The 144,179-nt window shown below is 46.1% G+C and overlaps 1 protein-coding gene across 1 annotated transcript; it reads right to left on the bottom strand.

Annotated features, from left to right (window-relative positions):
* Positions 1–48,162: 48,162 nt before the first annotated feature.
* LOC126527017 (uncharacterized) lies at positions 48,163–114,102 on the bottom strand. The gene is made up of 5 exons (XM_050174732.2): positions 113,907–114,102; positions 53,862–54,096; positions 52,004–52,149; positions 51,279–51,414; positions 48,163–50,691 (listed from the first exon to the last, which is right to left on the bottom strand). Exons 1-5 carry the CDS (start codon positions 113,941–113,943, stop codon positions 50,451–50,453), a joined length of 795 nt encoding a protein of 264 aa, XP_050030689.1. The 5' UTR covers positions 113,944–114,102; the 3' UTR covers positions 48,163–50,450.
* Positions 114,103–144,179: the final 30,077 nt, after the last annotated feature.

The following is a 144,179-nucleotide window of genomic DNA, read 5'->3' as shown; positions in this document are numbered from 1 at the left end:
AGCTCCAGAGGGCATTGTGGCGACACGATGGAAAGGTCCAATCGAATTTCTCGCGTCGTCTTTCCGCTCTGCCGCGTTGCTAACATGTATATACACGTTCTGGATCACCTCCCAACGGTGCGTGAAAAACAACAGAAAATTCGAAAACCCGCCGTGGCGGCGTAGTGTGATTCACTGCTAAGCACGAGGGCACGGGAAAAGAACCCGGCCGCGGCAGCCGCATCTGGATAGGGGGCGAAATGCAAAAGCGCCTGTGTACCGTGCGTTGGGCGCGCTTCAAAGAAACCCGCGTAGGCAAAATTAATCCGGAGTCACCCCCTACGGCGGGCCTCACAATCATATCGTGGTTCTGGCACGTAAGACTCAAGAATATAATTTAATTTTTAGAAAAATTGAAGGAAGAAGCAAGGAAAGCTTCGCTTCAAGAGAAGTGAAGACGGGGCAATGAGATCAACTACTCCCACGTCTGGTGTGCTACCTTATGCAAGGTGAATGGGGTTGAGGCAAGAATAAAAAGACGCGAGACTGAGTAGTTACTAGGGAAGGCGGGGAGACTTAAGTAGACAGGGCACGGTTAGTTACTGTGACCTCGGAAAGTGAATAAAGGGGGAGACAAGATGAGAAGGAGGAAAGAATAGAATTACACAACGTTTATCCTATCACTGCAACCGCTTCGTACCATTGGCAAGCCTCCCTCTTCTTTGTAGCCTCTTTTCCTTTAACGATTAGTGAGCATCAGTGCGAGGAAGGCCAGAAATCGACCATTTTCCTTATTGTAAGTACAGTTTCAAGAACACAGTGCAGCTGCGCAAACATAATGACCTCATTTACTTCAAGAAGCACTGGCGCCTCACTCCGCAACTAAACGTTCTCGTAAACAATCTGCAATGGCTGGCGCATTAAATCACTCGAGTGAACGTGCCAAAACTTGAGCAAACGACTTCTGCCGCCATGCCAAGAAAAGAAAAAGAAATCGCCTTGCTTAGTGAGTCTAAACAGTTAATGTGGATAGAGCATCCGTAAATGTAAGCAGGAAAAATAAAGCCTCTCAAGAGTACAGCTGCAGAGACTAAAAAGTGTTCTCATTGGTATGCTGTGCCAGGCTTTGACCCCGCAGTAAAGGCTTGTTTAGTCTTTCCAACTTTCCGGGAGGCCAGAATAATCAAGTACTGCAGGGGGTTTGTTTCCAAGAAATGATGAACGTTAACTCTGGTGCCAGCAGCGCTGAGGTAAAAACTGACCGGCGTTAAGCTTTGACAGCCCTGTAAGAGCAAATATTTGCTTTGAAGCATCTGCATGATTAGATATTTAGTGACCCGCCGCTCATAGCGGTACAGCCGAGCGCTTTGCGTGTTTCGAAGACGAAACGACAAGCGAAAGCCTAGCAACCCTAACTTGACGCAGTGTTGCTCCTTTTCGTGATCAAGCCGGCAATTCTAGCGCGCGGTATGAAACGCGTTTATTTTTTCTTTAACCTTACCAATGCTTTGGTTGTGCTATTTGCACTAAGTAACTGTTAGTGACCAGGTGATTCAAACATCCTGTGGCAACTTACTAGACCTCTTAGTAAGATGAAGCTGCAATTTATTAACGAGAATCCAGTCAGAAATGTTTAACGAAACTACGAATGCAACTGCAAATAAACATGCCACTAACCTATCTAGGTAAGATCTGAAACCCTCGATTACTTCTAGTTTGTTTATTTGGGCGAAGAAATAATAATGTAGCTTAGCATGCGCAAGTGTATGTTTGAAATCTAAGAGTAGGGAAGGGTATGCAAACTATAGGCTAGCATATACCCTCTCCCAACTCCCATTCAACGCGGCTACTCGCGGCTCTCATCAGCTTCATGCTAGCTGCTGTTGCTAATTTACTATGGGGCTAAAATGTAGCCAGTTAAAATTATTTCATAAAGAACGAAGGATTAGGGGCATTGGAGCACCAGGGGACCACCTGAAGCTTTCACTTTACGATACGTATGTAACATTCAACCTTGTAATTTACGATTCCATTACGTTGCTCACATCACTTCACTCATCCTCCACATCAAAGCCGTTCAAAACCGCCCGGTTCGTTTCCTTTCATCAAACTGTACTGACCCAACCCGCGAGCACAACGCCAGCGCGCGTGCGCCATTTCATCTTTCTGCCACTACGAGCCCCGTGGCGCTGCCGGTTACCTCTTCTGCGCCGCACTTTTGCTGTCGCCTGCTCGCGCTGAGCCGTGATGCTTGCACATGAGTACGCCCTGTACGCCGAAAATGAAGGACGTTTGTTGATTGAGCAAAATTAACAATTGCTTGCTTTTGGGTTCCCCTGTGTGTAAATCCCGACAAGGTAGGGCACCTTCCATAAGGCTTATTGGGTTCCTAGTTGCGCCAGCTGCGTGAAAAATAAATCACAGCAATTTCTTGTGTTATTTGGTATTTGTTTTCTGGTATCATCTTCCACAAGATACAATCGTACATTTATATTTACTCCGTTGGATTTTCTGGATTCATACGCCATCTCCATACGTGATATCCGTCGACTGACAACTAATCTCGTACAGCACGAGTCACAAATTTTTGAGGGTGGTCATTGACAAAAATCTCTCCTCGACCCCTCATGTGAATTATGTGAGAAAGCGCTTGATAGGAATTTGCCATATGTTCAAGTTCCTTGCAGGAAAGACCTGGGGAGTGCCAATACAATCCATGCTGCAACTGTACAGGGTCCTCTTTATTGGATTCCTGCGGTAGAGCCTACCGGTCATGTCCAACACCTGCAGAACTAACCTGAATATAACCCAAATCATCCAAGCACAAGCCCTCAAGATATGTCCTGGTCTACCGCGGAGTGCGTCAACGACTGAAGTTATTGCAGTCGCTCAAGATTCCACTATTAGAACGCACATTAGCATTGAAACAATGCGTGTGCACATAAGACACTCCGCCCGAACCGCTACCCACCACCTAGCAAGTCTCCCAGTATATAGGCCCCACACGACATTCAGTGCGACTGTCTTCGCGCACCGTGCCTCTTTCAGTTCAGGTTACACACCTGCGGCAAGGCCTTCCATTCCTCCATGGTGTATGCGCCGTACTCAAGTAAACCATACACTCCCAGGACTTCAGAAAAAGTCGGACTTGCCATCATCAGCGCTCAAGCAACTAACTTTACTTCTCTTGTACGAGAAATACAGCGACTGCACACAGGTCTACACTGATGGATCAACTACATCAACCAGTTCCGGTGGCGCTGTAGTTATACCAACAATGAGAATAACCCAGCGGTTCAAGACTTCCCATGTCACTACGGCTACAGCTGCAGAGCTTGCTGCTCTCCGCGACTCGCTTCATGTGATAAAGGCTGAAAGTCCTAGAAAATGACCAGTCTTCTGCGATTCAAGGCCGGCCTTGCAATATGTGCAGTCGTTTCTCCGACATAGACCTCACGATCAGCTCACGTGCGAAATTGTGGAACTTGTCCATCACTTAAGAGAAAAAGGCCTTGATATCTCTTTCCAGTGGATGCCAGGTCATTGCGGTATCATAGGAAATGATGACGCCGATAAGGCAGCTCGGGCATCAAACGAAGAAGACCGCTGCGTCCCCATTCCTCTCTCAAGGACCGACGCCGCGAGACAACTTGGCGTTTTAGCACGCACAATCTCCTTAGCAGAGTGGAACACCGCACATACAAGGCGCACAAGACTGCACGGCCTAAACCCGTCACTTCAACTCAGAGCTCCAGCCGGTCTACACCGACGTGTAGACCGGCTAATTCGAATGGCTCATAGTCCTGCATGTGATGTTTGCGGATGCGAGGAGAAAATTGAACACTTATTGTGCCATTGTCCTCAATTTCAAGAACAAAGACAATCTTTGTCCAACACATTGAGGAAATTAGATGATCGTCCTCTGAGTGAACAGACGTTACTAGAGCACCATCCGGACCGATCATCGGCTCAGAAGGCAGTGAAGGCACTTTTATGCTTTCTCAGAACTTCTGGTTTGCGCGAGCGTCTTTAACTCAAGTGCTATCCGTACACGTATCTACACCTTCTTTCTCCCTTCTCTCGCTTCCCCTTCTGCCTTTCCCCAGCGTAGGGTAGCCAACCAGACTATTGACTGGTTAACATCCCTGCCTTCCTATATTACTCTCTCTCTCTCTCTCTCTCTCTAGGCCATCGGTGTTAAATTTGCATTGCCAGCATGCCCGGCAAGGGCCGGATGACATGTTATGTAACAAATGTTCGCACAGATTAAGTTGTGAAGCAGAAACAAAATCCTGATTACCGCCAATGTTTAGTCGCGCCTGTTTTCGTTATTTATTCATCTCTCTCTCTCAACTTCCCGACTCCCGACAATCAAGTTTCGCACCTTATCAATACAGACTGAAAGCGCACACTCCTTACTTTATTCCAGATGATAGCGTTAAGGGCCCCGGGTCGCAGAAAGTCCGATGCCGGCGTTGGCGGTCTTGTCCTTGAGCGAAAATTGCCGTATATATTTAGGCATATGTGTATGCCACGCCTTGCTATACGACATGCGGTATATGCAGGTTATATTTCCACACCATTCTATGACTGAAGTTGCTCATACCTTGTCTTTCCCGCTGTGGTTTCTTAGTGGCTATGCTGTTGGACTGCTAAGCACGAAGTCGCGGGATAAAATCCCGGCCAAGGCGGCCGCATTTCGATGAGGGCGAAATGCAAAAACTCCCCTGTACTTAGATTTAGGTGCACGTTAAAGAGCCCCAGGTTGTCCAAATTAATCCGGAGTCGCCCACTAAGGCGTGCCTTATAATCAGACGGTGGTCTTGGCACGTAAAACTCCATATTTAATTAATTTTAATTCAATACCTTGTCTTACATTCTTGACAAGGTTATTCCTCGGAATTCTGAGAATGACAGCCCACAAAGAAACGTCACGAAACAACACACTTACAGCGCATGACATTTATGTTGTTGTTCTTCGATTGAAATATTAAAAGTGCGAAAGAATAACTGAAGCCTGAAAATGATGCAATTTCTTTGACACAGCTGTGCCCAACCTCCGGGATTGGTTCACGCAAGACACCGCGTTTCTGCCAGAAAGCCCGCCTTCGTGCATAGCGTTCGCCGCGAGCGTTTGCCGGTAAACATTACGGTTACACACGCTCCAGTAGCCGGGAAGCGTCAGAAGCTGTCAGGGGTCTTTGAATGCTATCGCGTTCCACTCTTAAAAGCGAAACTTAAGCTCCTCCAAGTTTCTAGACCAACAGGTCTTCGAATTTGAAACTGAAGGCATTACTAGTGCTTTCAATACTTCAATTGTGCGGTGCCCGCGGGGCCAGAAGCACGCCGCGCGCACTTCAAACGCAAAGAATACCTATAGGAGCTAGCAGGCGTTGAGGGAAAAGGGAGAGGTCAGGTGAATTAAGTTGCAGCCGGAGAAAATAGATTTGGTGTATACGCATATATGTCTCGATATTGTCAGAGAGTGAAATGTTAATTTGTTTGATCTACGAAACAAAGTGGGAGGAAGTACAGCGTGCAGCCGAATATTCATGCAGTAAATAAACAGACCTCGTTCGTATATTTTACCCGTGTCACACAGTCTGTCGCTTTGTGGCATGTGCCAAGTAGAGCATATGTCGCCTTGAAATAGTCAAGTCCACTTGCCGAAATGTTGGCTCCCGCTTTCATCGTGGACACGTTCTGCTCAAAGTCTGTCACAGAAGGGCATGTTAACATACAAATAGATCAACCACTACCTCCAATTAGAGTGACAAGATTGAGAATCTTACTGTGCCCAGCATAGCACGGTGGTACTTATCGCCAGCTTTCTATAAACTGCAGAATGTCCAGTGGCATGTCAGTGTACACGAAAACATATACAGGTCACACGCTGTACTAGTCTGCGACTGCCGTAACTTGGAAAGGTGGGATACTGTACCCGATACAGGATCTCTCCTCGGTATACAAGCTTGAGGCTGAAGCTCTTGCGCTGTTGCCAGTCAAAACGAGGAAAAAAAGCTCTAATGAGAGCTGCTCTTCCAAGCGACCGCTCTAAACAGACTGTTCACGCACGAAGGCGCTAAGAAGAGCACATAAAAATCTTGTTCCCTAAGCTTGTCCTGGTTAAATTTAGCGGGGCATTTTTTTCACATGCTGCATGGCCAACAGGAAATATAAAAAGCGTGCGATAACGTTATTGCCGAGAAACCCGCCACCCCGAGAAAGGTAAAGGTACTTGTAATTTTAGCATGTCAATTTTTTACTAGTCGCTGCTTTTGTGAATAAGCGCTTGCAAATGTTGGCTAAAGTGCAAATGAACACAAAGAATTGCAGCCATTAGAATTATTTAAAGTACGCCCACTTTAGGCACGATGCGTAAAGGAGCACTTGGGGATCTGATGATTATTATTATTATTATTATTATTATTATTATTATTATTATTATTATTATTATTATTATTATTATTATTACTGTAGCTCTTCTGGAAGAGTTCTCCGATGAACTTTTTTCAGCTTTCGATCAAAATATGTTTAGCGTTGCTTTATTTTTAGATATTTCTAAAGCTTTTGAAACAGTTCATCATGGTATTTTATTAGAAAAACTATACTCCATAGGCTTCAGAGGTCCGTTTTATGATGTGCTCAAGAATTACCTTTCCGGTCGTTCACAAGTGGTTGTTTTAGACGGGATGACAAATGTAAGTAGTCAACTTCCAATGAAGGCCGGGGTTCCACAGGGCTCCATATTATCACCTCTTCTGTTCAATTTGTTCGTTAATGACTTATCTCACGTTATTTCCAAAGGTCTATTATTTTAATATGCCGACGACACTGTTTTGCTTTCCAAGCACTTTTCTTACAACATGGCCATTACTAATCTCCAGAATAATATACATAAAACAATGACTTGGTTCACTAATAACTGCTTGGAGGTTAACCCAATTAAAACGAAACTCGTTTGCTTCAGATCCCCACTAAAACTAACAGCTATAGATGCGCCCATTTTTCTACATGTTCACGGCTGTTATCCCTGTCGGTGCGTGCCTGTCGCCTATGTGAATTCGGTAAAATACTTGGGTGTCTTCTTCGACACTGATATGTCTTAGCACAGCCAGCTATCACATGTTTGTGGTAAGCTTCGGAGCGCGGCCTGGTTGTTTTTCCATATAAAATCCATTGTTCCCTTTCACATAAAAAAAAATATTGCGCATGCTCTGGTGTACAGCATTCTCAGATATGGAATTACTGTTTTTGCTTTTTGCTCAGCCAAATGGCAAAACAGAGTTGACACTTTATTAAGAAACATACTAAGAAACATAGCATATAACGCCCCCTTCTCTGTGTCTGATAATATTTTCACAGCCCTTGGTCTTCCATGCTTTCGAACACTCTTTCTACAGACTGTAGTGGTGCAACATTTCTGGGACAGCAATTTCAAAACACGTCACACAGCCTCCCGAAGCCTGCGTAGTTCCATTCGTTTTAAGGTGCCGCGCTCCTCAACAAGGCATGGGGAAGCCAGGCGCTGTGTTTATGTTCCCCAAATTTTTAATGACTTACCAGAGGAAATGTTTTCCGCAACATCAAAAAAAGCGCTAAAAATCATGGTTCACTCATTGTAACACGGTTCCTATATGCCTGAAAAATGTTCATGATCAGGCACGAATTGCTAAAATACTGTTCCTTGCTCTTTATTTTTCATTTCTTGTTGATGTTACTTTTCATAACTTTTTGCACCTTAGTCACTATTGATTTCATGTTTGTATTGTGTTGATATATTGCGTTTATATTATGTTCATATTTTATGTTTTACTGCACGTCCGTCTGCCGACTCTGCCGGGCCAAGTCCCTCAAGCCACTAGAGGCTTTGACAGGCCCGTTTCATTGCCCTGTATACGTTATGTGCAATAAAAGATTTATTATTATTATTATTATTATTATTATTATTATTATTATTATTATTATTATTATTATTATTATTATTATTATTATTATTGGCATCGATCCCCTTTGAAGTGAGGCGGTGACAAATAGTCACCTAGTCTGCTTGAATTACTCACTCTGCTATTTATACTTTTTATTCTAGAATTTGTATACAACTCTTTATTCTTTCTTCTCTTTATTCTTCCTTCTCTTCAAAATTTCTCTACCGTGTACCGCTACCTATGCCTGTAACGGATCCGGTTGTAGCAATCTCTTCCCTTCTTTTTTCCATCATTACTCTAAAGGTGTCTTGCTTCTCAGGCCTCCGGCTTCTCTATTGTTGCGGGATCTGTTTGGGTGTATACTATGCTTTCTTTTGCGCCCAAGTTATCCCTAACAACGTCTCTGGTGGACCGCCGCGCAACGTCTCCTTTGAAGAGGTTACCTTTTTGATCCCTTATAGCCGTTTGTGAATATTTAGTTGGATCTCCGAGTGCTCTTACATGATTCCAGAATCTTTTTGGTGCCCCATTGTTCTTTTACGAAGGTCATTCACCCAACGTTCATTTGTTCATTTAATTTTCCCTTGCACAACCTCACTCGCCACCCTTTCCTTTTCTTGGTATTTGTTCTATCTAAGGAGCACCTCTTCTTCATGTAACCCAACTTCATGGCTTCTCGATTATCCCTAGACGCCTGCTTACGCTCTTCTATAGCTTGCTTTGTTTCCGTGTTCCACCCCTGAGTGGTTTCCTCTTTGCAACCCAACAATGTTTTTGCCGTGTCTGTCTTATCTCCTGCTGCATAACGTCTACCAGTTCCTTATATTCCCAGACTGTTGTAGGAGACGCCTCCATATTCTTCTGTTCTTTTGCAATCTGTGTTATTTGCTTTTCATTCATTTTTAGAAATTCTGATGCTATTAGTTCGTCTTTTGCTTTAGTATCTCTCCCAAATTTTAAGGTTAAACGTTTATGGTCGCTACCGAGTCTATCTTTTCCATGCTAATATATTATCATTTGATCTATTCGTTCGTAGACCGTTTCTGAGACAAAGGCGTAATCGATACATGACTGCCCAGTTCCGAATTGTCACGTTACTTGTCCATGAAACTATATGGATGGATGGATAAGGCTGAATGAACCCTTTAAATCGGGAGCTGGCTCACGCCACGTAGTCGTCACTAGTGATGTATTTTGTACTTAGTGGAGGCTGAAATTTCACTCTTGCCTTGATTTTAGCCACCAATAAGATAACGTCAACCATGCAACCGGCTGGTTGCTTGGTTGACGTTATCTTATTGGTGGCTAAAGTAAGCGGCGACTTCCGGAACGAGAACCGGTGCAGGCGGCTTCGTAGCTTCCCGCAAGCTGAGCAGGTCAGTATTTGAGTAGGTTAGGATCAAACTATACTTACTCGCAGCAAGGTGTCACGTCGTGTAGGGTGTGGTATATTTTCATGTTTCTCATGTTAAAAGTAGCAGCCTGCACAATCTCTTGGTGCCAGAATCTGCTGATTTAATCATACATTAAAAAATTCGGCAGAACCCAACTTACGATGACTGTCGATGTTAATGCTATTAGCATTCAAGCGATGTAGCGACAAACCACAATTCTGAAGACATTTAGAGAAATAATTTAAGAATGCCAATCACATTAATACAGGCACGCGACACGGTGCCGCCACAGAGCACAACGTGAGTACCTTCGGACGCCACATAGAAATCTTCGCTAAACGCTACCACCCAACCGCAGTCAGTTTTGTCTCACTAGCCTCCACAGGGCACAGCATGTATGTCTTCGGACGCTACAAATAAAACTTCATGAACGCGGCTTTGCAACCGCAGTCAGTTCTGGTCCACTAGGACTGTAGAATGCGGTTTCTGCTTATCTGACTTCAAGTTAATTACGGTATGATTGCATATGCGTCAATTTCAGGTGTAAAATATTTATTCATTGTGAGCTAGGTGAGCAGGTGCTCTCATGTTTATCAGTCAGACATGCATCTGTGGAGTGCGCTCGCAGTAAGTCAGTAGGGATTGGAAAGAAATATAGCGTCAATTCCTTAACAAATCGCCTCGCTGGCAGGTCGTCCGTGGCTGTGTGCGGATTAGTTCAGAGACGCTGATGCACGTAATGCTCGTGCGCAGAATTCTGCGTTTTCATCTGAACCGATCCAGCTTTAACGAAATGAAATCTCGGTTTGCCTAGCCTGTCACTTCGTCCTAGAGAGAGAGAGAGAGAGAGAGAGAGAGAGAGAGAGAAATAATGCATAGAAAGACAGGGAGATTAACCAGAAGTAGTTCTCGTTGGCTACCCTGCACGGAGCGAAGAATTAAGGGGGATAAAACGCGAAAAAGAATGGAAGGGGAGATCAGCGTGCCTATCTTGGGACAAGATTAATAATTTCATTCTTTCTCTGATTGGCTTTCTTTTGCCACTACCATGACAGAATTACTCGAGAAATTATTACCTCCTTAAGGTTAGGGTGTCATGCTGCAACACTACATCTGCATTTCAATTTCTTGCTTCCCACAACAAGCACAGAGCACCCATTTATTATTAAGGCGAAAGCCTCAGTAGCTCATTGCAATAGCTCCTACCCGAAAAAGGCGGCGTCTAGTCCAGTGAAGCAATAAATGTCCCCATCAGGGATGACTAGATCCTACCCCCGTATGCAAGGAAATATGCAATGGCCGAATCTGAATGTAGAAACGAAGGAGAAAGAAAGAAAGAAAGAAAGAAGGAAAGAAAGAAAGAAAGAAAGAAAGAAAGAAAGAAAGAAAGAAAGAAAGAAAGAAAGAAAGAAAGAAAGAAAGAAACTTTAGGTAGGGCATTATGTGCTTAGCAGGTCGACCTACAGGGCTATACGTTTACTTTACACTGCGGATCGTTATGTCTTGCAAGAAGTCTGACCCCTACGATCGCATAACTTAATGCATTGCCACGTGTGAAGCAGGTTCACGTGCTACAAAAGTGTAACATGCTGCCGAACTTTTTTATTTCATTGACTTGCCACGCTGCATAACCTCAGTACGAAATTGAATATAAGACCACCATTCGGCTTCGATTGCAGATGCCAACGCATGCAGCACTGCCCTTGTTAAGGAAATATAACAACACCTCTCGGTTGATAAAATGTGTTTTGTTTACGTACTACCTACTCCTCCCCGTAAATGATAAGATAAATGAAATAGTTGCACATTTCCAAGCACAAGGGAAAATCCGGTTTGTATCCCTACACTGAGGGAAAAAGATAAGAAAAGAGAGAGAGTAACAGCCAATCACTATCACCGCAGGCTATCACAGCGCAGGATCACGTGCATCACTACGTGCAGCCATTCAGGCTACAGCCGCTTGTAAATGTCGTTTGTCGTTAAAAACTCCAGAAGTGTCTTCGTAGCCCTCAGCTGCAAAGGCTTGTGAGGAGGGCATTCCAAAATCGTATGCTCTGATATGTGTTCTTTGCAATTATCTGTCAGTTCTATAGGAGAACGGGCTCCATGAAGCAAATGGGTCAGCATTATTGGACATTCAGGGGCTATTCCTTCTCGCCCTTAGCCCTAGCATTGACCACTTCTCACCGAAAAATAAAAGGAAGAAGGCGCACGGTTGTAACTGTATAGCTATCGGAATATTTGCGCAAAAATATTCGTAGTAAAGAAGCATGAAATAGGCAACTTCTATAAACCAATCAAAATTAGGAGAATGAAGATCTGCATTTCAGTCTCTCTTTTATAATTAAAGGAAGTGCACTTTAAAGGTCATCATTCAGGCGCGTGCTTCAAAGAAGCCAGCGGCAAAAGGCCCGGCGAAGGTTAAGACTGCATGGCGAGTTCGGCGGCGAGGACTTATCTCTAATTTCCGGCAGGGGCTTAGTCATGATTCAAAGAAAACCAAGTGCGCGTAATCCTGTTTGGATTACATTTTTATTTTATCTATGTTTAAATTTATCTCCGTCTCTTAGCAGAAAATCTCCGTGGAGACTAGCGATCGTCTGTGGCAGCCATTCATTTCATCTTGTTTTCCAGTTGTCGTCCAAAGTTAAGATTGGCATTCAATTAATTATAGGTTCTTGCTATGCAAAAACCAAGTTGATCGAAATGAAAGGGCAGCTATAGGTCAAGAAGAAAGAAAAGTTCGATTTCTTGAATTGTTAAACTTAAATTATGGGGTTTTACGTGCCGAAACCACGATCATATTATGAGGCACGCCGGACTGGGGGACTCCGGAAATTGGGGCCACCTGGGCTTCTTTAACGTGCACCTAAATCTAAGCACACACGCGTTTTCCCATTTCGTCTCCATCGAAATGCGGCCGCCGTTGCCGGGATTCGATCCCACGAGATTTTCTTAATTGTGTGAGGGGTAATGGCAAAAGAGATTTAATCAAATAGGAATGGAGAAAGGTGATTGCACGAGAAACAGAAATCGGCGCAATACAATTATGAGGCTGGACACGTGATTATCGCGACTACCCATCTTGCAGGCCTGTGTACCACAGGGAGTAAACCAGCTTCACGGTCTTACTACAGCATAGTGCAGTAATGTAGTAATTAACAAGCCCGTGCCACGCGCCATAAGCAGCCGCCGCCCCCTCGCACCGGTGCCTTGCGCGCGACGGAAGACGGCGTGCTTCCTCCCCGGTTTCCTCACTCCGATGGTGACGACGACGGCAGAAATACGCCTGGAGTGTCCATATAATTGATATCGCAATGAAATTCAACGCCAACTTAAAATAGCTCCGCAAACTTCTGGCAATTAGGGGTAAAGGTCGTGATTTTTAGCGAAATGTAAAACAAACAATTTAAATTTTAGATGATCGTTTATAATGTCGCGAAGCACCGTACAGCTCCTGAGAGGCACCGTAGGAAACAGTTATTGATCAAAATCACATGAGAAAATTTAATCTTGTACTTCTTGGTGTTCTGTCATGCAGAAAACAAAGAATTGTTGCAAATAAAAAGCTGACCAGTTGGGTTCTTTTGTTTCTGTTGCTGCTGTTGTCGCTGCTGTTTTAGAGCACCCAAGGCACGGCACACGAACGATTTCGCGTTCAACCCAGAATCACAATGCAGCCGCTGCAGCCGACAATTGAACCCGTGAGCTGGCGTTCAGTCGCAGTTCTCCCTAGTCAAACAGCGAGGTGCGGCTGGTAATTTTGATAAATTGTAGCGTGTAGTTCTCAGAGTGTGAGATGCGAAACTTGGAACGGCTGCGTCGGTAAAAGACGAAAATTATAAACGTGACGATTGGGGTTGCGGTAGTGGTTGTCAAAAGTTAGTTGATAATCAATATACATAAGACAAGTATCACATTCTTGCTGTGTTCAATCACAACAGATGCATCCGACTGCCGCAGTAAGAACACTTTGGCTTAGACAGAGCAATAGAAAACTGATTAAACTGTGCGCTTCCTTTTTTTTTAAAGCGAACCTTTCTTTGCCTCTTCTCCCGACTTTCCGGGCGCCGGCCTCCTGGTCTTGCTCGCGCGCGCCGCTGGGCTTCTTGCGACACCACTAGATGGCGTTCGCCTCCGCGCATCCCTACACATCCCGGCCGGCGCCGCCGCGGCAGCGCTACACAGTTTGGGCGTTTGGCACGTGCCGTGCTTGCTTTCCTGTGTCACAAAAATGGAGGTGCTGGGCTGTGGTAGTGTAAACATTACAATCGGCCATAGTCTGAAGAGAGCGCTTGGAGCTGGCGTCTCAACAGCGTGCTGGTCACGTATGCAGAAGGAGCACGTAAAGACGAGCCAGCAAAATGGCTCCAAAGCCTGCACGCAGCGTCGAGAACACCTATGGGCCCGAAAGAAGCGTCGCGCGGCACAGGACCGTCTTCGTCATGCAACGAAACGTGTTGTAGACGTCGAGTGTATACTATGTATGCACACAATTATAATATTAACTGAATTACGTACAGCCCCTTAATTAAAGTTTTACACTTCTGCGACGATGATCAAAGCGAACAGCGTACAAAGCTTCGCTTGTAGTATCGTTGAGCGAAAATGCGGGCCGGAAGAAACGGTGTGGACCGGACAGACGCTAACTTACAACTTACAGCAAATCGACGTAAGCGAAGCTTACATCGATTCCCACAGTGCGTAGAATTCTCAAAATGTTTTCTTTCGCGCTCTTCCTCCTTGAACAATTGCCTGTTCACGTCACATCTGCATGCTGTCCCCATAAGGCAGGCTGCTGCCTCATGAAAAAGTCTTCAGGTACTTCTTTTCTTCTTTAAAGTTGTGAGGGAGAATGCTTCTGTCGATACACTCCGTCGTAGCTTTTAGCAGAAGCACATTTAACTGCTCTTGCCAATGTTGCTGCTTTACTGTAATACTCTAACGAAATGAGGTGAAGCAGACCGTACTTGTAAGGCAACACGAACAGAGTCTATACAACAATACCCGACAATTAAACCTCAGAAAGGCTTAAATGTGGCCCCAGTGTCGGCCAACGGCTCTACATTGAAAGGCGTATCCTTCACACTGTGACTTTTTTTATGAGTCGTTGTCTCGACCTTTATTCCCGGTATTTGCATATCGTGCAAATTGGAATGGCGCGAGAATTGCTGATGGTGGAAGCAATTCGTGCCAGAATGAACCACAAAGGGCACGCGTCAGTCCGCTTCACAAAGAGGCTCAATGAGCCCGGAGCTCGGATGGGACACTTCCGTCCTTTCCGAAATTGGACCATACAAAGAATAAGCGACGGGAAATGAACTTTCGAGATTCAGATCACTTTGTCGAATGGCGCTTTGGAGAAATAAGGCACGAACCTGCTTCGAGTCCATGCTTACTTGAGTTAGGATCGCAATACATACGTCTTTAATACCGGCCATAGTCAAGAAGTGGGTGAGTAAAAAAAAAGGAAGCTGGTTCTGTAGCTTTTATTTTCCCCAGTAGTCAAAACGAACTTCCGCTCTCAAAGCCATCGTTGATTGAAGTGCCAGAAGTTTGCCATGACGTACTTCCCACTGCTAAATGAAATTACGCCGCTTAGAAGATTCGCTGTCAGAGAGGAGGAGACAGAAACATAGAAATGGAAGGCAGGAAGAAAGGCAGGGGAGAGGAAAGAAAGAGCAAGATGGCAAATCTCAAAGAATTAAGCAGAACATAAAGTGCATGTCGCACACAGTAGGTCCAGTCGCCCATATTGACACAAAGTGCTAGTTGATTTCTTCAAGTCAATAATTAAAGCAATTTTGTGGCACTCTAACTTGATTGAGCATTGGGCAAAACTAGATATTTTGCCATAGAAATATCTTGGAAATTTGCATGAGTTTGAGGGGACAATTTATTTTGGAACTCGCGGGGACACTTTAGGAGGGACGAATAACCTGATGGGTTCTTGGAATATTTAATTGACTAATTTATGACAACACGAGGCCAACAGAAAATAAACTTTGAAAAGGCACGGGGGAAATTAACAATCTTTTATGATTGAAATGCAGAAATAATAAATTAAAGGGGAACTAAACTAAAAGAAAAAACTTGAGGGAGGTGGGAGCCGTACCCAAAGCTTCCTCGTCACACATGCATGCGTTGCTCTAGCATTGCGCTATCATGGTGGCGTCTTCTCGTCCGCTTTCTCTCGTCTTTTTGCACGTGCTAGATCTAGCCCTGCATAGGAGCGTTAACCAGCGGCACTCGCTGCTATGTCGGCGGATGTAGAACATCCTTTCAACCGCAGGCAAATTAAACTTTTGTACAATAATGCTGAAGCCCCACATTTATAAATGAACTCAGTGCTATTATTCCTTTACCACAGACATGCCATCACTTGGATATGCTGTAAATTGGTTCAACAAGTTGAAATCAGGTTACGCATCCTACTCTATGAGAAACCTGAAACCACACCGTTTCAAGTTTTTCGCCCACGTGCCCGAACTGTCACTTTTTCAATTTCCTTCTTTCCACGTGCAGCTGAAGATTGCAACGGCTTTCCCTTACATATCGTTGACATCACCTGTGCATCATAATTCGTTGAAAATTTAAATAACCTTTTTTTGTATGTAAACACATGTGGCATTGTTATTCATGTTTCCTACTGATTGCACCCTTTATGTAATACCCCCTCGTGGTATCTTAAAGGAAATACAATGAAATGAAATCAAAGAATCTCCTGTTTCTTTTCTCGTTTCTTTTTTCACTTCTTTAGTTGGTATTCTGTCAGATGGCACGTACTTTATTTTTATTCGCCTCCAAGCAAACAAATACATGCAGTATCCACCAAACCAGCAGTTGAAGTGCACCGCGAAAGGTCCCACACACACGAATATTGAGACCAATAGAGCCAGATGTTTAGCTGAAAGAGCAGGTAATGTCTGATTCCCTAAGTTACGTAACATTCGGTACACTTCGAACTTTGATGCTGTGGTGAGGTTCGTGGAGTATTTGACGGTGCTGATGACCAGGTGAATTGTAAATTCGAAAGAAATTACCTTGGGAGGAAGAGGAGCATGCTCTTGGCTGCAGTGGGATCTAGTCCTGCAAGACGCGCCATCAATTGCTACGTCCGGGCGCCTCCTTTCAGGAAAGCCTCGTGACTGTTCAGAAGCGCACCACGAGGCGGATGAACAAGGCGGCGCGCACGGCGAAGCGGAATAGGAGACAAGAGCGCACGGCCTGCGAACCATCGCGGGCGCGGTATCGCGCTGGGCCGCCCACCTGCCGACAAAAAGCCCTCAATGAACCTGCCAAGTGGTACCAATCGTTGGCTGTGCGAGTAGGTCAATTTAAACGAACTCGAAACATTTCTTGACTTCTATATTTCTTTTGTCGGCCTATTGCATGACTATGCGAAATATATTCCCGACAAACTTGACGCCAATTTTCTCTACGAGAAACCTTTTTATTATTATTATTAAAAATGCCACACAATAGCAGCTTGAAACAAACTGTTCAGAAACGACACCAATCGCAGATTCAGTGAATAGCCAATGCTTCTGCCAATGAATAGCCAATGATTCTTGCTTCAGGTAACTAAGATTTACACAAAAGCTGCTCATTTGTAATCATTGTCTTTCGCTATTGTACACACATATAATTCTATACTTGTTTACTTGCACAAGAGGGATATACGCAAGTGGTCATGCAAAAGAGAAAAATAAAAATAATGCTATATCGGGCAAACGGGGATGTGCATTAATGATCGCCTGCGCGAGCACGCCGCTTCACTAAAAGGTAACCCGTACAGTGATCTGGCTACCCACTGTAACACGAGTGGTCACACCCCGATCTTTAAGAAGTGCGAAATAATTGGAAGATGGAGTGAAAAGCACGCACGGGAAATTTTTGAGGCTTTTTGCATATTCACAAGTGGCGACGCGTGCGTCAGTTCTGCGTCCCTCACCCTATCAACAAAAGAACTGGATTATGTCCGTGGCTGACCGCTTATCCTTCTTTTTCTATTCTTTACGTCCCTATCAATGATGTATTTATATGCTGCTTCTGCAAATAACGCATTTGGTGGCTATAGTCAGCGCTCTGTCCTGTACTCGTTACTCGCTCGTCCTGTGCCGTGCTGTTTCTGTATTTTTTTTTTATTCTACAAATTTTGCGTGTATTTGCGGGCTTCTTTCATGCTCGAAAAAACACTTTTAGGTAGCATGTGTTGAGCAAGAGAAAGCTGTATCGAGAGTTTTTCATGTTGTTCTACAGTTTTCTCACTGACACTTTTCATCCGATTGTAATATTGGAGAAGTTGATTAATTCATTAAGACTAATTATGGAATTAGGCGCAATTCAAAAACTAAACAGTGTATCTCCAAGAAATGGCAAATGTTACCTTGGTTCGGTCCAGCTAAGTTGCATTTGCATACTTTTTTTTTAAACTTGGTGCATGATAGTTGGGACACACTGTATAATGCAAGCCCGAAACAAGAAATACTCGTCTTAAACTGAGAAGTTTGCTTTAATGGAACACATGGTTATACAAAAGTATGGTAAAGTATAAATCAGCACAGCGAAGCACTCAAAAGAAAAGAAAGAAAAGATGGCACGAAAAAGAAAACACCTAAGCGTAATAATTGTTATTCACTTGCAGAACAATATTTTTCTTTCGACAAAAACGATTATACAAGAACAATGGGTACAATATGGCGTTTACAAAAAGAATGTAGATGAGCTAACAAATGTATCTCAGACGGTAGAAAAAGGCATAGTGTTTAGGTTGTCAGACGATTCAGTATTCAAGCATTGAGGTAAAATATATCTAAGCATATTGACACCATAACTATTACTGTATATTGAGGTAAGACATAGACGTGGCACTTTCGAGCTTCGTACGGTGTTTTATGCGGGGTCAATTTGGCCACTGGAAAACAAAAATGGTCCTTTCGGAGCGCCTCTATAGACCACTCTCTCGCAAGCAGCGCTGTCATCGACCGGTCGAAAGCGGCCGCGGGCGCCTTGCATTCGCCTAGGCCGCTTACCAGCAAGCATGCAGTCTGTATGGTGGGCGACACAGCAACAAAGAACGTCAAGCGGAAAGGCAGAGAGGCAGAAGTAATCTCATGGGTGGCGGCAATGGAAAAGAAACCTGCTATGAGTAGCTACTTAAGAGGAAAAAAACCAAATCAGGAAACAACCAAATTATGTTAAATCAAAGGGAAGCTCCTTTGATTGAAGGTACATTTCTAAGCGAGATCATGATGCCTTAGAACACGCATTCACGAAGCTAGATACAACAAGGATTAAGAAGCATGTGCTTGCTGTGGTAAATCTTGGGAAACGGTAGAGAATGATTTATGAAAATATGAAGATATCTGTTCAGCGCTCGATTTAGGCACCTCTGGTCTCTTTGAAGCCCCTGGGTTTAGCGAGAGTAGGGGGAAAGTAAACATGTCCGCAGTAGAGATTAGTAAGAGGCGATTGGAAGATTGGTGGAAGAAAAGTAAGGAAACGGCAGAAAACGAAGACGTACAAAAACAAAGTACCCAATAGGGGTTCGGAAAGTTTCCTGGTGGCAATTCATCGTGTTTTATCCCTTTTTTTCTTTTTTTAACACAGGTAGGACATTAGGCAATGTGATAACAAGAGCTTGGTGGCGCAACCCACCGCCCCGTTCTAAAGGGGACGATCATAGCATCCATCCATCCATCCACCCACCTGCTGCATGGTCAGCATGGTTCCCCTCCCGCCTCGAGCGCTCTCAGGCGCTCCGAGCTGTATCGTCGGAGCCGTCATCAGAGAGGTTAGAGGACGCAAGCGGCTTGCGTACGCAAGAAGTAGGGTTGGCGGCACTGCGCATGCACGCACCCAAATGTAGGGGCCTGCGCATGCGCCATAACATGGCCCCTAGTTCTTGCGTACGCAAGCCGCTTCTGTCCGCCAATCGTTTTCCGCACGTCGTCATAACACAGCGTCGCCGCTGTCGGCGACGGCCCACCGGAACCATTGCCTGCTGACGGCTCGACGGACGTTCGTCCCACCAGCGCATGCGCTGTTTTTCCCTGCATCGCGCGGAGCTTTGGCGAGGCTAAATAGGAACGACTCCTATAGTAACGTGGCTTCGCGGCTGCCATTTCCTCCTCCAAGAGCGAGTCGCACGTTCGGCTCGCGTGCTCGCCCTCTCAGTTCGGGGAACCCCGGATCTGCCCGACTGTGATTCGAATGATCGAGGCGACCAATCGAAGATACCATAAGTTGGAATAAAAGAGCGATGTGACGATAACTCCGCCGGCGTTGGTTTGTTCTGAAGTGAATGCGTTCCGAAGCATATTACTCCGGTGTCCACTCCCTAAAGAGAGGCGTCGGGCGATTTATGCGAGATGGTTGGGTTACGAGATTGCAGGGCTGAGCGAGCATTTCTTGCTTGGTTTGTACGCATTGATAGATTTTTCATCGTGTTGGCTCAACATGTGTATGTAGCGTCTCATTGAGAGCGAGCTTCCGGCTTCAGTGGTATTGTCCAACGGAAAAATGTGGTCATTTCCCGGTCGGCCGCTTGAACACGCGCAACAGTCGGGCAAAAAAAAATTTATGAGCTTTGAAGTGCCAAAACCACGATATGATTATGAGGCACGCCGTAGTGGGGCACTGCGGGAATTCAGAGCACTTGGGCTTCTTTAACGTGCACCTAAATCTAAGTGCAGGGGTGTTTTTCGCCCCTATCGAAATGCTGCCGCCGTGGCCGGGATTCAATCCCGCGACCTTGCGCTTAGCAGCTAAACACCATAGCCACTAAGCAACCACGGCGGGATCCGCCGAGCACGTATGCCCTTCATTCGCTCATTAATCATGGGAGTCAGAAAGACTGCACGTGTATCCGAGATCATGCAGCTGAGGGGAAATTGGTGTAGGGAATTTGCCTCAGAATCGTGACCGACTAGCAAACGCTGCCATGAGTACATTTTGCAGTTTTCCCCTCCATTCATTATTCGCACAGTTCTGCTAGCCTATTTTACGTTGGAAGCAGGATAAGGTACACAAATTAACGTTTAATACTTCATCGAAAAGCATACGGAATATTAGAACGATACAAAAGCACAGTATTGCGCGACTAATTAGGAGAAGAAAACGAAAACTGCAGTAGCTTCAGGCCGAGACACACGAAAAGAACGTAACATATTTGTGTATACATTGGCAACACATGTTTTACACACCGCCTGGCCTCACTTAGAGTGGCTGAAGGAGGCAGGTGATCGGCCGCAGCTCTGCGGCACCGCTTCCTAATCTCCTCACCGCACCTATTCCAATCGCACACGGCTAACTCTACTTTGATTTGGCTCCCTCCGTGTAGATTCATGTAACGAGCGAAGTGTTACTCTAACAGAATTAAGTAATATAAATTATTATAGTTATTATAAATTAAGTTGTCACTGAACATGACAGTGTTACAGGGGCCACAAGAGGCACTACAAGTCTCGACTTGCAGATAAATCAACTTGTCCAGTTAAACCGTTCCTTACAGTGATTTTGTTCATTAATGAAGTGACTGCATTAATTTACGAACATATTTAGGTTGCCTAGTTACTGAGTTTATAGTGGCTCTGACAAGGCAACTAATCAATTTAGTGTGCCTAAATTGCTTTCTCATGACACAACTACGACACGCCGTGTGCAAGATAGCAGCATGAAACAGAAAGGCAACAAAACGGCCACCTGAACTTACCGAAACAGTTTTAATGGTCGTATCCAAAAGGTCTCCAGTGGCTTACGCTAAATTACTAATTTATTGGGTGCGAGGCCGGCATTCAGAGCAGAGATCCAGGTAGCTGCACAGCCTCCCACGCCTTTTTACCTTCCGACCTCCCGCTCCAAGTGGAAAGAAGAAAGAAGCCGACTCCGTTTACTGGGAGGAGGTGCGTGTTCCAAACAGAAATGCGTTTCCATGGCAACCGCTGAGGAGCAATATCGTATGGTACGCACGCGGCATCCATCCCTGAGGCAAAAGGAAGCCGATCGCACGACGTCATCGAGATGGGAGCTAAAGTGGCCACTACCGGCCAGCTAAAAAGGGCTCTTTCCTATATAGCTTCGAGACGTCGTCGACGTCTTCTGCTCGGTAATGGCATTCCCGAATGCTGCATTGCCTTTCTTGCCAGGTCACACAACATGAGGCGCAGCTCGGCCACACCGCCACCGTTCTTATCGCTTTAGCCAAGCGCGAGTTATGAGCGGCCTGTTGCTGCTGCACTACATACGTGCATGTCTTGGTCATAACAGGTGCGCAAATTTCTGCAGCCAATAATTTGTACGTACACTGCGGTACATTAGTGGCGTTGGCGTTCGGCAGCGGATCGCGAGGCTCTGGGTTCCATTTGCGGCCGCTGGCCGGAGCTGCATTGCGGTGCAGGTTGAAGGCAGAAACGCCAGTATTTTATTCCTTTGGTAAACATTGGAAGGATTGTCACATGGTAGATTGACATGTTGGAGACTTGCACCATGAAAATCTGTGATAGACAGACAGACAGACAAAGAACTTTAATTACAAGGTCCTGAGAAGCTTTGCTCTAGGACAGAGCTGCGGGCCGCTCCCACGTGGGGACTGGTAGGCCGAGCCTAACCGCCGCATCGTGGGCTCTCTGGACAGCCCAGGTTTGACGTGAAAGTTCTGAGCTCTGTATGGCAGAGCTCCATTCTTCTTTTGTGATGCGATTGGGTCCCTGTAACGAGGGGCATCGCCAGAGCATGTGTGCGAGATTGCTAACAGCCCCACAGTCGGGGCAAGTAGAGCTAAAAGCCTCTGGAGTGATCGTGTGGAAAAGGGCCAGGTTTGGATAACACTTAGTCTGAAGCATGCGTAAAGTGGACGCCAGAGGTCTAGCCAGTTTGCTGTGAGGGGGAGGATACGTCCTCCTACCAGGTGATAGTGCGTAGTAATTTCGCTGAAAGTAGTGAGAGTGTCCCGAAACTCGAGAACCCCGGAGTCTGAGCTCGATCCTGCTCCCGTGCGGTGGGTTAGTGCGCGCACTTGGGAGTGGGCGATGTCATTGAGATTGGGAAACGAGTCAAGCTGGGGTTCGAGGTGAGCCGGAAACCACGTGATGGTGTGCGGAGAGATGATCTTGTTCTTGAGAATCTTGTTAGCCTCCTCAGCGATAGATCCTGAAGCGAAATCCCTGACCGTCGATCTCGAATCAGTGAAGATTTATGATCTGCTGTTGTCTAGGAGTGCTATAGCAACTGCGGCTTGCTCCGATCTGGTTGCTGTTGAGCACTTCAGGGAAGCCGCATTCACTATCTGTCCGTTGTGATCAACGAGGGCAATGGCGAAGTTAGACGACTGTCCATATTGGGCTGCGTCGACAAAACTTGCCGAGTAGGGATCGTACAACTCGTACAAAATCTCAGTACATCATTTGGAGTGACACAGAGAAAATGTCATTTATATTGATTAAAAAAAGTGTAGGTCCCAATACTGATCCCTGTGGAACACCAGAGCAAACGTCTAGGCCATTGGATTTGGCATCTTTTATTTCGACGTATCGAGTACGGCCTGAGAGGTAAGCTGCAATCCAGTAAACTATGTTTGAATTAATACCAATAATTTTAAGCTTCTCAATTAATTTACAATGTGGTACAGAATCGAAAGACTTTGCAAAGTCAACGAACACTGCATCCACTTGCAAACCAGAGTTAATAGCAGCCGCGAAGTCATGTGTAATTTCAAGTAATTGCGTAACTGTTGATAGCCCCTTCCTAAAGCCAGGCTGGTTTACATATAAACGTTTGTTGCTTTCCAGGTAAGTTATGACTGCTTTGTTAATTACATGCTCCGTTAACTTGCAGCAAGAGCCGGTTAGTGATATAGGCCTGTACATGCTTACCAAGAGCCTATCCCCCCTTTTTTTTTTTTTTTGAATACCGTGACCACTTTCGCACAAAGCCAGTCCGCGGGAACGGATGCTGTTTCCATGGATAAGGAAAACATTTTTTGAAGAAGGGGAGACAGTTGTTGCGCGTATCGCTTTAGAAAAGCATTGGGTAATCCGTCGCGCCCAGGCGATTTCTTTTCATCAAGCTGTAGCAGTAAGTTAAGAAAGAAAATTCAAATTATGGGGTATTACGTGCCAAAACCACTTTCTGATTATGAGGCACGCCGTAGTGCAGGGCTCCGCAAATTTCGACCACCTGTGGTTCTTTAACGTGCACCTAAATCTAAGTAAACGGGTGTTTTCGCATTTCGCCCCCATCGAAATGCAGCCGCCGTGACCGGGATTTAACTTAAGAATGCCGCATTCTGTTATGACAAGGTCAGGCATGTGGGAATGGTATTCCGCTTTATTGAACTCTGAGGCAGAAGCACGGGTGAACACAGACTGGAAATAGTGATTAAAGGCGCTCGCGATACAATTTGCGTCATCCGTAACAACTGTGTCTATTTCCATTTGGTCGATAGAAGCCCCAGGTTTTGCCAGGTAACGCCAGAACTTTCTTGACTCGTGCGTCATAAAATTGGTCAGCGTATTTGTGAAGAAATGGCTTCTTGCTGAAGAAATTTCTGCTCTGAGCATTTGCGAAAGTTCATTTATAGCATCGACGTTGGTTTTCTTTTTACGCATTCTTTGTAACCTTCTTTTGAGGTGGATAATACTGCATGTAATCCAAGGTGTCTTCCTGTGTACTCGCTTTTTTTATTGATGGGATAAATTTTTCCTCACAGTACGCTACTATTCGTTTCAGCTTTAACCATAAGCCATTCACGTTTTCAAATCCCGACTGTAAAAGACTATCTAGCGTTATTTCAATGTAATCAATAACACTGACATCATCTGCCCTGCTGTAATCCTTGACAGATATACGAGATATACTGGTGATTTGGTTGGGACTGAAACTGAAGTTATCAAAAGTAAGTAAAAGCATTTTATGGTCCGAGATTCCATTTTCGATACTGATATCAGGGTTTAGCGTCTTGTAAACGAAAGCAAGATCAAGAATGGAGCTTGCTTGCCCTTGTATACGCGTTGGCTCCCTAACAAGCTGGGTTAAAGAAAAACTAAACATAAGATTCAGAAGCATTTCACAATTTCTGTGCTTGTTTCCACCAATTGTCAGATTTCCGCAGTCAATCCCCGTTAAGTTGAAGTCTCCGACTAAGATAAGCTTAGTACACTCGTTAATTTTACCGCACAGAAAGTCGTGCAATTCAGCAAGATAGTCAATTGATGCATTTGGTCGTCGGTATATGCCGCCAACGAACACTGACATTCCATTGATAGTGATACTGTACCACACACTCTCGTGATTGGGTATACCTTCGCCTTTCTTAAATGATAAGCCTTCTTTAATAGCAATGGCAACGCCCCCTCCCCGGCCATCGCGGTCGAAACGAACGATAGAAAAGGAATTGGGAAGCACCTCTGAATCGTGAATGTGAGAATGCAACCAGGATTCAGTGATGACAATTATATCGGGACTGTATACCAGCACTATTTCTTCTAATTGTTTCGCTTTTGTTGACAACGCTTCTTCCATTCAAACATAATAGCGAGAGTTGAGGTGAATTTTGTCACGAGCTGGAGTAACTGTTTTCATAAGCCATATGGCTTTCGCGCTTCACGAGTGTCCTCTTATTTTCAGTGCTATCCCAGGCATACAGATCGCTGTTTATCCTCACTTTATCAAATATAAGCTTGACCTTGTCTCCTCTGGTACGATTTTCTTGGGATGAATGCCATAGTTTCCGGCGCATTTCCAGTACTGCTGGTGAGAAGTCTTCCGAGATAGATATCTTTTCGCCTTGCAACTTGGAACAGTTTCGAAGAACAGACATTTTCTCAGTGAAATCGAAAAAACGAAGGATTACTGGGCGTTCACGTGCAGTACGTTTCTTGCCGAGACGATGAATCCGTTCAACAGATTTAACTTCAACTGCAAGAATGTCCTTGAATATGTCATGTATCACGCGTTTTTCCAATATTGCCGGGCTTTCGTTGTTTCCCTCTTTGAGACCGTATACGATTAAATTGTTCCGACGACTTCTGTTTTCCAGGTCTTCTAATTTATTGCCTAACCGAGCCATCTCCCGATTCATAGTGTTAGTAGCTTCCTCGCATTTTAGAACCTTTTCATTAGAAAGCTGGAGAGAAGCAAGATTTGTCTCTATTTCCGTAAGCCTGACTTGGACACTCAGTAGACCTGACTCTAACTGATGTTGTGATGTCTTAATTGCGGTAACAGCACTTAAAATCGCATCCAGTTTGTCTTGGTCGGGCCTTGGGTTCTCTTCAATGTCACCACTAAGCTTTAGTAACACGAAAATAACACGAGATAGGTCGACAAGCCGACTGGAACAAGCAGTGGGGACTCACGCCCTAGTTAATCAGTTAGTCACGCCCTAGCAGTTATATGCGGAAAAAGTAGTTGTAGAAAGTAGCGAGGAAAGTATACAATTTTGAAGAAGTAGTGGATTTTGCTATTGTTTTGCAAGACGCGAAAGATCGGTAAATTTCGAACCTTTATGCCGGAGTCATTACAAAATTTGAAGAAAATTGGTAGACCAACTGATAAATCAGTAGATGCGGTAACACAGGGCCCATGTGCAGGATCACTCGCTCTTAGTGTCACTTGGATACCCCTCTTGGGTATCTACATGCTCGTGATAGCGAATACTTAGAATGGATGCATGGAGGCTATATCTCTCACTAATGCTGGGCTTGCTGACACTGCTGATTGAAATCGACGACTAGCTCCTGCAATGCAAGTGAGATTCTAGAAAGAAAGGAAAGGATGCCAACTTTGTTACGTAAACGAAGGAAGTCCTTTCTCTCGGACAACGGAGACATCGTTAACTCAAGAGCTGTAAGTACACTCAGGTTTCTTATTTATTCAAAGGCCACCAACCTTATCGAATTCTTATAGTTATCCGCCATGGTGGTTCAGTGGTTATGGCTTTGTGCTGCTGAGCCCGAAGACAGCAGCGGTATTGCGATAGATGCGGTATTAAAAACAAAAAATAATACACTCGTGTGCCATGTATTGAGTGCCCAGAGTGGTAAAAATTAATCCGCACTTCCTCACGACAGCGCGCCTCATAAGCAGATCATGTTCTTGTCACGTAAAACCCTAGAATACATTTCTTCGGTTTCATTGGCGGATCTAGATTTGTTTTGCCTTCACGCGTAATCATTCTTTGAAACTGTTTTTCATACTGCCCGCTGCGAGTCGGACAACTTTTGTTTTCGTAATACGTTATAAAACTTTTCATGTTACCTCACAGCGTTGTTACCCATGTGAAGAACTCCAATCTTGATCCTAACATGTGCAGGATTTTTCAGCGAAATTACATCAATTAGATTACACATGCTGGCAGTCGGAGGTTTCTGTCTCATATGCAGCTCCTACTTCGGCTCCTGCACAAATAATCGTGCGATTCATCACACGCCTGAAGATACGTCTCTTACGGTAGGATGAACCCTGAAAGTTTTCATTGCGAATTATTACAAATGGACGACTGGCTCGCTATTGCTTCAGCTCTGCCTTCTTAAAAAAATCATAATGAAGCTGCGAATCTCCGTATTAATCCATGTGTGCAAAAGCTTAAAAAATATATAAAAGATAGGAACAATAAAAATTTGAAGCTGCGAATCTCCGTATTAATCCTTGTGTGCAAAAGCTTAAAAATATACAATAGATAGGAAAAAGGAAAATTTTTAATGCAGTGGGGATGCTCGTAAAGCCTGCACGAGTTCGTATGGAACTTACGTGAACACTCCACGTATTTTCTTTTTCCTCGCTCTAGATAGGTTGTTGATTTGTATCTCATTCATAATTAGTTGCTGGAGTTAAGCACACCTGCAGATAATGCTCACTGGCGGTACTTAATTACCGCGACTGTCAAAAATGGTAATTAGCCAAGTTTCGAAGATGTAGCTTCAGCTTCATATTAGTGTTGCAACATAAGTTCTTTTTGTAAGCGATGTCATTAACGTTGACGGAGTGCTGAACAAAAAAGCAAAGCCCGACCAAAGCTTTCGCTTGTGTGACGGTAATGGATGTATAGAAAAGCGTACTGCAAACTGGTGCCTCTTTTATCCATCTTATTCTGCATTTTTGGTGCTACGGTAAATCTTCCGTCCCAACTTGAATCGTATTAGTGAATACGATTGACTGCACCATCGCACCATGGTGTTCAGCAACGGCCATTTTACGGTGATCATATAGCGGTGATAAATGGTGTCACCGTTCGATTTTTGTTGTTCTTGTTGTCCTTATCGTTGTTGTTGCGCCGTCGCAGACGATGGGCATATCGGCTTTATTGTGACGTCACAAGCAAGTAATGCTAGCAAACGTAGCATAAAACTGAACCCACTGCAGAATTCTACCACAGTGCCTGTTATTACTATTATTATTTCGAGTGAAAACATATGTACACTTGAAATAGAAGAAAGGAAAAGCAAGGAGCAATGCTGGCAACTGGCCACCAGAAAAGGCTCAACGCCAGCCCACTCTTCTCAGAAACGAGGGGACAGAAACGCAGGAATGGAAGATAGCAAGGAGGGAAGGAAAGAGGAAAGAAAGAACAAGATGACAAATCTCAAACAAAACAATTACAAAAAATAGCGTGTGGTCAGTCACCCCTGCAGGTCACTCTAAATTGAGGAATGCTAAACTTGAGGGATAATCGGCCAGCAGTTTAACGGAAGGAGACTGGCCTACCTGACACTGCTGTTCGCGCAACACTACGCAGAGATGAATGCTTAAAGCCTGCGAATTGCCTACAGACTTCTTGTCAACTCCTTTACCTGCTGATATTCTTTAGGCTGCATTCATTCTATAGTATACGTGCGACCTGTGATTCGCAATTGGAAGTCAGCCTCTAGAATCTGTGCAAGAGTACACGTTTATTTAGGCCAATTACTCACAGGGAACCCTATAATCATGGGAAGGAAATTCACAGAAGAATAAAAATGAGTTGGAGCGCATACGGAAGGCATTGCCAATCAGGAAAGGCAGGATGTACCACTATCCTTGAAACGAAAAGTGTACAATAACTGCAATATGCCGGTACTAAAATATGGGGCTTAACAAATACGCTTCAGTGCTGAGATTCAGCTCCATCACACATATTGCCATTTCAAATTGCCGCCTTACGTCGAAGGCGAATTTCTTGTGTTGGCTAAGCACCTTGTGGTTGTTGGCGTAAGAGGAGGAAACGACGGAATCAAAATAGTCGGCGTTTGCTTGCAAACGTCTGCCGTCTAAGCGGAGCCGCATACGGTAGCAGTGGGTTTCCGTGATATTTTTTATGAAATCGGTGTCAGTAGCGCGGTATGTTCTTGTACGGTGGGAAAATCAGAGAAGTACACGCCCATCTCAGGCACGCTGACACACTGCTACAGGTAAGAAATAGGGCCATTTTGTGTAATATAGTCGGCAGCCAACGACTCGCCCCTGTAACTCGCTTGCTTTTCAGTGAATAACGCTAAACGAGCACCCCATTAGACGCGCTAGCAATTTAGCGAAAGCGTGTGTTTGTAAATTATTGATTTTGAGAACTTGTTACGAAGAGCAGGTGTATGCGCGAGCTAACCAAAATGCCGAACTATTGTCTGCTAACGCATGGACATTTTTTGTCGACATGCTTCGGAGCCTGTGATTCTGCGATGCTAGCGATTCTTCGTGTCACAGGTCGCGGGAGCGCAACGATTAATTATACGCGTAGCATTAAGACCACCCGATATTTCGTGTAAGGCATGAACTTGATCAAGGTTAGCGTGGTTTATGCTCGGATCTAATCTAATCTAATTTGTACTTAGCTAATCTAACCCACACTGATATTCAGCACGTTGTATCGCGATATTGGTGTTCAGTTCGAGCTTAAAGCCGATTTCTATTTGCTTAGCCTTTGCATAATTTAACCTCGCAGTGTGTCTTGTTAGGAACGGGCTCGCCGAGCTAGCTGGCCTGGGCTGCATCGGGACGAAATGTGCTTGGGCGTCGAAAAGAAAAAGTAGTTGGTGTGCAAGAGAGTCGTCACGCTCGGTGAGGGAAGCGGCGGGGCTGTGCCATGTCACCACGGCCACGCCGAAACACGTTGCCACATTCGCACGCGCGCTAATCGCGGAGCGACTTACGTGCTGAATAGCAGGGCCGGTTCCAATAAAGGTCGCTAATTGCCTCAGTGCGAAAGCACGCCAAGCTAGCGATAACCACGGATTCACGTTAAAAGACAAAACGATTGCTTATTTGTAACCGGAGCGACACATGCGTGACCGTGTGAAGCAAAATAATTAAGAGACTTAACTGCGCATCAATTTACCTAAAGCGCTTTGTCCTCAAAAAAAAAAAAAAAAAACATGAAATTATGCAAGTTCTCTTACCTGGCTAAACGTAGTCATCTGGCTCAACATGCCGCAAAGGTACAACTGCCATGGACTCGCCGATCCGCAGTTTCTAGGCGCGTAGATATGTACTCGCTGGCATCGGGGAAACGATGGAATGACACCTCGCTACTCTTACATATGTGGATGTACAGAAGAGCACGATACAATGCTCTCGAGATTTCTTGTTGCACCGATGGCTATGGCGACATCAAAAAGAGGCGTGAACTTAGCAGACGCCCTGGCTTCGGAATGTTCTCGCACACTTTCCGGACAGTGTGCTTCGCGGCGCGGCTGCGGTATCCGTTCCGTGAAAATCGCGTACGCGCATGCGCGCAGCGGCCCAGCGGTAACGCTAGTATGCGCAGTGCACGTGCGCACAGCGAACTCTTGCTATTAGTGAAATAATGCTTGCTTCGCGCGTGACGTCACGTGCGTCACTTTTCGTAGTGAGCCAGCATTAGGTGACGAGCCGCCGCCGTTTTCGGAATGCGTCTTCTTTTTTTTTGATCGGGGCATGCTCATTACTCATTGCTCATTACTTACAAGCATTTCCCTCGCAAACCATGCTTAGTTCAAGGAAATTTTCCATGTCTCAATAATTTCTCTCGTCGTATTCGAGTGCTGATTGCCATGTTATCGGTTGTTAACGAAACTTCTTCTCAAGTCTCTAAAATTATTAAGGCCGTTTTTCGTGTGCGTACCATGGCGACGCACGTTTATATATCCTTCCGTTTCTCTACCGCGGGTGCGCTTTAAAACCATGGCGCTGCAATTATGCTTCGGTAATTTTCCTTTCTTCCTTTTTTTTTCTCCTACATTAAACTCGTTCTCTTAACTACTACACGCAGAAACAAAGCAACAGCGCTCGCATTCGATCCCATAGATGAGATGAAAAAAAATATATATATATATAATATATATATATGACATACTTTGTCTCCCTTATTTTTGCAAGTTGGCGGAGTGCTGAAAGCCTGCTTCACCTACGCCGCGGTGGGGGGGAGGGGAGGGGGGGGTATTGCACTATCTTCGGGATAGGCCCACGTATGGTGAGATATTCTCGATCTACAGGGCTCGATAGACACACACAATTTTTTCCACTACCTAGCCATATACAGGTTCGCTGTAATAAATAAATAAATAAATAAATAAATAAATAAATAAATAAATAAATAAATAGTAGCGTTTATCATTGCTTCATCTTTGTGGACACTGCCTGACTGCAGCGTTTTAAAAGACGTTACCGAGAACTGCGCAAAGTTTTGTCGAGCGTCAAACGCGGTATTATGGCTTGAAAAGCTTACGTATTTCTTTGATTGAGTTTAGCTGGATGTATTTGCATTTCCTTTCTTGTGGAAGAACGAACACAAATCTTTAATTAGGACGAATAAAAGAAAATTTGGAAAGCGCTTAAGCTTCATTTTTAACAGTGGAACGGATAGCATTCAAAGATCCCTGAGTGCTTCTCACGCTTCACGGCAACTGCAGCTCGCGTAATCGTAATGTTTTCCCGGGAACGCTGGCAGCGAACGCTACACACTAAAGCGAACTTTCTGGCGCTTCTTTTTACTGTTGTTGCTGTTGTTTTGTTTTGTTTTCTCCCCTCGGCGGGCGCTGCCGCTGCCGCGGATGCGCGTAGGCGAGCGCCACCTGGGCGGTGTTGCAAGGAACCGAGCGGGGCGCGCCACTCCTATTAAGACAGACCTCAAACGGCAGCTGAAAAAAAGGTTTGTGCTTGAGTTTCCCCGTAACAGAATAGTATTTTCTCGTATATTCAAATTACAATGCGACGCTATCATGTCTGTAGGCTGTGTGTAAGTCGTACTTCCCAAGTTTTCTGATGAATTTTACTTTGAGATATTCAATTATTTCAGTAACGCCTCTGCGCCACGCGGAGAGACTATGTGCCTCGGGATGCGTGGTTCAGCATGACTTCTCTCCGACATCGCCGCCGACGCCGGATTTTCTCCGACACGGGACCGTTAACGCTCTCGCGTTAGAATTGTCCAAAACTGCTGTAGACGCCACCTTAGTCGTTCGTGTGCACACGATGCAAAAGCCTATTTTAAGGCGACCCGCCGTGGTTGCTCAGTGGCTATGGTGTTAGGCTTCTGAGCACGAGGTCGCGGGATCGAATCCCGGCCACGGCGGCCGCATTTAGATGGGGGCGAAATGCGAAAACACCCGTGTACTTAGATTTAGTTGCACGTTAAAGAACCCCAGGTGGTCGAAATTTCCGGAGTCCCCCGCTACGGCGTGCCTCATAATCAGAAAGTGGTTTTGGCACGTAAAACCCCATAATTTTTTTTTTATTTTAAGGCGAAAGCCTTTTTGTCTCATGAAGCGAAAAATCCGGCGTCCGTCCGGCGTTATCCGATGGTATCGGTACCCACGTGACCAAGTGATATCATGTTCCCGGCTCTGGACCTGCTGCGGCTCGCACTGGGAAGTGCCACGGTGAAGTTAAGTGAATGAAGGTGGATTAAGGTTGATACAAACGTGCATTAAGAAAATTAAGGTGAATTAAGGTGAATTAAGGCTTATACAAGTTAGAGCAAGGTGGGTTAACGTGGATGAAGGTGGAATTTTACTTCAAGTGATAACTTAGACAAGTCCTCGTGCTTTCGCCTTCAACTCAGGTCAGAATACTTAAGTGACTGTCAACAATGTGCTTTCTTTTTTTTTTTTTGCTGTTTCACTGCAGCGTAATTTACAGAAACGTAATAAGCGATCATAATTCACACCAACGCATATCGGGCTATACATTGCAAGACATGTTCCTGCCTCAACTGCAGCATAGATCGTGGTAAAACGCCAGAATAATTATTTTATGCTTTCTGAGGTCGCATTTCATGAAATTTTTCACGCGCAAGAACCCTCCGACGACCCCTTTTTAGACACACTCGAGTCTTTTTTTTTTGCTGCAGTGGGCCGACCCTATACGTAATAAATAGAAAAAAATATCACCCCCAAAGCCCTCCGTACAGATGGTTAACCAGCGAAGCTGAAATGTGCGGCCCTGGTGTTTATCGCTAGGTTAATCCCGAGGTTTCATTAAACGACGGCTTGGTAGGCTGCCGGATCCTCGGTACGTAATTTCTGCTTGTGCCCATGCTGCAGCGTCGGCATGGCGTAGACGAGCTCGTTCCCGGTTCTGCTCGCGGCGTTGCTGATCGAAAGCGGCCTGCTCCTAAGGAGTACGTATAAATAAATACAGGTTCTGAAATACTCCGGCTCTGAAATGGCCTACCGATTTCAGAGCTGGAGAGAAACTGCTGCGCGCGTGCTAGGCTGTGACGGAGAGCAACGACACAACCGTCAGGATTAACCCAGTGATAAACACTGGGGCCGCACGTTTCAGCTTCGCCGGTTAACCATCTGTAGGGAGTGCTCGGCCATTTTTTTTTCATCATCGCCCATAGCGCCTTAGTCCGTATAGAAGTAAAACAAAGTATAAGGAAGCAGTTTCTTTTTATTCCTTAACCCCCTTCCCCCGCGTGAGGTAGCACAAGCCGAACGTGCATCAGGTTGACCTCGCTCTCTTTCCTTCCCTTTTTTCTTGCTCGTCCTCCACCTCCTACACAGTAGCTCCCTACGAGCTAGAACTCGAACCAAGCTTGCAATAACCGAGCTAATGAAAGGAAACCAAAGCCCTCGCGACTTGAGCGGCAGGCAGTCAACAAAGACCTCTTTATTGGGTTTTCAAGGCCTTACTCTGACCCTGCAATAAAGACTTGTTTAGTCTTTTGTATACTCTGTAAACATAAGATTAGTATCATGCGAGGCTTCTCCTTTCGATAAAAAGGAACTTTAAAGTATATTTTCGTGCTAACACAGCGAGAGAAAAAACGTAAACAGCAAGCTATCAAAGCATTTGAGTAGCAAATATTATCTTTAGCGTCCCAGCCATGTTTTCGTTTTATTATTTGCCGACGATTAACAATAAAAGGTATAGTCTTGATTATTCAGCCAAATCAAAAATATACCTGGAACACCTAAGTATACAGAGGTCCCACGCTTGTCCCGCAAGGACATCTTGCTTCTGCTAAAGCCTCCCGCACTTATTATGGCAAGCTCTCGCTAAAATTTGGCCTAAATAAGTAAGGATCGCTAAGTATGTGGCGCTTATTCAATGAAACTAAACTGTAACCGACCCTTAAAAGGGAGAAAGACAAAGTGAAACAAGCGCTGGCTTGCAACGAAATTTTATTTCGTGCAAGCCGCACGAAACCCTGTATGATTTAGGCTTGTTACCTAGGCCGCGTGAGGCGGTGCTTGTTTGCAGACTTTGAGCATGCCAAATTGCTTACCATACGTTCTACATCTTTCTTCTATCGTCATCGTCACCCATCGTGCGCCTCTTTATTCCCTCTTTCTTTCCCTCTTCCCCTTCCCCCAATGCCGAGTAGCTGGCTAGAGGAATATACCTCAGGCCGACCTCTCGGCATTTCGTATCATTAAACTTCTCTCTCTTTCTTTCTCTCTCTCTATTTCAAAAGAGCGACGGGTATGTAATGGGAATGTAATGTGAAAGGAAAAATAATGGGACAGTGAAATTCCTGGAAATAGAATAAAACTAAGCATCAACAGGAAGATGCATGCAAGGTTAGCGTTGTCGATCGTATAGCTACCCAATTTCTTATCTATGCAAGACAATCGATGGGTAGTAAGTAACGTGTTTGTCTTGTTTTTGATGCACTAGGAGGGAAAATGATTCTATAAGGGTGCTTTCTGCAAAGCGTTGTTCTGTTTCCATAGAATATTCCTTGTTGTGCTGCTTGGTGGCACATACGTTTTTGAATAGGGGTGTGAAGTGACACACATTTGCGCAGAGAAAGATATACAAGCGCTAGTCAAGTCTGTCCTCCGTGTATACGCGTGTGAATTAGCTCGCATCTTCTAAATGTTTTCGTTTTGACTCTCTGACTAACGTACAATCTAAAAGCTTCTAAAAACTTCAGCGACACGTTGATAGAGATGGCAGCGCCTGATGATTAGCTGTGGTTCTTAGCCCTGTAACGTGTTTGCGAACACTCGAACATGTATTAATGTGCCACGTGGCATCCATCGCAAGGTCTTTGGTAAGGCTTTCCATTGGCGCCGTTCAGTATGTACTTTATACGGATTCGTTTAAATTCAAGCCTTTCTATTTCTCGAAGGGTTTCCCTCTGACTAGACTTAATGAAATTCCGCCGCCTACTTAATTGACCTGACAATGCACTCTGACCCAATCAATGTCAATTAGAAGTGAAAGCTGACTTCTAAGGCCTCTGCAATACTACAGGCCACTGTACAAAATTAGGGGTGTTCCGATTGCCCCAGGCATCTGTGCACATCTCATCAAAGCCGCACAGCTGCTGGTGCAAACCCAAAGTGATTTCACGAAGTTTCAAAGCAAGCAGAACATATTTCCGGCGAGCACACGAACACGCACGCACGCGCGTTTCTGTTTGCGGCCATTTGGGTGTTTTTGTGCGTATTGCTACGCTGACACAATATTCCTATCGTATATTCTTTCCAGTATACGCTGTAATGCCAATTGGCAATGTTATTGCCTTCGTAGTGCCCGTAGCAACCTCCCCCCCTTCCAGTAAGTTTAATGCATTTCTATTTACCATATTGCCCACCTGTATGGTAGAGCTCTAGTTCCATCTCGACGTGGGCCAGTCAAGCTGTTTTTAATGCAGCTTTATTTCCCTCGTTTTAACCACTCATGTGAAACTCCATGTATGAGGTAAATGAATGAAATGAAAAATGATATACGAACTACTTGAAGATCCATAGAAGGGCTTTTCACGGTTATGTCCCTGTATGGTTTAAGCTTGTTACCTAGGCCGCGTGAGGCGGTGCTTGTTTAATTATTTGCAGAGACAACAGAGCTCTGTCGTGTGACAATATGAAGCGATGACCCTAACTGAAAGACATGTTGTTGTGATGGAGGAGGAGGAGGAAATAAAGAGAGAAGGTAGGGATGTTAACCAGAAATGCGTCTGGTTGGCTATCCTACTCTGGGGGACGGGAAAGACAGAATAGAAAGATAAGATAGAGAGAGGGAGGGGAGGGGGAGTAAAGTCGCGGTGAGCTCGCGCACGCGCGCGGAGAGCCTGAGCGGGTCAAAGACGTTCACATAGGCCAGTCGTCCTCAAGAAAGAGATAAGTGCCTTCATAGCTTTGTGGGCCGTTGAGCGATGGGGACGGTTTTCAAGTAGCACCTGCACAGACAACGGCCGATCGTCCTGTCGTCGCGATGCGATAGATAATGTTTGTCTTTTCGACTGAAATCGATGACAATGACACAATAAAGTTTCTATGTTCTCTTTCACGCCGCAGACGTCGCATGCAGCACTGCCGGTCATTCCACTCAAAGTAGTGTACGCCTTCGTGAAAGCCACTCCCAACCACAGCCGGTATAGATGCGATGTCTCACGTCGGTGAAGCCCGAGTGGAGGTCGGAGTTGTAGCGAAGGGTTCAGTTCATACAACCTGGTGTGCCTTATATATGTAGTATTCCAATGTGTTAAAGAGAGCTTGCGTGCCAGGTCACGAAGCTGCCTTGCAGCGTCTGTCCTGGAAAGAGGAATGGGAACGCTGTGTTGTTCTTGATGTGACTCTCGGGCAGCTTTGTGTGCTTGATCATTTCCACTGATCCTTCAATGGCCAGGCAGCCACTGGAAAATTATTTCGTGGCCTTTCTGTTCGATGTCGTGATGAAGTTTGACGATTTCGTATGTTAGCTGTTCGTGAGCTCCACGTCTGAGAATTAACTGCATGCTGTGCAAAGCCGGCCTCGAGTCGGAAAACACGGCCCATGTACCAGGACTTTCTGATTGGTGTTTACTTAATGGCATAATACATGGCAAGGGCACACCCACAACGAAATAACGCCTGCGACGCGCATCTGTGCTTTTTTTTTTGTGTGTGTGTGTGTGTGGTTGCGCCCTTGGGCGTTATATTAAGTCATGACAAGAATTGAAACAACAAGAACATTCCGGGCATTCTGAAAGTGCAAAGTGCCATAGGAAACAGCATGCTTATCCTACTTTTAACAGAGAAATCTTGTGATAATCCACCGGCTTAGCGGCTGCGGCGTTGCGCTGTTAAGCACGAGGTCGCAGGATCAAATACCGGCCGCGGTGGCCGCATTTCAAGGGGAGCGAAATGCAAAAACGTGCGTTTGCCCTGCATTGGGTGAATCCATTTTAAACCTGAGGTTTACACAATAGTAGCAGCCTTATGCATACGTTACCCTGAACAAAATATTACTTATATTGTTGTAAACTATACGGCTAGGTGAAGGACCAGGAACACAAGTACTGGAAGAAGCCAGGACAGGGAGGCTGAACAAAGTCTCATGCTATCGGCTGCAGCGCCTTTTTGGAGGCGGAAAGAGGGAAAGTTAGATAAGAAAAAAAAAGAGTTACTTTGCTTGACGACCAGTTCAATACATCAGCATCTTTTTTTATGTGTATATGTACCTCTCATAAATAAACTTGTGGTTGTTAGTTAGCGCGTTTAATGTATCATCTTCCTGTGATCCTCTAGGTATCACTGTTTTTCCAAATGTTATTTCGAAGAAAAAAATAAAAATAAAGAAGCACAGGACGCCGAGCGCGCGTGTCCCGTGTTTGTGTATTCGCTCTAGTGTGCTCCTTTCGTGGTTATTGCGCAACGCATTAGCATGTTTAAGCTAACTAGCCCATTGCCGAATTTTCATTTATCTATTGACATTGTCGCAAGTGGTTGTACTGTCCAGTCACCTGCAAAGGTCGCGATAGGTTATTTGTGAAGACGATAACTTGGCGTTCCCTGCTTTTCTGTTTTTCCCTGTGTGCGTCTGTACGTCTCTCTCTCTCTCTTTCTGTGTCAGAGAGAGAGAGAGAGAGAGAGGCCTCATAAGTCGCCGACCACTGTGTAAGGACCTGTCTGGGCAGGAACAAATGATTAAGACCGAGACTTTACGCTTTCTTAGCGCAGCAGTGCTAGAAGCGTCTCACCACTGTGTACGACGCCCCTACCTAAGGCCGTAAAGCTAAGCGCTGGGCAAGTTGGTACATAATGAAGTATAAGTATATAAGTATAAGTATAAGTACATAAGTATTATTAAACCAGTGAACTAGACGCACAAACAGACAAGTCCGCAGGACGACGCTGCCAGCATCGTCCTGTGCACTTCTTGTCTCTGCGTCTGCGTCTAGTTCGCTGGTTTAATCCCTCGTTCCCTACCTAATGAACTTGGGGGCCCCTGAATCTGTGAGCCTACAGTTCTGTCGGTTATTAAATTGGCGGCGGAGCACCGGGCCACCCCGAGGCGCACATGTGACGTCCGCGGGTTCCCGAAGCACCGGCTCGGAACTGGGAAGCTGAAATTACCAAAGTGAACATCCGTTCCGTTTCCCCCACCATTTCTATTTTATCCTTTAACGGTTGTACGCTCACCATCAGGAAAGTGCACTCACCACCGTGGAGCCTGCTAAGAGCTTTCTTATATATTCATAATATTCGATCTTCACTTGCGACCGATCGATACACTTCATGCCTCCCGTATAGTTCCTGAAGTGGTTTATTTTCGTTCTTTTTTCTTGTTCTGGTCATTGATCCTGCATTCAAGGACGCACCAAAGCTCTCCTGGCTACATTCTTTGCCGCTTTTATGAGAATTCACCGTAAGAATATTGCAGTGGAGCTTTCGTTGTTCTTCCGTAAGTAGTTTCTTCGCTCAGGCTTCTGCGTACTTTTCGTTTATGTCAATGAGAGCGTTGCGAGAGCGAGAAAATACTTCCCACCACTTCCTGGCACCATATTTAAAGAACTTGATGATTTTAAACACTGAAAAACAACACTGAGTTTCCTCATTTGTCGTATCCTGTCTAAGAAGCCCACTGTAAGAGGCTGCTACCTTCAACGATGTGAACGAGAGTCCGCTCCCGTAAACAATGAATAAATTATAGTTCAAGGAGTCTGCGCTTTGTAAAGAACAAACGTCTATTTGAGACATGTCGCTTCTACGCTGAAACGCGCGGTTTCGGATTGGATAAACTTTATTAATGGAGCTGCAGGACGCGCGTCAGCGCCAAATAATGCAGGCGCCACAGCGTGCCTTTTTTCATCACGCCCCGCTGCTTCCTGTGAATGCCGGCTGGATTCTTTTCTCGGAATCCTTTTAAAGCCTTTTCAAAGAGCACGTCACGCCAGTCGCCCAGCGAATGCTGCCAAAAACACTTCAACTTATCCAAAGCAGACGTTCATCCTGACGGTCGTCGTTGGCGGTGAGAGAGCGAGCTAAAATGCACTCGAGCCTGATGTCGCCTTTTTTCTCTCTCTCGCTCGAGTGCAAAGTCCTTGGCGCAGTCCAATTTCGTCTGACAGACCTGTCGGCGCTGCTTTCGAGCGCTGTGCGTCAAGTGCGATGACGGGACCGCAAACGCCGCAGGGCACGCTAGTGAGCGGCGCTTTTCAGAGCGCTACATAGAGGGCGGTGCCGAAAAGCATAAAACATGTGAGGAACAGCAAAAGCAACAGCAGCAGTGCTAGAAGTATCAGTGCAAGCTTCGTGCAGTCGTTTCCGTAAATGTATAGCACGCTTTCACCAAAATATAGTGGAAAAAATTCTTGCTACTCAACTTCTCTTTGTCCTATAGAAAACAAACGCTTTAAAAGGTATAATACAGTAAAGTGAGGACCTACATCGCACGTGCATGCAGTGTCGACCAATCGGCGCCTCGAGCCACAATTATTCCTATTCATATTGACTAAATGCAACATAGCGCCTAAGCTGGAAGATGACTGCCAGACGCGGTGAAAAAAAAAAACATTGAACAGGTGAAAAATTCCTTTTTCTTTAATTCTATAAGCTCTTGTATTCCATGACGCAACTATTCTATTTTCTTTTCGCAACTCCCGAATAGAGCGATAACTACCCGGAATACGTATCCACAGTATTGTTGGCGTGACGTCACCCACCGTGGGCATTATTACTTCTCGCCTAACCATAACCGGCCTGCAGTCCAAGACGAAGTACTTTCTATATTGTTGCCGATAGACGGCAAATCATTTATACGGAATGCCGCAAGGTGGAGGAAGGTTCGTGAAATGAAAAATTGTCATCCACCCGTATGTAGCAAGGAGCTACCAAAGAAACCCATATGGGTTGCACAGAAAGAAAGCTAGGCATTTGAGGAACCGGCACGAATTCTTCCTCAATTTCGAAGCTTTCTTTCTGAAAAACCTGCATGGGTTTCCTTGGTAGCTTCGTGCTATATTCAGGGGGCGACCATTTGTTGTTTCATGTTAGCAATAGAGTACGCGTTTCGGCAGGAGGGACAGTGCTTCGCACAACTTTGTGATTGCGACGAGGCCATGGTACACACAATTGGCCACTGCCCTTATTTGATGATCAAAGGCAGTTTTTGCGTACATTTTTAGCCGACAGTACGACAGAGCGTCGTACAAAATATTGGGACCATATGGACTCGATTGCCGTATGCACAGAAAGCCATCAGATCCCTGCTGCACTTTTTAAACAGGGCTGGGCTTCACGACGGTAATTGAATGCACGGTGAACGCTGCTGTCAGTGCACCCGCGACTAGTGGCGCATCACTTTTCGCGTGCTTTTGCGGGATTATTCAGGCTGGGGGACACAAAAAATTTTTACATGGCACGTAATGAGCAACAGAAAAATGAATCGGAAATTTTTTCACGATATCCTAGAATTTTCTGATGGGCAGTTTTGCTCTATATACTTACAGTATTTGATAAGTTCATTAATAAACGATAACTAATTATGTGATTAGGCGAAATACAAAGAATAGTCGGACTTGCTCCGAGCGACGGCACACAACATTATCTTGGTTCAGTCCAGGTACGTGGCACTCACAAATGTCTTCTTTTTTTTTGGCACAACTTAGGGGAGACACCCTGTATGTATACTGCGTGGCCCAGCTAACGTCAGCCAGGCTGTTTATTGAAAAAAAAAAGGAAAACTCGGTACCAGGTACAGTTATGAGACCTACGGTCAACAGTCGTCAGACGACGTACATTCAAGCACCGTAGGTCATAAAATCGTACCTTGCGTGAAGCTTTTTCTTAATCGTTTTTTTACCACTTGGCTAGCGTTAGCTGGGACACCCTATATAGGAGATCTTAAGGTATGTTTATGTTTCTTGGATAGACGACTACGTGGTCCTTGGGCCCCAGTAAGAAAGGCTGGATAATCCTAATACCCGTATTGAAATGGCGCTTATTCTCTGTCACCCTCCCTGCTTTTTGATGTACGGTTCCTTCCATAACACCTTTGACATGCGGGCCATGGAAGGACTTTAATCAGATAAACAGCAAGGGAAATAGAAGTAGTTCAGGAAGTACGGGAAGATTAGCAAACAGCTTTAATCAAGCTTCTTAGTAAAGGCTGAATGAGCGCGAAGATAGAACTAGTGTCTTGTTTGCTCGTATTGAGCTGCCTCAGCCACATTTAATACGTTATACCCTTCCAGACGAGAAGGTATGTGCAAGAAAAAAATGAAAGAAAGGGAATGAATTGACGAATTCTGGGGTTTTTCGTGCCAGGACCACGAATCGGTTATGATGCACGCCGTAGTGGGGGCTCCGGATTTAATTTGACCACCAGGATATCTTTAACGTAACCGCAATGCACGGGACACGGTCGTTTTTGACGCGGACATCCTCACGTGTCATTTCGTGACAAAGCTGGTGGAGGCGCTCAGCGTCGGCAAGACAGACAGCTGCAGGGCAAGATTGCATGGATACCCTAAGGCTTCCGTCCTCCGTCTCTGCTTCCTCTTTCTTCAGCACCCGCATCTTGCAGAGCGCACGTACCAGTCGTGACTTCTTTCTTGGCACTGTCTCGTGACACCTTGTGTCAATATCGCCCCCCTCGTAATGCGGTCGCCCGGATTTGTTCCCGCGACCTCGTGCTTAGCAGCGCAACGCCATGGCCGCTAAGCCACCGCGGTGGGTCGAAAGGAAAGGAAAACGACCAGGGATTGGGAAATTACCTCTGAAACGCTCGTCGTATAATGAAACGTATACAGAAACCATATTTTGCAAGGATTATTTTGTTAACAGTCATCATTTCTTGTCTATGCCACTGACCGATCCCCTCGAAGGCCTCGGCTTCGTTTGAGCCAATGACAAAGCGAGAGAGCTGCTCAAGAAAAAAGCAGGGATGTTATTTACAAGGAAAAATCCGGTTTGCTACCCTACACTGGGAAATGTTGGAGGGCGAGGTAAAGAGGCGGAAAAATAGAAGGTGTGGGACTGTACAGACACACACTATCATAGCCGGTCACGATCACCCCACACCTTCACAGAACAAGCTCATGTGCACCCCAAAGATCACCAATTTAGGCTACAGCCGTTCGCGCAAGTCTGTTATTAAAAAAAAAGGAGAAGATGCAGCACCGTTGTCGTCGCCTTCTGCAGCGATGGCTTGAAAAGGGGGCGTGTGCGACACAAGGGCGGCCGAGGCGGGCGGAGTGCACGTGTCGCGAAAGAGCGAGCCTCGCCGCCCTTCGCCGCTCGTGTGCGGAAGAGGCCGTCCGCACCGCAACAGCGGCGGCGACGCCATTACTCGCATCAATTGTGCGGCCTCGACGCTGTAGACGACTGTGGCTGAAACATGGGCCTCAGGAGCGAGAAAGTGGTCCTTTGGCGCACTAATTTCCTCTCCCGCAAATTGAAACCTCGGGCACACGCAGAGACGAAAAGAAGAAAACCGCGGTTATCACTTCCGCCCATTACGAGCGAATACGGTCGTCTTACCTCGGCTGAGTCGATTGTACATTCGCGTGTCGACTCCTTTTGTTTGTTTCGTTGATCGTGTTCTTTTCTCTGAAACGAGGCTTGTCGGAATTTTTAACTTTTTTAGACATCAATATGTGAATGCAGTTTTTTTCCTTGTATTCATTGCAGAATTAAGGAAGTTCCTTTTAAACCAATCTAGTCCTAAATGAAAAAAAAATTTGTACGCACTACATAATGTAAGCCTTCACATTGTTATTGGTAAGTCCTTTAGTTTATAATATAGCGTTTATTAATTATGTGTGAAATGGTTAAAGCATGCCGCTTTTATATTCAATTTGTTCATATTTTATATATACTACTGATTAAGCTTGTTCTATATTTGTTTTAAATCGTGTTCTAAAATGTTTTTACAATAGGTATCTTACTTTTTATTGTCTTTTTTTACTGTCATTGCAACAAGTAATTTTCGGTTTCCTTGCGTGTATGTTATGTACAAAAGGTGCCAATTCAGGCTCTGACTCCGGTGCCTTCTCCGATATATTGCAACATGTAAAAACTTAAATTAATATGCTTTATATTCTTCATACACTTCATATATACAAAGTGTCAATGACAAAATTGTAGAGCGACATAAAAAACTCCAAATACAGCTTTCTGTTGCTCAATACCTGCTACATAAGAGTGTTTTTCCGAGCATGAAAGCAGCCCGCGAATGCACGCAAAGTGCCTCGAGCGGCCAGTCGAGCGGCAATTTTGCGCATATTCGCGGGCTTCTTTCACGCTCGGAAAAACACTTTCATGTAGCAGGTACTGAGCAACAAAAGGTTGTATCTGGAGTTTTTCACGTTGCGCCGCTATTTTCTCAATTACACTTTTCATCTGATTATAATATTTGAGAAGTTGATTAATCAAGTAAGACTAATTCTCTGATTAGGCGGAATGAAAAAATATAATTTGAGTATCTCCAAGCGGCGGCAAACAACATTACCGTGGTTCTGTCCAGCTACGTGGCATTTGCACACTTTTAAACTCAGGCTAAAGTTAGTTAGGACACGCTGTATAGTAATTCTGATTCTGATGGAACCCGCCGCATTAACCCAAGTTTGTATTTTGTTGCACTGCTGAGCACGAGGTCGCGGGTTCGATACCAACCGTGGCGGCCACATACGTACTGATCGGGACAGAATGCAAGAACGCTCGCCCTCGGTGCATTAATTAGGGCTTGTTAAAGAACCCTAGGTGGTCAAAATTATTCCGGGGCCGTTCATATCTCGAGTGTTTCGTTAAACCTCAATAAATCAAATCAAGGTTTCGTGAATTTTAAAGCATTTTCGTGATTTTAAAGCTTTCCCCTTTCTCTTACATAACAATTTCAGTCAACTCCCGGACTTCTGTGCAGCTGTAATGTAAAAATCCATTATGTTTCTACACGTAAGCAGTCCGGATTCTTAACAAGATCTTGGACAATGTATGGAGACGCCGTGGTCTTTCACTTGGGCTTAGCTTCAGAAAACTTGGCGCTTGTGGGCCAGAATCGATTTGGCCACTGTGAAGCGTGCCTCGTTCAACTCGATATGTATTAGTATTTCTTCTAATCGCGTTACAGATACTTTAGAATGTGTAAGTCTTTCTCTCGGCGAAATTTCGGATTCGAGCAGAGCATAATTAAAACCCGGAGAACGAACTGTCTTACAAAGTCGGAGGTATTGGAAATTTCTCTCTGAAAATTTAGTGCCCAACGTATCTCGATGTCCGTAAGCCCTCTGTAGGGCGCAGTTTAATAACGAGGGGCCCAAATTAACAGACCAGTTGCATTTGAATCCTTTGATGTCACTGTAAAGGAAATCCGATGATACAATTCAATGAAACGTCGGCCTCACACATCCCAGATTCGCCATGCGGGATCCTTCTTAGCCAAAGTGAAGGGGCACTGTTGAAGCGCACTCAACCACAACGCTTTCTTGCAAAGAGAAGCTTTTCTCAATTTAAGCCCTCGGGCATTTTATCTGCTGAGAGGTTCAAGTTTCAATTAAGACCAGCGGCCGAATTCACAAAGAGATTTTCCTTCGTAATAGCTGCTGCCATTCACCGGCCACCTTCTATAATGATATGCCTGGCATCAGGATTGGTTCACCTGCTCTTACGAAGTTTCAGCGTAAGAACGTTTTGTAAATGCGGGCACAGTTTCGAGAAACGCGCTTGAATGCTCAGTGGTTAAAAGCCTTAATATTGTATTTAACCCTTCCTTATCACCACTGGACTTTCACAAACTGCAGAGAAGTGTTAACTGGAAGATGGATTCAGTTGTCCATGGAATCTAGCTGTGCGCCAATTTCTCGACATATGTCACAGTACTTCCTTTAAATGGGTACGACTGCATAACTTCTCGGCCTCAATTACGCAGTTGTAGTAGGTCGTTCATGAGAAATAGTCGCAATGGCAAATAGATAAAATTGTTTAGCTATCGTCACATTGCGACTTGTCGTGCATGTCTACCACTTCATGTAATCTAGCTGGCGTAACAGAATTGGGATGCCAGCCACAGGAAATATTTAGGAAGTATTTTTTACATTTAAAAAATATCACCCGGTATATTAGCCTGACAACCTGTTCGATAAAATGGGAAATCTGCGCTTCATTCTGTAGTTCCATTTATGTCCTTGTGCCCCATCGGACTAGCTTCTTCTCCAGGTATGACCTTTACCTGTCTCGTTAGCCTATCTAGCGGTTATTGAAAAGGCAGGCTATGGCAGAAAGAAAAGGCAGGATAACATTTTCCATGTAAATCTACCCGACCGAATTCTCAGAATCCCAACCTGACCTTTGCAGATGATGGGCCGAGCCGCTGATTAAAGAGTCCCTGAAAAGGTTGGCACAACTTTTGTAGACGCGTAGGGTACAGCTACAGTAAAACATTCGCGTCACAATTTAAGTGAAGCCTCTCATATTAAGAGAGCTACGGACGATTACGTGTTACGTTCCTCCCTAGCCATGCTTTTTCTCCTCAACTCGTTCGCCGAGGGATCGGGGCTAAGCTCCGCCTTCACTGGTTCCGCTTCATGTTGTGACGTCATGTCGTCTACTTCCGGTTGCCTTGGAGGCAGCGCGTGAAGCCTCTCCAAGCGCTCCGCTAGCCGCCTGGGTGCCCCGCGAGAGCTATCCAAACAGAGTGCGTTGTCAGCGTCCTGTCGCAGCGCTAAGCGTGTCTGGTATTCCGGTAACCACAGGCGAGCTGGGTGTTTTGACCAATCGGAGGAGGCGTAAACTCAAGCTCCTCCATACTACCACTGCTGTGATTAGGGATCTTCAATGTAGACGTCCGTGAGCGGCGTGATCAGCCTGCACGGTCCGGCCAACTTCGTGGCGCAGACAAAGCTAATATTGCTGTAGCCAAGTGTAAAATATTTCAAGCATCCCGACACCTATGCCACTAGTTCTTGCAGGCACTGCAATGATTTAGCTAGCCTAGACCATATGCTCTGCTGTTGCCCCTAGTTACGAGGCACAGAACAAATCAATGAGGGCAAGTGGCTCTCCGCTATCAAGAGCCCCGATGCCGGGGCGCAATTATGGGCTGTCCAGAGGGCCCAGGATGCGGCGGTCGGGCATGGCCTGATTGTCCCAACATGGGAACGGCCTGCAGCGCGCTGAGCCACGTACCTCAGGACCTTCATTAAAGTTTTGCATCCATCCACCCATCTAAAAAGACAACGTGTTCATGAATACGCTCCTGTCCAAAATTTGCACCAGCAGCAAAGTAGAATACACTTGGTTACTGCTGTATATTAGCTCTTTGTTTGGTTGAACTCTGTGCCACCAGGTGAATGCACCGTGCAGGGCGTTAACGTTTGCGCCTCCACTCATCCGGTAAAACGCCCAGTGCGATTGCGCTTGCGTTTACCCTAATACCGGACAAGCTCAAACTGTCTATTGTGGTAGTAATGCATCCGCGTGAATTGACGGTAGCAAACGCGCAAATGCTAGCGCCGATCGAATACCGACAGCCCGATGCGCTGCAGCCGCTCGCATGTTGCCTTGCAGAGGGACACGATGTCGGAGATTGACATGCCGCCAACCGCTAGTTTTGCAGCCCACAACGTAACAAGGGTGATCTATGGGGCTCGCGACAACAAAGCTCGAGATCAACACCGAACGCGCAGCTCGCGTCAACATAGAGAACGACGCTGCAACACAAGCAGACGACACTTGCTGTATGCCGGAAGTCCTTGAGTGTAGTGTTAAATTGTCGATGAGTATTCTCTTTCTGCTGCTTACTTTTTATAGAAACAACCAACATTCAAACTATTACCAACAACATTTGCTCATAAATTTGCAAAAATTATCGCTCACCGTCCACCTGGTTAGCCAATCGGATAGCTCGCTGAACTGACGTCAGTTGGCCAAGCGAGTCGATTGGGAGGAGGCAGCTGAAAACTTGGGGGAGTGGTGACGCTGCGATCAGTAGCGAGGCAGATTTTTAGGACCGTATGAATTACACACTTTACGCGGAACATTTAAATGTGTCACTTAATGATCAGAAAGATCGACCTACCGTAAATACTCAGTACGTTTGTACAAAATTATCAAAATTGTTTCAGGGTAAAGATGCGTCAGGTATAATGATCAGAAGGACCTACCCTAACGACTCCGTACGTTTGTACAAAATCATAAATATCATAAATCCGAAAATAAAAAGAAAGAAGCGAGCGGCGCCGCCCAAGTAGGAAAAAGCAGATGAGGTAAGGGCGAATGTGGAAAGTTAAGGCTGCGCTCCTTATATTTCCATAAAACAGTAAAACACGTTGTGTGGCTAGCTGGTGCATAGCTTTCAAAAGTAAAAAGGAACAAAGACCAGAAGGACAAGGCGCTATGCCATGTCTTCGTTCCTTCCTATAGTGTGCTGTCACTGTTGGCGCTTCATCTCTTCATATTTCCGATCATACTAGGTCACTTCCGAAAATGTCTTTGGGAATGTATTTATTGAAAGGCGTCGCACTCATTTCTTCCTGCTAGGTTTGAAGAAAATGTGTGTCAAGGCAACTCAGAAACACGCGCAGGAGCACGAATCTTTTTTTAAGGCGAAATCCTTAACAGTCTATGTTGGCGGCGCCCTTGGCGAAACTGCGCGGTGGCGAAAAAATGGCCGACGCCGTAAAGCTTGAAATCACATCAACAAATGCTCGTATTGACATCACATTTCTCAGGGAGGCTCCTGTAAACAAAGTAAATTAGTGGCTTTGAATAGAAAATTTGGTAAATATCGTTCTGGGTGCGAAACGAGCACGCTTCCCTGAAGCCACGGCTGCTCCACGGTTCTTGCTTACTAAGGGTTTGCCCAGTGCGTGCCCGATCGCACACGTCACGTGGTCACAGAGACAGACGCGCTCGTGCCACTGCTCGCGCGTTCGTCGCCGTCTTTTTGCACCACCGGCTCTCATCACGACAGCGTTCTCGTACTGCCCCTTCCTTTGCGATGGCGCTGACGGCATTGGCTCATCACCAGTAAGTGCGGCGCTTTCTGAGTTCTGTCGTGCGCTCAGATGGACAGTTACCACAATTCATCATAAACATGTCTTATTCGTGACAAAAAGTGTGTAAAGTGTGCCATCACGCTTTCGTCTTAACGTTTTACACGCTTGCTTAATTTTTCCCTGTGACCGCACTGGTCCGGCTCGATGACGGGATGAAAGCACGGAGGGGAGGTATTGTAGTGACGAAAGAAAATTTGGCCATAGCGTAACGTAATATATTTCCAACAATAAGTGTACGAAAACAATGATTGAGCTGTATTTCGCTTAGCAACACCATACAAAAACTTAGCAGAGGTAGGATAGTCTCAGCACAGCTTTCATGCTCTATTCATTGAAGTGCGTTTAACTAGACGTCTAAATTTACTCTCCACAACAAGTTTCCACAAAAGAGAAAATGCTCTGTGAATGCGTTTTATCAAATCACAATGTCACATAAATAAAAGCTTGCTCCTATTTTAACTACGGTATAGCTAAATTCAAACATTCAACTCTATCTGAAATACAAGACAATGTCTCATAGCTGTGAAACAAAACTATGATTCTGGAAGCGCAGCGACATTAAAGGGTCGAAAAGGAAAACAAATTCTAAGTCTGAACTATAGTTTAACATAACCACTCAACCAACAAAAGGCAATAGTCAAAAAACGACACTGCAGGGTTCTTCCGGAAAACATCGGAAATGCACTGTCGTGATTTCTTCCGCGTTTCCCATAGCACGCCGCCGAGAAAGTGCATTTGTTGTTTCGAACAGGCACAACGCGCGACATTCCGATGTACGCGCTTGAAGTAGATTCGACAAGCACTTCAATGTTGATGTTGACGTTCCAAGCATTCCGAGCGTGTTGTCTGCGAACCCTTCGCTGTCGGAACCGAGCAGTTGTCCGGATTTTTCGCGCATACAAGTTGTGTCTTTCGTCTGGCATGCATCGGTGTACCCGCAGCCACACCACTTCTGCTATCGCGACACGCAACACACAGGACTGACAATCCCACAGGCAGCTCTACGGGCACTAGCGGCTAAGTACCAATGGCAGCCTTCTACCGAGCACTGATGGCACTGTACAAAATGGCAACTTCTCGAGAAAAAGTGGGTTTCTTAACCCCAAGGAGCTTGGAAAGAACTGAACAACAGCAGCTCTTACTTTTCGGCGGTTCTAGCCAGCCTTCTCTTGCGAAAATCTCGGCACTCCTTCGAATTATAGCCCTTGGTTGAGCTAGAACACGGCATTTCTTTGCGATTATTCAGCAACGTCCTAACGCGCTGTTCAGCCTTGAGCTTTCCTGCTAATCAGAACGTGACATAGCCTTCGAATGTATGCTTCTGAACGCCAACAGAATGGTTTCACGATGAAATAGTTCCCGATGGATCGCTCATTTTGTTGCTTTGTTCTTGCTCGTATAGACTTAATGATTAATTTTTCTTGCGGTTCATTGGATGGGCAACCCAATGCCACAAAACTGGCATACATCACGTTCTTTCCAGGTGTATTCTGGCATAGCAGCACAAACAAACGATTTAATATTCTGTGCTTCAAGGAAGAGCAGTAAATGTCAGGGCAGTTGGAATCGGAAGTCGTTGCAGGCTCAGTTCAGGGAGTCTCTTAGTTGGCGCCGTGGCCGTGTATACCACTTATCGTTTTGCGCCAGATTAGGAAAATTTGGCTGCGGCTGGTCGGGAAGTCTATGCCACCATGCGAGTGCGCTCGCTATACTGCATACAACAGAAGTTGGCGTTTTTATTTTGTCTCGCTCGCAGAACTAACGGTCTTCATAATAGAAAAAGCGAGAAAGCTGCTAGAAGAGCATAGTCATTTTGGATCCATTGCCCGGAGTGCAACCTTCATTTACTTACTTCTGCCCATTGAATGAGTGCCCACAATTGTCAGAACCTGGTTTCTATTGATATCAGCAACTGTAATTTTGCAAGCCTGTAACACAGCTCAGGAACCAGACGTCTTCATAAAGAATGATGCCTTAGATGGAGGTTACTTTTGTGGCCCACAACTTCGGTCACTGTGGTAGCTCATCAAACTTGGCAGGACTGTGATACCGGAAACAGAAGTAGTCTAAAGGTTTCCAGCCCTAACAGGGGCAGTTTCAAGGCCTCGAAAAGCGTGGCGCATCCGAATGCATCGTCACACACAATGAACAATGCGGCGCTCACAAACCGGGACACTTCGTGTGGCTGCTCGCGCTTTCAGAGAGTCACAGAGTAACGGGTGAACCAAGTCCCTAGCCTGCCATTGCTATTCTCTGTAACCCCAGCTTCGATTCTAGCGGGCAACTAGAACGAGACAATAAATAAAATATACAGTCCTTGAATGAAAAAACGAGTCGCCGAACACCAAGCACCGTCATTGTAAGCTCGAGTAATGATGCCAGGATTGCTCTCGGGGTGTCACGTAACTCTTCAATATTTTCAACGCTTCCCTACCGAAACACGGCAGGAGCAGTAAACATGGTTTGTCTTTCCGGGCTGCCATACTGCTATGGGGCTCTTGAGAAGAGGTGCAGCCAGGCCGTCAAAGCTAGAATCGCCGGCAGCGCAATGCCGACCCACGTGGAGCAGCCGCTGCAGCTCGGCTCGCCTATGCGGTATCTGGAGCAGTGCGTAGACACGAGGTAGCCGCTGGCTTTGACGATGATGTCTTCGGCGAGTTCTGCTGCTTCTACGTCGCAGCGCAGGAGCACAGCCGTCTTAGCGCACTGTTTGTAGCCATCCATTTGGCTGCGAATAGAAAAAAATAACGTACAAAATATATGTTTTCTTTCGTGATGGAAACATTCAGTCTTTAAAACACCATTACCTGACTGCAGAGTCTGTGAACAGAAGACAGTTGATTTTGTTATTTTGTTATCGATTTATTTTAACAGTGTTTTGTAAATTCGTTGTTCTTTTTCCAGTTTTTTTTTGTTGTTGTTGTTGCTTTATTAACTAAAATTTTGTAATATCTGGTCCTTTCTGCCACTAAACTGCCCATAGCTTACACGTAATAAAAATGTATTATGGCTGTGCAAATTATAATTCTGGGCGAAATAATATGTGAAGACGATGCAAACCTACTGAAAGGATGAGCTAAGGTGACATTCTTGCAACGAGATTGGCTTTTAATATCATTGCCTGCATCAGGTTATTTTCTTTTTCTTTTAATTAACGAGTGGAAACATATTTTCGATAGCGGTGCTGCAAAGAACTGCTGAAATTAACCCACGCTAGATCACTATGCTCTCGTTTCATGCTGTTCGTGGAACAACGATCCTACCGTAAAAAGCTAAGCAGGACCAAAGACACGTTCTGTTTCGGTCTTAACGTACCAACACGAATGCCGTATCTTGTCCTGAGCGCTGAGCGTCTTTTCTTGGAGCTCGGCCCGCTGAACCACGTAGATGGAGGCGCACTTGTTGTAGTCGTCTTGCAGCTCTTTGTAGCACTTGGAGTGCTTCAGGTATGCTGCACATGCACATAAAGACAACTGAAACAATCTTTCACTCTAAGAAAACCTAAACTTCGCAGCGAGGTCAAAAGGAAAATCGAATCACGAAGCCACTATTCCCGGTATTTGTACTTTGAGAACCGTCTTTGCTGCCAGTAACAGCTCTTGCATCACAGTATCGGTCAAAAACATAAACAAATGTAACAGTAGCTGGCTCATTTTGGAAGCACATTCCAGAGAGCAGTTGACGATCAATTACTAAAGCTGCACATAAGGTGAGGTCTAGCTGGTGCCGGATTCACAAACTCGTTGCTATATAGGGATAATTTGTTGGAATGAAAGACTGGAAAGAGTGAAGCAATGCCGAAAATGCGGAAGGCTCCACTTATTTACAAACAACTATTACTGCCAAAAGATAAATGTCTTAATCGGACCTGCGAATAGCATTGCTATGCAAGTTTGTCTCAGAAGTACGGAACCTTTTATGTCAAGTAAGCGGCATTGTGCAAACGCGACGAACACGAACAGCCGTAACATAATAGATTATACATTGCAGAGATGCTGCGATGCCGCGAACCGTGTTCAGTATACAGGTCTACCACTCACTGATCCTGAATCGAGATCCTTCCAGGCAGAAGTCTTCGATGAGCTGAGCTGCGCCACTGGTCAGTCGCTCGTAGACCTCCTGCTGCTTCTCGTTGAAGCAGCGCCGTGTGAAAGCATTCACGCAGTCCATAGCGCCGGTCAGGTGGCTGCACCAAGCGCGAAACAATTTATGACAAGAGATAAATGAATGCACTGCTGGGAAACAATGTATCGCTCATCGGGGCTCCCTTGAGCGAGCGGAGATTATCCTATTCCCCCATTCTTCTTACAGAAATAGAACTGAGACGAGACGCTGACACAGAGCTCTCTACGCAGCACTGGTATTGGCGCTGTTCAACGAGTCTGTGCCGCCATCTGCACTGCACCACCAATGACGCAACACCAACTGGTCCGATGGGCGATATTGCCGCCTTTAACGCTTCCACTGGTGATCGTGCGTCCAAAAGTTGCAACAAAAACATCCCTATGGCCGCATCAACAAAGACGACAATGCCGCAACTACGAAGATGGTTGCATCATGGCTCTCATGCCACGGATCCGAGATGAAATCTCAATTTGTGGACAAATACAGCTTGCTTTTCTCACGGCTCCACCTGGAAAGAAAGTGTCATGACGTTAAACTAGCTCATGATACTTGTAACCGATGCCATGAAGGACGTACTCTCTCAGCAGGTCATCGTTATGAAACACTTATAAGCGGAGAAATGCTGCCTTTAAAAAACTAACATTCCGTTGTAACTCAAAGCCAGAGGGCGGCAGCGTTAATGCCATTGCGTGACGAAGTTTTGTTGTTCTTGCACAGATTTTGCTTCTATGCCAGGTCATTCCCACAAACACTTACCAGATTGATTACTTTTGTTTCACTTATCTTGAATGCAACGTTGTATCGACACGAAGCATCACACTAAAACGCTCACCACCACACAACCAGTCCTCCATTTATACAACGTTGTAGAGGCAGTGTACTTGTTGATATATATATGAATACAAAACAAACACAAGCACTCGATTGCAACTGAATGTTTATTGCTGCAAGACGGGCATTTATTGCTTTGATGAGGTCTGGAAGGTTCTTTTTTAATATAATTTGAAATAGGGCGACTGAAACAAGGGCACAAAGAAATATGTATTCGTTCTTCTAGGGAGATGTGTTCTTCGTGTTCTTATTTTAGTCCCGCTATTTCAGCTTATATTGAAGAAGTGCTTTCTTGAACGCGTCCACAGGTGCAATGGCAGGAAGGAATCGAAGGGGGACGTCAAACAGTTTAAAGACTTTAAAAGAGTACCGACATGATATTTTCTACTTTTCATATTTTGCGGTAAATAAAGGTCCTTGACGTCGAAATCGTAGAAAAATACTGGCAAGCCTGAGACTGCCCCAAATAACTTAATGCAATAGAATTTGTACAGCCGTTTTCGTTTTCGTTTCCTAGGAGGTTTCGTGTCATGACGTCAGGACGCAGATGGTAGTCATGTGGTATCAGAACACTGACATTTTGGCACTCATTCTGGCTCACTCGATCGCCTCTTGTGCTGGTTTCTCGTTGCAAGGCCCGGTGTAGCAGCGAGGTAGTCACTTTCGCTCTTCGCGCAGGTTTCTACGAGCGCGCTGCCTTTACAACTACAGTGGCCAACCAACTAGCTCACCGATTGTTCCTATGCACCGTTTTCAGACACACAAAACCTTTTTGGCTGAACCTGTTCGCAAGTTGTAGATTATAACTGGCAGCTCTAGCCTTTTCTCAGCCCTTTGGAGTATTTTAATCGATCAATCAATCATTAAATAAATCAGTTATTTATTTCTTGGGTAGAATACAATCGTAGAATAAATTTAAATCCTCACTCGCAGTGCACTTACGAGCAGATGCGTTTCAGCTCGGCCTCGGAGGATGCGAAGGCGATGCTCTTGTTCTGGGACAGCAAGTCCAGCTTGCCGACGCACTCCGACACCTCGTCGTTCTGGCACCAGTCGGAACTTCTGGTTGCAGCTGCGTCATCGGCGCTGCTGGTGCGGCCCGCTCCTGACGCACGCGCCGTGGAAGCGGCCCAGCAGACACCGCCGTGCCATGGGCAGCACCAAAGAAGGACGACGCCTGCACTAACGTTGAGAGTATTATAATGCAGAGGGATAATCGAAGATTGTTGGGAACACGCCGCAAAAGAAGTCATGACCACGTCCCGAGTTTCAAAAATTAAATATTAAATTCTGGTGTTTTACGCGCCAAAACCCCCATCTGATACGCGGCACGCCGTATTAGGAGGCTCCGTATTAATTTCGAGCCCCTGCGGTTTTTTAACGCGCACCTAACTATAAGTACGCGAGCGGCTTTACATTTCGCCCCCATCGAGATATGGCCAACTCGTCCGGGTAAAAGCCGCGATGTCGAGCTCAACAGCGCGACTGGGCTACCGTGGCGCGTATAGCCGAGGGCACAACGAGCAAGTGCAGCCGCAAGTGTCCACTCTCAAGCGGGATAAGACTTCGGAGATACTGCAGTAAATATCAAAAGAAGTCGAATTTATCGACAATTCGAAGCAAAGGCAAGTGTTTAACGTAATAGTGCTGCGGAAACCCGCAGAACTTCAAGTTCAACTTTCTTCAACTGCGAGGCCTTTCTTTCAAAGGAACCCGAATGGTTTCCTGTGTAGCAATTGCTACGATTGAGTGAATGTCTCATTTTCCCTTAATTAATGATTTACAGTCCCAATAAAAGCAAGTATCCTGCCAGACTCAAAGGATGCTCAAGATTTCAAGTCGCCAGTGTCACTTGCAATGACGCTGAAGCTCTCATAAGGTAGAAAATCTCGTAAACGTGGTAAATGATCGGCGCTAGAACTGCGAAAATAAGGTGCCAAATCCATTACCTAACAGGTCTCGTTTTATAACTATTTAACTATCGAGTCTGAAAACAAAATATTGAGTTAACAAGCAGTACCTAAGCATGCTTTTGGCCTCGAAACAGGCAGCATTGCCAGGCAGTGCGCGATCGCCTAGACTAGTGGTATGCATGTATTAAATGCAGCCTCGTTCGTCTTGAGTAATTTCGACTGCGCAAGAATGGTGCAGTTCCCCGAGCCTCACGTTTTTTCGCGACTAAGTGAGCAATATTTCCGGGCAAATCAAACAGTGACAGTCTACGAGAAAGATTCTTTTAAATTCTAGATTCATTTTGTAACTGTGCGCCTATAGCACAGAGCAAAGAAATATCGCACTCTGTGTTCTGGCTCTTCCTTGTTGCTGGCCTTCTACAGACATTGCAGAAAGGGTACTTTGTCTTGTGAGAATTATTTTTTTAATTTTATTTTTTCCGTGTTACCTAACTTTACGATACTCACAGCGCGCATGCGTGCCACTAAGGCCGTTTTTAAAGCAATGCTTTATTCAGCTTTTCTGCCCACTTTTCGGGTGCTCGCTGCTGCTGTCTCACCTATTGCAGAACAACTTGGACCACCGGTCATGCGCCACTGCGGCTGGCTGCTGCCTGCTGGATACTGACCGCTTGCTGTCTCGCGTGACTGCCGCTGAGGCACAGTGCACACTAGCATCGGTTATAGTGAAAAGCGAGGCAGCTTGGGGCCGCTGATGATTACGTAAGCACCGACGCGATCTCCAACGCAGACGCACTTTCTTCGCCAGCAGTCACCGTTATTCCTTCGTCGTTCGGGCATAGTGCAGACGAAAATAGCAGATATAGTCTGTCGTCGTCACTCAGTGGCCATCATTCCATCGTCATCATTCCGTCGTGGTCATACTGTGGTCAGCATGCAGGCCGTTGAGATTGTATCGTCACTGTTCCGCTGTCGCTAATCTGTCATCGAGACTTACTCGGTTGTTGTCATTCGATCGTCATCATGCATAATCGTTGTCATTCTTCCTTCCCATGCAGTCGTGACGACTTCGTAAACGCGCAGCCGTAGGCACACACTCATTGGCATGCAGCTGTGGTCACTCCGTGGTCGCCACGTTGGAGTTGTCAGGCCGTCGCGGTTCCTCTGTGATCAATGCGTCGTCATATGGCGTTACATCCCATTACCGTCGATACCTACTACCCATTACCAGAGGTCACAAGTAAATAAAAAGTCGGCAACAGAGATGTACACAAAAAAGGGGCAACATAAGCCATCTCCGTAATGGGCAAGCGCCATGGTATAAAGAGCGAGCTAGCCATCCTTCCCGACGCCAACATCTCGTGGTGTGAATAATCACGTGTTCACGAGAGGAATCGAAACTTGTAACGGATCTCGTTACAACTCCTATTACTTCACGCGTGTGCCACTTCTCACCGTTGTGGAGAGTCAAAAACAATACGAAGAAAACGAACAGACTTGAGAACATGCGAGGCTGCATTTCTTGCGGCCATAACATAACTTTTTGATCCCGTCGGCGTTTACAAATAGTATACCTTACGAAGTGTATAACGCGAAGAAAAAGTGTGCATTTAATGTGCGTTTCTTTCGCCCTCAAATGGAGGCCTAGCCTGCATCTAAAGATTTGCGTCAGCTCGTTACACTTGCGGGACCACGTTACGCATGGTTAAATATTTCATTTATGTTGTAACGTTAACAATTACATTTAATAAAATAACACTTCATTTACATAATTTCCTGCAAGCATTTGGGGCATTAGCGTTGTGTCTGCGGGACGTTTACTTCGTCATTTGCGCGAACATCACCGTAAGCTTCGCCTAGCACCGATTAGCACGTAAGCATGAGACCCGCCTATTTTCCCCCCTGTAATATAAAGTTGCACTCAAGCGCAACATTACACACCCCACTATTCTTCTTCATTTCTTTTTAAATTTTAATTTTCACGTTGTTTATCGAATATGGTGTAAGACAGACGCATGACAGATTCTAGTGCGGCGCGACAGAACTTTCACCTTGAGTTGAAGATCGTTCCGCAGATGCCCGCAGACAAACGCTCATTTTTTCAACAGTTGAGCTCGCGTAACAAATCTTCCAAGAGAGGTAGTAACGCATTTACGACGTGACTGAAGCGCTGGAAAACCTGAATTAACTTTCACTGATGAAATACATGTGTAACGAGAATAGCTAAAAAATTACTATTGAAAGAGTAGCGCTGATTTCAAAAGATTTAAAGGCGTTTTTCTTGGTGCGCTAATAGCGCAATCCCAGGTAAAAAACAACTATATTCTCACTTTGGTCTAATTAAATATTTACGTAAAGTGAGCTTCAAGTGCGAGGGAACAGCGCGGAAGCTGCAGCGTAAACATCGAGGCATCGGATTAGCATTACTAACTTTACTTTCAGCACATATTCTATGACATCATGCTGTGCACAAGTCCTGCGGCTGCTCGTATCGAGCCCTTCGAAGATATCCCACTACCGGAACCGGACAAAAACTGGACTCGTGAAACGGTGACATTGCAGGACGCTGTCATATTTCCATGCTGGGATTCAGACATATAACCCGCAAACATGTTCACAGCGTTGCTGTAAACATGTCTTTGAACATGTTGCTTTATTTTGTTTTGATATTGTGTTTTTTTTGTTTGAGATTCTCGCTTCAGTATCGATAGTGTGTGTGTGTGTGTGTGTGTGTGTGTGTGTGTGTGTGTGTGTGTGTGATTTGAGTTTCTCGCTTCAATATCGATATTGTTGTGTGTGCGTGCGTGCGTGTGCGTGCGTGTGCGTGCGTGTGCGTGTGCGCGTGCGCGTGTGCGTGTGTGTGTGTGTGTGTGTGTGTGTGTGTGTGTGTGTGTGTGTGTGTGTGTGTGTAATTTGAGTTTCTCGCTTCAATATCGATATTGTTGTGTGTGCGTGCGTGCGTGTGCGTGCGTGTGCGTGTAGAGCCTATGCCATATTCCCCCACTGCCTTGTCTCCGGCCTGCTTCTTGCCTACCCTGGCATTGAAATCGCCCATCAGTATACTGTATTTTGTTTTGACTTTACCCATCGCCGATTCCACGTCTTCATAGAAGCTTTCGACTTCCTGGTCATCATGACTAGATGTAGGGGCGTAGACCTGTACAACCTTCATTTTGTACCTCTTATTAAGTTTCACAACAAGACATGCCACCCTCTCGTTAATGCTATAGAATTCCTGTATGTTATCAGCTATGTTCTTATTAATCAGGAATCCGACTCCTAGTTCTCGTCTCTCTGCTAAGCCCCGGTAGCACAGGACGTGCCCGCTTTTTAGCACTGTATATGCTTCTTTTGGCCTCCTAACTTCACTGAGCCCTATTATATCCCATTTACTGCCCTCTAATTCTTCCAATAGCACTGCTAGACTCGCCTCACTAGATAACGTTCTAGCGTTAAACGTTGCCAGGTTCATATTCCAATGGCGGCCTGTCCGGTAAGTAGTAAGTACCTTCTCCTTAATCTGCAGGAGGATGTCTTGCGTTGAGAGGCATTTTGTAAATCCAAAGATAGTGTGTGGCATGAGCTCGTTATCCTCCAGGTGGGTCTCCAACCTCTGAAGCATGATTCTCTCGTATACATTTCCCAAGCAGGAGGTTAGCGAAATGGGTCGCAGGTTTTCTAGGCAGGAAGTCTTTCCGGACTTCGGAATCATTACTATTTCCGCATGTCTCCAGTCGTCCGGGATGGTTTTATTTACGAATTCTGTAAATCGTTTGATCGAGTTTGCGTCCAGGTTTCTTATCATGGCGTTGGTGATGCCATCCTTACCTGGCGTTGTGTTCTTTGTAGCAGACATTACAGCGTGTCTGACTTCTTCTGGGGTAATGGGTTAATCTAGAGCGGGATTTGCTTCGCCCGTGTATGCCAAGCTGCAGTCGATGTCCGTTGTATCCCCAATGTAGCGCTGCTTGATGTTCTCTAGCATTTCCCGGTCTGTGCCTTGGGATCGGTGCGCGATCCGTTGGGTCGTTTTACGATTTTCGGACTTGGTCATCGTTGGGTCTATGAGAGCCCTTAGCAAGGCCGATGTCTTTTTCCAACCTAGGGTCCCCTGTAGCTCGTTGAAGTTTCGGTCCCAGTTGTGCCCTGAGAGTTCTGTCGCATACTCTTCGGCTTGTCTGGTGACCTCGACGATCTTTAGTCTGAGTTTTCTGTTGTGCTTCTGCCGCTTCCATCTTCTTAGTAGCCCCCGTCGGGCGTCCCACAGGTGTAAAAGATGCTTATGTACCTCGGGTGTGTTGGTGGTGAGGGCGACCTCTCGGGTTAGCCTTTTGCAGTCTGCCTTGATTCCTGCGACCCAGCTCGTAATGTCTGTTATCTCAGTGTCTTCGGACTCCGCCCTAGTTTTTCTATAGGCTACCCAGTCGGTCATCCTAGCCTGGCCAAGCCTTTTGCTGATCGGGAGGGTTTCTATCTTTTGCGCAAAATGAAGTGGTCATGGCTAAGCGTTTCCCTATCGTTTTCCCATCGAGCATCCCTCACCCCTCTGACGAATGCAAAGTCTGGGCGCGAATCACGGTTGATACTGTTCCCCACTCGCGTGGGTTGGGTGTGGTCTGTGATGAGATTGCGCCTTCTGCGATCCGCTTCTCTGGCTAGATCCCTGCGTTTTTGAGTTTCCTTTACGTAGCCTCAGCTTTTGTGCCGGGCAATAAAATCACCCAGGATAACGAGACCCTTTTTGCCTGCGGCTTGTTCTGCCTTGCGTAGCACGTAGCCGAAGTTTGCTTCCCTCTGGCTGTGCGGGCTGTAAAGGTTGAGGAGAAAGATGCTTTCTTGGCTTCTTTTTTGGGTAATAATTTCAATAAAGACGCGGTCAATGTCCGTTGTGCCGATGTCGTGTCTGATTGCGGTGACAGCTTTGGCAACCAGCGTCGCGACCTTACTTTGCCCGAGCCCTTCATAGACCGAGTAGCCCGCAAGAGTGGATGAGCAGCCGGTTTCCTGTAAGGCGATTATGGCTGGTGGAGCTGTGCAGTTAGTGATGTGTTGTTTAAGAAGACGCTGCTTTCTGCGGATTCCTTCTCAGTGCCTTAAACTCATCTATGAGCTCGTTGAGCTTCTGTACAAGCTCAGCATTTTCTGCCCTGGCATTCTGAATAGTTTGCCTTAGCTCATTTACTTCGTCGCTCTGCGTGTTCGTGTTTTTTGGAGCAGTGGGAGAAGCCGAGAAAAGATGCGCTTTCCTACTCTTCTTGTTTATGGTCATCTTCTGCTGCTTCTTTTTCGTTTCCGGAGCCTGCCTGGTCTTTGACGCGCATCTCGACCTTGAACTGGACCTGGATGTCTAGCTGGAGTCCCTACTGAACCAGCGTTTCCTGGTCCGGCCACGTCCACCGGCGTCCCTGGCTTCGGCGTCTGATTCCTCTTTCTTTCTCGCCCGTGGGCTCCTCGGTTTCCTGAGGCGTTCCTTGCACTCCTTTGCCCGTGTGGGGTGTGCTTCCTTGCATAGCGCATACCTGAGCTCGCAGGTGTGTCCATCCTCGATGACTGGCTCGGCGCAGTTCGAGCAGACAACGGCGTCAGGTGTCGGGCATACATCCGTCCTATGCCCAGGCGTGAAGCATATGTAGTAAACTTGCCGCGATTACCGATAGAGGTAGCAACGTGTCTCGCAGCCGTAGTAGTAAACGTAGCGGAGGACAATTTTGCCCTCGAAGGTAATGACCGCGGTTTGGAAGTTTCCAAGCATTCTTGCATAAAGTATTTTGACTCCTTGGGTACGTACCCGAAGGTGGGCTAGTAATTCGGTCGGCGTTGTACCGGCGTCCAGTCCGTGAATCACACCTTTACACGAATTGTCCGGCGCTGCCACGTAAGCCGTCACTGAATAGTCTTTCGCACCAAAACGTAGACTTGGAACACTCTGCAAAACATTTGCAGTCCACATGCTTGGCGTGCTGATTATGGCGATGTTCGATCCGTTGCGCAACCGTATAAGCAAGTTGCCTTCGTTGCACATGTCTAGGTTTCCACATGCTTTGGTTATAGCCCGGGCCATCTGATGCGTGCTCAGTTGACTGATGTTCAGCCCATTCTTCGGTCTAATGATGACTTTGAAATCGGACTTCGGTAGTGAAGGTAGCTTCTCTTGGCGGATGGTATTTCCCTTCAGTTTGGGCTGGCTCGGCGCTGATTTGTCCACCGCTTCGGTCCAGGTAATTGGAACGGCGATCAGCCTTGAGTTGTGGTATTTTGCAGTAAACCATCCCCCGTTGTCAAGGGTTTTTTTTGCGAGAGGTCGGTAGCGTTGTATTCGCGTTGGGGGTTCTTTTCGATCGGCGGCGTGGCTCCGATCGTCGCAGACGCGTCGTCGTCAGCCATCCTGGCGCGTCCCGCACGAGCTGGAGCCGACGGCCCGACGCCGCCTAGGCCTAGAGCTGCGTTCTTCTCCGCGAATCTTCGAATTAGCAGAGAATGAGGAAATATGGACTTACGGTTGAAAACCGGTTATCCACGGGTTTTGCTTGATTAATAGAGGACGATAGAGTACTGTATTTTCGGCGACGTCGATGTTGCCCGGGTGAAATGAGGCGTCGAGGCAGGAGCTCAGCACCAAGGCAGGAGCACAGCTCCGTTTGGCCCCCTAGCGCTCTTCCTCTTCGGGGACAACTCGTCACTCGTGCTGATTACTTCGCAGGCTATATGCAAAATTTCTCAGAAATGGTTGGCTCAGCAGCGGGAAAACCAAACACTGCGGAAAATGCCTAGTGCCCGATGAAAATATTGTTTTATTATTCGGCTATTCCGTCTTGGTTAAGAGGCGGTCATACATACATACATACATACATACATACATACATACATACATACATACATACATACATACATACATACATACATACATACATACATACATACGTGTATATATATATATCAGAATATTCTATGTCCACTGCAGGACGAAGGCCTCTCCCTGCGATCTCCAATTACCCCTGTCCTGCGCCCACCGATTCCAACTAGCGCCCGCGAATTTCTTAATTTCATCGCGCCACCTCGTCTTCGGCCGTCCTTGACTGCGCTTCCCTTCTCTCGGCACCCATTCTGTAACCCTAATGGTCCAACTGTTATCTAACGTGCGCATTACATGACCTGCCCAGCTCCACTTTTTTCTCTTAATGTCTATTACAATATTGGCTATACGCGATTGCTCTCTGATCCAAACCACTCTCTTTCTGTCTCTCAACGTTATGTCTAGCATTCTTCGTTCCATCGCTCTTTGCGCGCTCCTTAACTTGTTCTTAAGCTTCTTTGTCAGTCTAGTCTCTACCCCATATGTCAGCACCGATAAAATGCACTGATTGTACACCTTTCTTTTCAATGATAATGGTATGCTTCTAGTCAGGAGCTGACAATGGCTACCGTATGCACTACAACCCATTTTTATTCTCCTATGAATTTCCTTCTCATGATCAGGGTTCCCTGTGATTAATTGACCTAGGTAAACGTACTCACTGGCGGGCGATCCTGAACTCTTGTTCCCTACCCGGCTGTTGATTATCTTTGTCTTGTGCATATTAATGAACCCCACTCTTACACTCTTATATATATATATATATCCCGTCTGGAAAATGGGCCTTTTAATACAACGCACAGTATATTCTTCTGTTCCTCATTATTCAATATTTTAGGCTGCATATTGTCTTTATTCTGATCAACGCAGTGCAGCAGCCTGTAAGGCTGCTGCACCGTATTCAGTGCTCAAGCAGTGGTGCTCAAGCAGAAACAGTACACACGAAAGCATTAAGATCCTATTAATCTTATGTCGTTGGTCCGCACTGAAGCGCCTTATACGTGTAGTGAGCCGTGTACTAACTAGCCCAAATACTTTGTCTACTTTGTCGCATGGTAACTGTTACTAAAAAAGAAAATTAGCAGTGGCTTAGCTCGGCTATGCCAGGATATACGTAGCGAAAGCTAAGGCAAAGCATGGTTAGCCTTGCTTAATCTTGATTGCTAGTCCAGGTTAGTCTGGTTGTCTAGCTATGTTTCGGCGTTTAGCCAGTCGTTCGGCACGCTGTTCGTCTGTTTCTTGGGCTATTCGTTTCCTCTTCATCTCGATCCGATGTCGATTCCAGGCATCCTCCCACTCATCAGAATTGTCGCCGTCCATACTGCCGCCTCAACTGTGGTTGCGGCGCACGCGAGCTCTCCTTTCCAGTCCTCCCACATGTTATCGGGCATGCCACGCAGCTGGCGAAGCAAGCGGAGGCGAACGCAACGACGAGGAACGCGGTGTGACGTCATGTGCCTCCTCGGAGCGCGGCCACGGCGAAATCGCAAGTTCGCGGCTAGTAAAGCTTTCGCTTTAAAATGCGCTGGGCGCTGGTAACCCACAAACGCTTCCAACGCATAACGACGTAAGCACGGCTAGCAGCAGCGCTTGACCAGCCCAGCGTTACACAGATTTAAAGACCTCGGTATGCGAGGAACCTGTTCAAAAACAAGCAGCAGCGGGTAAGCTGAAAGTAAACTATGTAGTAATTGTTCTTCTTTTTTGGTGGGGGGGTGCATGAATAAGAAAAACTGAAATGGAAGAGAGACTACACCCCCTTTAGGCTTCATTCCTAAAGAAAACACCTTTTTTTTTCAAATAAGGTCACTCTACGAAAAATAGAAGAAAAAATGATTCTATTTTGTGGTTACATTATTGCCTTTGTTTTTTCCTTTCTGCCTGTGCATACAAAGGAAAGACAGAACGGCTTCTTCGGGCGCAATGGCGGGCTCCCTGTTGATTGATGACTCCCACCAACTCGCCCAGTTTTATTTCCTCCCGCACAGACATCGCACCTGCGTACATTTAGAACACCGTCCCGGGAGTGCAAGTGCAAAGCAGTACCTTGCTGTCGCTGTTTGTGATTGGCCTTTCGGACGAAAATCCCACTTTCTTTACTTGAAACTTACTTGAAAATGGTCAGTGTTTGCTATAACCGATGTAATAAAATCATGTTATAGCCTTTATCGCTTATACCTTTGCAACCGTACTATTCACGCATCTCACTTTGGTGTTGCTGCGTAGAAAAACGAAGCAATTACTCAATCACGCATATGTCGCTTGCGCAGAGGGCGCTGTTGTGGCGCCACGCGTGATGCAGTAGGAGCTAAATTTAGCGTCTCGCTCGGCGTTCGGGGAGGCATAGCTCGGCAGTACGTTTGTCGATGCGAGCAGCAGGGCTTACATTTGAGAAAGCTCATTCAACTATAATATGGAAGATCCATCAGACTCAAACCTGTGCTCATCAGCAGTTAAAGGCCTACAAATGTGCGATGTTTCGCAGAAATTTCACGTTTGCTCGGTTATGGCGCCCCACGTCCGACACGCGGTGTCGCGAAATAGCGTGAAGACGCTCGGGCAGCAAGACGTACCCAACCTCTCTGACCATGGCGGATCGTGCCAGTCTTCTCAGAGAAGCGCACGCACAGGACCCCGTTCTATCTACGAGTGCGGCGGGCTCAAGCAGCTCAGAGCAGTCCGCCAGTATGAGGGTCATTGCTTTACCCGATGGCGCAGCCACCATGTACAAAACAAGCGGGTCCATTACGCTTGCAAAATTGGACTGTAAGTCCTGCAGTAAGTGTAGAACTTAATTCGTGCACGTAATATTTCTAGTGCGTGAATACGTGTAACTTCTGTATTTGATCTGCATCATGTCTGTACCATATAGTGCTCATAAACCCTCTACAGCACGCACAAGGGGTTTCACGTGCCCCATTGAGGCTGCGTCCCCGTTACAGCCACGCCCGATTTATTTTGCTCGCGAAAGGAGATTGGTGGCGCGCGTCCGCGAATGCTTCTTCTCACCGATGCGGTACGAAACAGTAGAACTTCTTATGGCTCACAATATTGCGCGCATCCAGCTATTGCGTCCCTGCTTCACATTATTGGAAAAAGGAATTGCCTATATCATTATCATCATCTTCTTCTTTTTGTCCGCTACAAGACGAAGGCCTCTCCCTGCGATCTGCAATTACCCCTGTCCTGCGCCAACTGATTCCAACTTGTGCCTGCAAATTCCCCAATTTCATCACCCCCCCCCACCCCCCCCTAGTTTTATGCCGTCATCGACTGCATTTGCCTTCTGTTGGCACCCGTTCTGTAACTCTATATATTAAACGCCAATATATTTCGGCCTTGTCCTTCCGAGGTAAGCCGCGAGCTTTAACATGGTGCCTGGAAGCAGCAAGCAGTGGCACAAATAATTTAATTTCAAGAAGTGTTGGCGGGACGCTCTTAACGTGAGGCGAAATTCAAGAAACTTTCCATTCAAAAGAACTGTTTACCATCTCCTGACGCTCCTCGAGGCTTTCGCGAGGAGTGCCAGTACATACAAAAATACGCGTTTAGCGCAAATCAACACTTCGCGCAAATCATTCAAATCCTCTCTACGAACACGAGAAAGCAGTGTGCGAATCTTCCTAATTAAGACCACCAAGTAGCGCTTCGCACTTGTTTTCAGAGCCGGGTTAACGCACTGCGCTGTTTAATGAGACCCGCAAACGCTTCGATAATTGGACGCGCTGGTCGCAGATTCCACCTAACGAATCTTAACCAGCTGAGCAACTTTCTGAGAAATTAGTGGGGCGTCCACATGCAGCGCCAGTGTACAGACGCGCAAATGAGAAATGCTTCGGAGGAAAGGCACCGGAGGGAGACGGAACGCATGCTGTAGTCACGCGTCCATTGCGTCGTTTAATTAAACGTATAATAAGCTTTTCGGAAGAAACATTAGCTGGAACCTGGCAATCGATGCGCAATTCTACGCAGCTTTCCTGATGTACATGCCTAATGCGGCTCCACATACAATCTTAATTTACCCGCCGCGGTGGCTTAGCGGCTATGGCGCAGCCCTGCAGAAACTCGCGGGATGGAATCGCGACCGCGCCGGCCGCACTTCGATCGGGCGAAATGCAAAAGATGCCCGTGCTCCGTGCGTTGGGGGCAGGTTAAAGATCCCCTGGTGGTCAAAATTTATCCGGAGTCCACTATTACGGCGTGCCTCATAATCAAATCGTACTTTTGGCACGGTAGATCCCAGAATGCATTCATTCTACACTCCGTCCCACATACTTAGATTCCAGCTATATGAGTGCAACATTTTTGCAAATTTTTTACACTCACTTCAATGGAACGGCGTTCACTTAAAGTCTGAAAATATAAGGAACGGTTTTGCATATATTTGAACCTTATGCTTTTTGAATTCACACGCCCATAAATATGTGGAATTAACGTTCTATAGCGAAATAGCCGTTCTTAACGGAACATTGTTCCACACATTTGTACCTATTGATCATTTTTTCGCACTTCTCTAATTGGAACCATGATTAGGTATGTGGAGCGATGTCCCACATGCTTAGGCACGTACTTAAACATGGCTCCAGTTACAGTTGAGTAGAACAATGTTTCATATTATAGATACAAATATGTGGAACACTGTTCCAACAACAGTGGTTATCTCTCTGGAACATAGTTTTACACATGGAACGCCATTTCACATATTTTGTAATTTAACGCCGTTAAACAGGAAACCAGTAAGCTATCGCAGGAGACGAAAGACCTGATCAAGAAACGCCAATGTATGAAAGCCTCTAACCCTACAGCTAGAATAGAACTGGCAGAACTTTCTAAGTTAATCAACAACCGTAAGACAGCGGACATAAGGAACTATAATATGGATAGAATTGAACAGGCTCTCAGGAACGGAGGAAGCCTAAAAGCAGTAAAGAAGAAACTAGGAATAGGCAAGAATCAGATGTGTGCGTAAAGAGACACAGCCGGCAATATCGTTACTAATATGGATGAGATAGTTCAAGTGGCTGAAGAGTTTTATAGAGATTTATACAGTACCAGTAACACCCACGACGATAAGGTGAGAGAGAATAGTCTAGAGGAACTTGAAATCCCACAAGTAACACCGGAAGAGTTAAAGAACGCCTTGGGAGCTATGCAAAGGGGGAAGGCAGCTGGGGAGGATCAGGTAACAGCAGATTTGTTGAAGGATGGTGGGAACACTGTCCTAGAAAGGTTGGCCGCCCTATATACACAATGCCTCAAGACCTCGAACGTACCGGAATCTTGGAAGAACGCTAACATAATCCTAATCCATAAGAAAGGGGACGCCAAAGACTTGAAAAATTATAGACCGATCAGCTTACTGTCCGTTGCCTACAAAGTATTTACTAAGGTAATCGCAAATAGAATCAGAAATACCTTAGACTTCTGTCAACCAAAGGACCAGGCAGCATTGCGTAAAGGCTACTCAACAATAGACCATTTTCTCACTATCAATCAGGTGATAGAGAAATGTGCGGAATATAACCAACCCTTATATATAGCCTTCATTGATTACGAAAAAGCATTTGATTCAGTCGAAACCTCAGCAGTCATGAAGGCACTACGGAATCAGGGTGTAGATGAGCCATATGTAAAGATACTGGAAGCTATCTATAGCGGTTCCACAGCCACCGTAATGCTCCACAAAGAAAGCAACAAAATCCCAATAAAGAAAACCGTTAGACAGGGAGATACGATATCTCCAATGCTATTCACAGCATGTTTACAGGAGGTATTCAGAGACCTGGAGTGGGAAGAATTGGGGATAAAAGTTGATGGAGAATACCTTAGCAACTTGCGATTCGCTGATGATATTGCCTTGCTTAGTAACTCAGGAGACCAATTGCAATGCATGCTCACTGACCTGGAGAGGCAAAGTAGAAGGGTGGGTCTGAAAATTAATCTACAGAAAGCTAAAGTAATGTTTAACAGTCTCGGGAGAGAACAGCAGTTTACGATAGGTAGCGAGGCACTGGAAGTGGTAAGGGAATACATCTACTTAGGGCAGGTAGTGACCACGGATCCGGATCATGAGACTGAAATAACCAGAAGAATAAGAATGGGCTGGGGTGCGTTTGGCAGGCATTGTCAGATCATGAACAGCAGGTTGCCACTATCCCTCAAGAGGAAAGTGTATAACAGCTGTGTCTTACCAGTACTCACCTACGGGGCAGAAACCTGGAGGCTTACGAAAAGGGTTCTGCTGAAATTGAGGACGACGCAACGAGCTATGGAAAGAAGAATGATAGGTGTAACGTTAAGGGATAAGAAAAGAGCAGATTGGGTGAGGGAACAAACGCGGGTAAATGACATCTTAGTTGAAATCAAGAAAAAGAAATGGGCATGGGCCGGACATCTAATGAGGAGGGAAGATAACCGATGGTCATTAAGGGTTACGGACTGGATTCCAAGGGAAGGGAAGCGTAGTAGGGGGCGGCAGGAAATTAGGTGGGCGGATGACATTAAGACGTTTGCAGGGACAACATGGCCACAATTAGTACATGACCGGGGTAGTTGGAGAAGTATGGGAGAGGCCTTTGCCCTGCCGTGGGCGTAACTAGGCTGATGATGATGATGATGACTTACTATCATCCCGAAATACGGAGAAAATATCTTGCTTGCACTCGATCTTAAGGCGGCCTTCGACAATGTGCTGCGCTGGAGGGTCTCAGCAAAATTGGTTGCGGGCAGAGAATACACAACTACGTCAAAGCTTTCCTCAGTGACAGAACCGCCACCATTGGTATAGGAGGCATCAGGACTGACACCTTCAACACGCCCAAAAAGGGAACACCGCAAGTCTCTGTGATATCCCCTATACTTTTTAACATTGTTATGATCGGCTTAGCACGGCAGCTCGAAAAAATTGGACTCTGCATGCCATATACGCCGACGACGTCAAAATATGGGTGACCAAGGGATCCTTAGGAGAAAAACAAAAACAAGACCTTCTGCAGAGTGCAGCAGATACAGACCACGCATACACTGAACACTGCGGACTTGCATGCTCCCCGGAGAAATCCGAGGTGCTCAGAGTCTACAGAAGAGGATACAGTCTGCAAAACCCCATAGACATCTTCAAAGGGGGGAAGAAGATTACGGAGGTATCCCAAGTTAAGATCCTTGGCATGTAGATAGAGAGCAACTGTCGTGTGGATCACACAATCAGGCAGCTCGCAAACACCAAAGCGCAGATCACGAGGATGATCGCAAGAATCTCAAACAGGCGACGAAGTATGAAGGAAGAGGGCACATGTAGGCTAATACAGGCCCCCGTGGTCTGCAGTATTGTATACAGTGTCCCCTACCAAACACCGCTCGAGCAGGACAAAGAATAATTAGAGGCAATCCTTAGGAAAGCTTACAAATGCACTCTCGGACTGTTGGTCAACACCTCGACAAAGAAATTCCTTAAATTGGGAACTTGGGAATCGCTTATAATATTGCCTTGCTTAGTAACTCAGGGGAACAATTGCAATGCATGCTCACTGACCTGGAGAGGCAAAGCAGAAGGGCGGCTCTAAAAATTAACCTGCAGAAAACAAAAGTAATGTTTAACAGGCTCGGAAGATAACAGCAGTTTACGATAGGTAGCGAGGCACTGGAAGTGGTAAAGGAAATACATCTACTTAGGGCAGGTAGTGAACGCGGATCCGGATCATGAGACTGAAATAATCAGAAGAATAAGAATCGGCTGGGGTGCGTTTGGCAGGCATTCTCAGATCATGAACAGCAGGTTGCCATTATCCCCCAAGAGAAAAGTGTCAGGTCTGGCATTGTTATATATAAAGGCTGTGAAGTGCAATTTGCCGCCCGTGGGTTTTGCTTCCTTTTGTTTCTTTTTGGCTCTTTTGGATCTCTTTTTTATCACGCTAAAGGAAATGCACTGCCCAAGCTCGAACCCACTTTAACGCGATGTCGAAATTGCTTTTATTCGTAATTACCGTAAATTTTATTTTGTACTTCGCTGCTGCGGAAGCGGAATATGGGTTCCAGCATGTATCGTACTTCTGAAAATAAAAAGAAATAAATGGGGGCGCATCCTTGCAGAAAACTGCTTTCAAACGATTTAAAAAAAAAAAACTTGTTTTCGAAACATTTTGTGCGTGCGCGCGTGTGTGTGCGCGCGTGTGCGTGTAGACAGTCTGGCTGTTTTAGCCCCTTTCCTAGCGTAATGGCGAAGTGCATAAAAATAGACTAGCTGCGGCGCTGACGTCTTGTATTTAGCAGTACTCGCGATGGTATTTCGTTCGGGGCCAAGGGAGTCCAGCATTACGAAATCCGACCACGTAACGCATCATGCCGACACTACAACTTTGCCTTGGCGCAATGCCTATATGTGTGACGCGTAGGTCCAGCCTTATACTTTCCAAATATGAACGACAACCTGAGCGCGACATTGTCGCTTCATTCGCGTTGCTTCCTCCTCACCAAACTCAAGAGGATTGCAGGAGGGAAGGCTGTGAGGCCTGGCACACACTTGGGCATCAGCACGTCTGACGAGCGGCATAATGCGCCGTTTCCGTCAGAATGCCTTGAAACACACAGCCGAAAGAACGACAAATACAGCAAGTGGCGTTCTAAAACGTTGTGCGAAAAGCCGCAGAGTGGACATTGCTGCTCAAAAAGAACGATTTCGAGGATCCCCAACCAAGTGCATTTCTCTGCATTCTGCTGCGGTCGTGTGGATAGCAGTTATTTCTGTAGAACTCATCCTAGGGCAGAGAATGAGCGGTACTTTGCATCTGCACTTTGATGCACGCCATATAGTCAACACAAACGCCAGAATGTGCAATCTGGTTTGCTAGGAAATATTCGGTTTTCAGTTTATAATACGTAATGTTTGTGGGATGTGAACTGCTTTGTAATACGTAATATGTTTCAGCATTCCATGCTATGCTTGTAATTCCGATTGTAGAGATCAGAGGAAGACGAAAAATAAAGATTATATGTTTTGATGAAGTTTTGTTTTGTCGGTTTCTACTATAGACGAAGAAAATTATTAGGAGGGAGCATTGACGTCATGCAACAAATTTTGGCAAATCAGCTCTCCGTGAAGCTTTCGTTTGTTTTTGTTTTTCTGAAGAAATCACCCCAATAATCACGTGACCCTGCGCTGCACGATCAATACCGTCAGCGCTAAAGTGTAGCGCCGGAGCGCCTCTCTTCTGGATCCGCCAGTGGACGCAGTGCCATACCTTGTGGACCATCCAATCCATACTTGGGCAGCGCACGTACAAAGGAAAGACGAGAAAGAATACGGTACTTGTTCTGTACTCTTTCTCGTGCTTCGTTTGTAAGTACGCCGCCCAAGAATGGATAGGTCCCAACTCGCCCGCTTTTCAATCCTTCTGCAGACCATCCAATGAACGATGCGGCGCACGAGAAAGGGCGCCACATGTCACACAATGCGCTGTTATTGCACGTAAGCTTCTTACACCGTGTCCTCACAGGTGAGGGTACGCCACTCAGACTTTTCAGGCCTGATGTAGCTTCATCTCTACGGCCTATGACCACGCCATGGTAGAACGGTGACATTACGCCGAGGCACTGGTTTAGTGGCGGCTATTCTTTCAACTGCGGCTGCCAAGCATTTTCACAACCAATTTCCTCATTTGACGCCTCTCTATCTCTGATATAAACGCCAGGTTAAGACATTCACAGAAAGGAAACTGTATAGCAACTGCCCGTAGCGTTTAACTGCTGCTGCAACTTGTAAGCAAATAGCTGGGCATGAGTAACGCAGATAACCACGCCAGCAACTTTGGTTTGTCGAGGAGTTGAGACGTGGGCCATTTCGCCTAAGCTTTTCGCCTCAATGGCAATGATTGTCGGGGCGAATAGATAGAAATATTTATTGTAAACAGGAAAGGGGGAAGCGATACTCCGACTCGTCGACTCTGTGCACTGTAAAAACGCCTTGATCGACACACTTCCGTGCTTTTAAAAGGTCATGGAGTGGGTTTAGTGCAGTGGAGATTATCGTACGTGTTGTACCGCGGCATAGGTGCTCAAGATACACGTAGTTCCTTCATTCGACAACGCAAACTACACGACCGCAGAAGCTGAAGCGAGTGATCGCTGCAGGAACAATGAAAGTAATGACAAAGAGGTCGGTAAAGTAGCCCGTAAGTGGCAGATAGTCCCTGTCTGTGCGACTATACTCCGTTTCATACTTTCAAGCAACGCTGCGAGAGCTACGCAAGTATTGCAGTCGTACAGGTATCCCTCCGTGCGCTTCGTGGAGCAGTTGTTATTGGTCCGCGACAATTTCTACTACTACTACTATACTACTTCATATGTTGCAGCCACAACTTGTGGACGTGAAATTATGTCGAACCACGAATTACTTTAGCACATTTGTGTTTCCACTGCGCGGCTTTCTATGTCCTGGTCGCGAGCGCAAAAGTCTGTCACTCCGGCCGCTAGGTGGTAAAGGTCATATTTGCAACACCGTTTATGTAATATGTACGTAATATACTGCGACGTAAACGTACGAGACTTAATGATACATCGAACTTGACGCTTACTTACATGTTTCCTTCACGTGTGATGCATAATATTTTGGTCGCGAATGTGAGCTGTGAGAGAAGTCTCGCTAGCCTTCGTAGCGTTGCCTTCGATGCATGAAATGGAGCATAGCGCGTCTACAGCGTTTCTTGCTACAGTTTCCAAAAACTTCCCCCTGAAGCTTTATTTGGTGGTATTACGTTTTCTTTTCGTCCACTTTTCGTTTTCCTTGGTAGTTCTGCATTTCAATTAAACGTAACGGCTAATCATTCCAGTGTTTTCTCTCACTTAATTGTCTGTTTGCTTCGTATAGATTGCGGAATAAACCCGGGTTAAAAGCCCGGCTAGCTGTTTCGGGCCATGCGTCGTCTTCGTGATGCCACTTCCACTTGCCGGAAGAGAGATCGCTCGCGATGGATTGGCACCAGTTCTCGCAAATTGTAAATCACAAAAATCTAGCCGTTCGCTACCCCCTTACACTTCTCGCTCATTTAATAGTGTGACTACCGACATTGGCAGCATTGAAGCCGTGACGTAGCAAACTAAGGTTTAGGCCTATTGCCTGCTCCTAAGTTAACGTACAACGTGACGCCTGCGGTTGAAATGTTCCACATACACGGGCTTGGCCGCTAGTGGTGCTGCTCACGTACCCAAGGGTAATATTGTATACACGCACAAATACTCAAGAAAGTGGAGGGGAGGGCGGCCGCCGTGGTAGCCTGATGGTAAACTATCGCCTCCGTAATGCGGAAGAAGTGCGGCGAATTATCTTTCGTACATCTTCATTTTTCTTTTTCTTATTACTCCTACATTTTACTTGAGTGTAGCAGTAATTCCCCGCATGTTTTCTGTCGCTTCATGTTCTGTTAGCATCATATACCATGTGTGCCGTTAGTCGAGCTGTTAAAGGAAAAAAAATGAAGAAAAATATATGGTAGAAGATACATAACAGCTTGGTTAACGTCAGCTGGAGCGCCCTATATATGATTCTTATCATAAGTTATGCTTTCATGTCCCGATATGAAGAACCACTCTCAAGAAGATCGTCGAGGGGAGATGAAGCGAAAGTCTACACCATTTACTTCCCGTGAAGCGGGCAAATTGTTCAGATATGTCTACATGTTTGGCTTGAAACAGGCAGGCTTGGCACCACGATGCAGCGTCACGACGTACCTTCTGTTATGTAGTGGAACGGAAGTCTGCGGATGACCCAGCCATAAGCTGTTTCTGCGGTAAATGTCGCAGTTTCACCAGAAGGGCAAAACATCCACAGCCGTATCAAAGCATCGGTTCCACAGCGAAGCGGACAAGTTGGATGTTACCCATCGTAGGAAGCGAGCAAACAGGCGAGGACCTGTGTTCTGCATGGCATGTTAGCGCTATACTGACAATGAAGGTTAATATCGTATTTCATGAGGTAAGGCTCGCAGCTTTATGGGCAGTATACATCCGCTTACTAGATAAACACGCGCGAGCAGTCACGCGGCCAAAGACACAGTTGGACTGAAGACGCAAAATTTCCGAAATATTGAGCGGCAGGAAAAAAGCGTTTTTTTTTTCTTTATTTCGAATATGCTGAGCAGAACAAAAATTCCAGTAAAACTAGCTTAAATATATTGTTCTAGCCATCAAAGATAAATATCTGGAACTAGTTGCGATAATAACACAAAGAACGTGAATGCCTTGACTTTTCCGAAAGAATACTAATCCGATAAGTGGGAGTAAGGTCACTAGGTGTCTGAGTCACTCTCGCTGGACATACTCGCATTAGAATCGATCGCGAATGCGCGAAGACACGTTTTTGAACACGAGAGTTTGAACACGTGAGTCTGCTGCGATGCTTGTTATGGACATTTCCAAACAAAGACCAGTTTCGTTCACAACTGGCAGATGGCGAAAGTATCTGCAGCAGCTTAGAAGTAGTTAGTCAGTGCAGAGGCCTTGTCACCAGGTTGACGGTTCCATGTGCTTCGCGGAGTGCAAGACGCCATTCATGAACCAAGACCCAGAGTGCGTCCTGTATTCCGCTACATTTGAAAGCTATGGGCTACGCCTTCAAGACGAATCTGGAAGCATATAATGAAGGCACTCAAAAACTGTACGGCCGTTTTCTTGTAGTCGTCGTCATCACTTCTGTATACTGTATGTGCAAATTTGGATGGTATTTTTCCACTGTCATCGTGCTGAAAAAAAAACGACAAAAATAAAACGTCCCCCCCCCCCCCCTCCACCAACCTTGCCGGGTATTTTTTCGGCCCCTACATCTACAAGATGACCATAGTTCCCTGGATGATCGCAAGCACTCGCGGCCACATCACAGGCGTGACGAGGAGCGCCGGCAGCAGTGAGCGCGCATGCTTATCACAAAAGAACGTTCCGTGCTACCGCCGCCTTCACTGTATAAGTGCACCGCGTATCAAAAGTTCAGCAGAATAGGTGACACTATATGTACTTACTTTGGAGCGAGAGGCCCTAAAGCATTTGAACAAGCGACTGGAGAGGAAATAGACGCTTTCCTGGAGAGCGAGCTTAGAAGACTGGTGCCTTGTTGAGCGCTGTCTTCTCGGGTGAGAGCGCCTCATTCATTTCCGGTCGCCAGCTTATTCGTATGGTACCACGTCTTTTGCGCTATAATCATATGACCTGATCTCCAGCATTGATCAAGGCGTCTTATCAGTTCGCTCGCGCATGCTCGCCATTGCAGCTCGAACCCGTGACATGACCTGCAACACTTGGCGCTCAGGCCGCGTGTGCACCTTTGGATCCGGAACAGCACGCCGGCAGCGACAATGGCGCGAACGCGCCTGGAGGGTCTGCATAATTTCTATCGCAATAATAGGTGACGTGCAATGATGAGCTACACGTTAATGCTCGGCACTGGAGCAGTTACTACGTGTTATTTGATCCTATATTCACAATGCAGTTTGTTAGCTTTTACGAAATCTTTCCTGTCTGCGCTCTTTCTAACTCCTATCTCCCAACCCCAGTGCAGGGTAGCAGACCGGAGACTAATATCTGGTTAACGTCCCTGCCTATTATCTTCATCTCTCTCTCTCTCTCTCTCTCTCTCTCTTTCTCTCTCTCTCTCTCTCTCTCGACCTATCCAAAACTTGTCCGAGGAAAAACAATTCTGTCGCAGTTTAGTCCTGTTCTATAAGTATGCAACACAACCAAGCAGTTAGAAGCGATAACATTCATATAAAATATATATTTTTTTTTTCTGGCGCCTTGAAGAGACGACTGTCTGGGCTTCCCTCTGACGAACATGCAATGATATTTTCAGGTGCAGCTACGGCTGCGCAGGAAACAAAAACTCCAGGCGATACACATAGAGAAGAATACGAAAATTTAAAAAAATATGTCGCATCCTGTCGCTGTCCGCGCTCACTAAACGTCGCATGCTGTCACATTTCTGTGCAGGCATATCGAGCGTTTCCACTTCTTCGAGCGTGAACCCATCAGTAAGCAGGACACTGCTTTCCGCACAGAAAATAGACTGCAGCAAGCACGGAGAGGCCCGCACGCTGTACAAAGATTGGCCAAGAATAAGAAAATGCATCAAAGCCCAGAAAGACGTCACGTCACGTATAGCCTACGCGCCGCTCCACTTCTGCAGCGAGACCCTGGTTGGCGAACACAATTCCGGTCGGGTTGGCACGCGCCCAAAGCAGTTTTGACATGACGTGTTGGTCGACGCCTAAAACGCACCGATGTTGATATTACATCGCAGGAAATCCGTACACCGTAGTGAAAGGTATCCTTCGCATCCCCTTTACGTAGGTTCTGAATTGAAGATGCAATGACTCTCGGTAATTCGCCAGCACGTTAGTTTATTCTTTCCTTTCTTTTTTTGACATAAATATATATCTAGTAAAACGTTCAGACTGACCGGGCTTTTTTTAGCTCCATGAATTAAGTATGCATGAGTGAAACATGCACAATATAAATCTGTCTTGTTTGTGGGTGCCCACTGTAGTGGCATAGTGGCCTCGGCGTTGCCAAGCCCGAGGGCGAAATGCAAAAAAAAGCCCGTGTACCGTGCAGTGGGGGCAGGTTAAAGAACACCGGAGTCCCCCACTACGGCGTGTCTCAAAATCATGCTGTTGTTCTGGCACGTAAAGCCAAGAATTAAATTTTTAATTCATTTATTAGTGAATCTCTTTGTAGTTTAATCAATTTGTATTTTATCGTGCACCTGCCCACGCCTACATGTATAATTTCAATACATTCACATCCGTGTCGTTCCCCACCTAGCCTTGAACCTCCAGGCCCAGTACTTCGTCTAGACGATTTGTTGCATTTTCGTTCTCTCCGTGTTGGCTGGCTCCGCGACATTTTAGCGTAGAAATAAAGATTTTATTTCAGTTGAGTTGATAGGCGTGCCTCGAACAGCAAAGAGCAGAGCGCTGTAAATTAAACCATGCGTACTCGACCCGTAAGAAAGAAAAGAAATTTTGCATTATGAAACATAGGGTATCCTTAGATGGGAAAAGTCACGGCATCATGACCACTGCGGAAGAGATACATATTTTAAGGCAAAGCAAAATACGCCACGCACAAGAATATCGACAAGCAACAGCATTAAAACAACTTGTGTTCAATGGTAAATCAGTTTTGCGGAATCTCGCAAGGCGGTGACAGTTTCATAAAAAGGAAAAATTGTCATCCACATTTCCTGGCCAATTTCCGCATAACTCATTTGCAATATTCGGTATCCTTACGCTTCGAGTTGTCGATTAATTCGCCCTCGCCCTGCGAACTAGGAGTCAACCTCGGACTTTATCTGTCTTCGTACGCCGATGACTCACTAGTTTATCCTTCTGGTGCATATCGATATCCGGCAAGTCTTTAAGGACCTACCCTTGCATCAGTGATCGCTTGACAAAATATAAAACAATCTTCATTTCGGGATGTACTGGAACATTTACACGACATCAGTGTGTGCCTATGTAGAGCTGCAAGATCGTGCATGTATAGCATTCCTCTAAACTATCGTCATCGTCACTCATGCCCCCTTTTCTTCTCCTTCCTCTATTCTCCCTGTATAGAGTAGCAGGCTAGAGCACACAAGCTCAGGCGCACCTATCTGCCTTCCTTCTATAATATATATATATATATATATATATATACCGAGACAGACTTGTGTACAAGCGCGAATCTTTTTTCCTAAGAAACTCGTGTTGGTTTCCTTTGTCGTGTCGTGCTATATACCGTCAGGTGGATGAGGGTTATTCTCTTCGATGAACTCAGATGAAATACACACGCGTCGCTTATATGTGTATAATATTTATTTTCTCGAAACGTTTTTAGTCTTTACGAGTATATCTTGCTAGGAACCAGCGCACAGTCATCGGCCCATTTAGAAGTGATTTTACCAGCTGACGTCATACGTCCCTTGAGTAGCTATAGTGCCAGCTGTATACGTTCAAGAACATCGCGTGGCTATGCTTCCACTGCTGTAAGCACGAGTTGATCGGCTACTTGGTCCGATATATTTGGGCAGCAGTGCAAATGCTTTGTTAGTACGACATTCGTGACGTCCACTGTTTGCGTTCCCTTGCTCTTTTCTTTTTCTTTCACGCGCTGTTGCGCAGATGTGTCTGCGTTAAAACAGTGCGTTCCGCTTCTTTGCGGCTCAACTCGTGTTCGAGTGCAGTTCTAAGCACCTCTGACAAGGCGTGCTTGTCGACTCCCCATCCGCATCGGTACTCATTAACCATCGGTGCGCGATACCGCTTTGCAACTTGCGTCTTACGCGGGTTCCATTCGACATGGCGAAGTGCCGATGTCCCTCTTCGGCATGCTTCAACCGCTCCGCGTGCTCTTACGCAACTTCGCCGGATGGAGCTGCTGCATGGGTTATTCAACTTCTTGCGCAACGGAAGACCGCCTAGCGTTGCTTCTAACCAAAAGTGTGCCTGACTTGCTTGCTTACCTCGGAAAGCGCACACACTCCGTGTTCTTCTCGCACGACTTGAGTCATTCCTAACTCCTTTCACGAGTTTCCTCGCGTGCTTTCCTTTTGCTTTTCTTTACTTCCAAGCTCGGCGACTTCACGCTAGGTGGACGGAGCTCACTGTAGCGGCGCCTATAGCTCAGAACGTTCGCACTTGTACAGTGTGTGTTACGTAAGCCGGTGCTCTCTGCCATCGGAAAGCGTCGTAGTGCGAGTTTTATAGAACACAGTCGCGTGCACGTAAATAGCGATGCGCAAAGAGGAGCCCCAAATACCCGGAAAAATAAAGAAGTCCTTTTTTTATTCTTGCTGTTGTTGCTCAAATCTGAATGCGCACGAATAAAAAAAAAGCCCGCTTGGGTAACCTACGATAGAGAAGGTAACTAGAATATATGAGGAAGCAACAACAACAAGAATAAAAAAAAGAAGTCTTTTTTTTAATTCTTGTTGTTGTTGCTTCCTCATATATTCTAGTTACCTTCTCTATCGTAGGTTACCCAAGTGGGCTTTTTATTTATTCGTGCGCATTCAGATTTGAACATCTTTTCTTTAACTAAGTTCTTCTCTTGTATAAAGCGGCTATAAGGAAAGTGTTTGTTAAATGTCTGTGAACACTAAAAGACAATTGCCTACAGTCTGTACGTAAGACTATGAGCAATGTGCTGTATTTCTTGTGCTTTTTTTATTGCATGTGACTGCCCACATTTGGTTGCAAACTGTTAAACAGCTGAAAGCTTTATTTCTCCTATGACCATCTTTTACTCATTTAATTATTTAGCGTTCTCGAGAAGCCGGCGGCATAAAGCTGTTGCCAGCATTTTCCATAAATAACTCAGTGAATTAGTTAAATTATAATCTAAATAATTCTGAAAGAGAAGGTAAACTGTTCCGGTGAAGATTTACCTGAAGAACTAAAATGTGAGAAGCACATACATTACAACTTTATACGACCTCCAAACGGCGACAGTTAAAGAACAAATATCTTTTGACAATGCCATACGAACTAGCTCCAAGCGCTGAAGGAAAGAACGAGCAAACGGTCTATCTCCTTCCAACTGTGTACGGTATCGCATTTACTTTGATTTGACAAGACATCTGCGGTGACGACCTTGAATTGCAGGGCAAGTCTGTGAGGTAAGCGGAACTCCTTTCCAAAACTGCGTCTTCCCCCATCTGTCGCCCAACGAGCCGTTTCTTACGACGTGCGCGTTTCTCCTCGAAGTCGCAAGGAATGCGCGAGACCATGACGGCGCGTTCAAAAGCAACAGGTAACGAGAAGGATGCATCCCACGCTTTCGTTCGACTGAGCTTTCTCAATTTCCGCCTTGTTCCGTATTCGATGACCGAAGAACGGCTTCTCGCGCATCCGGGGCAGCTGGTAAATAAGATGTTTTTATATCACTGATATACGCTCGCTTCGCCTCAAAAACAGCGGCAAGGGAGTAACCGTAACCGGCAAGACGATCGAACCTTAGAAGCACCACGAAAAAAAAATGTAATACAGAAAAGAGGATGAGACAGTAAGGAACCAAGTATCGCAGGAGAAAACGAAGCGCTATGACATGGAAGGTGCTCTTGTAGGCCGTGGGACGAACTAAACCAAGAAAAAAAAACGCAGAAAGAACAGTTACTTAAAATTTTTTCGTAAGTAGAACGAACGTATAAGAACAGATACCGCCAGTTCCTTGGCAATTTAGCCGCGCCTGTCGCTTGCAGATCGGGCCTCGAATGTCAGCAGCGCTGGGAAGCACTGCTTTGTCAAGGGGGAAGCACCACGTCGCGGGAGTCGTAAAATCCGGAAGCTTCCGTCGGTAAGCGTCGCCACAAAGCGGAAGATAGTGCGGCGACGACGGCGACGACGACGGGGCAAGCAGCCATTGGGAAGCGCGACAACGCCTTCGCGTGAGAGCTGTGCAGTAAGTATTCGAGGAACTCGGACCGTCAGCGCTTACGTTGTGGAGCGTACGGTTATGACTTTTCTTTTTCTGGTATTGCAACCTGAAGCTACTGAGCATTTTTTTACGTTATGGGGTTGTGGTGGCAGTGACGGCGTATATTGTAGCTTGTCAGGATTGGGGGCTCAATTCCATCGCTCGTGATCCGTTGTCAAGATTGGAGTCCGGCATGAATTCGAAGGTAGCTGGCCCATGCCGCCGTTCAACTTATCCACGCTGAGGACGTTGATGAAGGGAAGGACTGCTTCTCATCGAGAACGAGGAATATTGGTTTATTTACAGTATTTACATGCAGTTCATCAGTCTAGCATGACTGCGAGAGAGTGTCACAGTCCAACATGACTGCTTAGGAAAACTGTGTCGAGCATCCGCACAACAGCAGTTTTTAAACACTCGGTCCTCCCGCGATACAAGGTGACGCGAACGTTCGTTTAGTCATCGTAAACTAGCCGCCTCTCCGCGGGACGGTTTACACACACACACACACATGCACAAACACACATGCACACACACACATGCACACACACACATGCACACACACACGTGTTCACGGTCCGAAACCGTCACCACACGAATTTCGTAGAACTCGGAGCCGCCCGGGTAGCGCCCCCGGGTAGCACATTGTCTTGCGTCTTGGTCGGCGCGTGGGAAGGAGCCCACGACGACGTTCCCGCGGCAACTCCCCCACCCGTAGCAGATCAGGTCCGCGTTGTCGTGTTGCGCACAAAGCCTGCTTCGTCGAACTCCTTCAGTCACAACGGCGACGAGGCTAGAGAGTAACGGTGGCGGTTTCAGCACAAAGCCTGCTTCGTCAAACGCATCCTAGCTGAAGCGACGGAGAGTGGAGAATGAGCGTATTGTTCCCGACACAAAGTCGACTTAGTCACGCCGTGGCAAGATTGTCAATATATTCAGGTTGTGAGAGCTATTGTTATCCGTTTTCAGATGGCGGACGCCACAGTTCATGTAAGTTCTCGTGTTGTGGAAGACACGGCTGCCTGATTTAACTTATCAGTGCTCAAGTATAAAACTAGTCCAACTGGCCGTTTTCGGCTTGTTTTAAAGCTACAAGTCTGGAATTAAGAGTTGTTGATTTTCAAGTTATGATGATACGTACATTTAGTCACTCTGACGCTCCCGCGTTCTTATTTAGGAGCGTGTCTGTGCATTTTCTTTTCTTTTTCTGTGCAGGGTAGCAAACTGCAAGTTTGTCTTTCGGTTAGCCCCCCCCCCCCCCCCGTGATTTGTATCACATTTATCTCTTTCTTTATGCAAATCCAACGCGTATGTTAGAATGTATGTGAAGCGAAACTTTAGGGAAACCTTTAATTAAATGCTTTAGAACTAACGGCGATGTGTACGATTTCGTATTGCGCCAATAAAACCTCTCTTGATAAAAGCCCGTCCCTGAATGAAACGTCGAGATAACTTTGTTATGTGTTTCAACACGCAATTGCTGAAATACGAACGTAGTTGCCAGCAATGCTGCTCGTTGAACTCTCTCGCTGTCTCTCTCTCTCTCCATCTCTCCAAATATATATATATATATATATATATATATATATATATATATATATATATATATATATATATATATATATATATATATATATATATATATATATGCATGATCTGCGCTGCCGGCTTCCACCAGGAATGACGTCGCTTGCTGCCTTCTTCGTCACTTGATCGAGCGACACGGTGCGCTACGCGAATTACGAAGCGACCGTAGCCGCGTCTATCTCTTAATCGCCATCGAGACACTTCAATTTGCTGGCGCCGGTTATCTTCTTCGCGGTTATCTATCTTCTTTTTACTTGCGGTTATCGTCGGTCCACCGGGAAACTGTTGAGCAAATGAACCGAAGCTTTATATATATATATATATATATATATATATATATATATATAAAGCTTCTTTGTAACAAATTTCCTCGACAGACGAAATTCGACGGTATATTTGGCCACGCATCAAAGGTTGTGCATTCACAAGTCGTTGCAGCCATGAAGCCAGAAACTTTGTTTTCAGGTTGTTGAAGCCCCGCTTGACAGTGACAAGAAAGAGAGGAGAAAAAAAAAGTTCGGCGTGATGTCTATTTCCTTAGCCAGTTGCCCCGTGCGCTGGGGAAGAGCGGGAAAAAAACAGGAACGCCATGAATGACGAAGATGACATCGAAAGCGATGACAAAGACGAAAGCGACCAATATAGCACACCGGCGAGCTACGAAAGTTATGAAACGCTTCGGATGCTGCAAAGAAATTAAGAAGATATTTTGTTTCCTAGGAAGCCTTACTTCGAGCATAATTTTCGCTTCCGTAAGCAGCAAGCACAGAAAAAGGGCGATGAGGCTCAAAGCTGCACATTACTGTTAAGTGAAGCTGATTTTTTAAAAATTATTATTATAAGTCATTCATTTATTGTCTTTAATTATGGTAGGAACAGTACCCACTATGACCAAGGTAACGCAAATTAACATCCGAACTTCACATAGGCTTGCTCGAATAAACGAATGCAATTTCGAAGAACATAAACCTATCGGAGCCTCTCTTAATTCGCATAGCGCGTCCTCTTTCACAACACCAGCTGTAAACCCCGAAGACGCTTGTGCGAGAACCGGAGCGTTGGTTCCTGGAATAACCGGGTTGCAACGCGAAGCTCTCATCCTCAAGAGTGTTGCCCCGTCGGCTTCACCGTCAACAGGCCCTAACAGCGCTGAACAGCCGCTATGGGTTGTGTCATTCCGGACGCTAGCTTGCGCGCCGTATAGTTAGGGCATTATTCTCCTTTCTTCTTTGAATGTTTTTTTCTTTTGTCGGCTCTTGCGCTGGAATATTGATTAAAAACTGCAGGATTAGTTATGCACGGCACCTTGTGGAACAAGGTCCTGTCAGTGGAACGCTTGCGACATCTTTTACCCATTGTCCAAAACAAAGAAGGAGGGAAGTGGTTTGCTCTAATATCTAATTCGTGGAGCCGAAGGCTTTGTTCATCCACACGTGCGCACATGCAATTCTAACGGACAAGCGTCGGGACGACGTGAAATGAAAAACGATATGAAAGGTTGCTGGTTTTCTAACTCCACGAACACGCAGATACTGACTTCTTGATGCGTTGTTCCTTTCTGGTAGTCAACCCACAAGCTTAGCAGCGCCATGCCAAACGACATTGCGCTCCTGTGCTTGGTTGGTGTCGCGGGTGCAACACGTGCGTGTCAATTGGGGTGAAATGAAAGAACCTTAATGACGTGCAAGCTCAATAACTTCAGGTGGTCACAGTTAATCAGAAGTCCCCCGCTAAAGCGTGCCTCAAGATTAGATTGTGGCTTGCGCTTGTAAAAGCCAAGAATTCTATTTTTTTTTCTAGTAACCAATGTATTCACTCTGCTGCTTCGCGTTTCAGTTGCGGAACTCCGTGATAGCCCCTGATCGTGGTCGGGCGCCTCACTGCGTGTGCGTGGACCGTTCCTTCCCCCTTTGTTTGTTTTTATTGCGCTAGCAATTATATGGCCATCCCAGGCGCGTTTCTGCCCTCACCGTCGCCGTCGCCGTGACGTTCTGTACAAAGTCCAAGGGCGGTAACGTCGTCGCCACACGCCGTATGCTGTATGTGGTGAACGCGTGCGAGGGTCGGCGGCTCAATCACGCGCGCGGAACGGAGAACCGTGAGCAGGAAGCGCGCCATATTCCGTCGCGCTCAAGGCTCCGGAGGGGGGAGGGGGGGGGGGGGGGTAGATGGATGGGGCGTTCTACCCCGGCGGTGGCTGCTATAGCAAGTATTACACCATAGAATGTAGATAATTCAAATCAAGACAAGCAACACAGAGAAGATAAATGTAAATATAGGAATGCAAGTAGGAAATGTAACCTAAGGTTCCCGGTAATGCAAATCAATATTACACAGACAATGGCCTAAACACAAAAGAAAACAGAAAAAAATAAAGGTTAGTATAAACTCGTAAAAAAGACGTGGGGCGGGGGGGGAAGGGGTATGGTGCAATATTTATCGCGTTACGAAAGCCAGAATACATACGGTATTTTCGTAAATATGACGTATTTCTGTAAAATAGAAGGTTTCAATGTTTATTGCTCTACATTGTAACGTGCTCAATAGCAGAGGAAGTAGGTTTTGTAGTGTTTAGAATGGCTTATTTTCTTCTGAACGTTGCAGCTATCCACTTTTCAGTGTATGGTACGTTGCAATATTTTCTTGCAGGTTCGCGAGTAGTCGTAAAGAAATTGTTTTGTTCTTTATTTCTTGTTTGAAGAGTTTGCAAAGGTGATAGTCGTGCATTTTGGAAACAGGCACTACATTGTGTTTAATGAATAAGTTTTGAGTTTGGAAGCATAAGGGCACTTTTTTATGACTGTTAGTAATAAAAAGATATGTTAACGTGATTGACCACCCTTGTAGGTAGAGAGCCTAGGCATAGCGCAGCCTCCAGTCTGCATCGCCTTCTTTTGGTCCCCTTTGTCTACTCTCTTTCCCTCTTTCTCTTAGGCCCCGTCTATCGCACTTAACCGTAGTCAAGTAGCCCAGGAGGAAATGCAGTTGCACTTGCGTTAAATACAGACAAATACTTTCTGTGGAAGCCTGGCCATCGCAAGTATGCCGTTAGCGCACTCTGCTCAGCTGTCCGCACATCCCAGCGATCGCGACGCGCTCCGCAGGTTATACATGCCTGTGCTTAGAATATTTATACAGGTGCGATGTACCCGCCGAGTTCCGGACCGCGCGGATTTGTTGTTTAAAGCGAGCACAGTGTTGCCGGCAGTTGCATGAAATGTGCCGGAACGAAGGCTTCGGCTGAACGCAGGCCTGACTTTATTCGTGCATGAGCGAGTGCTAGTAAAAGCTTTGCTAATTATCTGCGCTCCGCAAGAATTATCTGCTGCGAAAAAATAACGCTGTCAGGCGCATTTCCAATTAACTCCCAGCATTTGCGGCTCAGTCTCACGAAAACAGGAGGCGACTTTGTTATTGCATAAAAAATGGAGCGATGAATGTGACGCACAGACATAAACACTGCATTCTTGTTGTTGTTGTTGTTGTTGTTGTTGTTGTTGTTGGTGGTGGTGGTGGTGGTGGTGGTGGTGGTGGTGGTGTTGTTGTTGTTGTTGTTGGTTAAACGTGTGGCTCATACTGACTATGGGGAATCGGCCAACACTTAGCTGGATAAGGCGTAATGAATGTAGCAAATAAATTTCAATTGCTAACAGCAAAAACTGATAAATTCAATGTGACAGATGCAAGAAAGTGAATGACGCGCCCTTAATCGAAATTTACTAAAAGAATAATGACAAAGGAAGACGCTTGTGACTACGATGATGACGATGATGATGAATTCTTTTTTTTCCGGGAGTCTGTTGGATCTTGCAGCCGCTCTTGCAACTTTCAGTCATTTCCTGCTGAACTTTCGGTCAACGCTGGACATGTTTTTGTATTTCTTTCTTGCTTACTTGTTATATTATGGCGCGTACCTACTATGGGGGATTGGCCACGAAGCAGGCAGTTAATCGGATGGGGGATAGAAAACATGAAAAAAAAGGTATATCTTAGGTTACAGTTGGTAGAACGAACTTTTCCAGCGTCAACACATGGCAATGTTACAGCGTCTTCTTCTTTCGTCATCGTGACTGTTTGTTTTTGGGTGCAATTCGTGACTACATCAACAGTGACTCAACAAAAAGGAACCCACGTGCCCTGCCTTGCACAGCGCACATGGCACACTCTCGCACGCCAATGGGACGCGAGCTCGCGAGTTGCCCAGTTTCGCCGAGATTGTCATTCAGTTCAATTCATTTTTATTCTCGCAAGAACAAAAATAAATTGCAAAGAATACACGAAAGTGAAAGGAAATCTCAAGACCGAGAGTGCGACATCGGCTGTTAGTACGGCCAGCATAGAAATATTATGGTCTGTGTTTAACACCATTAAATGATTAGGAAACAACTAAAATCTTTCAAAGCAGAGGAAATACATTAGGTAGGGTAAGTTCAGCACTGTAATATGCGAAAAAAACAACGAATGGCTTAACTAATTCAAACGTGGAATATGTATCAAGTAAATATGAACGCAAGTTTCCTTTTGAATAAAAAATGATACATTCCTGTATACATGCAGACAAGGGGTTCCATAACGGCATGCATGAAAAATTTCCTATGAATGTGCCTTAACAAGATGTGAAATTTGAGAGAAATATGTTATTTAATTTTAAAAAGCAGGTCAATGCAACATGGGGAAGCTGACTAGGAAGCAGCGAAACAAATCGAAACTTTCCGATAACGGATGCAAATCAGTATATCAGAATGCCAAGGAAATATCTGTTAAGTTGGAGAGAGAGATAGAGAGCATGGAGACGAAAGGGAGGCCGACCAGACGAGTGCCCGGTTTGCTACCCTACACTGAGGGTAAGAGAAAGGGGAATATAAAGAGGGAGAGAGGGAGTGAGGGAGCATTGAGTGCGCGTGAGATGATTCACAGGAACACTAAAAGTGGTCTCTTAAACCGGTACACTTCAAGTAGTATACTTGAAGTGTACTTGTACTTCAAGTAGTGTACTTGAGAAGGATTCGTGTCCGGGGTCCAGACAATGTACGTTTCAGGGATGTCTTGGTTCTTGATGATGCTGAGTGCGTTCTTGCTCATTCTTCCTGCCCGAAAACGGCGACAGGCTGCGTGCAAGTCTGTGACGACGATGACCGGTGCGTCACATCGGCAGGTCCGCATGGCCATTGCTATGGCGACCTGTTCGACTACCTCAATGCCTCCAGCAACTACTGATGTAGCTGCTACCTCTTCGTTCTGCTTGTTGGTTACGCAGGCAACATACTTCCCTGCCTTGTATATCTGACAGCGTCTGTGTACCTTATTTCTGTCTTGTTGCTTTCTTTGTTTAGCAATTTTTTATAGCACGGTGGCTCTCACCTGTATTCTCTCTTTGTTGTCTTCTCGGTACATGTTTCTTGGTATGGGCGCTACGTATATATTTGCTCTCAGGGTCGGGGGTACACGTTGTGGAGTGTTGTGTTCTTCTTCGACAGGGTATTCAAGCCTTCTGAGGAGAGCTCTACCAGTAGTACTAAGTTTAATTTCTATTTGGTTCCTCATGTGAGCCTCCGCCCATTTTTCCCAGGTATTATGTACTCCCATTTTCAGCAGCATTCCTGTTGACGTGAGGGGTAGTAGTCCTATTGCCAATATATATGTCTTTCTGTTCATCAAACGAGCTGTTTCTTTTTTCCTTTCGTTCTTCTTTAACTGCGAAGTCTTTCTTTCAACATATACCTATACTGATCTGCGTCCCGTAATAATATTCCGCTACAGTCATGAGAACGAGATGCATAACAATTTGCCAATGTGATGAGCCAAACAAGAACCAGCTGAAATTTGCCAATAAGTAGCATTTCATTCACCATGTGAATCTTCACAGCACTTTATTGCTTTCTATAGTCCAGCCTTGCCTGCGAGAACGAGAGCGCAAGCTTAAGGTTTTACACCATGGGAGTAGACGAATCTGCTCCTACCTGCCTGTGTGAACGCCTGCGATTGGGAGGCCTTTTCTGTTACCTGTTTTCTTTTCTCTTCTTTTTCTTCTTCTTTATTTCTTCTTTTTTATTCTTCTTTTTCTTTCCACTCTTTGTCGTCTTTACAACCCCTATATCCCCTACCTCAGTACAGGGTAGCAAACCGGGAACTCGCCTCTGGTTAACCTCCCTGTCTCTCTCTCTCTCTCTCTCTCTCTCTCTCTGACTGCATGCTCCTACTGTAGCCAGGTAAGATGTACCATGATCCCACGCACTCACACGCGTACTATCAAAAAGGTTATTTCACCCCTCTTCCATGGCAGACAAAAGGTAGGTCTGCGCATACGGTAACAAACAAAGAAAAAAATTTTTCATCATTCACACAACAACTTGAACATAAAAACGAGCAGTGCTTGACGCCAGATAAACGCATATAGCATCATGTAGCGAGAAAAGAAATTGAACGATCTGGCGTGTGCTCAAGGAGTTCAAGAAACATTTCTGCATAGTTACACATATCCATCGTTGATATATTGTACGCGTGAGCACGACACACCCGCAGCACATACTTTTCCGGGCCGTACATAGCGTGCGTACACGTACGTGGCGAGGAGGAAGATATCAAACGATGAGTGACGAAACAAAGCGAACAGCGTGGGAAATAACTCGATGTAGAGGGCGCGGCAGTCGCGGCAATCGTGCTCCGGCAAACAGTGGTAGATTGTGCGCGAGAAGACGACTTCCTCGGAAACGACGTTGCGCAAACAGATTCCGTTTCGTGACAGAGCAAATGAATGTTTGTACAGCTGCGCTCGGGTGTTTTCGAAACGCGGGGTGCGCGAAAAAGGTAATGAATCCCCCCGCGGGCGGCCTCAGTGGCGCGAAGGTAGACGTACAGGGTACATCGCCTGCGCGCGCATTTCACTTGCGCGAAGCCTCAATTGTTCGCTGCGTGCGTTTTCCGCGCGTTTCGTGTTTTCTCGCCTCGTTATAGCCACTCTCTTATTTTGTTCTTTTAATTCCGTATACTACGTGAACATGATCGTTACAATGGGGGCCGGTTTATTTTATGTTACAGGAGGAGACTTATGGTGAACCTGGCTGACATGGCCTCTGTATCGGCTGGCGCGGATTGCAGTAGTACACTTTGTTAGATTCCATCCAATGGGAGCCGAAAGAACTTTGAGAAGAAGACGGGTGGCCGAGTTTACGTGTGTTCGCGTTGTACGCTGGAAGTGCGAAAAGACACCTAGACCTGCACACACATCGAAAAGCACGCGCCACAGCCATGTGCGTCTCGAACAGCTACAACTGTCGGTTGCGCAAGAGCAGGCGCCCTGTATACCGGCGCCTTAGTGCAAGTCTGACTTCCAACCACCGACAACAGAAACTAGCAAAAAGGGCAAAGAAAGCTGTTCGCCTTAAAGACTTACAAGGTAGCTCGAAGTTAAAAAGCCCCATTGTTCCCACGGCCAGGCTAGCTATGCCCTCGCACGGCGATGGCACGCACAGGTACAGCGACCAACGGGGTATTACTTGTGTGAAACCGTCTAGGCCCGTCGACTGACCCACTGCTTTCCGGCGTCCCAGCTACGCATTCTTTCTGTGGCCGAACTGGAACGCCGCAATACCCGTCACATCCACCCGCCTCGCACAGACTTCTTTTTTACGCACCATCGAGCGCTCAACTAACCGTGAAAACACAGAACACCCGACACGCGACGTGAGACTACGAACGTGCGGTGCACTCGAAACAAAAGTAACCGAAATCGACGAGCGAGGGACAGAGCGTGTCTGTTGAGCAAAAAGCAAGAAAATGCCACGGGAAACTGGACTTGGAAGCCGCGCGTTGCGAAACAACAGACACTGTCCGGTGCCGCAAAGGAAGCTACGATAAACATGTTGCAATACGAAAGAGAACGCCAAGTTTGCCTGCCGAAAATTTTAGTGTCCGTGCGAAGTATTTTTCATCTTTTACTTGCTCAAAGAAATTTTTTGACGTTACTTAACTTGACTAGATGAATTTGAATCTAACTTTTCACTATTTCATTTACAGTATTGTGTAAGGACAATAGGTAACATCAGGTAAATAGTGAGGGCATCTGACATTTCCTCTATTCTTCTGACCTCGCCGGTGGCCACAGCTTCAGCTATACTCACTTTAGGTGACTGAAAATTATTCACAGCATTGCCACCAATGTGTGATTGGAGCTATGAAGCTAGTGCTTCGTAAAACATATGTTGGTCTCAGTCAGCGCCCTGCGCTCTGGCTCGTGTACATGCGCTGTTTTGTCGAGAAATACCAAGCGACCGGCGACGAGAGCGATACGTTGTGTGCTTGTCGCGTGTGCCGTGACAACACGACACACTTTTCAATTCGTGTAAAATAAGGTTTCGGAACCAGGCTTTGCAAAACGTAAGAATGACACAAATATGCAGAGACAGAACTTCTCGCTCGTAAGTGCTATTTGCCATAGGATGGTAGCCTTGACTTATAGTACGTCCAGTATCAGGATTGGCCGGAATATTTTCTTACAAACAATTCTCGGAAAAGCTTTTTCTTTTTTTGCGAATACGGGCCGCGGATAATATAGGGCAAACACTAACTTGCCTGTGCTGCTCGCGCCGTCCACTTAAAGCGTCAAACAAAACTGGGACGCTTTCCGGACGTGCTTTCGACGGGGATGAATTGCTTGGCAGCGGTGCATTTCTGTTTTTCGTTATAGACACGAAATGTCCTCCTCCTAGCTCTTGGTTAATCCGACTAACGTGCGATACGTGACATGTTGAGGATAACGGCGAGGGCATCCCGCGGCGCCAGGTGACGCGCCAAATGCGCCTGAGATACGCTTTGTGTGGTTACCGCTTGAGACAAAGCCACGTAAGCGTGCTATTCGGCGCCGATGCAAACAATTGCGAGCTTCAGCGCTGACCAGCAACGCAGAGCACTCTGTAGAAAAGTAATGTTGGAAAACAAGAGCAATGCCGAAAGAAAGTAAGTAAACATATAATTAAAAGCGCGCAGTGAAAAGAAAGTGAAAGTAAGAGAGGCAAGAGGGACGACATTCGACCGTTTCCGGCATAAGTAGCCGGGCGTTCTCGCTGACGCGTGTCGTTGTACGCGCCGCCGCGCCTTTTTCTCGGTTTCGCCTCAGAGGCTACCCACAATGGCTTACAGAGAGAGTGGCGACAGCCGCCAAGACAGCGCCACGTTGCAAGAGGACAATGCGCTGCTCGCGTTGCCGAGCGTCGGAAGCTGCCGCCCTTTTGTACGCGCCCGTCGCTCAGAGGGGTCTCCGAAGTACAAGACTGCCTTCGCGTACCCTCCGTCCAGGACCGGGAGCCGGAGTTATTTCAAAGAGGCACGCGCTCATGGCGCGTCTTGCAAGTTTGTTACCTTCAGAGGAACACAACAGAAGACCTCTGAAACAATCCAAACCTGCAGAATATCCTTTACTAACTCCATTTGCATCTCTATGGCTGAGTAAAATTGATACTGGTTGATTATAACCGGAATAAAAAAAAAACAACAGCTTTTGTCTAGGCATTCGATCCGCAGCGTGGGGACGAAGACGTCGGCGAGACGCCCTAAGCCTCGCAACGTTCGTTGCGCGCTCGGACTGCTTTTGCAATCTAACCGGTTTTGTTAGTAAAATGTTAACTAGTTTCGTGCAGATATTTTTTGAAATTTTATGACGTCAAGGAGTGTTCATGCGGGAATTTGACTGTAGCATCCCCAGCCGTATTCTAAAACCACTCATTACCGATTCTTGTGGCATATAATGCGGCTTTGATATAGACCGACCTACAGCGCGGTGGCGAGGCGGCGTGCATTTTGTCGAACGCTGTCGATCCTTCCTTCACGCACGCACACAGACAAACAATCACGTGCGTCCGAGTGGCGTTTTTCTGGTTTAACTTTCTCATTCACTAACACCATAGCCATCCTTTCAAGCCGGATGGCATACGCACTCTGGATGCTTTCATTTTCTCTTGCGGATTTCTCGTCGATCGATCGATTGATTGAATTTATATATATATATATATATATATATATATATATATATATATATATATATATATATATATATATATATATATATATATATATATATATATGTATACTGTTATTGCGGAGAAATATTGAGTTTCGCCTGGTAAAAACAGTCACTGCACGTATGCGCATTGTAGTTATGTACAAGGCTGGCATTTTTATCTCATGCGACATCTGGTGTATCTATATTCCAATATTAGTGTTGAAACATTTACGAGCGTTACTTTTACTGTATTTTTGTCACCTGTGCCATTTACATATTTGTACTGTATATGCGGTGTTTGTGAAATTTAAGATGAGTCAGCTTATACATTGTCATTTCTTGATGTACTCTTTAAGATTTTGTGACATTAGCTAAAATTATATTATAATCGTGACAATACGATATGTGGCAATATAATAATATGTGGTAAACTGGGATAATAAGTGATAATATGTGATGGACGTCGCCCATGTGAAAAGGAGTAGCCGAAACCATATTTAGGTGCCAACATTTCCTTATCTATTCATATCAGAGCAGCCGGGGCAAATGCCCCAAATCACCAAAAACACCACCTAGACAACTTCAGCCAATCACAACGTCAAACTTTAACTTGGAATGAAATAAAATGCTGATTTGAATTTATCAAAGAAAAGAAACACGACAGAACAACATGTGTGCCCTTACAACCTTATAAAGATGCGTTTTTGTTTTTATTTTAGAAGATTAGCGACGCTTTCTGAGACAGAGAGGCAAAAGGGGGAAAAGGGGGGGAGGCAAGGACTAATTTTCAGAAGTGCGTTTCTTTTTTGGTTTTGTTCGAACGTATACGTACTATAACGAGTTATCCTAGGTTGGTCAGAAAGGGAACAAATTTCCTAAATATAGCTGGCATATTTTACCGATTTGAGACTGTCTCTCAAAGGTCGATAAATAACCATAGAATGGTTATTTATCTATGGTATTCTATGGTTATAATGGTGCCCGATGCACGATTTTAACAAAACCTCGAGTGCAGTGAAAGACGACGCAGAAACTACATATATCTATAACTTACTTATCTAGAACAACTGCTTATCTAGAACTTTGGGCTCCGTATTAATCGTGTTCAACAGCGCCGGTGAGCCGCACTGCCCTGCCGAGGAAACGAGCTGTAGGGATTACAGGACGGCGGATTAGTGCCGCAATTACGGAGACTTTGTAGCGTGCCACCGATACTATGTCAGCGGAGAAGATAATGCCAGTGGTCCATTAGGGAAGGACACAGCACCCCAACCATTCCAGTCGCCCAGCTCACATTGTCTGCCAACCACCGGTTCGAGCTTGCGAGAGCTTACCCTCGCCACTGCGCATTTGTGCTTTCCGTCTGGCAACGTATTTGCTGTTGCATCCCGCTGAGAATCTCCGCTCACCGGTTCGAGTATCGACGTAGTAACACGACGTGTCGCTAATTGAAATTTAACGTCCCCACATTAGGGTGCTGCCTCTGTAAGCGTTCTGCATTGCCAATGTTCAGAGAGATGCAGGCCCAGACACACTGAACAGGTAATCTAAGGCAATTTCAATCGATAATACGCGTTTGTTAGAACGCGGCTATTTGTACAGTGCTCACGGAATGAAACGCGTCAATTTAGGGCTAACTAATGCGCATACTTTTGTTTTCATCGGCTGCAGTTCGTGTCGCATCGACGTAATTTTGGCGTGTGCACTTAGATCGAAGTCCGCGTCATCTTTGGTGAGCAGATTCTTGGCGACATGACATGGTACTCTAGAGTACTTTGCACATATGCGGGGCTCTACTAAAGGCTGCCTGTTGCATTTTCTTCCGTGAGCCCTGTACATGCGTGGATTTGCTGGTCAACCTCATGTGAATGAAATATAACTGCGTAAAACAGGAGAAAACAATCGCAATTCGTCGAAATGTTCGCCGCCATTTTTAGAACGTCACTCTGCACAGAGCGGCTTTAGAATATTTGGCTATCTTCAAAAACAGAGATATAAAACATGTACCACAATATCGGCTAACATGAAGGCGGCCCAAGCTAGTCGATTCAGCAATCAGAGTGAGACAGCGCAAACCGCCAGCGTTCACGTCGACTCATTTCTGTCAATCCGTCATCTCACGGCGGCACACTGGAGCTCCTTGGCGGGGAGTTCTCTGCGTCTGGTGGCGACTCTTCGCACGAAGATTCATGGACGGCAGTAGAAGGCACTTCGTCGAGGTCTGAGACAATTTGTGTTGAATCGACCGACTCGACGTAACCAATGAAGGCATTCGCGGCGGAGAAGTGACAGCGGCGATCAAAGTTGATTGTAAAGGGGCATCGTGCTGACACCTGCGGCAAGGTCAAGAAAAGCGCTTTTTCAGGTAACAAAGTGATGAGAGGGCATGAATGCCATCCCGTCGGATATGGTGCTACAGAAGACTGGTACGAATGCTGAAGAGCACGGGGGAATACAGGGGTCTTCTTCCACGGCAATTTTAGCGGCAGGATGAGCATCGACCGAGGCCAGGTCATCAAGTTGGAAAAGTTCAATCTCAGCCCGAGCGCAAGTGATGATGGCATTGTGGTGTGAGAGAAAATTCCATCCTATAATAACGGCGTGGGAGCACGATGAAAGAACTATGAACTCAATCGTGTATAAAACGTCCTGTATGGTCACACGGGCAGTACAAGCAGCGGTAGGGCGAATGGGTTGAGCACTCGCCGTTCGAAGCGACAATCCAGACAGAGACGTCCTCACTTTACGAAGCGAACGGCAAAACCTGGCATCCATAACTGAAATAGCGGCACCGGTACGACGAGGGCGACTGTAGCTACATCTTCGATAAACACATCCATGACAATGGCACGTAAAGGAGGACTTCGGCATGTCGACACTTGCGCAGTTCTTGCCTCGGGAACTGCAACGTCTAGTTTCCCTCTTCGTTAGAGACGGGTCGTCGACGTAGAGGGGAAAGCGATCGGCGACATGGGGAGGGTGACCGGAGGCGTTCGAATCGAGGACGACGATCAGTGTGGGAGCGACCTGGTGATAGGTCGAAGCGTGCGTAAGGCGCATTTAGATCAGTCGGCACATAGGGCGCTCGTCGATCGTCATCGAACGCCTGCGATCGGCGGCGGCAGAACCTTGCGACATGACCGGGATACCTACAAGCGAAGCATATAGGGCGATTGTCCGGCGTGCGCCACGGGTTAGCGACCGCAGTGTTGGTCCAGGGGACGGGAGGGGGAGGGCGTTGCACAGGCTGCTGGAAGTGACTCACGGGCACACTGCGATGGGCCATTGCAGCAACCGTAGCATAAGTGACTGGTGTAGTCACGACATCTTGCTGGTGAACAGCTGGCAGCGCTTCCGCAACCTCTTCATGGATCACGTTACGGAGATGAGATGGCAAAGTGCTGGCAGACTCCTGAGTGACGGACACCAGAGATAGCTGTCGTGCGACTTCGCGGACGAAATCCTTGATTTGATATATCAGGGAGGCTTGTTCGGGGCCGGTGGTCAGACTGCAGAGTGATGCCGCATTTGGTGTGTGATGCCGCATTTGGTGCGGGATGTCGCCTTGTCAGAGCTCGTTGCTCGTTGCTTACGTAATTCAACACAGCTCTGGCACAAGCTGATAACGTCGCCAACAGTGCGCGGGTACTTGGCCAGAAGCATCTGGAACGCGTCATCATCGATTCCCTTCATGACGTGCTTGATCTTTTCCGCTTGCTTCATGGCAGCGTTCACGCGCCTGCAGAAATCAAGAACGTCTTCTATATCGCTAGTGAATGTCTCACTCGTGTCCTGTGCGCGTGTACGCAAACGCTGCTCGGCTCGGAGTTTTCTGACGGCAGGTCGGTCAAATACTTCTGTAATTGACGTCTTGAACGCCGACCCCGTTCGTATATCCCTCTCATGATTTCTGAACCAGAGACTGGCCACGCCCGCGAGGTAGAAATGATACGTAAGCCAGCTTGTCCGAGTCATTCCATTTGTTGTGAACGCTCAGCCGTTCGTAGAACGACAGCCACTCTTCAACGTCGTTGTCGTCGGTTCCGCTGAAGATGGAAGGCCCCCACTGGCGAACGGTGCCAGCGCATGGGACGGGTGGCGATGGAAGAGTCTGGTGGTCGGCGTCCGGCATGGCAGAGGGTAGCGTCCGAGAACGGAGTTCCAGGATGGTAGAGTGAAACATTACCCCGCACGGCTCCACCACTTATAAAGGAGATTTATTGGAGTTCGTAGCGACCGCCGGTTCTATGATGCACCGAGCACAGTCCCCCAGCTCGAGCCTCTGCTGCGGCTTGATGCTGCCGATGCTGTCGACTCTGCGCTCATGTTCGTTATCCTCCTTACAATATATAGAAAGGATAGAAGTGATTTGAAGGGTACGTCAAATAAACGAAGAACAAGCACCGCTGACAAGCGCAATAACGCGCAAATACGAAGAACAAACAACATCGCAAGACGCGTTTAGTCCTACCTCTCTTCTGCGCAATCAGAAGAAAAGAGGATCGCGCAACATCAGCGTCCGAAAAGGATAGGCGCACAGTCCTTGAGGGGCAAAGAAAGGAAAGCAGCCCCCAGTTCTGCCGTCATCTAGTAAGACGACAGACCGAAACGAAAAGAGGTCTCAGCACCTTCAGTGGAAATGGTGTGCTGATGGAGAAGGCACGCAGGAAGAGGAGAAGGAGGTGTTGGCGGGACCGAACGACCCGACGTGTGGTAGCTCATTTGTTCCCTCGGGCTCGTTACAAACCATTGGACTAACGATCCTAAACCGAAGGCGCTGGCGCCGGTTCCCCTTTGTGTACCGAGCCGTCTGCGATCTTTCCCAACGGCGTTTTCGATCTTGAAAGGAGTCGGTTTCTCAGGAGGGCTTGTCCCGCTTCCCGGCGGAAGAGGGAAAGCTCGCGCGAGCGACCACGCAGGACAATCGGCTGAGCAGATTCGCTAGGTCGATACCGTTGGCCATCAGTACGCGCTGCAACGGTATACAAATGGGTACAAACTCGCCGACATGACTCGCAGACAAACCTGTAGCGACAAACTTTGGTTGCGAGCTCTAACGTGGCAGAGTACATCAGCCCTAGCTTTCGTCGCGTCTTTAGCAGCTGTCGTAATCATGCTTATCATCACCGTATCTTTCTTGGCTGAAGTTGCCAGGGAAGTAAACTAATTCTTCCTGCGCAGGAGTTTGAACAACCGCGATGTCTTTCACTGGCCTTGTTTTTCTCAACGTGATGTCCCGTTCGTGCCCTCTGTTTGAGCTGATACTCTTTTGAGATATTTAAAAGGCAGCTCCAGCAATTTTTTGTGTTCACTAACCTTAAAAATTTTGAACATTCGTCTCTTTTGCAATCTGGTTATATATCACTGCTTGTCAGTTAGCTTTCATGAAAATGAATTTAATTTGAATGAGCAGCAGTCGCATCAACGAGAACGAACACTAATTCCTGCTACTTCTACTGACTGCACATTCTTCTAAGCCGCTGCCTCGTGTCTGCTTAGTTCCTGCCATCTGCGCCCTGCGCAGTTCATTCATCATCGCGTCATCCGTACAATCATCTGGCATGCACTTCACCTCCCTGGACCACGCTGCGCTTGCGCTACCTTGGCACGGAGGGGATATAAACGGATCCGCTGTTGGCACTCCAGCTTCATTGAGCAGCAGTCGCAACAACCAGAACGAACACTAATTCCTGCTACTTCTACTGACTGCAGGTTGGTTTTCATTTTTCCCTGGAAATTTTTCTACGTCACGGTTCTTTTTGCGATTGTTGCTCACTGGTTTTTGGTTTTTGGCTGTGTCTACTTCTTCTGCTGTGAGATGCCTACTAATGCTGAGCTATGAAAAAAGATTGAGCGGCTCGAATCCTTGCTTGAGGGCAAACTGGATTCTGTTGTTGAAGAGATTGCTGCAAGGATTGTACAAAAACTTGAAAAGCAGGGCCCTGGCAATATTTCTGAACTTGCTGACAGTGTACGTTTTATCAGTCAGCAGTATGAAGAAATGAGGATGACGTTTGATGGACTGTCCGCTACAAACAAGGCTTTGACAGCACAAAATGAATCCCTGACAAAAAGAATTGCATCAATGGAACAGCACAGCAGGCTGAACAATATTGAAATTAAAGGCATCCCGTCAACGCAAGGAGAGGATTGCTCTGCCATTTTGAGCACTGTCGCTGATGCAATCGACTGTCAAATTGACGTGGCGGACATCGACACAGTTCATCGGGTCGCTAGCAAATCACCCCATAAAAATTTAATCGTTCGATTTTGCTCCCGTACCAAGAAGAATGACTTCCTCCGTAAGGCTCGAAAGGCGCGCCTCAGAACCTCCATGATTGGGCTCTCTGGTAATAATGATAGCCCTATTTATGTCAATGAGCACCTCACATTTGAGAACAAACGTCTGTTCAGCCGAGCTCTTGCTCTAAAGAAGCAGCATAAGTGGCAGTTCCTTTGGACAGACAACTGTCAGATTAAAGCACGCAAGACTGAAAATAGCAAAGTGTTCATAAGCTCCGAGTCTGACCTCAGCGTCATCACTTAACCTGATTTGCGATTAGTCTGTGCTTTAGTCATCCAATCATTTCCTCAAACATGTCTTTGCTTTCACTTTCTGAAGCTACGTCACTGCTTAAATCTGTTGGTTGTTCATTGCTTCACGTCAATGCACGAAGTTTGCGTAAGAATCATGATAACATATCTTCATTCATCGACTCTCTTTCCCACACTTTTTCATTCATCTGCATAACTGAGACATGGCTTGGCCCGGCTGATAGCAATTTATACGGGTTCCATGCCTATCAGGCTGAGTATTGTAACCGTGTTGCATATCAACATGGTGGTAGCGCGATTTTCGTCGCACCCCACATTAAATATAAACGTAGACTGGACCTTTCCATAGATCTATTTCACTGCGGAACTCTTTGGATCGAAACCGATGCCTTGTCTTTTCCAAAATATTGTGGCGGAATTATTATTGGCTGTATTTACCGTTCTCCATCTTCTTCCATACCTGATTTCCTTCGTCATCTTAGCTCAGTTCTTCAAACAATTACTAGTGAAAACAAGCCTGTCCTAATTGTAGGTTATATAAATATTAACTTGCTCGATGTCGACAATAGTACTGTATGCGCCTATTCGGACTGTTTTTCTGGCTTTGGGCTTGAGCAATTAATAACTTCGGCCACCAGGATTTCCACTCAAGGAAGCAGCTCCCTCTTAGACCATGCCCTCACTAATATTTCGCCTTCACCAGAGTCTTGTGTAATTGACATAGACATATCCGATCATTACCCCTGTATTCGTCACATTCAAATCTAACCCTCCTAGGTCAGATCCTTGTTATCTTACGTCTCGTCTTGATATAAATTTTGTTGATGCAATTGACAAAATTGACTGGACAGTTATAGCTACCAAACTAAATCCAGAAGAAGCGCTTCAGTTATTTTCCTCTTTACTTTTAAAAGCTGTTCATGCTAACACTGTCACTGTTTAGTGCAAAAAGAAATTTAAATTTCCGCATAATCCTTGGATCACTAATGGCTACTTGTGAGCATGAGGAAAAAAGAAAACATGTATAGGAAGACGAAAAAACAGCCTTTCAATGTTAATTTAGCATTACGCTATAAGAAATATTGCAACATGTCGAGTAATTTATTGAAGAAATCTAAAAGGCAATATTACGAAAATGAATTCATGAAAAATAAGTTTCATCCAAAAAAACAATGGCAACTTATCAACGAGTTCTTGAATGTACCGCGTTCTGGCAGTGTCATTGAAAAAGTAATCTACAATCATGTGACTATCACTGACCCGCCTAGCATTGCTCGTGCGTTCAGTAATCACTTTTATGAAATTTATAATACTACCCATGTTCCTTCAGTTTATCATACGAGCCGATACGATAAATCTTTCTTTTTGTTTCCCGTAACATCTGAAGGAGTCCTTACTGAGATTTTCAACTTAAAGGACACAAGTCCTGGTTTTGATGGAATTTCCGCATTTCATTTAAAGCTTGTTGCTCCGACTATTTCTGATGCTCTCAGTAACTTAATTAACCTTATGTTCAAGACCGGTATATTCCCTAGAAGTCTAAAAAAAGCTAAAGTAATTCCTATTCATAAAAAGGGTGACAAAGCTCAAGTCGCGAACTATCGTCCTATATGTATTTTACCTTCAATTAGTAAAGTTGTAGAAAAATTAATACTTCGTCGTATTAACATTTACCTTAACAAATTTAGCTTGCTGAAACCCTGTCAGTTCGGTTTTCGTTCAGGAAGCTCGACTACCTTGGCTTTGCTAGCATTAACTGATTATATTCGACATTCACTTGATCTCGGGTACTTTGTTGGCTCGGTCTTTTCAGACTTTACTAAAGCCTTTGATACAATAAACCACAAAGTTTTGTTTACTAAACTGGAGTCTGTTGGCATTTCTGGTCCAGCTCTTAATTTATTAAATAGTTATCTGTTTAATCGTGAATTAACAGTGTACGCAGGCGGGGCTTTCGCTGAAAGCAAAATTATTAACCAAGGAGTGCCTCAGGGCTCGATTTTAGGTCCACTATTATTTTCCATTTATATAAATGATTTACCTGACTGCCTTAATTATACCCTACCTATATTATACGCCGACGACACGACTGTTGCCCTCTCTGATAAATCATTACTTTCGCTAACTTTGAAACTAAACAGTGATCTTTCAAAAATTACTGAATGGTGTAACGCCAATTTTCTAGTTATAAACCCTACGAAAACGCAATTCATGTTATTTAAGTCACCACAGAGACATTTACCTTGCTCTCCGACTTCTGTATAACTTCTGATCCAAAAGTCCCGGTGCAGTCTCTGACTTTGGGACCCTTGTCTGTATACCATATTTTGTAACAAATTGAAAAAAAAAAAATATCGTTTGCGTGTTCCCGACTTATGATCACGAATGTATGACTTTTTTACTGGCAACCCTGGGCGTGTGACGTCGAAGCTGGCTCCCATTTCTACGAGACGATGGCCGACAATCGTCGTCTTCACAGACGGGAGAATTGATGCTTCGCTTCGTCTTGCCGCAGCAAATTCAGTTGATCTTGCGGGCACGTCGGCTGCCTCACGTGGCGGTGAGTCAAAAGCAAACGGCGATCCTTCAGCGCTCATATCGTCGCGCCGAAATCGCCGCTGTCTAGTTCGAAAGAGTTAGAAAAGATCCACGTTTAGTCAGAAGGCATCGTCAGCGTCGCTTCATTGGCGTTAGCACCACATGTACTGCGTACTTAGCACGCTGTTTAGTGGCGCAAGGGCCAGGTGTGGCCAAATACGTAGCACGCGTTGTGCGTGTTTATATTACGGTAGTGTATGATTTGACGTCGTCGATTCATCGTCGACGTCAGACGAAGCAGCTACCCTTTCGGTTTTGAAAGAAATTGCATCTAATGAATTTAATCCTTAACTGCGGGTGCAAGGCGGTGGAAGGATTTGAATATGCACAAACGCTAACGGCAGAATACAAGTCATGCTCATATTTGCCACTTATTTAAATTAGCAATTAAATTCTCCGTTTCCGTAAACTCCTAACTATTCCTGGCTAGTGATGAGATGATGCGATCACCTTCTCTCATCTAAGCTTAACTGAAACTGCTTAACAGTGACGACAGGAAATTGCGCAACATGTAATTAATAAGCAGGAAGAAATGACAACACGAATTTCGCCGGATACTGAGAGTAGGATAGCAGAAAGAATACATTGCGCAAAGCACACAGACGCGTCGGGTGTTATGGTTCGCGCAACACCGAAGAACGGCGGTGCCTCACGTGTGTGTGCGTTCCAGCCGTCGCAGTATTTACGAAGCGAATAAGATGACCTTCTCTCGTTTACCTTTCGTTGAAACCGCTAAACGATAGAAGCATCCACCCTTCGACCTTTTTATTTTCTTTGCGACGTTAGTACAGCAAGCGACTGTTGCAAGTGTCGTTGCTTTTAGTCCCACTATGCGATAAGGCAGCTCATTTGTCAGTGAACGCTAACTTGTTCTCTTTTCTTTGCTTGAACCCAAGTTGTCCAGCAGTGTTTGTCTTCTCTTCAGAACAGACGAACAGACAACCGAGCCTTTGAATGGAGTTCTAGTGGTGTGTCAAACGCCCACTCACGCTGATGTGAGCAGGTGGCGTACGCGAAATGGGGGTCTGGGGGTGGAGGGAGGAGGGGGCGAGAGTGCTAATGGATACAGACAAGAGCGTGGGCTGCGCCTGTGCGTAACGATAGCGTGCACACCGAGAAGTGGTCGGCGGCAGCGCAAAAGATAACTTGCTCTACAGGAAGGTCGGCTCAACGCCATGCACCTCTCCATGACGCGATGTCTTTCTGGGCTGTTCTATACCTCTCGCGACTTAAGTCAACACTTTTTTAACAACAAAATAGTAATAGTAGCTCTTTTAGATGAAGAAAAAAAGGTATTCTGCACTGTCGGTCCCACCGTTACCACAAAACCTGCTACGCTATGAGGTCCCCAGCAAACCACTTCTGTTCCCTTGCTTCTGTCTTTCCTGGCACACTCGCACTAAAAGAAAAATACACAAAAATACAAGAAAAGGTAACTGGTGACCATGAAGAAGCGTAGAGTATTATCGCAGTTTAGAGGACACTGATGACATGCTCAACGTGGGATGCCAGCACGCCATTAGGTACTTATGGAGAAATCGGAGCCTTTCGCGATTAGTCGTGTATTTATGCCGTGTGCTCTCTCGCAAGGTTGTTTCCGAGTCATGTTGTGCACCAATCCTTCTGTTCCTTCTTCTTTCGTGCTCAACGATATAGCACCAATTCTCGCGTAGTCAAAACAATACAGAGGTTCACAAAAAGATGGAGCTTTTAGGTGGTCGAAAGCGGTCCAACAAAAAGACGCCTCCGAAGGCTATACTTTTTTACGAGGGTTCCGCCACTGTTGATCCCTTCCCTCCTGAGAATCCCCAACCCCCCCTTGTTGGTCGTCAATGCGCCGTACCGTGTCTCACCGTTCTTTGTGCTGCACTTAGCGCCGTTCGTTTCCAAATACACGTATCATCATGCCACTGCACACCCTCGCCTGTGGAAAATGCAATGCAGGGGCACGCGGCTCCTGTTATCGACAGTATAAGAACTCCTCGTAACTCAGGTGGGTTAACGGGAGAGTCACCTCTGTTCTTCCTCGTACTTGCTCAATGCAATTGTGATGCTCAGCTGATTGCTAGCGCGCGGTATAGCGCCTCTCAAACCGCGCATTTAAATGCCCGAGGTTTCTGCTAAGCCGCACAAGTTGCATTTGGAATTATCCGCCATTTCAATTATGAATCCATAGGAGTTGGTAAAAGATACGCTTATTTGCAGGAAAAAGTTGTTACTTTATATAGGTGTACATAATCCATGGCATGTATAGGCGCCGCTTAGTATAGATCCTTAAGACATCTCCTGTGTGATCATCCATCATATACGAAGATGAGAGCAATCATATACGAAGATGAGATTTTAGCAAAATCGGAATTTTTCATATGTCCACAATGCTCCAAGCGGGTTCTACATGTATAGTACTAGAGATGTCTCTTATTACATGATCACCAAATCTTTCAACAAAGCCTTCATAGAAACTGTTCTCTAACATTTGTTTTGTACCGCCGGTACATGTTTATATGGTTGAGATATATTCACCTTTTGCAAGCGAACTTCCTTGCACATCTTACGGTATCCGGTTCTTTCCTTTGAAAAAGACAATCAGTAATACATCATATGACTTGTTTATGTTATTAATCATGGCGAAGCCGCATGATCCGACAGACATGCCGAGCTACTTCGCTCGACAAGGTCTGTATACCGAGAAAAGGCTGCTTAAGTGCGTAGTGTGGTTGGAACCTTTGACCCCTTTCCTGATTGGATTTCGCATCTGGACGCTTGTGTTTGTTTGCCTGATTCTGAAGCTGTTATTGGACTGCGTAACATGTGTGCGTTTGTTTTTCATGTGTTTCTAAATTTAATGTAACTAATTTTCGCATGACACTACTCATAATTCCATGCAAGAAAGAAGTGGTCGTTTGGCCCAGCGGGCAAGACACTCGGCTTCTGACCGTCGGGCCGTAGTTTCAAAACTTAAGACTGCCAACGTTTTTCCTTTCAAATTTATTTGGTTTTATACATTAATTTCTTTATAGCGATTCGTCTTACGTGACGGACGGACGGACGGACGGACGGACGGACAGACGGACGGACGGACGGACGGACGGACAGACGGACGGACGGACGAGTTCCCTCGTTGGGAAGCACAGAAATACTTACGCATTTAAATGTAACTGAAACAACAGTGCATATTCAGGGTGAATTTATTGGCGCATACCTCCAATCGCGTCATTTTGGCAATTCATTTTAAGTGGATATGCCTTGCAAGCTCACGGGCTACAATTCGTAAATTGCAATACGTACCGTAAAATAATTAATCACAAAGTTCTTTAGTGAAATTTACTTGATTACTTGAATGTATACGTTCCGATTTCTCGTTCGAGTAATATCCACCTCTCAGAATAACCCAGCTCAAGGACTAGATTCATATCTAAAACGGGCAATTTTTAAAAATTCCGGAAAAACTTAGAAATAATCGCCCCATGCAATGTCGGCTCGCAGGCACATTTAAATCCCACCTATGTGTTAATAGAATGATCAATTATATGTAACATATTCTTCGGTTGAAGCTTGAGAGCAAGTTAGGGACCGTGCAAAGAGCGATGGAACGAATGATGCTAGGCATAACTTTAAGAGACAGAAAGAGAACGGTATGGACCAGAGAGCAAACGGGTATAGACGATATTCCAATAAACATTAGCAGAAAAAAATGGCGCTGGGCAGGTCATGTAATGCGCAGACTAGATAACCGTTGGACCATCAGGGTGACAGAATGGGTACCAAGAGAATGGAAGCGCAGTAGAGGACGGCAGAAGACTAGATGGTGCGACGAAATTAGGAAAATTGTGGGTGCTAGTTGGAATCGGGGCGCAGGACATGGGTAACTGGAGATCGCAGGGAGAGGCCTTCGTCCTGCAGTGGACATGAATATGATGATAATGATGATGATGATAATTCGGTTTACTTTATTTTCTTTGATTTAGTCACTCAGCATGTGCTCTCGGGTGGTGTGCCCGTTCTTAGCCAATCCTCGGGAATTGGCATATCCCACTGTGACATATGAGGTACAGAATCGCTAATTGTTAAGTGATGCTTGTCGTATACTTTTCTCTGCATATACCTGTCATCACCATCCTTCCCTCAATAAGCATCAAACATCGCCTTCTCCCCTGCGACATCGCAGCGCGTAAGACTTACACTTTGCGTCCACCTGATTATGTGCTTGTATTTCGGCCTATAGCGTGTGAACAATGCAATGCATAAGCATAAAAAATTCATCACAACGTTGTGACCTTTATAGGGTATGAATAAAAACATTGCACGATATTAATCACCGCATAGGATGAAATAAAACAAAATTGTACCCAGAACCATTCGTTGTAAAGCATTTAGTTAACCACTCTGCTAAAGTTTTGCTCCCCATAGATTAACATCTGCGATGGATTGGCACGTTTTTATTAGATTTTTAAAGAAAAATGGGCTGATATAGCACGGACAAGAACACAGCTCTGCCTAGAAATATATAGTCTACATGACTTTACAGTTTAGATGAATTCATGACCTCTTTAGCTTAAATTTCGCAAAAATCTTTAAAGTTAATTACTGCCTCATTTCAGAGTGACATGCTCTTCATTAATTTTGTCCGTTGTGCATATCCTTATCGATGCAGGTCGAAGTAGTTCGTTATCTTTTTTATCATAAACATTGTTTCATTATTTTCTTTTTCGTTTGAAAATTTTCGACTTGCAGCAATTTATTAAATAACGATGACCTAAGTAAAATTTTAGTCCGCATAGTTCTTATATTTGTACGTTGTTTCTGTATATTTATTTTCTATTTGTGTGAAGCTTATCAAAATTATTTTTGTATGTGCTTCATGAAATAATCTCTACGTTTCAAGCACGCTTAAATGGGGAGGAACGCCATCGCTTAAAGAAATCATTATAGGCATTCTTCCGTAATTGCCATCCTCGATTGGCTATCACAGCAATGATTTTAGAGAATTGCCAGTAGTACAATAGCAGCAGAAATCACGAACTGCAACTCATGAATAATTTATCGTATGACAGTCTTTTGTCGATGTTTTTTTTCCTTAAAAGCGAAGCTATTTTTTGCTAACCTCGTCGGGTTTTCATGACCGAAGGTGCTACGTGGTTTTCTTTAGCCGTATAGGTCAACCAATCACAGTGGAGGACGCGCGCGACGTCATAGCCCTTCGGTTCGTTTACTACCACCAGACGGCGCTCGCCTCCGCGGTGATTGGAGGTTTGTTGGCAGAAAAGTAGGGAGACCAGAAACAACATTCCCAGTAGTGGTTCAGAAAGTTTGATGCTGGTGTGCCTGTGTGTGTATGTGTGTGTGTGTGTGCACATGTTCGGAAAGATAGGACACTACGCGAAATAATAACAAAAGCTTGTTGGCGCAACTCACCACCCCATTTCAAAGGGTACGCTCACAACATCCATCTACCGCGGCGGCAGCGGACGTACGGGAAAAAAAAACAAGAACCAGGAAAACACACCCGTGTTATGACTTTTTGTGCATTCACAGAAAACTTCGTTGTATACAGATTTGAACTCGTTGGATACGCTGCATTTTTTTTCTACATATAGATAAAAAAGAATCGGGTAGGCTACAAAACAGCGCTACAAAGACGCGGACTAAAAGAACGTGTACGACGGACAGGCGCTAATCAGAGACAGCGCTGTATCAGAGACGCAGCCACAGTGGAGTACGTGAAACCTCTTGTGCAAGCTGCAGACGGTGTGTGGTCACTAGGGTACATAAATAACGTAACCAAATAGACAATTATATTTATTGAAGCATTAGAAAGCTTACATGTTTAACTTATGTTACAGCTGGCTAAGTTTTTGCGGTCTAATTTAGCAATCGTTCTACCTCCCTGTTGTTAGTGTGCCCGCAGTGGTCAAAAGTGGTGGGCGCGAATTGGCAACCTTCTGCCTTGCTGCCGGAGTCTCTTCACGCCATTTCTCTGCCCTACGTGTCGAACAAGGGAACGCCATAGCTGAGGAAGTGTCAAACTTCTGCAACAAAGTGCATACTGTGAGCCTTATAACTGCTGATGAGCACCTGTTTGATGGATTATACCTACTATGGCCGAGTGAGCTCTCTCTAAGGTGGCCATTGCTGCTCGGATGGACAAGCCTACTTACTGCCTCTCTTGCCGAGCTGCGTCTCTCTGAACGCAGCACGCGAGGCTAAATTGACAACAGTGTCACGTGCGCGACACAAGTATGGCCGAGTAGCGGCTTCTTTACTCTACACAACGACACCAAAGTGAGGCGAGTGGCTAGAACGGTTGAAGATATATAAGCGATAATAGTATAACATGTTTCCTTTACATAGGTTTCAGCAAGCTTCCTCCTCTAACCGTTTTTGAAGCCGTTTCGCTTCAAAGATTGCCGCGCAGGACACAGCGTATATATTTATGCCGAATGCAAATTGATCCGAAACAACGTATTATATATAGATACTAGAGGTCTACAGATATATAGATACTAGAGTTCAGGATTGGGTGAGTTGGTATTGCATTCTAAAGTTGTTATATATATATATATATATATATATATATATATATATATATATATATATATATATATATATATATATATATATATAGACAACTTGTTCTCATTTAAAGGGCACCAAAGGAGAATATTAAGTCTAGCTAGGTCGATAGAGTCTTCGACTAAAAGCCTATCATAATTTTCTGTCTGCCAGTATATCACTTTGTTGAGCAGAAAATTTCCGCAGCAGTTCCCACTGCTGGTCCTCAATTTTACCCGCCCGCTTCCTCACTTTGAAATGTCCTTGATCTCTCTGCATTTGTTTTTACTTGTTCGTGCGAGCTGTCTGGGTGCTTTCCGAGAGAGTCTGTTAGTTTGTGCGTGATCACATCGTGTCGCCACGGGGAAAGTTACATGTTAAACACATTTTATCCTTTCATTATGTGCACAAATTCTTTATTGCAAGTAGAAAAAACTTTACGTGGTTCCTTCAAAATCTGCCTGTACACTTTTCAATTATCTTTGTTGCTTTTTTACTGCGATATCAATTATATGTACAATCCGAGCTCATTTCTGCCGTCGCTGTCATCGTCGCTGTGAGGTTCCGTATAAATCCAAGGGCGACAAAATCGTCGCCGCGCGTCGTATGCTGTATGTGCGAGTGAAAGCGTGCGAGGGTGAGCCAGCGATCACGGCTCAATCTCGCGCACGCAACGGAGGGAAACGGGGAGGAAGCGCCCCGCCTCCCGTCGCGCGCAAGGCTTCGGGGGAGGTGAGAGAGGTGGTCACGTTTTAACGCGACAGCATTAAGGAGCTCGTGTCACAGAAAAGCCTGTGTCGGCGGCGTTGGCCGTGGGCAAAAAATCTCGGAAGACAATTCATAAATAAAAACAACTTGCAAGATGGGCTGCGTGGGAATCGAAGCAGGGTCTCTGGAGTGTGAGGCGGAGACGCTACCACTCAGCCATGAGTTTGATGGTTCAAAGCGGGACAAAAGCGTCTCTAGTGATTGCAGTGTGGCGTTAGAAACATGCCGTAGAAAGTTCTCCTGCGGTGTATATTGGTAATTAAGAGCATGTAAATTGCAGAAGTCGCAGTTAAACGAGTAGCTACGTACGTTTCCGCTACGTTTCTTCTGCGCTTGGCACACATGCAGAGCCATCTTGTGGCAAACACAGAAAAACCCCTCCTCACAATGTACGGTGCTGCCCCGACAGGTGGCACGCCACTCGCCCGCTTCTCCCCTTCGTCTCGTTTGAGCGCATTGGGGCCGTGCGGGGACCGGTGCGAGGATACCTCAATACCCTTGCGTTTAAAAAATTTTCTCGCTCTCTCCCCTTCCAACTTCCAGCGTGCGTCACTCGAAGCCTCGTGTTTAGGCGACGCGGCTCCTTTTTCCGCTCACGGCGCGATTCCTAGGCGCAGCGTCCGATGCAGGGCGCCTCTGACGTGATCGCTGCACCGTAGCGCGTCTGGTGGGAAAGCGTCCCCTGCGATGTGTGCCGTGCTGCTGGCGAGGAGTCATGCGTCTGCGGGGTGCTCCCAAGTGAGATAGAGGACGATCCCATCGAGGCGTCAGCCCCATAATCGCGTCCGCCTTAATGGCGCGTCGCGGCCCGGCTGTCCGTGCCGATCACGACGTTTGGCTCGCGTAGATCGTTTCTCCCTTCGAGACACCGAGTCCTCTGGTTCGTTCCGCTTAGTCAGCCGCACGTTTCGTCTTTGCGTGACTGAAGAGCATGCCGAGCTAATGAGTGGGTGGAGCGAACGGGGTGGCGATAACGCTATCGCGTTCCACTCTTGAAGGCGAAGCTTAAGCGTCCTCCAATTTTTCACTCCGGGCGGGCCGCCGCGCACGCCCGGCCGAGCTACTGTGTCTTGAACGCCATCTGCGACAGGTACATTAGAAACCTGAGCCCGATGCGCATACAGGACTTGACCGAATACCTAAACGAGGAACTCTGGAGCAAGGGCCACGTATAGAACGAGTGGAAACACGCGGAAATCGTGACCATTCCCAAACCCGGCAAGAAGCCCGCGATCGACGCCCTGCGTCCCATCTCGCTGACTTCGTGCCTCAGCAAGCTGTACGAGAGGGTCATCGAAACCCGCCTCCAACATTGCATAGAGGACGGTGACCTCTTCCCACACACCATGCTTGGCTTCAGGCCGGGACTTTATGCTCAAGATGCGTTCCTAATACTAAGGGAAGAAGTTCTCAAGGGCATCCCGAAGGGAGGAGAACACCTCCTGCTCGCACTCGACCTAAAAAGGGCCTTCGATAACATCTCTCACGAGGCCATTCTCAAGGGACTGAATGACATCAGCTGCGGGGAACGCATCTTTAATTACGTTAAATCGTTCCTGACGGGCCGGACGACAACCATCGGAATAGGCCAGACTCGATCGGATACGATCGACGTGCCGAACAAAGGAACACCACAAGGGGCGATAATCTCCCCGATTCTCTTCAACGTCGCGATGCTAGCGCTGACCAAAGAGCTGCGGAAAATCCCCGACCTAGTTTACGCCCTGTACGCAAACTACATCACGCTCTGGGCCACCAAGTGCTCCCTAGCGCGAAAAGAGGCGACCCTTCAAGAGGCCGCGACGGCCATGGAGAGATTTGCGGCAGCGAGCGGGATGCGTTGCGCGCCCGAGAAGTCCGAGGTGATCCGGGTGCACGGAGGAGGAATCTACAAGTCTCCCTGCCCTATTGACCTCTATCTCGAGGGCCAGAAGATCACGGAAGGCAATAAGACTATGATTCTGGGTTTCTGGATCCAGAGCAAGCTGAAAGCCTCCCACACCATCCAAATCCTAAGGTCTGCCACCAACCAGATCTCGCGGATTATAAAACGAATTACAAGAAGCCGCAAGGGCATGCGAGAAGAGGACACGTTTCGCTTCATCCAGGCTCTGGTGATCAGCACAATAACGTATACCAATCCGTATCACTATCACTCGCTAAACAAACGCGACCAAGAACAAGTCGATGCCATCATCAGAGGCGCGTACAAAACGGCCCTGGGTCTCCCTGTCACCACCTCAAACGAGAAGTTAGCGGCCCCCGGGATCCACAACACCTTCGCTGAGCTGTCGGACGCGGTTATGGCTTCGCAAAATGCCAGACTACAGAACACGGTGGCGGGCAGAGCCATCCTCCACCGGACCGGAACGGCAACGGAGCTCCGTGCCCTCGATGGGCAACGATCACTCCCGCCTGAGGTCAGAGGCAAGATCAAGGCGAACCCGATACCGAAGCACATGAGTCATGAACGCCATGAAGGACGACGCAAGGCTCGCGTCGACAGACAGCGCCGACAATTCAAGGGCGACCCGTACGTAACGTACGTGGACGCGGCGGCGTACCCTGTAGGGGGCCTCTTCGCGGTAGCCTCCGTGAACGGGAGAGACAACTCCTTTACCCTCGCGGCCTCCGTAAGGGCAGAAACCCCAGCTGCGGCTGAGACCATAGCCGCGGCGCTGGTAATAAAGCAAGAAGACAGGGGGTAGGCAGGGAAGTCCATGTCGTTACCGACTCGCAACAGGCCTGCCGTAACTTTACCAACGTACGAACACCGCTGCTGGCGGCTCAGATTCTAGGCCCGAGGCTGGAAGCATACCATCAAATCACGCGGACGCCGGGCCACGCGGGTCTGGAGGGGAACGAAAGGGCGAACGCCCTAGCTCGAGCGCTAATCAACCGAGAGGGGCAAGACCAATCGTCTCATCAATCCCTACCCTTTACCTTCATGCCCCTGCCGTCCAAATACTGCGACCGAATCCTGAACCAGCGACTCAATCCCAGGATTTATCCTCCGCCTAACAGAAAGCTCAGCACTGAAGATGCCGTAGCTCTCCGACTTATTCAGACCAACACATTTCCAAACCTACGCAGATACAGTAATATTCTCCCACATACATATCGCGGCGTCTGCCCCTGGTGCGGCGACACACGCCCTACATTCTTTCACATCTCGTGGGGGTGCGGGGGCAAACCTCAACACTTAAAGACGCCTAGCCCGTCATTTGAGCGGTGGGAGGTACAGCTGACAGGCGAAACCCTGGCGGGACAAGAAGCTCTCGTCCAGCAAGTACGTCGAGCAGCCATGGCCAGTGGAGTCCTGGAATGAGGACGCCACCCACTCGACCTCAAGAGCAACCACCTCGATGGTCCGAATAAATGTTTTCTCTCTCTCTCTCTCTCTCTCTCTTGCCGCATTTGCTCACTGCAGCGTTTTGACAGCTAGTTTCTGCGGTCATCGAGTGAGATGTGTTCATGTTTGCTTGGCTTGCGTTACACCATGCTTGTTAATTTAGTTAGTATGCCTATGTTTACAACTTGGTACGGCCGATAAAACTACGATCCCTATACTTCATACAACTGTCCACTAATTTGTTATTGCTATTTGCCATCGTTGCGTCGCCTTTCTGGCGAAACTGTCACTTTTTCATATATATATATATATATATATATATATATATATATATATATATATACGATTATTGGTATAAATTGTCTTTAGAATGTACAGGCGATCTTCAAGTAATCGCAATTGGCAGACGAGATTATGTATTAAAGCCGATCTCTTTAGCAACCAACTCGACCTTGTGTATACACTGCTGAAATCTCCAACCAAGTGTGTCGTAAGTCCTAAGCACGTGATTAGAGAATTGCACTAAACATGGATACAGTGGGATATGCACTGCGGTAGCTGGTGGAGAGGTATTCAAGTCAACACTCGGGTCAGTATTCACAAAAGTGTCCTTTCGCTTGAACTTTTGTACTATTGGGGGCGAGCTCATCCCCTGGAAAAGCTGGCGCCACCCACGGCGTGACATGGCATGTGGAATCACGTTGACACAGCGGCCGCGTCGGCTGCGCCGAAGCGAACTGAAAACGGAAGTTGAAAGCCCCACCTGCGCTGCGGTTCTGATTAGGTGGTGAGGCTTTACCGATTTGGGTGTCTGCTTGACAACATTTAAAATACTCTAATAGGTAGTGGCTGCCTTTGGAGGCATGCAGCATGATAGGCTATTGCACGGTGCCGCAGTGCCGGACGTACGCAACGGAGCTCTGTGTCAGGGTGTCAGCCTTATTCACAAGTAGCCGCAGGACAAGGAGCTGCGTGAAGCTTGGCTCGCGAAACTTAGAATCGGCAGACAGCCGTCGGCTACAACTCCGGTATGCAGCAAGCACAGACGCGAGGAAGATTTCTGCTACGGCACCGGAACTGCGATGTTCGGTGAACAGCAGGAAATGCGCACTGAGACGCTTGCCCGGGTCCGCTGCCCGGCTAATGTTATGAGGGTTTGGTCTATGAACTTGTTGATGCTAGATACTGGCAAGTTCACTGGAACGGAAAGGAAGCGGCAAGACGCACATTAAAAAAAAGGCATGGCATATGGTCATGTTTGTGTTATGAATTAATGCACTGGATTACGAAAAAGAAGCAAAGGGAAATCACACGTTGTGAAGACTGATGAACATACCGTGCACCGCACTTTAATATAAATGAATAAATAAATAAATAAATAAATAAATAAATAAACAAAAAGTTAATATTGAAATGTACAAGAATTTAGAAGGCATAAAAAGATTGAATCGTCGCGACGGCACATCACAGTCGCCGTAGGCGTCGAAGTCTCTATAACGAAATTATTTTTGAACAGTTCTGATAGCGTCCACGCAACAATGGTTGCTAGTGTACTGTCAAATGATCCTATGCTGCGGCCTAAAGCTCACGAAACGATGCGAAAACGCGCTCACAGCGAAAGCAAAACATTGTGCGCGGAAATGCATGCAGACGCGCAATCGGTCGCTGCGAAACAGTGCGATCGCTGCATTGATGCTTGATTCTGTTATGCTCCATTTGGTTATACAGACAACCCACTATAAGAACATATTACACATAGTTTACTCTCAGTGTTTGCCTACCTTTCACGCAAGAAGCCGGTTAGGGAGACTCGTCGTGCGACCGCGCGCAGTGGCGTTCACTGTACGTATTCGACAAAGAGATAGCGTCTGTAAATGATTCTGTGCTTTCACTTTGTTCAAGATTATTGTATCGACAGTCAAAAACTTCACTCGTTTTGAGATTATGTACATTAATGTGCAGGAGAGCTGCTGCATGGTGTTTTTATTGAGCGCCGTAAGTCAAACCTATGAGGAGCACGCCGCGTGATCCCTCATACTACGCAAGGGAGGCGCTTCCGACAGATGGCGACTCCGTAAGTCCTCGCGCCCAATAAAACAGCCAGGCGTGTTGCTCGACACCTTTAGGTCACGGACGCATGCAAGCCTGGTGTTGGACAGTATTATAAACGAAAGTGCCCAGTCCATGACGGCCAGCTCTTACGAATGAAAAGTTTGATGGAATCATCCAGCGGAGGTGCCAGGAAAGCGTTCTTTTTTCCTCTCTCAGCTTGTTTAAGGAACCTCAGAACAGGAGTCGCGAGTGACGCGCGCCCACGTGTATTGTACGAAGCCACATACTGCCAAAGAAAGGTAGCTCGAGCAGTGGTTCCACTCACCCGTAACGAGTATCCAATGCCGACGGAAACGCGACATCTTTGGCTGGGCGACACAGCTCGTCTCTGTCGCAGTTACGACGACACGAAAGCGGCAGTGAGCAGCAAACTGCACCGCACGATTCACAAGGAAGAAGGGAGCGAACAAGAAGCAGCGAACTCGCAGCCACTGCGCTACGCACAGAGCTCGCGTCGTCTGCAAAACACCACGTTTCAGACAGAGGAGTGCCAAACCGCTCACTTCGGCGGGATTGGAAGGGGCGCGCCATCTATGAGCAACCAGCAAAACTAAACGGCAAATTTACGATCGCCAGTGATTGGGCCGGGACAAAACTTTGGTAAGCATACCAGGCGGAGGTGATAAAAATTGATTCATCCACCTTCGATAGCCTTCATCATCCGTCACTCCGACCCAGCGTCTTGACGAGTCAATGATGAAAAACCAGAATAATGGCATATGGAGAGGCATCGTTCAGGGGTCGTCGTTCCAAAACACATCTTCCAGACCTGACGTAATTAAGGATTCCTTTCGCTCAATTCTATTCCTTTTTCATCGTCCACCGTCACCACCGGCCGACCCTGGTTAAGACGTAAGCGGTGCGGGGGCCGGAACGCTGACCACATGCGCAAAAAAAAATATTATTGGAACCGAAATGTTATACTGTCCTGACCCAGGGGCCGTATAACGTAAAACTATTCCAATGTGACCTTGTTTCAAGCTGCTCTTGTTAAATTTCCATAAGTGCCGACGCCAGCATCGTGCGATGACCCGCAGCGTTGTTTGAATAGGGGAATGAAACGCTCCCCTCATTTACAGGATGTCACTTTTGTTTGCTTTCAAAGTGAATAGCATTGCCTATCTTGAGAGATTTTTTTCATCTAATTAGCTGAGAAGAGGACCGCGCAGAAGTCGAGAGGGTTTCCTTGGGGCAGAGATAGCGCAGTGAAAGTAGACAAACAGGTGACGTTAGTGGTCCTGGCGCCTGCCATTGGTACGCTTCCCTTATTTTACCTTGCTTGGCGGCTGGAATATTGCGATTGATTACGGAAAGTTCAAAATGCCGCTAAAAAAATTCCTCGGTGTAGAAGAGTTGGCAGAGCGATGTCGTATAATTGCAGAAAGGGCACGACAACGTTATACAGCCACGCAATTTCTTTTTCTATTATGCGCCAAGAAATCCATTCTCACCGGCAGCTCCAAGTATAGCCAGTACGAGAACGATCCGCGGGCAGCCACTTTCTATTCCTATCGGAAAGAGGCACTCTCCGGCTGTCATCATCATCATCATCATCATCAGCCTGGTTACGCTCACTGCACGGCAAAGGCCTCTCCCATACTTCTCCAACTACCCTAACTAAATAACTACCCAACTACTAATTGTGGCCATGTGGTCCCTGACAACCGCCCACCTAACTTTCTGCCGCCCCTTCCTACGCTTCCTTTCCCTTGGAATCCAGTCCGTAACCCTTAATGACCATCGGTTATCTTCCCTCCTTATTACATGTCCTGCCCATGCCCATTTCGTTTTCTTGATTTCAACTAAGATGTCCTTAACTCGCGTTTGTTCCCTGACCCAATCTGCTCTTTTCTTATCCCTTAACGTTACACCTATCATTCTTCATTCCATAGCTCGTTGCGTCGCCCTCAATTTAAGTAGAACCCTTTTCGTAAGCCTCCAGATTTCTGCCCCGTACGTGAGTACTGGTAAGACACAGCAGTTATACACTTTTCTCTTGAGGGATAATGGCAACCTGCTGTTCATGATCTCAGAATGCCTGCCAAATGCATCGCAGCCCATTCTTATTCTTCTGATTATTTCATTCTCATGATCGGGATCTGCTGTCACTACCTGTCCTAAGTAGATGTATTTCCACTACCTCGCTACCTATCGTAAACTGCCGTTCTCTTCCGAGACTGTTAAATATTACGTTAGTTTTCTGCAGATTAATTTTTAGACCCACCCTTCCTATATAGAATGCTATAGAGTTCCTGTATGTTACCTGCTATATCCTTATTAATCAGGAATACGACTCCTAGTTCTCGGTAGCACAGGATGTGCCCGCTTTTCAGCACTGTATATGCTTCTTTCGTCCTCCTAACTTCACTGAGCCCTATTATATCCCATTTGCTGCCCTCTAATAGCACTGCTAGACTCGCCTCACTAGATAACGTTCTTGCGTTAAGCGTTGCCAGGTTCAGATTCCAATGGCGGCCTGTCCGGAGCCAGGGATTCTTAGCACCCTCTGCTGCGTTGCAGGTCTGACCGCCGCCGTGGTCAGTTGCTTCGCAGCTGCTGGGGACTGAGGGCCGGGGCTTCGATTGTTGTGTTCATATAGGAGGTTGTGGCCAAGTACTGCACCAGGGTGGCCAATCCTGCTCTGGTGAGTGAGTGCGTTACCGGTTGTGGTCACCGCGATCAGACCACACTCCAGGCCTGATAGGGCAATTTTATCAATACGCGGATTTCATTTTTTTTTATCCGGTGGAAAATTGCCCGGCACCGGGATTCGAGCCACGGTCCTCTTGCACGCGAGGCGGGTGTTCTACCTCTACGCCACCGCTGTCCTCAAAGAAAAATCAGTTTTGTTCGGCATAATGATTCATCTCTATAGTGCGTTCGCGTCATTTTCACATGGAGAAATATTGCCGGTTTGTGATGTCACGGGCCAGATAGGCGAAGTAGGCGGAGCCCGAAACAATTCTAGCAGATAGAGGCGCTGGTAATGGTAGAAAGAGGCGTAGAATCTGAAAGTACTTTTTCTTCTTTTCTTCGGCGCAATAATTCATAAGCAGTATGTACACAGCATATCAGATAGAGAGTTCTCGCAGTTTTCACGAGGTCGCTTAGGCAGGTGAAGTGGGGGTGACCCAAAATTTTTCGACCTATCGTAGGGGGCTAATGGCAAAAACGGAATATAAAAAGATTTGAATACCTTTACGTTATAGCGTCCTATGAACCATTACAAAATAACAAGAACCATGTGGGCCGCGTTATGTGATAATGGTGAAAGAAAGAAAACGCGCAATCGCGTGCAGCAATATATTTCCTCGCCAGACGAGTTTTCGTCGAACACTTGACTATGTTATGTGATAATACTTGTCATCTTCCACTGATTCTTAAAACAAATCAAAGAAAAATTTCTTCAAAATCAAATCTTCATGATTACAGCAAGTGTACGAACCAAAATAAAAAGCTAAACTATTCAGCACGGTGGGCCTTCGATTTGATTCGGCGCATTACAAAGCAGCAGAGAGGGGAATACGACGACCTTAATTATGATTAGCGTATAATTTCATATCATACATAGGACAAAATGAACAAATCGCTTGAAAGTGAGGAAAGCTTGGAAAAAAAATCACTGTCAACCATGCACAGGAATTAGGCCACACAGGAGGCAACCAAAGAAAATAAACATATGCAAAATGGGTTAAAACGAACGCACTATGTCATACTGTGAAAACCCTGATGATGTTGTGGACTGCGATATCTTCTAATGCATTTATGGCCATTACTTGTTGAGTAATGTTTATATAAAATACAACACCTTGTAACGATTGACGGGTGAATTTCTTCTTCTTCTTCTTCTTCTTCTTCTTCTTCTTCTTCTTTTCTCTTTCGATGATCCAATGTAGTTTCTCATACCGTTCTCGCGTTTCGATTGTGCGCGAAATTTTACGGCAGTCTCTGCTGTGCATTAAGGGAAGACCGCACCTACTGTACTGTTCACTCATCTTGCCACGCGTAAATAAGGCATCACCTGCTCAACCAGGCGTGAATAATGCATCCTTAACTACTGTGTGCTGCCGTGTGTAGGCAACGAGTCATCTCTCCAAGGATTGAGAGGCGAGTTAGGCTCGGAGGGAAATAACGCGACATAGTGGGCTGCGCGTTCAGGCGATATCATAAGGCGAGAGTTTTCGAAGAATATTTGCCCGGGTGGGGAGACCTAAAACCACTTGAAAGGCCGCCTAATGATAAAGTAAGGAAGTAGTGGCAGAATCATTCATGTCTGCCTCAAGAACCTCAGCGTTTATGTCTGACGTTAGAGGCAATCAGTTGATCGATCAAACAATGCCGTGACTGCTTCTTGAATTCCCCGGAATCGCCAGTACAGGAGAGTGGTTGACATAGTTTGTGAGCATATGAAACTTCTGAGTTGCAGGCACGTTAAATAAAAAAGAAGTTTTAAGATGTACACGCAGGGAACAACTTCCCATTTTTCTCAAACATCTGAAACATTCGAGAAAGAATAACGCAAACTTACATGAGGATGGAACGGTAAGAAACACACGGGACATACCCTTGCATTTTTGCCCGTCTGTACTACTGCGGTTGCAGCAACAAAATGTTGACTGAGATCAGCACGAGACATCGAAGAACAGGCGAATATAAGTAATGTTGATTCATGGTATAGATAACTCCCAGAGGATGTTGACGTAGAATGAAATGACGAGAGAAATTTCGTAAATTAAGCGAATATACTATACAACGTTGATTATATACAATGTATCTTGTTTTATTGTTCATGTTGTGTTTCTTCTTTACCTTCAAATTGGATGACTGTGCGTTTGGATGATGCCGCTGCCTCGTGGAAGATGAACACTGGTCGATGCGGGCTCTAGAACGTGACGTAATTGAACAGCGTCACGTCTGGTAGACTTTGTTAGTATAGATGTTCGATGATGCTGCATCCTCTCCATGCAAACCATTATCAACTACGATAAACCGTACTCCGGCGGTGCCTGCGTATGGCGCGGCCGCCCGGGCCCTGTCTTGAAAGCGATCTGCCATAGGGACACAGTGCGCCCAGCGCTGACGGCTTCGTGTGCGCTATATTTTCGTGTGCGCTATATATTTATAGTTCGCGTTGAAGCGCGAGAGGCAGCACGAAGGTCAATTCTCTCACTGCTGCGGGCCCTATCTTGAAAGGAATCGTCTTACGTGACGGACGGACGGATGGACGGGCGGACGGATGGGTTTCCTCATTGGTTAGGCATAGAAATGTTTACGAATTTTAATAAGCATAGCCCAGAAACAGGCATTATATAGGTACACCAATAACATCGTATCTTCGTCTATGCTGTGGAACTCCAGTGATTAACTTCCAACGCATATACATAAACACCGGCATGGAGTAAAGCCTAAATCAAGGTTTGTTGAAAAGGGACCATTGCATGGGCAGGCTTAATCCACACACACACAGCACTTCCCCATGGTACTCAGAAATGGAGCGGGGAATCATCGTTCATCCTTTATTAAGGAGCTCATGACAGGTTTAACAAGTATTCCCGTCCATTTAGCAACTTCAGTGAAGTGAGAGCACTCTTAGAGCAGCGCGAGGCACGTCTGTTAAGCTTTTGGACAAGCTCTCGCGTATCCCGGCGTGGAGATTTATTTTATCCCGTGTAATTAGCAGTTTAGGCGTGCGCGCATATTTTATTTCCTTCGAGGCAGCATTAGGCTTGAAAAGAGCAAGAATGACCTCCTTTAACGAAAGCAAATTGAGTAGGTCGGCTTAAAGTTCGGAGTCTGGAGAGGAAACTATACGAAAGCAAATGCCCTATCTGGCAAATAAGTTCAGTGTAAATACGTAAGGCACAGAAAGTATCAGGGAAGGGGAAAATTGACATTCAGTTGAGAGTAGCCGAAGTTATTCAAAGCACTGAACACTTTTCTGAGAAAGAAAGCTTCGCAGTCAGCGACAAATTCGTCCTGGTCCTGCGATCGAACCCGGGACCAATGCCCACATGTTCCCTAAAGAATAAGAAGAGGTGCTCCACCAATTGTAGGTTGTAAACCATCTTTCTTTTTTTTTCCTTTTTTTCATTTACTTGTGGCTTAAAGCTTTCTCATTGATTACCTCTCGTAATTCTCTCAGTGCCACCCAGTGTTAAATTGTTTAGTCTTTTTGCCTTGCCAGCATCGCTTTGTTGTAAAATGCTTAAGGAGGTCTGTGTGGAACAATTTGCGAGTGCGACATTTAGACGATGACGACTCAAGGTGCAGACAATATACAAGGGCCAACTTAATGCGTGCTTCGCTCCATCTATAAATATGGCTCCGGTAAATCAGGTTCCACAATAGTTGTATAGTCAATTAGCCAATATTTCTCGCTTCGTTGCTTTCGAGGGCTTTCAGGGAAATTACTAAATGAAACGCCAATTCGTTTCATCTTTGGTTCCAGGGCGGCTCTCATGGAACGTGGTGGCCATTCTGGGGATATTCACTGACCGGATACGTCTTGGGCACAGACAAGCTCAAACCCTCGATAGCGACGTGTTCTTAAAGAAAAGTATTGAATATATAGTTGGTTAAAGATTTAAAAAGATAATCATTAAAACGCAATTTTTGATGTCCGTCGGGAGTAATCTCTTCACTTAAACTCTCGACAAAACAGTGTCATATACGCGTACGATGTGGTGAGAGTATTTGAAGAGAACAAAGGACATACATGACAAATGAAAACAATAGATGTGCAAAGCATTGGTGACAATATTGCATCGATTAGGTCATTACCTTTCTTCCTTTCGTTTCGTCGCGTATGACTGGGAATGTTTATATGTTCAACCGAGAGCTGCAGCCTGCTTGCATTTTATGCTATCTTGAAAGGTGTGGCAGAGGAATGTGCTCTAAGAAGCGGGCTCATCTTCACGATACTTTCATTATCAAAGGCACAGAAATTCACCAGTAACGCCACTTAGAAGAGACATATGAAGAAAGGAAAAAATGTAAGTTACTTAATAGACACAACCAGACACACATACAATGACGTCACTGGCGTCCACTTCGGTCAGTGGTCGCCTTCGACGAGAGCCTTCTCGGGGATGCTGTATGATATTCAGCGTTGCTATAGCAATTGCGCCATGCCGAGGGTGTGGAACGTTCCCGATCTGCATGACCTAAAAGTCAATAGCCACCTCGCATCTACATATGGTTCTGCTCCTTCGGATGGTGACTGCCAAGTTCCGCCGCAGTAAAGCCTACGCAAAGTGCAGCAAGAATAAACGCCCGACATGGAAACTCCATCAGCATTCGAAGAAGAGGAACCGTGTACGAAGAATAACGTGACTATATCTCTTTCTTTTATTTTCATTACAATAAAAAAGGCACCAAGGAATGAATACCAGCAAAGCGACGAGTATACACAACAGCAATACCATGTCACAAACCAACGCTGTATCTTTCTGCCGATGATCGCTGCAGTTCATTTGTGCCTATTTTATTTTTTTCTTTCACTGTGCCCTCTAAGCAAGCACCCGTTACTGGCGCGTGTTTCAGCGAGGACACATGTCCCGCGTATGACTTTGACCATGTGGCTCTGCACTTTTGGCGGGACTACGTTGCACTGAAACCTTTTCTCAGCAAGAAAGTCTTGGTAACGTCGTTATTTCGAGTAATTCTTGACGCACTGCAACCGTCATTCTCGTGAAAGTCAGTTTCAACCTGCCAGATATTTCTCTTGGCCGAGAAATAGCCTTTCTTACTGATAAAACTAAAGGTTTCGCTTAAAGCTCACAGATCAAAACACATTACCGGGCTAGTTGAAGATGCATTATTTTTCTTTCTAACGAAAGTAATCCAGCGCTAATTTTTTAAGACGAGGACACAGAAAGACATGACAGGACGGGCACGCGTTTTGTCATGTCTTTCTGTGTCCTCGTCTTAAAAAGTAGCGCTGAATTACTTTCATTAGAAAGAAAAATAAAGCTCACAGACTTCCGTTTCTCGCCAACACTGTGCATTTCACCTCCCCTTCAGTTCAAAGTCGACGTGCCAGTTGTTCTAGCTCTAACTTACATTTCAATTTTATTTTACCTAAGATAAGCGCTGAGTGAACCCTTTTTACATGATTATTCACCTACATCATCCACTCTATAGGGCTTCTAGGGCATTCAAGGTGGCTGCTTCTGATTGTAACCTACTGCTACTTTGTATGCCTCTCTTGTTTTTGTACAACAATGCTGTTCTATTAGTAGTTTGTTGTTGTTGAACGTCATTATCTATCTATCTATCTATCTATCTATCTATCTATCTATCTATCTATCTATCTATCTATCTATCTATCTATCTATCTATCTATCTATCTATCTATCTATCTATCTATCTATCTATTTATTACGCATTGTCAATCCCATCAGAAATTGTTCTAGGAACGGCCCTACATGAACAAATATTTTATAATAATACTAACATAAGCATAACAAAAGGAGTCGTTAATTGAGCAAAGCTGCGTAATAGTCAGACACATGGACCACGAACAAGCAAACAAGAATTACACAAATCAAACGGAATCATAGAGTAGGATACTGCTATTATTTTAAGCAAGGAAAAAATATAGGACCGACGAAATACACAAGGCAACACAAAGTGCTCTGTCTTGTTCTAATTGATTCTACCGTTTTAGTACTTCAAGATAACACTATATTAATCCAACAAACCCAAACAGCACGTTCAAGAGACTAGAATAGAACATTGTAATTAAGACATATGTAAATAAATATGTGGGCTTGGCAGCACTCCGACAATGCGGTTTACTGACGCCCGACGCCTTTTCGCATTATACACGTGCTCACAAGTTTCTGCTTTCCCGTTGGCACCTGCTGTTCTCCCGGAGTCACCACAAAGCCTGGGGGCACGCCCGGCTTATGGTGTGTTGGCTCGCGGGATGCTCTTACTTGGCGGAGCATCCTCAGTTGTGTGCCAGGGAATACCAATGCTGACCGACGCTCAGCGCCGCCTCACGTCTGCAGTCTGCTGTATGCCTTCGTACGTGGTGTAGGCTCGCCCTGCCCTCAGCGCGTTAGTACTACCGACGGGCCAACCTCGTCTACCCTCCAGTGCTCCGTAATCGACGCAAGCGCCGTTGACTACAGCGCCGCACCACCCATGAACGGAAATTCACCGCATTTATCGTCTTCATGCTACCCTGCCTCAGCCAACGCATCGGCACAGACATCAACCTTCACGCATAAAACACGTCACCCCTCGCTCTCATCAGTGGACTTGGCACCACTCCGCAAATGTGGTTCACTGGCACCCGACGCCTTTTCGCATTACAGGTAACAACCAATTGCACTATTTATGCGCGTTGTACCCGCTATGCCGCTTTGCTAGTGCTGCCAAGCCCAGGTTGCTGCATCACCACTGTTCGCAACTGCACGTCTGTCATCCTACAACTTCTTGCTCTCTCTGGCGACACAGAATCGAATCCCCGCCCTAACACCCGTTCCAGTTATACGCAGGCAACCTGTGACATAATTGCAGCATCGGAGGAAATAAGCTCAGGTCAGGCGTCTCTTCTAAGCCAAATGAAATCAATTCGAAATAAGCTATCACAGAACGATCAAATTTTTGACGACATTAAGAGGTGACTAACAAAAATTGAAGATGCTTCCTACATAACTGCACTGAAGACCGAAGTTGGTTGCATCAGGACAGTGGCCAATACAAACACAAAAGCCATTTGCGACATATCATCACGACTAAACGATTCAGAAGATAGGGCTCGTCGTTCCAACCTTGTGTTTTTTGGGGTAGCTGATACTGAGCGTGAAACGTGGCAAGAATCGGAGAACAAGATTGTGGAACTTTGTACTTCTAACCTTAATATCAAGTTAGACCCTTAGATATCGAGCGCGCTCGTAGAATTGACAAACACAGCTCTAATAGAAACAGACCTATAATTCTAAGATTAGCCCATTTCAAAGTAAAACAACGTATTCTTTCAAATGCTAAACAACTAGGAGGGTCCAACCACAGCATATCAGAAGACTACTCAGCTAACACTCAGCATGCACGTAAACAACTAATCTAGTTTGGCAAGTCGCAGCAGAAACCTTTTAAACTTCGGTACGATAAACTAATCATGGATAACAGAACTTACAAGTATGATAACACTACAAATAGATTTATATCAACTTGATACCTACCATCACGCACTACCACAAAACCAGATAGCATCCCTGTATTATTCGTGTATACTAACATTAGAAGCTTGTTGCCCAATCGCGAAGCACTCTGTAGCCTCATCGATTCTTCTGATTCTGAGCTTCTTGTACAAACAGAAACGCGGCTGAATTCCACCGTCGATAACATAGGCCTTAATTCTTCCTTACCTGATTTTGACATTTTCAGGCGGGATCGTGTAGGCAAACGCGGAGGAGGTGTTCTGATAGCTGCCCATCGCAGCCTTTGTTGCTCCGTTGTCACTATCACTTCCCTTCTAGAAATTTTATTCGTAATGTGCAGTTCTTCGTACCTACAAATTATTATCGGTGTATGCTGTTAAGAACGGCCTGCAGAGGTGCCGACATGCAAAGTTTTCCCAGCTAGCTGCAGCAGCGGGGCTGGCGTTTTCTAGGACGCGACCGTCAGTCCCCAGCCGAACGGCGCCACTAGGTCTACTGTGGAGACTTGCTTTGATAGGACGACAAGGCGTCATTCCGCAGCCTCTTGGCGTCACGATGTCTGCTGTGGCGACTGACTTTGTGAGGAGGAAAATACGCCGAGTAAGCAGCTCTTCGTCGCCGGAATGCCGAGTCGAGGTCGGCGAATCATGCTTTGTTAGTGAACTTGCCATTACCGACCTGGTCTGTCGGGAGCGGGAGCGCTCCTGAAGGAATGTAGTTGACGGTACCGTCCCACGTGCCTTTCAAGACGCAAGACAATGGAGAACCACGGCGGCCACTCTGCGGGGGTCAGCTGTGGGATTAAGAGGTGCCTCCTTAGGGCAAGATCTAGTTCTGCAAAGACCGTCTCGCCTCGGTGGGGGCAGTAAAACCTGCGCGGAAGTGTGTGTGTAAGCCCTCCCCCTCAAAGGCGGCTCGGCTACGTTGACTCTGGTCGAACGTTTTCCCTCACCTAGGGATCTAGGGAGGACAGAGTGTATTTAAGGAGCTGTTGCGCGGCTCCTCAGTGTGCTTTCTCTCGCAGTCATGCTAGATTGATGAACTGCAACGTCCTTATGTAGATACTGTAAACAAACCCATATATTCCTCGTTCTCGATGAGAACAAGTCTCTCCCTTCAACAACGTCCTCAGCGGGGATAAGTTGGACGACAGCATGGGCCAGTTACCATCTATTTCATGCCCGACTCCAAACATCACAATGCTATCGACCCCCCGACGCAGATTCTTCCTTCACTATTTACTTCCACGAGGCACTGCAAACGGTTACGACGTCATTTAATCAAGCGCAGCTACTCCTCTTAGGTGACTTTAACTTTCCTGATATAACATGGTCCGAATCAGCCATAACACTGTCTAAGAATAACCTCGATTGTAATTTTCTTAACACAGTCTCACCTTTGGTTTGACGCAGCTAGTATCTACCCCAACGCGAAAAAACGAACAGTGCTCTAACATACTCGACCTTATCATAACACCCCATCCCGACACTGTTTCTTCTGTAACACATTTACCAGAACTAAGTGATCACCGAGTACTGCATGCAGAATTTTCCTGGCAGCTACCTCAGTGCAAAAAAAAAACAAAAACAAAAAAAGGAAATAACACTTTTCGATAGAGGTGATTACATCAGCATCAACAATGCACTAACCGAGTTTTACAGCTGGTACATTATAGATTTCCCGAAGTGCACAGTAGACACCAACGGGACGCTTCTTAAATGTAAAATGATCGAACTCACTGAGACTTACATACCAACTATCACCTCAACCAAGCGACCTTCGTCCCCATGGTTCAACAACACATTAAAACGACTAAACAATAAAAAGAAAAAATTATTTTGCAAAGCCAAACATTCCAATACCGCTCCTGTCTGGAAAAAAAATATTACGTCAGAGAAAAGGCGTTTGATTCTTAATTGGCCGCAACAGCCAAACGAACCTTCTACTCAACAACACTCCCTAACGTGCTGCAAAACAATCAAAAAAATTCTGGAAATACAGTAGCCCTAATAACCGTAAACCATTATTATTATTATTATTATATTGTCGCAGTACAACGTGGACAGTAGACAGGGAGACGTTCAAGAACCGCAGGACAACTTGTTCAAATACAAAACGGGCCCGAGACACGTCTTCTTCGTCCTCGCCGAATCCCACTGACCCACTAGATGAAGTCCGTTAATGTCCCCATCTTCGTTGTCGTCGGCATACAAGAATAGACGCGTCATTGGTCCCTCCCTAAGGAAGCATCGTCCCGATGCTAGACCAGCAGTGTCACTTGCGGAAGTAAGGGTCTATCGCATAGTTATTCGCTCACATACGGCTTCATGCGGACAACGTGCACAAGTTCAGGACGGGGCGTGCGGCGCCGCGTACAATTGGGACTATCAGGGACGACCTCGTACGTGACGTCACTGAGTCGGAGCAATACTCGATATGGTCCGAAGTATCGCCTTAACAGCTTCTCGGAGAGGCCTCGTTTCCGTATGGGTGTCCAAACACACACTCTGGCGCCGACGTCATAGATGACCATTCGACGGTGAAGATCATAGCGCCCTACGTCGTAGTCTTGCTGCTGGCAGATCCGCAAGCGAGCGAGTTGCCGAGCCTCTTCTGCGCGTTGCGTAAACACAGCGGCGTCCGTATCAGTGTCGTCAAAGTCGTGTGGAAGCATCGCATCCAACATCGTTTGTACATTTCGCCCATGAACAAGGGTGAATGGAGTCATGCGCGTCGTCTCTTGTTTCGCCGTGTTATATGCAAAGGTGATATACGGTAGGATGTCGACCCAATTTTTATGTTCAACGTCCACGTACATGGAGAGCATGTCTTCAATTGTTTTGTTTAGGCGTTCTGTTAATCCGTTGGTTTGTGGATGGTAGGCGGTTGATTTCCGATGCGCCGTTCCACTTAGCAGCAAGACGTGATCTAAAAGCGCAGCCGTGAATGCGGTTCCTTGGTCTGTTATTACGACGGTTGGTGCGCCGTGTCGCAACACAATGGGCTGAATGAAAAAGCGCGCCACCTCGGCCGCTGTGCTTCTCTGGATTGACTTTGTTTCAGAGTAACGTGTGAGATAGTCGGTTGCTACGATAACGAAGCGATTCCCTGCAGTAGAAGTAGGAAGCAGACCCAATATATCCATTCCGATTTGGTCAAATGGTCTTCGAGGAACCTGGGCGGGTTGCAGGAGGCCGGCTGGTTTCGACGGAGGCGACTTGCGCCTCTGGCAGTCGAGGAAAGTGCGGACGTGATGTTTCACGGTGGTGTTAAGTCTCGGCCAGTAGTACCTATGCTGCACTCTGGCCAACGTTGTCGTGTAGCCAGAAGTCACCTCGTTGTGACAGGCTTGAAGTACTTCCGTACGAAGAGCTGCAGGAATGACGAGCAGATAGGGGGACCCAGTCGAAGGAAAGTTTCTTTTGTAAAGGACTTTGGTCCGCAAACAAAACGACAGCAGGCCTCTTGCGAAAACTCTAGGCGGTTTCGTAGATCCGCCCTCTAAGTAATTGATGAGTTCAAGCAACTCAGGGTCGTCCCGTTGTTGTTGAGAGACGGTGAATGTGTCCAGAACAGAAAGAAATGCCGAGTATTCTTCGGGTGGAGCAGACGACTCTATCGGCGATCGAGACAGGCAGTCAGCATCCGTATGGCGTTTCCCCGACTTGTACTTGACAGTCATGTTAAACTCTTGCTGCCGTAGGCTCCAACGCACCAGTCGTCCCGAAGGGTCTTTAAGGTTTGTCAACCAACACAGTGAATGGTGGTCGCTGATAACTGTGAAGTGGCGGCCATACAAATATGGGCGAAATTTCATAACCGCCCATACTACGGCGAGGCATTCCTTCTCAGTTGTAGAGTAATTAGCCTCCGTGCGTGAGAGTGTTCTGCTTGCATGAGCAAGTGCTCTTTCTGTGCCCTCCTGCCGCTGCACAAGAACAGCTCCCAAGCCAACATTGCAGGCATCAGTATGGAGCAACGTAGGAGCGGTCTCATCATTGTGAGCAAGCACTGGAGGTGTCTGGAGACGTTCCCGCAAGTCATTGAATGCACCTTGCTCTTCGTCGCCCCATGCAAAAGCAACGTCGTCTCCCGTCAGGCGAGTTAACGGCGACGTAATGCGAGCAAAGTCCGCAATAAACCGCCGGTAATAGGCAGTGAGGCCCAGGAAACGCCTGACAGCCTTTTTATCGGATGGTACGGGAACTGGGCTACGGCGGCAATTTCTTCAGTATCTGGGCGAACACCTGCGTGGCTGACGACGTGACCGAGAAACTGTAGTTCCGCGAAGCCGAAGTGGCACTTCTCCGGCTTCAGGGTGAGGCCAGCAGACCGGATGGACTGCTGGAACTTTCTTTCTTTACTCATGTTCGGGTCGGCTCTACGAAAGAGGCTGGCCATGTTCTCGGCGAGCATTGTGACCGACTCATTAGGTTGTTGTACCCGTAGCTCCATCATCTGCTGGGCACGGTCGCGTCGGTGGGCACTCGCAAAAGTATCCGTGATTTTCTGATGAAAGTCATTCCATGTCGTTAGGTTAGCTTCGCGGTTATCGTACCAAGTACGGCCACTGTCGTCAAGGGCGAAATAGACGTGGGAGAGCTTTTGCTGCTCAGTCCACTTATTAATCTGTGCGACGCGTTCATATTTGTCAAGGCAGTCTTCAATGTCTTCGAAGACTTGCTCCGCGATAGCGATCGGGAACCAAAGGATGCAGAACGGTTACTTGCTGTGGACTGGAAAACCGGCTGCTTTGGGATGCTTGCGGTGGGCTGGTTTCGGCCATTGCGAGATGTGTGGAGCTCCTGGAGAGAGGTGGTTGAAGGGGGGAGAACTCCGGGGCAAGGCCTAGCAGTCGACGACTAAAGCGATACACGGGTGTCGTAACTGGTGATAACGCGTCCGGGCTAGAGCAACGACTCCCAGAAGGACTCCCGAGCATCAGGCGCGGTCAGTACCCAGCACCTCCACCAGTGTCTCAGTACAGCGTGGACAGTAGACAGGGAGACGTTCAAGAACCGCAGGACAACTTGTTCAAATACAAAACGAGCCAGAGACACGTCTTCTTCGTCCTCGCCGAATCCCACTGACCCTCTAGATGATGATGATGATGTCCTTGATGAGTTTGGCGCTCACCCATTCACGGGGATTGGCCAAGAGTCAGGCAGACTTTGCTTATGTGTTCAGAAAATGAAGTCCGTTAATGTCCCCATCTTCGTTGTCATCTGCATAGAATAGACGCGTCAATATGATAACGACAATAACCGTGTTCCCGACCATAAAGTATCTGAAGTACTAAACTCTGTCTTCTCCTCCGTGTTCACTTCTAAACTTAACACTGACCTCCCAGACTGTCCTTACCTCAACAACCCAACGATGCCAGACATAACAATCGAGGCATATGGTATCACCAAGCTAATTGAATCCCTCCAATTAACATCCTCGGCCGGCATCGATGGAATCAAATCCAAAATGCTTAAGAACACTGCGCACATCTCTAATGTATTTTTATGCCATATCTTTCAGCAATAATTATGATCTGGAGTGGTGCCGCAAGACTGGAAAATAGGTAAGATCATTCCAGTGCCAAAAAAAAGATCATCGTCATCGTGCCACAGTTACCGTCCAATTTCCCTCATCAGTGTTTGTTCCAAACAAATGGAGCGCATAATTTATTCTCATACTGTAAACAATCTAACATCCGCTAATTTCTTTAATTCTAGTCAACATGATTTTCAGAAAGGCATGTCCTGCGAGACTCAACTAGCTCTCTTCGTTATTGACATCAGCTTGAATCTAGATCAAAACATACCCATAGATACCCTCTTTCTAGATTTCCGAAAGGCTTTCGACAGGGTTCCTCATGAACGGCTCTTCCTAAAACTATCGCGTCTTAATCTCAACCCTTGTGTTCTCCAATGGATACGCAACTTTCTGACTAACCGTCAACAGTTCGTTTACGCTAACCAATGCTCGTTTAATTTATCACCCGTTATCTCCGGCGTGCCACAAGGCACAGTCCTGGGGCTACTATTCTTAAGAGGAAGCTTAAGCTCGGGCCCAACTCAGACGCGGCCTATTGAAATACATGTAAAAACGCAAAAACGTTTTTCTGAGATAACTCCTGGACCGATTTTAATGAAATTTGTTGCATTTGAGAGCGAAAGTTAAATTCTAGTGACTGTTGGAAGCGGAATTTTGATTTAGGGCTTAAATTTTGTTAAAAAGATTTTCAAAAACTCAGAGGATTGAAAAATATAGAAGCACGAAGTTTACAACTTAATAGCTCTGCATCAAAAACAGATATCGCGATTCTGTAAACGGCATCCCTTAGACCATTCAAAGCGGACAAATTTTATATGTCATTTTACATCTTACGTGAATTTGTTACGTTATTTACGAGGGTTTTGCAAAAGTTGTAATAACACATTGACACATTTTTTGAGGTTCATGTGTAACATATCAATTTTGTTCGCTTTAGATGTGCTATCAGCTACAATTCACATAATTGCGATATCATTATTTCTTGCTGGGTTACGGAGTTGTAAACTTGTTAGTTTCGTTTTCTGAAAATTTGAAATTTTTGCCAATTTTTTATAAAAATATGACAACCTAAATCGAAAATTCGAAACCAACAGTCACTAGATATTAAGTTTTTTTTTATATGCAGCAAACCCCGTCAAATTTGGTGCAGTGGTTGCCGAGAAAAACGAATTCTCCTTTTACATGTATATAGATAGGAGCACCCGAGCTAAAGCTTCCTCTTAATATACATTAACGACTTACCGAGAGGTTGTTCTTCCAAAGTTCGTTTATTTGCTGATGATTGTGTAATCTATCGCCCTATTACTAACGACGCCGATTCTCGTGGTCTACAGTGCGACCTTAACGTCATTGAAACTTGGTGTAATAATTGGCTAATGTCCTTCAACGTCAAAAAGAAAACGTCGCTACTTACTTCCCAATCGTCGCCAATCATTTATTTCAGCTAATTACGTTATCGCCGGTTCGGAAATATGTGCTGTGACTTCTTATAAGTACTTAGGTATTAACTTGTTCAATAACCTCAGTTGGTCCTCACACATTTGCAGCATTAGCAATGATGTCAATCGTGCACTATGCTATCTGCGCCGTAATCTACGTCTTGTTTCCCCCTCAGTAAACCTACTCGCTTATTTAACAATCGTTCGACCGAAACTCGAATACGCATGCTCAGTGTGGGACCCACACCAATGTAACCTGGCAACAGCACTGGAATCCATACAGAATCGTGCAGCAAGGTTCATTCATTCTGACTACTCTTACCACACTAGCGTTACTAAACTTAAGTCATCTCTGAACCTTCCAACCCTCGAGCACCGCCGCAACACAGCAAGACTATGCTTCTTTTACAAATTTTATCACTCGCTGCTTCACCAGACCGACATCTCGCCTGCGCATCACACTTCATCCCGTCATAGCCATTCAAAGGCTGTTTGTCGCCCTCCAGCTCGCAACACCGCTCATCTTAACTCTTTCTTCGTTCAAACAGCGAAAGACTGGAATCATCTACCTGCTGAAGCGGTGCACCACTCCAGTCATTCATCGTTCAAAGCATTCATTGAAAATATGATCTAAATATGCCCACCCCTCGTGTAAAACCCCAAATTGGGTATTTGAGGTACGAATATATAAATAAATTAATTAATTAATTAATTAATAACATAAGCAGGCTAACTGATCAGTAAGGAAATATCAAAGTGTGACTGCTTTCGTCCACAAAAGCCGATACGCTCTTAGAAAAGGAGTGCTCGCGATTCCGTTTGCAGAAATAAATACTTTTCCACTGTTTTTCAATCAATATCTGGTGGAGTTTGCAGGTATGCTCTGCCTACAAATAAGTAAAGTGAGAACGCTTCACAGGAAAAAATAAGAACATGAAGCTGAGCATGATACAAACAGTTGCCACCCGTAAGGGAGTAACTGCCACTGCTGTTGCTTGCGCAGTCTATAACTTAAATAAAGAAAACGACCGTAAAGTTCTAACACTCTCGAAAGACAAAGAATGACGTGAACAACGCCGCATAGTAGGGCAATGTTTTACATTCATGTTTAACTTGTGCCCGCGTTGACACAATGTTCCCAGCTGTTCTTCATTGCATCCTCACTGTATACACATACACAGCGTGGTGCAGAGACATGGGCAGATCCAGTCCAACGATCTCGCGAACAAAAATGCACACTCTAATTCCTAACCAGAAGTCACACCTGATATCCTCCCTTCAGACCCCTGCTCTTTATTTTTAGCCCCAGAATTCGTTCTCCATCGGGTCACAGGTGCCTTGATCCCCTCCGAGCTTTCTTCCCCGTAATTGTTCTTGGGTGGACGAAGTCTCCTTTGAAGAATACGGGTTGGAGCTGCCCTTACAAAGTTCTTTCGTCTGGGTTTCAGCACGCAAAGACTCCGTGAACTGTCCAAAGTGTGCTGCTCTAGCTTGAACACAAGACAAACGCCATGTCTTGAGGCACTACCCAGATACGATGACTACTCGAGAAAGGGTAATGACAGCTGCCAAACAACGAACGCGTCACACAGACAGTTATGGGCGTTCGCTCACGGACGATACTAATCCACTACTGCATTTTCTGCATGAGGCTTCCACGCTTTTATTTAAACTCGCATAAATTTCACGGGGCAAGATGCACGAAAAAGAAGCAGTTCCACGCTGGAGCAAATTTTGTCTGCTCAGTTGACTCCATCCACATTTCTTTCTGTCGTTCCTTTCCCGTTTTGTTGCTCTTTGAAGTGTAACCTAAATTGATTGATTGATTGATTGATTGATTGATTGATTGATTGATTGATTGATTGATTGATTGATTGATTGATTGATTGATTGATTGATTGATTGATTGATTGATTGATTACAGTTATTACATTCGATACTGGATTTGCTGTGCCCGTGCACTCATCGCCGCGTGTGATTACAGTCCTCCAGGCCTCTTCCTTATCCCCGCTTTATTTATTTATTTATTTATTTATTTATTTATTTATTTATTTATTTATTTATTTATTTACTGATATGCAAAATCTATAAAACACCGGTAGTACCGTCACCATACAGAAGAAATACATACTGCCAAACCGGATAGGTTGAACTTAAAAAAAAAGAACCGCAGCAAAATGTCGACCCCCGTCTTGTATACCGGAATTTTGTAGATTTTGTTTTCTCGTTTATTTTGAATTAAAGTTTGGGGGGGGAGGGTCCACCTATATTTCTGTTCGACCTATATTTCGGTTTTTACGGTAACTTCTGCCACAACCACCGCAGGAGATCAAATTAACGCACCTGCGGCTATGCACACTGCAGGCGGGAGCCGGACGCACTAACAGTTGACCGTCTAAGCCGGCTCTTCAACGCACGCCCAAGGTGCTGTACACGAGCACTTTTGATTGCTGCCCTGACCGTAAGGCGGCAGACCTGTCGCTTCGTGTCTAGCTCCTGAGTCACCACGACCACCAGCAACACCAATGCGGCACTACCACCGCCGCATCTTTTTGCCGACCCAGCGTGCAACAGCACGAAGCAGAGCAGACGAAGGCCGCAGACGCAGGCCTCGCCATAACTCAGAGATGGTGGCGGGAAACAGACGGCTCCCGCAAGCAGGCAGCATGTTTCCGCTGCTGCAGGATGCATTTCGGGCTGACGCCATATGGCTAGGACGGGGCCGCGCGGTGGTCTCTGGAGTGCAGTTTGCGGAAGCAACGCATAGAAACAGCTTTGTGCGCCGTGCGTTGACCCAGATGGCGACACGCCTGCACAAGCGGTACGTCCTTACAGGCTTGGTGCATGCGTATCGCCATAGTAGACGATTAGCCGGCGCCAATCCTTCGGAAACCCAAAGACGGTTCTGGGACACAATGGCTTTTCAAGTCGGTTTTTCTTACAAATAAGTACGTGATTATTGTGAATATCACGGATAGATCCTGAAAGCACATCTCCGCGTACCTGGACAAAGTTACCGTCCCCTCGTTTGTCTTGTCGTAAAAACCGCTTTTCTTTGCACAGCGATAAAGATGCAAAATCACGTGATGAATTAGCATGTTGTCGCTGCATCTCGAATTTCCATGTCATCTCGCGGTATAGAAAAAGCACATCACGGGTGTTATTCATTGTCTTTGACAGCACAGGGGTCTAGATAAAACGAATACCAACATTCTCAAATGTTGACGGCAACAATAAAGAGCTTGCCTACCTTTCTGAATGCGTCTGCCTTCATATCCCGCTTAATGTTTTTTTGCAATCGCTTCCCAGCTAGCTAGCTAGCTTTGAAAGAACTCAAGGCAATGTGTATTATATTGTACAGAGCTCGGCAAGAGGATACAACGAGTGCCAGATCTTTTTCCACGCATTTATTTAAATAGAAGAAAAGTGTGATGAAGGAACTGCCATCACTGACTAAGTCTAGAGAAAAACAGGAGTTTCTTAGCTCGTACGGGTTTTGACAATGCTCTTACCAATTGAGCTACCGCGTCGCCGCGGTAGCTCAATCGTTAAGAGAATCGCACGCGTAATGCGAAGACGCGAGATCATTCCCCACCTGCAGCAAGTTGTATCTTCATCCACTTTCATTTCCATTAGTTTATCGTTTCCTTAATTCAATTAGTAAGTACAAGCAATTTCCCGTATGTTGTCCTTTGTGTCCTTGTTTGTTGGCTTCTTATGATTTGGAAGAAGTTGAGCGTTCTGAGCAATTTGGAAAGCTAAAAACGAGAACCAAACGAACACTGTCGGTTAATGGCGATACTTGTAGGTCGGTGAGAAAAGCGAGACTTCCATACAAAAGGTTGTGCAATAGCTCTACTTTGTCTGACGAGCAGGAACTCCGGAATGCTAGCATAGTCCTGAAAGGCGCAATAAAAGAACAGGATTAATTTTTTGCCCAGTTTAACGATAGTCTGAAGAAAGACCCGAAATAGTTTTGGAGATACGTGAAACGGAGTAGGAAAGACGATATGAGCGTTCCGAAACGACTTTGACCACACAGTATAAAATTATAAATATAGATGGAATAAAAACTCAGGCTTTCAATGAATACTACGAGTCAGTATTCATTCAAAGTGTGCCTGGCATGGTGGTAGCAGTTCCCGTTACCCAGTCTTCAATGCCGGACTTTCGGATTGACGATAAAGGTGTTGACCGGTTGCTACAACCGATATATATGTCGAAAGCATTTGGTCCTGGGTAGGTATTCTGTAGGAGTGCACCTATATAGTGGACTGTCCATTTCAGCCGCTGCTGTTTGGCTGGGGCCGCTAGTCTCCTCCTCGCTCGTACAGCTTCATCCAATCAGCAGCGGCCGAAATGGGCACTCTAGTAGGTGAACTCTTACAGAATACCCCCTGATGGATTATCGTCGGTCGCTCTTAAGAGCTGCCGTAGTATCATTGCAGAGTACTTTAGCCTTATATTAGAAAACATACTTAATACTGCAATTGTTCTGCACGAGTGGAAAGTTGCAAACGTCGTCGTACCGGTACATATCACGGGACGAATGACTCGTTGAGAATTACAGGCCGATCTCTTAATATCAATTTGCTGTAAGTTGTTTGAGCCCATTGTTTACAGTAAAATAGTGAAATACATTGATCTAGTGAGCTTATTCACCTCAGCATGGTTTTAGAAATGGGCACTCATGCATTACGCAGCTAGTTGAAGTTCACGTTCTTTAGACTGCAATTTCCAAGTAGATGCAGCATTCCTTGATTTCTCTAACGCTTTCGACACCGCACTATGCAACCTATTAGTATTTGTAAGGCTTGCTATAATCATAAATGTTAAAGTTGTTCATTTGAATAAAAAAATATTTAAATGTCCCCAACAAACCGTAGTTCTTAACGGCTCAATATCATCAGCGATAACCGTGAGCTCTGGTGCCACAAGGGAGCGTATTAGGGCCGCTGCTGTTCTTAATTTATGTGACTAGCATCGCTAGAAATATTACGTCTCCTATTACGTGAATGATTTGCAGGTGGCAGCATAGTGTACAGGGAAGTGAAATCACCGAGCGATACCGAATTGTTGGGACTTGCGCCGCAATGGCTCCAAACATGCAAGATCATGTTCAAAATCAAAATCATGTTCATTTTTTTTCCAAAGAACATGTGGAAGGAGGCCCGACCAAAAAGTGGAAGCTAGTCCACTTGACTAGGGTTCGGGCCCCCTTTTACAAGGCACAGCGAAGGTGACAAGTCGACAAGCAAACAATGGAATCAAGTGTACAAAACAAGATAATTAGTGCAAAATAACACAGGCGTACAAATGAGAAGAAAACAATCTTATCAACATATAAGTAAATTTTACATTTTCTTTTTAAAGTTGTTCGACATGGTACAAAAAATGTGCGGAGTCTTGTTCTACTACTATTTTCTATCGTTAGTGACTGTTTGTGTAGATAATTTATTAGCATAGGAAGAGAACAGCGAAGCGTTTGCTCCCCATAGGATGTTCTCGAAAATGGTATTTGCCAAGGTTCCGCGCTACGAGTGTGATGTATCGGCGTCCGAATTGTCAGATCTGCAAGGGTAGCTAATAAATTTCCAGGATTTTTGATGCTTTGTTTATATCTTATCACCAGATGATACGAGTAAAGATTGCGAGTAGAAACTAAATTAAAACGATGAAAAAGTGGTTTAGTATAAGCGTAGTAATCTGCATTGGCTATATGTCGAAGAGCTTTCTTTTGGAGTACGAATATGCGATTTAAGTTCGTTGTGGTTTTCCCCCAGACAAAGGATACAGTAATTAAGATGAGAAAGGAATAGAGCATCGTAAATTTTTAGTTTACCCTCTGGCGGTAATAAGAATCGAAACATTGCTAAAATGCCAACAGACTTTTGCAATACGGGTAATAACATGATTGATATGCAGAACCCAGGACACGTGTTTATGAAAATGGACACCAAGTGCTTTAACAGAGTCAACAACTTCTACAATGTCATTACCGAGTAGTAGATTACCTTCTAGCACAGCACGTGATTGTTTGGGTGAAAACAGGATGGCCTTTCTTTTATTAACGTTTATCTCCAATGAATTTAACTTGCTCCAGGAGTTCAATTTGTCAAGGGAATCGTATATATCGAGGTGAAGTGTCGTAGTGTTAGAGTTTCGGAACAGTAGTGTCGTCTCATCCGCATAAACAACAAATGTTGGTGACTGGTGGTGAAAAGATGACCCTAAACGCTCGTAGACGCTGCAGCACAGCGTTCACCAACCGTGTCCATAGATTAGAAACATTTGCAGCACCAGTAATACAACATTTAGCAACGTACTGGACTATAAGTATCTTGGTGTCTTCTTTTATGATAGAATGAAGTGCAATAAGCACATCAGTCTTGTAGTGACAAGGACGAGTAAAATCTTATATTTTATATGAAAAAATTTTAGGTAAGCTTCACAAATCGTAAAAGAAACGCTTTACTTCTTGCACTTAGATATACTACAAGGTGCAGCAGGGGCTAGAGGTAGAGCATCCGCTTCGCGTGCAAGAGGACCGTGGTTCGAATCCCGGTGCCACGCAATTTTCCACCGTATTAAATATAGAAGAAGAAAAATCCGCGTAATGATAAAATCGCACAAAAGAAAGGCCTGGAGTGCGGCCTGATCCCGGTGACCAGAACCGGTAACGCACTCCCTCACAAGAGCAGGATTGGCCACCCTGGTGCAGTACTTGACCACAACTTCCTATATGAATACAACAATCAAACTCCGGCTCTCAGTCCCCAGCAGCTGCGAAGCAACGGATCACGGCGGCGGTCAGACCTGCGAAGCAGCAGAGGGTGCTAAGAACCTGACAACCTGACAACGTTTAACGCTAGAACATTACCTAGTGGAGGCGAGTCTAGCAGTGCCATTGGAGGAATTATAGGGCAGTAAATGGGATATAATAGAGCTCAGTGAAGTTAGGAGGAGAAAAGAAGCATATACAGTGCTAAAAAGTGGGCACGTCCTGTGCTACCGGGGCTTAGCGGAGAGACGAGAACTAGGAGTCGGATTCCTGATTAACAAGGATATAGCTGGCAACATACAGGAATTCTATAGCATTAACGAGAAGGTGGCAGGTCTTGTTGTGAAACTTAATAAGAGGTAAAAATTCAAGGTCGTACAGGTCTACGCCCCTACATCCAGTCATGATGACCAGGAAGTCGAAAGCTTCTATGAAGACGTGGAATTGGCGATGGCTAAAGTCAAAACAAAATACACTGTACTGATGGGCGACTTCAATGCCAAGGTAGGCAGGAAGCAGGCTGGAGACAAGGCAGTGGGGGAATATGGCATAGGCACTAGGAATAGCAGGGTAGAGCTCATATACGGGCCTGGTAACCTATGTGCAGTCAGTCAAAAAACACTATTTATGCGGGTGTCCACTCTCCTGTAAAAAAAAAAAGGCAATTCAGTGATGATCGAACCTCTGGAGGTGGATCCGCACCTATGAAGCACAGCCGGCTCATCAGGCATAAAATAGCAGCGGAAGAGAACTTTTTAATGCTGCATTATACGACATTGATAGCGATTAATTTGTGGTCAGCCAGTGACAAACGCATTGCACTAAACAGTGAGACTTCGTGTTAATACGCAATGCTTATGTGGCGAACAGGAGAGCAAAAGGTGAAAACAACGTTTTCATACAAGGCAAGTCATCCATGTAGTGGAAAGTTCTTTTCAGCGCCTACTTTGTGACTGGTGAGTCGGCTGTGCTTACATAGGTGCGGATCCATCTCCAGAGAGTCATCTCTGAATTGCATTTTTTTTTTTACAGGAGCCTGGACACCTGCATAAATAGTGTTTTTTGACTGACTGCACATAGGTTACCAGGCCTTTTATCAATTTTAAATCATCCACACAGGCGTGCGTTATCCTCTTCATTCAGTAAAGAGAGGTAAACATCGACAAAATGATGCAGCTCAAATAGCTTGAACGTGTATGCGTTTTCTATCCGCAGTGACGGATAAGATGGCTCGAGCGTTGCAGAATGCCATTTGCCTAAAGTCAGCTTCGCCGTACGGCACCAGTGTCACGCAATCAAACATGCGCAGTGTATTGCGGCGAAGTACACCAAAAGTGGAAAGCGGCCACTGTCAGAGGATATAGTGTGATATACGTGCGCACCTGCCGTCACGTCTCATGTCGCAGTACAAGCACGGAGACACCGAACAAGTGTACTGGCAGGCCTTCAGAGCTATTTCGCTCGCAGTTGTAGCGATCTGAGCCCTTGTTTCGCCCACATAGAGCGCCCTGTATATCAGCTAGACATCGTAACAGCCGGTATTACTAAAGCGCGCTCAGTCCTTAATTGCCCTTGCGCACAAGCATCTCAGAATCGCTACGAATCTGCGCCACGTGGCCAATATCAGTGTTACTGTACAACTTTCACAAGGGTCTACTGCTATGAAATAGCATGACGACCATTTTTCTTTAGCATACATTTGTTCCGTATTCATCCGCAGGGCGTAGTGTTTTACCAGTGTGACTGTACAGCTCTCACAAGGATCTACGGCTCAGACTGCATAGCGACGCAAGTTTTAGTACTTTCCCATACAGAGTACAAAATGTTCCATTCCCACGAATATCCAAGTGTGTTGTATGCTCAGTTACATTAAGAACTAATGCATCGGCAAGGCAGTTGAATTCATAAACTGTTTCCGTTCCCGCGATTCACCTGAAGTGTGTGGTATGCTCAACGACACTAATGAACAATGCATCGGCACGACGTAATGCTTTGCCATTAAAGTCATCCGAGAAAACGCCTCGCGTCCAAACGTATACCCCTGCGACTGTCAGAATTTAATATGCTACCGCCGCAAAAACAAAAAAAAAAAATAAAAGAAAGCAACAAACTCGCATCGGTACGGCAATCGAATTCATAAACTGTTTCCGTTCTCGCGAATCTCCTGAAGTGTGCGGTATGCTGACCTTGCTCAACGACACTAATGAACAATGCATCGGCACGATGTAATGCTTTGCCACTAAAGTCATCCAAGAAGACACCTCACTTCCAAACGTATCCCCCTGCGACTATAAAAATTTAATATGCTACCGTCGCAACAAAATAGCAACAAACACACCTCGGACACGGCTTCTTCGCCTTGCCGGCCATGCATTCTGTCGATTCTGTGCTGCCAGCTCGCCTAGAGAAACGGGGCGAACAACTTTCTCCCCCGTAATACCTAGGCGAAGAGAAATTTTAAGCACCAAAAGTCCCCGCATTTCTCTCTCGCAACCACTGGTCCTCGCGCATACGCAGAAAGAGCGGAGAAATCCAATTATGATGTGCTCGTCTATTGGCATTGCGTGTCGCCATCTTTGTTTTAGTGCCTCCTTCAAACCTCCTTCAAACTCTATGCTTCAAACACCCAGTAGTCAAGTTGCTCATGTGGCGCTGCGAACGCTCATCTCAGGACTATGCAGCGCCAGACGCTGGCGTAAAAATAAAATTTTTTTTCTCTCTCGCTCTCTCAGGGACTATGGGGAACATAGGAGGATTCTTCGCCCTGACTACGGTTTTCGGGCAACAACGACGACGACGACAACGACTGCTCTGGACTCGCGCACAGGATACGAGGAATCCTCATCGCAATAATGATCATCCTCGTGCGCGCTCAATCGAATGGTAATCGTTCGAACCACGTAGCGCGATTGCTTGTCCCGTGTGTCCCCGTCACGCACGAGTGCACTTTGTCGTTCAAGAGCGAGCCGGAATAGAACACTTCGGCACGAAGAAGGGAATGGCTCATCATCCGGCTGACGCGGTGGCGTTTTCCAACGAACATTACGCAGTGGGTCCGGACTGCTTCCACGGTGCAGTGACAGATGACGCGACGCCCAGCCACCCTGAAGCGACCGCTGCGGGGCCCACCGGCGAGCACCAGGCGCCAAAGAATGTCGAAAATAGCAGCGAGCGCAGCGTTTCGCTGCCATCGAAAGGTGGTAGTGGTGAATCACTGGAGCGCGCACCTGGCAGCGCCGTCTCCAAGCGCAAGCTGGCAAAGGCTGAGTACGAGATAGAGTACAGCGAGCGCAAGAAGCAGCTGGCCGCGATCGGCCTACCTGAGGAGGAGCCCGAGCACAAGACTGAAGCGCCGAATGCACCGATTAAGCCACCTTCGCGAGCAGCGTACATGAGGGCCTACCGTCAACGCAAAAAAGAGGCCGCGGAAGCAGATCGACGGCGACCAGAAGAGGGCGCAGACTGCGCTTCCACCAGTTGCGGACAACAGGGCGCCGTGTCGTCTAGAGAGTATCAGAGGGAGAGCACCAAGCCACAACAAGAGCGACGAAGCGCATCGGCTCGTTCGCAGCACGCAGTCGAAATGACCCAGCGAAGGGGGCAGCACCGTCGGCGTCAGAAGGAACGAGCCGCACGTAGATGGGAACCCGAGGACTCGCAGAGCGGCACCGAGAGTACTGCTCACGAGATGGCGCGCAGGCAGCGAGCTGAAGCGGCGGAGGAAACTGACGGCGCTGTAAATTCTTCGCCACCAAACGTTTCAGAGCACGCAGACAGCTCGACCTTAGATGGAAGCTTGTCGCAGGCTAACGGCGTCGGAACGTGGCGCAGCGGTGTCCTCGAGCAGCAAGGCGATGATGTGTAGGAGCGACTCATTGAACGGCCGTAGCGGAAGACAAGTAGCGATGTTGGCGGGCGGTCAGGGCGTCTAAATAAATTGTAGCTCTTCGGTTGCATAAATGCTGCAACGTCGCTGAATTGCCGACGAACGTATTTTAGAGCGAAGTGTGTGCCATTTCGAGGAATTTTATACTAACGACAAAGCATCGAGTTACAGTATGTGGAAATGGAAATAAATATGTTCTGAGAAGGTTAGCGCCTATGTCAATGACTACGAACAATCTAAGATAAAGGGGTTAGCTGTGCAACGAGTTCAGGGATACTTGAAATAAGGGGCTTCTAATTCCTAACTCGTTGTTGGATACTTTGAGCTCGAATGCTTTGTAGCATGCATGGGGCCAAAACTCTCGTAATAAGAGCTGTGTATAGCATGTCCTCGCTCGACGCAGCTTGATCATTCAGCTCTCAATAATCCGCGAACACTACGAGAGGGAGCTTAAAGCACTGCCACTCCAGATTTTCACAAACGCACGCACTGCAACCCGCATCACCTCTGCAGAGTCGAAGGCAGACAACTCTACAGCACACCCCTTCCTGTCATGTCCGTGTTCAACACTAGCCCGTGTCACGTGCGCGCGTACGCGTTAGGACCGTCGGCTGTTAATCGTTCGTTCGCGCTTGATGAGCGGGGAGGGGCTCGGGGATGCAAAGAACACAATGCACCAAGGTCCAACTTTGGACCAACCAAAATATATGCGGATTCCGCTAAATGTGCAAATCGATATAAGCGAAGCTTTCATTTGTGTCTGCGAAGAACGCTGTTTGTGCTTAGAGACCGTTTGCAAGTTGAAGCACACGAACAAGTTGGACACAGTCACTGGGAAACGCCTCGCTCAATATAATCTTGTCGCGCTCGAACATGCGCATCCCACGCATTGCGGCAAATAAATTATGACGGCATGACGACAGTGATGACAACAAAATAACGATCATGGAACTTCGATGGAATGACGACGATGACATGACCCCGTGTGGGGATGGCGGGAACGAAGCAACAATGGCGATGGCGAGAACGGAGCAACGGAGCCGGCATCTCTCGAAGAAGAGAAACCCTAGGTGGTGTCGGTACCACGAGCTCGTTTGGCCCCTTGCGCTGATACGTGCAACATAATACTCTGGCTGGATCTTTCAATGGACGCTCCGGGAGCGAGCAGCGTGTCTTGCACGCGGTGAAATTTTCAATCAACCCTGTGTGGCCAATCCTCCCTGTAGGTGCCAGCCACGTTTTGCGGAAACAAGAACAACAGCAACAAATCGTTCGGCATCTGCCGTCGGAATCTTAGCAGCCAGATACGCTCCAAGAGCTTTCGCTTGTTACGCCCCAGCCCTGGCCAGTTTCAAGTCATGCCAAAAAATCACCGCCCCTTCCAGTACGTGAATATGGTCGAACAGCGAAGCCTTGTTGGTTATACCTAGTGTTACACCGTGCAAGCCATACTTCGCAAGCAGTCTATATTGTAAATATTTGTTTCACCCTACTTTCACCTCATTTTCGCTATTATGTGCTTCGCGTGGTGATCATGATTTAGGAGTGCTTTTCTTTTTTTCTTTTTCTTTTTGCGGTTCTTCCAGTGTTCATTTTTCTTTTTTCTCTTTTCGCGTGAGGTTTCTGTCTGTGTATTGTCGTGCTTTCTTTCTATTTTTTTTTTGCGTGGAAGTCGCTTTGCGCATTTTTTATTTATTTATTTTTTGTGCACGAGTAATGAGAGCAAGGTTTGGCGTGAAATGAAAACCATCTGATTGTTTCTTCATTGATTTTATATGTAATGTTGTATTTGCTTGGTCTTGCGCTGTCTCTTCTACCGCTAGATCATGAGTTGTCGCCTCTTGTGCCTGCACTGCTTGGTGTGCCTCCTCCGCTTGCAATGCTTTGTCTGGAGACGTTGAATCTTGCGTGGGTTGCTCTTGAGTTGACGGCAGACGACGTCAGATGACGGCGTTCACATTTCACAATCAGAGCCTTGTGGTTCAAAATTAAATCTGTCCGTCACGTAAGACAATGAATGGCCCACACCTCCTTAAGCAATGGCTCATACCCCAGTAAATGCGACCTCCCCATTATACGACGGAAGAGAAGTGAAATTCTACGCTGAAATGACGAGCGGCAACAGAGCCAGCTGTGCAAAACGACGACGACGTCATTGCTGATGATGATAGTTTTAGCGAAAAGTTGCTGTAAAGTCGCTGCTCCAATGCGCGACAGGAGAAGTTCAAGTCGAAGCTGTCGTTCTGCCGGACGAGCAACGGTCTCAGCATATGGCATGCCGTCCTACCTATACTCGTTCGTCTTCTACCAGGAAGCCCGAGGCGAAGAATTCGGCTGCTCATCCCTCGTCCAGGGCGCAGCTACCGCCAGCACACGTTTGGCTCGTTCCAACGACAGCGGACGCCGGCACGCGGTGACTGGTGACGGCGGACCTCGGCTCGCGCTCGACAGTTCGTCGAGCAGCATTTCTTGCGACTCCGCCGTGAATGGAGAGGACCAAGGAGAGGAAAAGCGCCGAATGAAGGACGGCGGGAGCCAGGCGCCCGCGCCTCCTCTTTGCCGCTCGTGAGTCCTGCAGGTGGTGCAGCAAACGTGCGACGACGACGAGGCCCCATACGCAGGGATCTGACACTGGTGGTTCGCCGAGTCGGTGCCCCACTCCGCGGCCCTCGCCACGGAGTGTGGCGGAGGTAAAGAATAATCGCACCGCCATCAA

Source organism: Dermacentor andersoni, chromosome 9, assembly GCF_023375885.2.
Source record: "Dermacentor andersoni chromosome 9, qqDerAnde1_hic_scaffold, whole genome shotgun sequence".
Taxonomy (NCBI): domain Eukaryota; kingdom Metazoa; phylum Arthropoda; class Arachnida; order Ixodida; family Ixodidae; genus Dermacentor; species Dermacentor andersoni.
This window is presented reverse-complemented; position numbering and strand designations above follow the sequence as displayed.

What these genes read in the sequence shown, in the direction of transcription:
- LOC126527017 (XM_050174732.2), bottom strand. Translation starts at nt 113,943, where the DNA reads ATGTCGCGTTTCCGTCGGCATTGGATACTCGTTACGG. An exon ending in GAGCTGAAACGCATCTGCTC is followed by an intron (nt 52,150 to 53,861) that starts GTAAGTGCACTG and finishes CGCTTGGTGCAG; the next exon opens with CCACCTGACCGGCGCTATGG. An exon ending in AAGATACGGCATTCGTGTTG is followed by an intron (nt 50,692 to 51,278) that starts GTACGTTAAGAC and finishes TTCTATTCGCAG; the next exon opens with CCAAATGGATGGCTACAAAC.